The 138,356-nt window shown below is 49.5% G+C and overlaps 8 protein-coding genes, 1 long non-coding RNA gene and 1 pseudogene across 25 annotated transcripts in view; 3 read left to right on the plus strand and 7 right to left on the minus strand.

Annotated features, from left to right (window-relative positions):
- Positions 1-636: 636 nt before the first annotated feature.
- On the minus strand, positions 637-10,264 carry DHX58 (DExH-box helicase 58). 6 transcript variants are annotated; one of them, XM_033848510.2, is made up of 13 exons: positions 10,132-10,264; positions 9,426-9,594; positions 9,014-9,215; positions 8,440-8,630; positions 6,761-6,874; positions 6,039-6,165; positions 5,694-5,885; positions 4,755-5,017; positions 4,066-4,215; positions 3,812-3,973; positions 2,905-3,095; positions 1,536-1,632; positions 637-1,240 (listed from the first exon to the last, which is right to left on the minus strand). In XM_033848510.2, the coding sequence occupies exons 2-13, from the start codon at positions 9,591-9,593 to the stop codon at positions 1,055-1,057; spliced, it is 2,043 nt and encodes a 680-aa protein (XP_033704401.1). In that variant the 5' UTR covers position 9,594; positions 10,132-10,264; the 3' UTR covers positions 637-1,054. The 6 variants fall into 6 exon arrangements, with proteins under 6 accessions (XP_033704401.1, XP_033704402.1, XP_033704400.1 ...); XM_033848511.2 differs by lacking the exon at positions 10,132-10,264 and adding an exon at positions 9,840-9,981; XM_033848509.2 differs by lacking the exon at positions 10,132-10,264 and adding an exon at positions 9,767-9,899.
- Positions 10,265-10,310: 46 nt separating this feature from the next.
- Positions 10,311-18,822, minus strand: KAT2A (lysine acetyltransferase 2A). Of its 4 annotated transcripts, none has more exons than XM_033848506.2 (18): positions 18,419-18,822; positions 18,156-18,279; positions 17,660-17,820; positions 17,483-17,572; positions 16,988-17,169; positions 16,706-16,897; positions 15,752-15,858; positions 15,446-15,556; positions 15,217-15,353; positions 14,914-15,122; positions 14,571-14,697; positions 12,589-12,699; positions 12,124-12,267; positions 11,754-11,868; positions 11,626-11,662; positions 11,480-11,543; positions 11,262-11,346; positions 10,311-11,163 (listed from the first exon to the last, which is right to left on the minus strand). In XM_033848506.2, the coding sequence occupies exons 1-18, from the start codon at positions 18,755-18,757 to the stop codon at positions 10,970-10,972; spliced, it is 2,529 nt and encodes an 842-aa protein (XP_033704397.1). In that variant the 5' UTR covers positions 18,758-18,822; the 3' UTR covers positions 10,311-10,969. The 4 variants fall into 4 exon arrangements, with proteins under 4 accessions (XP_033704397.1, XP_033704396.1, XP_033704399.1 ...); XM_033848505.2 differs by having other exon boundaries at positions 15,217-15,356; XM_033848508.2 differs by having other exon boundaries at positions 17,675-17,820; positions 18,419-18,820.
- Positions 18,823-19,971: 1,149 nt separating this feature from the next.
- On the plus strand, positions 19,972-20,591 carry HSPB9 (heat shock protein family B (small) member 9). The gene is given in 2 exon segments (XM_033848415.2): positions 19,972-20,209; positions 20,211-20,591. Coding segments are annotated over 2 exon segments (462 nt in total). The 5' UTR covers positions 19,972-20,123; the 3' UTR covers positions 20,587-20,591.
- Positions 20,592-21,403: 812 nt separating this feature from the next.
- On the minus strand, positions 21,404-43,911 carry RAB5C (RAB5C, member RAS oncogene family). 3 transcript variants are annotated; one of them, XM_033848516.2, is made up of 6 exons: positions 43,764-43,911; positions 25,722-25,974; positions 24,118-24,269; positions 23,789-23,911; positions 22,837-22,930; positions 21,404-22,327 (listed from the first exon to the last, which is right to left on the minus strand). In XM_033848516.2, exons 2-6 carry the CDS (start codon positions 25,885-25,887, stop codon positions 22,212-22,214), a joined length of 651 nt encoding a protein of 216 aa, XP_033704407.1. In that variant the 5' UTR covers positions 25,888-25,974; positions 43,764-43,911; the 3' UTR covers positions 21,404-22,211. The 3 variants fall into 3 exon arrangements, with proteins under 3 accessions (XP_033704407.1, XP_019794955.1, XP_019794956.1); XM_019939396.3 differs by lacking the exon at positions 43,764-43,911 and adding an exon at positions 39,391-39,485; XM_019939397.3 differs by lacking the exon at positions 43,764-43,911 and adding an exon at positions 28,684-28,813.
- A 1,462-nt stretch (positions 43,912-45,373) lies between these two features.
- On the minus strand, positions 45,374-63,108 carry KCNH4 (potassium voltage-gated channel subfamily H member 4). The gene is made up of 17 exons (XM_033847717.2): positions 62,708-63,108; positions 60,584-60,817; positions 60,117-60,263; positions 59,866-59,990; positions 58,846-59,089; positions 58,389-58,546; positions 55,499-55,706; positions 54,263-54,457; positions 53,626-53,825; positions 51,793-52,042; positions 51,000-51,244; positions 50,301-50,339; positions 49,769-50,121; positions 49,397-49,503; positions 48,570-48,643; positions 46,624-47,326; positions 45,374-45,708 (listed from the first exon to the last, which is right to left on the minus strand). The coding sequence occupies exons 1-16, from the start codon at positions 62,781-62,783 to the stop codon at positions 46,931-46,933; spliced, it is 3,051 nt and encodes a 1,016-aa protein (XP_033703608.1). The 5' UTR covers positions 62,784-63,108; the 3' UTR covers positions 45,374-45,708; positions 46,624-46,930.
- On the plus strand, positions 59,922-64,679 carry LOC141277321 (uncharacterized). The gene is made up of 4 exons (XR_012328497.1): positions 59,922-60,005; positions 60,105-60,292; positions 63,760-63,900; positions 64,607-64,679. It is a non-coding gene; the product is annotated as an uncharacterized lncRNA (long non-coding RNA).
- A 506-nt stretch (positions 64,680-65,185) lies between these two features.
- On the minus strand, positions 65,186-66,636 carry HCRT (hypocretin neuropeptide precursor). The gene is made up of 2 exons (XM_019939414.3): positions 66,500-66,636; positions 65,186-65,665 (listed from the first exon to the last, which is right to left on the minus strand). Exons 1-2 carry the CDS (start codon positions 66,518-66,520, stop codon positions 65,291-65,293), a joined length of 396 nt encoding a protein of 131 aa, XP_019794973.1. The 5' UTR covers positions 66,521-66,636; the 3' UTR covers positions 65,186-65,290.
- On the minus strand, positions 66,502-72,769 carry GHDC (GH3 domain containing). 3 transcript variants are annotated; one of them, XM_019939413.3, is made up of 9 exons: positions 72,621-72,769; positions 71,917-72,446; positions 71,495-71,616; positions 70,839-71,340; positions 70,256-70,448; positions 70,065-70,136; positions 69,855-69,988; positions 69,442-69,527; positions 66,502-66,640 (listed from the first exon to the last, which is right to left on the minus strand). In XM_019939413.3, the coding sequence occupies exons 2-9, from the start codon at positions 72,332-72,334 to the stop codon at positions 66,599-66,601; spliced, it is 1,569 nt and encodes a 522-aa protein (XP_019794972.1). In that variant the 5' UTR covers positions 72,335-72,446; positions 72,621-72,769; the 3' UTR covers positions 66,502-66,598. The 3 variants fall into 3 exon arrangements, with proteins under 3 accessions (XP_019794972.1, XP_019794967.1, XP_019794962.1); XM_019939408.3 differs by lacking the exon at positions 66,502-66,640 and adding an exon at positions 68,390-68,675; XM_019939403.3 differs by lacking the exon at positions 66,502-66,640 and adding an exon at positions 68,390-69,175 and having other exon boundaries at positions 72,621-72,768.
- A 6,488-nt stretch (positions 72,770-79,257) lies between these two features.
- Positions 79,258-138,356, minus strand: part of STAT5B (signal transducer and activator of transcription 5B) — a 61,474-nt gene continuing 2,375 nt past the window's right edge. Inside the window, exons 2-19 of one of the 5 annotated variants that reach the window (XM_033846481.2) lie at positions 102,895-103,032; positions 99,613-99,769; positions 98,334-98,423; positions 97,226-97,400; positions 93,907-94,037; positions 93,544-93,695; positions 92,917-93,072; positions 92,329-92,508; positions 91,887-91,974; positions 91,687-91,809; positions 90,918-91,010; positions 88,587-88,793; positions 87,377-87,471; positions 87,140-87,270; positions 85,547-85,717; positions 81,795-81,846; positions 81,425-81,532; positions 79,258-80,900 (exon numbers count right to left, since the gene is read on the minus strand). In XM_033846481.2, the coding sequence (XP_033702372.1) occupies positions 80,774-80,900; positions 81,425-81,532; positions 81,795-81,846; positions 85,547-85,717; positions 87,140-87,270; positions 87,377-87,471; positions 88,587-88,793; positions 90,918-91,010; positions 91,687-91,809; positions 91,887-91,974; positions 92,329-92,508; positions 92,917-93,072; positions 93,544-93,695; positions 93,907-94,037; positions 97,226-97,400; positions 98,334-98,423; positions 99,613-99,769; positions 102,895-103,022 (2,364 nt within the window). In that variant the 5' untranslated portion in view covers positions 103,023-103,032 and the 3' untranslated portion in view covers positions 79,258-80,773. Of the gene's footprint in view, positions 80,901-81,418; positions 81,533-81,794; positions 81,847-82,661; positions 82,747-85,538; positions 85,718-87,139; positions 87,271-87,376; positions 87,472-88,586; positions 88,794-90,917; positions 91,011-91,686; positions 91,810-91,886; positions 91,975-92,328; positions 92,509-92,916; positions 93,073-93,543; positions 93,696-93,906; positions 94,038-97,225; positions 97,401-98,333; positions 98,424-99,612; positions 99,770-102,894; positions 103,033-138,356 lie in introns of those variants that run through there. The other 4 variants (XM_033846482.2, XR_002177171.3, XM_019939416.3 and 1 more) reach the window with 4 other exon arrangements.
- LOC117309360 (3-hydroxyisobutyrate dehydrogenase, mitochondrial pseudogene) lies at positions 108,080-109,187 on the plus strand (annotated as a pseudogene).

Here is a 138,356-nt window from a genome sequence, read left to right on the forward strand (position 1 = left end):
AGATGACCTGGGGGTTAGGAGAGGATGGAGAGGGGGGCACTGGGGTATGAGCCTATTATGGGGTGGAGGAGGCAGAAAGGCCTCACATTCTCAGTGGCTCTCAAATTTAGACTTTTGATGCTCTCTCCAAATCAAGGTTACATGATATAGCCATAAAGAGGGGTGTTCAAAAAATTTTTTTTTAAAAAGCTTTGAACATTAGAAATACAGCACAGGGACTTCCCTGGTGGTCCACTGGTTAAGAATCTGCCTTCCAATGCAGGGGACGCAGGTTCGATCTCTGGTCGGGGAACTAAGATCCCACGCGTCACGGGCAGTTAAGCCACAACTAGAGAGAAGCCCACGTGCCACAACTAGAAAGAAACCTGCATGCCGTAACCAAGACCTGACACAGCCAAAACATAAATTAATTAATTAAAACAAAACTAACTAAAAAAAAAGAGAGAAATACAGCACAAAGCAGATTGGTGGATGGGGAAGGGGAAGAGGGTTACATCGGGAGCAAGGAAGTTTTGAGGGTGATGGTGATGTTCATTATCTTGATTGTGGAAGCGCACACATACGTTAAACTTATCAAATTGCACACCATAAATAGGGACAGTTATGTCAATTATACCTCAACACATCTGTTCTAAAAATACCACCCACTTTCTACATGAGTTCTACTTCTTTATTTTTAATTTATGGAGAATCTCAAAGCCTACAAGTGGCCTTGGCAGGGAAGGAATGTTGAAGCCAAGGGAAACTGGCGATGCCTAGTACAGTGGGGCCTCTGCCTCAGTTTCCCCCCACCAGCTCCAGCCATTGCATACGAAGGTGTCTGTGTACGTGTAAGGGGGGTCTGGGATGAGCTGTGGCTCTCCAGCTGCTTCCTCAGTGTGGGAGTCCAAGCCAGCCTGGGTGCCCAGGGTTCCTCTGTGGCTGGTCAGCCGGGAGCCTGGAGCTGGTGACTCGGGAGGGAGGGGCTGGACCCAGGCTCTGCCCAGGAGATGGTGGCTGCTGTGGATTCTCCCGCCCCCTGCAGGCTACAGCAGGCACTGCAGGGATAAGATGGTCAGTCCAGGGAGAAGTCTGCCAGGCTCTGGGCACAGTGCTGCACGTAGTCAAAGTCAGGCACGGTGAAGGGCACGCGGGACCACTTCTTGGACTGGACCCGCCCTTGCGGTGTCTCCAGCAGCAAGCTACGGACTTTGAGTACTGGCAGCTTCACTGACTTGTAGTTCATCTGCAGACCCCAGCCCTGTGGGTGGGACAGAGATGACCAGGTCTGCACCTCTGTCCTCAGACTGGGCTTCTCTCCTCAGGTCGGAGTTCATGAATGCTGGGCCTATGTCTCCCACCTCAGCCTGAGAGCCATCTCCCCCATCACACTGTGGGCTCCCTAAGACAGGGGTGCAACTCCTCAGATTGGGAGCTCCTGGGGCAGGGCTGCCTCCCCCATCCCAGTGAGGGCACCCTGATGGCAGAGGCTGGGCTTCCTCTCTCAGACCGAGGACTTCTCAAGACGTGCTAAGGGCCACGGCCCCAGCACTTACCTCCCCACAGTTCCTGCAGCTAATGACACCTCCAGGCCTCCAGTCCTTGAAGACTCTGTTGATGACCACAGGCTCCTGGGAGACGTTGTAGTAGATCCTGGAGAAGAATGGGCGTGGCCACAGCCCTCATGGACCACACCCCCAACCCCAGCCCCAGATCTCATGCCCTCCTGCCTGCCGAGCCTGCGCCTGGGCCTTGGGCCTTCCTGCCTGTCGAGAGGCTGCCTTCACGGCACCTTCTTCTGCCACGCTCAGACCTCAGCACTACCCACCTGGATGATTTCAACAGTCCCCCAACAGCTCTCCCTGCCCCGTCCTTCCATCCCATTCCATCCTTACTCTCAACCCCACATCATCCTTCCACCAACTGTCAGAGTGACCCTCTACAAATGTACATCTGACCGTGACATTCCCTTGCTCAAAATCCCTCCAAGACTCCTCATTGCCTACAGGACAAAGGCTGAACTTTCAAGCCCGACCTTCACGGTCCTCCACAGGCCAGTCTGTGTTCCTTCAGAATCTCATCCTTCACCATCTCTTCCACTCAAGTCAACCAGAATTATTCCCGTTGCATCATCCCTGCCTCTCCTCATCTCACATTCCAACCCAGTGCATCCTTCAAGACAAGTCCTAGTTGAAATGCTACCTCCTCAAATGAGAGAACCTGTGTGAAGATCCTTGGCATAGCAGGTACCTAATAAATAATGAAGGGATGGAGGATAGGGAAAGTTTACCCTCTAGAGGGTGGAAGATGAGGGGATGGCTCAGGGACAACTAGCCCCTCTTGATGTCTTCAAAGTAGGTAGGACCACCTGGTTGGGGAACCAAGATCCCACATGCTGCGGGGCAATTAGGCCCAGGTGCCGTAACTACTGAGCCCGTGCGCCTCAACTACAGAGCCCCTGTGCTGCAGCTAATGAGCCCACGTGCCACAACTAGAGAGAAGCCCGCGCGCCACAACGAAGAACCCACACACTGCAGCGAAAGATCCTGAGTGCCGCAACTAAGACCCAATGCAGCCAAAAATAAATAAATATTAAAAAACAAAGTAGGTAGGACCAGGGGGCCAGTCTGTGGCCCCTCAGCATTTGGCGTCCTGAATTCCAGCTCTTGCTCAACCACATAGGGGCTGTGGGAGCTTGGGCAAGTCACTTAGCCTGAGCCTCTGTTTCCTCACCTGTAAAGTGGGGTGATGATAAGACCTGTCTACTCAGACTACCGTGAAAATGCATACTTGGTAGTTGTTAAAATGCTCTTTAACCTTCCAAACCCTCAAAGCACTGTCTGGATGGGAGGGGTTCTCCATCTCCCATCATACCCTTCTTCTCTCCCCGCCTCCCATCCCGACAGCCCCTTCTACAGTTCTCACAAGAAGTTGGGGTTCACATTGACGTGGTGGGTACCCTCCACCCTCCGTAGGTCACTCCCATAGCCCACGGGCACCGTGCAGTTGACACAGAGGAGCCGCACGTGCTCTGCCAGGAACTTGTGCTGGTGACTCTCCCGCTGGGCCGCCTGGGCTGCCCGCTTGACCAAGGCTGCCCGCTGCAGAGCCTGGATCTGGGGTGGGAGGGGACATGGGGCACGGTTGGGGCCTGAGAGACCTGACCCCAGGAATGCTCCCAGGGGGACAAAGGGCTCCCAAAGACCTCAGATTATTAGCACCCAGAAGGGACTTCCTCAACCATCCCTGGACTTTTTAGAAGCAGCTCTGTGGAAAAAAATATGGGGTGGAAAAAAATATGAGGAAGGCAAGTCTTTTTGCTGAATCTTTACTCCCTCTTTGGAGGATTTTGTGCAAAGTGGCTTCTTTTAATCTAACATGGGGCATCATTAATAATTATGCTGGGACAACAGGAGTAAATAGGGACCATCCTGAACAAGGCTGGACGATAGTGACCCTGCCTCAGGGGAACTGACTTAAGCCCTGGTTCTGGGCTTATTTTGTGGATGTGTCTGTTTGTTTCCCTGCTGCCTGGTTCCAGAAGGGCTGTAAGGCGGCTCTCACAGATACACAAAATATTTGGTGATGAGGATAAATTCAAAGCCCTGGATAAGGCCTGTTTCCAAGGCATTTTGGAGAACAGCCATTGCCTTCCCTGGAAGCCCCACCCCCAGCCTCTACCTTTCCCTTCATTCAGATCTTCCCCAGGTGGGCCAGGCTAGCCCCCAGAGGAAGGGGGACCAGGGGAGTGTATGTGTGTGGCAGTCAGGGACCTTCTAGGTAGAGTGTCTTCAGTCCCCTTCCCCGTAGGGTACTCAGGCTGCCCACAAACCTTGTCCTGGTACTTGGCCCGGTCCATCTCCTGCACAGCAGCTACTGCCCGTTCCATCAGAGTCTCTAGCGCCTCATTGGTCAGCTCCCGCTTCAGCTCCCGACTACCTTGGGCCGCCACAAATGAGTATACACTTTGGCTGGCCCGGGCACGGCCCCTTGCCTGGGAAAAGAGAAAACAGAGGGGCCTGAGTGGGGCTGGGGTCCCACACAGCATCCTTTGAGGGCTGATTTGGGGAGGGATGCTCTGGGCACCTGGACCATGGAGATCTCATTGGTCAGGAGCCCATAGCGCACCACCACCTTGCACTGGGGGATGTCCAGCCCCTCCTCTGCCACGCTCGTAGCCACCAGGAGGTTCAGGGTACCAGTCCGGAACTTCTGGATCACTTCTTGCTGGTCCCTCTGGGGGGAAGTGGGGGAGGAGAAAGAGGATGGTAAATGAGGTAGGTTGAGGCCTATCTTCCTGCCAGCCCAGCCTCTCCTGGTTTAGCCCTTTTACTCACAATCTTGTCCCCTTTCCCTAGGAACCCTGCGTCCCCACCTCTATCTTCAAGTAGCCCCAGGACCTTGCTCATCTTCCCAGGTACCCATCTAACCCCCGTCTCCCTTAGGAGTCCCTAAAGGTCCCTGCCCCTCTACTCTAGGAGCCCTCATGGACCTATTCTTCTCATGCAAGGGACCCCAGACCCCTGATTCCCTGTCCTGAGGACATCATTCGCCTCTCCCTGCAGATCCCCAAGCCTCTGCCTCTCTTCCCCCAGAGATCTCCAGGTCGGGGGAACCTTCGACACTGGGGATCTCAGTGTCTACCTCTTCCCCCCAGCTCTCTGCCCTCTGCCTGGAGCTAATCAGTCCCCCATTGCTCTGTGCTGAAGATCCTGTCCCTTCCCCTTCCCCACTAGGGAAGCCCCACCCTCAGCGCCTTTCCCCAGAACCCACACCTGGGTCATCGGGATCATCTGAGCGCTCTGGCTGCTGTTCCCAGCCCCAATCAACAGCTGGGGCCTGATGGCCACTGTCTGCAGGCCTGGCTGCTGCTGGAGCCAGAGCAGGAGGGAGTGAGCACTCTGGCGGGTCCGGGTGAAGATGATGCCCTGGGGGCTGTCAGGGCTACTGAACTGCTTCTGCAGGATCTCTTCCAGCACCTCCAGTTTCGGGTTCTCTGGGCCACGAGTTGCCAGGTGGGCCAGCTTATTCTTGTGGTCTGCCAGAAAAGCCCAAAGCAGAAGCGCAGGACTCAGGTCTGGAGGTGGGCAAGGCGTGGGTTGGGCGTGGGGGACTCATGGGGATAAGATTACAGGAGTTTGGGGTCCGGGGGTGCCTGACGACACCTGCTCCTGCCTAATTCCCCTGAACAGCACCAAAAGCACATTTAAGGATACCCTCTGCCTGCCCAGCCTTAGGTCGGGGGCCTACAGTGTAGAATCCTTTGCTCACACACCTCATCCAGTACCCCTCTTCAACCCAGCTACCAGGATGACCCTGGACATTTTCATGCTAATCTTTGCTCCTGGGGTCTGACTCAACTCAGGTCTCTTCAGAAAGATCCCTGCCCTCCAGCCTGTGCTGAGGCCTCCTCTAGCCTTACATTTCATCCTCTGACCACCTCACTTTCCCAGTTTAAAGGTACCACACATCCCAAACCTTCAAGGACCGTCCCAATTAAATGGTTTTTTAAAAATCTCTGTCAAAAACATGAATTCGTTTTTATATCTATGCAAACCTTCACAAATGAGGGCATATTATCTTTTGTCATATCCACGGCCTTGACTTTTGGTTAGAAAATTCGGGCCCCAGTACCCTCGTTGGCACCTTCCCCACCCACGTTGGCACCTCCGTCCTGGCTGGCCTCTGACCTTCAGTTCAGTTGCGAGCCTCACCATCAAACAGCGCCAGCAGCCAGCGCTCGGCACGCAGGATCTGCGTCTTAGTGGTGCGCTCCCTGTCGTAGAAATCCTGCAGAGTGGCCAGGGCATCCACCGCACGGACCGTGTCGTGGATGAGCAGTGCGTCGTTGTAGCGACGCAGGTGAAGCGCGTACACCCGCCGCTCCTGGAGCCCCGCCTCAGCCGCTGAGGGAGGGCAGGGTTCGCAGGGCCTGAGTGGCCACGCCCCTCCAGGGCCCACTTCCGCCTAGACTACGGCCCCCGAAAGGCTCCGCCCAGGCTGGCCCCGCCCCGGCCCGACCCGGCCGCACACCCCTTCCCTAGAACCGCCCCTCGCACCATCCCGGCTCAGCTCCACCACTTGTTGCTCGTAGGTCTGCGTCCCGAAGTCCCGTCTCAACTCGGGCATCTCCAGATGGTCGTGGATTTGGTCCATGAGCTCCTTCAGCATGTCGCCAAACGGATCCTGGACAAGAAGAGTGAGGGTGTGAGGGGTTTCCCACACACATCGGGGGAATGGGCACCCAGAGGGGACGCTGATCTCCGGGTGAAGCTGCGCCGCTACTGCCGGCACATCGGAGCTGGACAGGAGGGAGCCCCCCAGGGAGGCCGGCTGGGGTGTGAAAGGAGTCCTGGCTGGAGGGAGAGGTCGGGGTCCTGCACCCCCGCCCCCGCTCCTGCTACGTCGGAATCCTTGACTTCTGGCCTGAGCACAGTGATGTCTAGTCCTTGTCCAGCCCTGTCATAGCAGACACCAGACAGTGTCTGCACCGCAGGAGAGAGCTTGGAACAGCCTCAGCACAAAGTGGCCCAGCTTTACGGTTTGCAAAGCGTGCCCAGGGTTTTGAGAGATGCCCACGGTGGCATCTGAGTCCAACGAAACAGCAGGCTGAGGGCATGGGCTGTATCTGCCCCATTTCACAAAAAGGGGAAATGGAGGCTGAGACAAAAGCAAATAACCTGAAACCACAGAGCTAGTGAGGGTGGAGTCAGAGCTCAACCCCAGGTGCTCTAACTTCACACCAGACCCCACCCCTTGCCACGGCCCGCCCCCCACGCACCTGGGTGCGTCTGTGGCAGAGGTCGTACTGTTTGCAGGGCTGGCCGCTGTGCTGCAGCTGGGAGCGGTAGTCCCGGGATGACATGATGCGCCACGTGTCCAGGTTGGCACAGAGCTGGGGCAACAGAGAGGGGTTCACTGGAATGGGGGGTTCTGTGGGGACAATGGGCAGAGCTTTGGGGCAGGATGGGCTGAGGCAGGGCCATTGGGAGTGGAGACTCATGTATTCAACAAATAGCTATTGACCTCCTTCTCTATGCCCAGTGCTGTTCTAGTTACCAGGGATACAGAGCATCTTACATTGGAGTTGGGGAGACAGGTGATAAACAAGAGTAACAGAATGAGGGACTTCCCTGGTGGTCCAGTGGTTAAGAATCCGCCTTCCAGTGCAGGGGACACGGGTTCGATCCCTGGCCCCACAACTAAGATCCCACATGCCGCGGGGCAGTTAAGCCTGCACGCCACAACTACTGAGCCCGCGTGCTCTGGAGCCCGTGCCCCAAAACTAGAGACAAGCCTGCCCATTGCAATGAAAGATCCCGCATGCCGCAGCAAAGATCCCGTGTGCCGCAGCTAAGACCTGACACAGCCAAATAAATAAATTAAAATTTAAGGGCTTCCCTGGTGGCACCGTGGTTGAGAGTCCGCCTGCCGATGCAGGGGACGTGGGTTCGTGCCCCAGTCTGGGAGGATCCCACATGCCACGGAGCAGCTAGGCCCGTGAGCCATGGCTGCTGAGCCTGCGCGTCCAGAGCCTGTGCTCTGCAACAGGAGAGGCCATGACAGTGAGAGACTCGCGTACAGCAAAACAAAATAAATAAATAAATAAAAAAAAAGAGTAATAGAATGAGAGAATTTCACGTAGTGTTAACTAGCTCTGAAAAAATAAAACTGGATGATATGAAAGAGTGCAGTGGGACTTCCCTGGTGGCGTTGTGGTTAAGAATCCGCCTGCCAATGCAGGGGACACAGGTTCGATCCCTGGTCCAGGAAGATCCCACTAGTTGCCGCAGAGCAACTAAGCCTATGCATCACAACTACTGAGCCTGCGTGCCACAACTACTGAAGCCCGTGCGCCTAGAGCCCGTGCTCCGCAACAAGAGAAGCCACTGCAAAGAGAAGCCCGCGCACCGCAACGAAAAGTAGCCCTCGCTCACCGGAACTAGAGAAAGCCCATGTGCACCAATGAAGACCCAATGCAGCCAAAAATAAATAATTAAATAAATAATTAAAAAAAAAAAAAGAGTGCAGTGATGATCAGGGAAAACTCCGAAGACGTGACATTTAAGCTGCTCCCTGAATGACAAGAAAGAGCCTGACAAGTAAAGTGCAGGGTAAAGGCATTCAGGGCAGAAGAAATGGCAAGTGCAAAGGTCCTGAGACACGACAAGCCTGCCGTGCTCAAGATACAGAGAGAAGGCCAGAATAGTGGGAGTGAGGGGAAGGGCGCAGGAAATGAGGGTGGGAGGTAGGCAAGGCCTAGGTCACGTGGGACTTTGTAAGCCAGAGTGGACTTGGGAGATAGAATAAGTGCGACAAGAAGTCATTCGAGGCTGGGGCTTAGGTGGGGAAGTGGCTTGAACCCTGCCTGGGGGAGTCTGGAGAGGGCTGATGGGCATGGCGTAAGGCAGGACAGGTTAGGGAGGTTTCTGGTGGGAGGGTCACAGGGGCCAAGCTGACCTGCAGGACGTGGTCAATGGCCCCATTGAGCGTGGAGGCCCCGCCAGTGCCTGGCGAGGCTGTGAGACCCAGCACCTGCGGCAGCGGCTGGGTCCTCCGGAGTTTAAGCTCCAGGTACCGGCTCAGGATGACGTTGTAGACGGTGTCTTTGTGAGTGTGGTGACACTCATCCACCACCAGCAGGGAGAAGGCTGGAGCCACACAAGAGAAGGTTATTACCTAAGTTTGCAAAGCCCTTCCTCCCATAAGCTGTTTCATGTAGTCCCCACAACTCATCTGAGAATTCCTTCCTCCCTTCACGGCTTGCAGCTAGGCCCCAGAGAATGGGCCAGGCAGGGCCGATTTACCTCCATTTTACAGGTTAGTAAACTGAGGCTCAGCTGGGGGAAGGTACTTGCCCAAGACCCTGCACTCTAGCCAGGTCTGTTTCTACTGGGGTGTATGCTGGGGTTTGGTGAATGGGGAACGCCTCATCCCATGAAATGTCCCAACACCTTTACTAGAACAGGAGCCCTGGGGTTGGCAGGCAGGGGGCCTCAGGGGTGCACCCTTTCCCCCTGCCCCCAGCCCTCACCGTTGAGCTCCACATGCTCCCCCTCCTCCAGGCTGGTCAGTGCCTTCTGCAGCAGCTCAGCTGTGCAGATGAGCAGGTCGTGCCTCTGGGCCACGTGGCCAAAGCCAGCTCGTGGCCCCATGTCCCCACTCAGGGTTGTAATGGTCCAGCGTTCGCCCAGCATGCGGCTGAACTCCTCACAATGCTGGGTCACCAGGTGCACCTGGGGGTGGAGAATGAGATGGGGAGAGGAAGCTGGATCAGGGCCTGGGGAATAGGGGGAGTAAGGTGACCCCCAGGACATGGCTGAGTTCTGGAATGGGTGAAAAGACAGGTGAGCTTAGAGACGGTCACAGCCGCTTTGGAGTTCCGGAGGGTCCTGAGAGGCACCCGAGGAGTTGAGACGCCGCTGGGGGGAGGGCAGGACACTCACCCTGTTGACCAACACAACCACCTTGGCTCCGTCTACAGTCTCTAGATGCCTCTTGGCCAAATAAGCAGCTGCCCTGGTCTTCCCGGAGCCCGTGGGCAGCCAAATGATGATATTCTTGCCCTCCAGGGCAGGCATGATCACCTCCCACTGGTAGGGTCGCAGCTCCATTCTGGAAATGGCAGGGAGCTCAGACCACTGTTCCTCCTGGCTCCCTCCCAGGCCCGGCACCCCTCAGAGCCACTCTCCACTCCTGGCCAGCTCAGTCTTGCGTAGGGAACTCCCTGTGCCCCGGACACCATCCAGCTTGAGGGAGAAGGGGGCAGGGCAACGGTGGGACCTACCGGAAACCGATCTGGGCAGGGGAAAGGCTGAGTACCACAGACCACACTTGCCCCGTGCCAGCCCGGGTCTCACCTGCAGCCCTGCCGGCTTAGCCCAGATGCTGCTGGGCTCCGCTGAGCAGGAAATGGAAACTGAAACTGAGGGGAGGAGCCAGCACTGCAGAGATCAACCTAGGAATCTCCCTTCGCTGCCCCACAGAAAAAACTTTGTGCGCTCCAGGGGGCCCGGGTGGGGGGCTATGGTGGGTGAGGGGGGAGTGAGAGGGTGAGGGGTGGAGGGAGGGGGAGAAGTGCTGCTGACAGCAAGGCACCCTCTCTTTCCTCCTGGGTCCTGCTAGCCCCTCCCCCAGGAGTGGAGTCTTCACCTGGACCAGGAGCAGACAGCAGGGAGAAGTGGGGGGCTGCAGCCGGGCAAGCCCCATCGCCCCGGGGGCGCGGGACAGGCATGAGGCTTGCTGAGAAGAACAGCCCCAGCCTGCAGGCAGTATTGGCGGAACAGGGTCAGTCTGCTAAGGCCAGGATTCTACTGAAGAAACAATCACACTGAGAATAAAAACCCCAAAACTTTATTGTTCCCTCCAAGGGATTAATGCCAGGAAATGAATGGTCCCCATGCCCCCCACCCCTGGGGGACAAACAGAACAGTGCAGGGTGAGGCACGGCCCCTCCAGTCCAGGTTGAACTTCCAACCCCTGAAGCCCCCTCACTCAAGCTAAAGTTGGCAATCCTGCCCTTGAGGAAACAGTGACCTGGGCCAGGGCCAGGACTCCAAAACTCCATAGCTTGGGGGAGTGTGTGTGTGTGTGTGTGTGTGTCTGTGTGTGTGTGTGTGTGTGTGTGTGTGTGTGTGTGTGTGTGTGTGTGTGTGTGTTGGGGGTGGGGGTGGGGAGAAGGGGGGATCAGGCAGGACTGGGGGCCACCAGGGCTGGACAGGGTTCATCCTCTGGCCACCAGCCACTCTTAGAGGGGCTGAACCCCAGACCTGAGAGACCCCTTCCCGAGGTCAGACACAATGAAGGGTGGGACAGAGCTGCAGGCTTGGGGGTGTCCCAGGGCCCTGAAACGGCTGCAGGATCAGGGGCTGGAGGGCCCCTGGCTGGAGTGTCTCAAACTGAGGCAGACCCGGGCACAAGGGCACCCCAGGGATTAGATCAGAAGCCGAGGTGGAGGCATTCCAGGTTGAGGCCGAGGTCCAAAGCCAGACTACTTGTCAATGAGCCCGCCCTCCTTGAGCTTGAAGTAAAAGAACTTCTCCAGGGCGCTGGCGCAGCGGCAGTACTCGCTGTCCGGGGGGTTGTACTCGCGGCAGTTAGCGATGACCCGCTGCAGGTCAGCTACAAAGAGCTTCCGGGTCACATAGTAGCGGCTGCGCAGCCTCTCCGTCATGGTCTTCAGGTCTGGGCAGCAGGAGAGAAGGGCACTGTTTTCAGAGGCTGCACGGCCCAGGGAGCCGGAGCAGGTGTGGGAGGAAGGAGTTGGAACGGGGGGTCCTCACCGATGGGGAAGCGGATGACCTCGTAGTAGTCTGGGGCCTCCGACTTCTTCACGGGCTCCATGAAGGGCCAGGCACTGGGGTGGGACTGCAGAGGAGAGCCGGGCTGAGGCCAGGCCCACTGTGCCCCCGCCCAGCTCGAGACAGCCACCCCCCACCCTGGGTCAGAAAGCCGCAGCCATTGGCACAGGGACCCCCAGAAGGGAGCCTGGTCTCCCGACCTTGATCTGGGCCAGCAGGTTTTTGAGGGTCGTGTAGAGCTGGTCTGGGTCCTTCAGCTCCTTCCTGGGGCAAGACAGGCCGAGTCTGAGGCTCCTGGGCCTTCTGCCTCCCCCTCCTTCCTCCCTTCCCTCCACACAACACTCACCCCTTCTCCTTCCCCAGCGGCTTCCAGCCCGTCTCTCCTGCAAAGTGGGGAGTGGGGAGAACACCCCTAAGAATGCCTGTCTACACCCCAAGCAGTACACCCCCTCCCCAGCCAAGACCCCTGCTCACGAATGCCGGGGACGCTCTCCACAGGGATCTGCCTCACACCCTCCTTGAAGCAACTGAGCCCGGGGTAGACCTTTCGGATCTGTGCCTGTTTGCGCTCAATCAGCTTCTTGATGATCTGAGGGAAGGAAGGGTCTGAGGGGCCAACCCAGCTCCAGCAACCACCCTCCCAGGCCACAGTCAGGCCCCCCTAATTTCCCCTAAGAGGCAGAGCAAGAACCAAGACCCTGGCCCATCCTTCTTCATGTGCGTGCGCACATGCGTGTACACGTGGTACACATCCACACGTGTTCACCCTCAAGTGCACGTTCATGAAAAGCCCCATGGAGACGTGCGCGTGTGTGTGAGTACACGCACACACACGCACACACACCTCCTTCTGCTTCTTGATGATGTGGGACAGCTCCGTGTAGGGAATTCGCGGGTTCAGCTCACACTCCATCAGTGTCGCGCCCTCATAGTCCTTAATGTAGCCCAAGTAGCGGCTCTTGGGCACCTTGATGTCCTTGGAGAAGCCCTAAGGCGTGGAGAGTTACGGCCAATCCATCAGCAAGCCTTTTCCAACCTGAATCTGTCCCTGGCATGTTTCCAGGCTGGCTACCCACCCCCCGACTCACCCCCAGAACCTCCCAGCTCCCCCAGCCTGCCCAACTGCCCTAGAGAACCCTATCCTTCCCTGGAGCAGCAGCAGGAGGGAGGAATACAGGCGTGAAGGACTCCCCCGCAGGTGTGGGATGGAACAGGGGAGACGAAGGACTCCTACTCCATCCACATTGGGGATGAGACAGAATGACCCCTGTCCCCAGGCAGTGGGCAAACGGGGTGAGGTGAGGGTCACCTGCTTTTTGAAGTAGCCAATGGCGTACTCGTCGGCGTAGGTGAGGAAGTAGAGAATGTTGTGTTTGATGTGATACTCCTTCAGGTGGTTCATCAGGTGAGTCCCATAGCCCTGCAGGGGAAGGGGGCAGGGCTTTTCAGGGGGCAGGGGGCAGGCCTGTGGCTAGAGAGGTCTCAGGAGGGCAGGGAGGGGAGGGCAGGGACAGGAGGGAGCAGACTGGAAAGGAGGTGGGAATAGCCAGGGGATCCAAGTCAGGTAGGAGGAAAGGCGACTGGCAGAGGAAGGGGAGTTTATGGGGAGAAAAGCGAAGGATGCTGGATTTCTAAGAGCTTACTCTGGAACAGGTGGGGTGCTTGGTTCTTTACAGAGTAATCCTCAAGTTAACCCATGAAACAGCTATCGTTACCTCCATTTTACAGAAAAACACCTGAAACTCAGCTATGTTAGGAAATGTGTCCAAGTCAGGTGGCCAGCTATGGCAGGGAGGGCCTGCACCTAAACCCAACCAGGAAGCTGTGGTCCTCAGGCAGCTAGTTCCCAGTCCCTGGGCCTCAGAATTGGAGGAAAGGGGAGGGGGAATCACAAGGGCCCCACTCATCACAATATCTGAACCCCAAACAGACTGTCTTCCACACACGTCAGGACCAAAGAGGCACCATGCAGATATGGGTTATGTAAAACAGGACAACGGTGGAAGTGTCTGTCAGCCCAGTGGTTAGGACCCCAAACTTTCACTGCAGAGGGCGCGGGTTTGATCCCGGGGAAATAAAATCCTGCAAGCTGCACAGCAAGGCCAAAAATAAATAAAGTGGCTGCATCATTTTACAAAGTAAATAAATAAAAACAAAACAGGACAAGGGACTTGCCCGGTGGTCCAGTGGCTAAGACTCCACGCTCCCAATGCAGGGGGCCCGGGTTTGATCCCTGGTCAGGGAACTAGATCCCACATGCCGCAACTAAGAGTTCACATGCCACAACGAAGATCCTGCGTGCTTCAACTAAGACCCGACACAGCCAAATAAACAATAAATAAATAAACATTTTTTAAAAAGAGTATTAAAAAATAAATAAATAACAAAAAAATTGGGCTTCCCTGATGGTGCAGTGGTTAAGAATCCACCTGCCAACGCAGGGGACATGGGTTCGAGCCCTGGTCTGGGAAGATCCCACATGCCATGGAGCAACTAAGCCCGTGCGCCACAACTACTGAAGCCCGCACGCCTAGAGCCCGTGCTCCGCAATAAGGGAAGCCACGGCAATGAGGACCCTGTGCACCACAATGCAGAGTAGCCGCCGCTCGCCGCAACCAGAGAAAGCCCGCGCGCACCAACGAAGACCCAACACAGCCAAAAATAAAATAAGTAAAATAAATGTATAATAAATAAATAAATAAATAAATAAAACAGGACAACCCTGGACCTTACTAGTGGGTCTACTGTAACAATTAAAGGACAGAAACCAGGACTACCACCCAGCACAGGTGCTGTTATAAAAGTTAACTCCCCGACATACGTGAACATTCTTGTGACGAAAGAAATACAGATCCGTTTAAAAGTGTTACTGTAAATCTGAAGAGTTCTCATTACAAAGAAAAAGCATTTTTTTCCTATTCCTTTAATTTTGTAACTATATGAGATAACGGATGTTCACTAAACTTACTGTGGTCATCATTTCACGACGTATGTAAGTCAAATCATCAGGCTGTACACCTTAAACTTACACAGTCCTACATGTCAGTTATATCTCAATAAAACTAGAAGAAAACAAAATAAAAGTGTTACTGATTCTGGCGTACCATATGTCAACAAGTGTTTCCTTAATCCAGTCATCAAAGTACAACTGCCACCTTGTGGGGGTGTGAAGAACTGTCTGGCCACTAAAAGAAGGGTTGGGGGCAGCTGTGTCACTATTGTGTTGCTCTGACCTCGTCCAGAGCAGAAGCAGGGGGTGGGATGGAGCTGGGACCAGGGGCATGGACTCACCTTGACCTGCTCATTTGAGGTGACAGCGCAGAAAACAATCTCCGTGAAGCCCTGGGTGGGAAACATGCGGAAGCAGATCCCACCAATGACCCGCCCGTCCTTGATCAAGGCCAGAGTCTTGTGCTTCCTGAGGGGAGAGGGGTCAGGTCACAGGCCCTACCTGTCCCCCAAATGCTCCCCAGGAGCCCACAACCACCCCGGAGGCCTGAGCTGTACACGGTGCTGGGAACTAAGGAGCAAGAATCGCCCAGGGTTGGAGGAGGAGGCCTGGGGAGCAGTGGGGAGGCCAAGGAGGAGGTGCCCGGGTGTGGTGGCCTGGGGCTGGGCTCTCCTGGGGACATACGGGTCAAAGACGAGACGGGCGATGTACTCCTTGGGCATGCGTGGCAGCTGGTGGGAGAAGACGTTCTGCAGCCCTACGAGCCACAGCAACACCCGCCGGTTGGCCTTGGGTGTGAGCGAGTTGCCGATGACGTGGAACTCGATGATGCCGCGGCGCTCCTCCAGGCGGGCAGTCTCATCCCGGGCGGCGTTGGCCGACAGCAAGCTCGTCTGGGCACCAGAGCAGGGGTGTTGAGCTGGGGTCTCAGGTGGTGAGCCACCACCCCACCCCCAGCACAACTGGCCCGTAAGCTGGGCTGCCCACCTCAGGCCCCAGCATGGCCGCGGGATCCGTGATGGTGAGCATGACCTCATTGACGAGCTCCATGGGGATGTCGCCCATCACACGGAGCCGTTTGGCATCCTCCAGGGTCAGGTTCTCTGGGAGCTTCCTCTTCTCACCTGCTGAGGAAGCTGGCAAAGTCTCCCAGGGACAGCAAGAGGGGCCGGGGGAGGGGTGAATGAGGGGTAGAGGTCAGGGGTCAAGCACCCACCTGGCATGGGCTCAGCCCCTCCGGAATCCAGGCTCAAGGAGCTGTTGCTGCCCCCAGCCATGGTGGGACTGAAGATGGGGGCGCTGGGAACAACCGCAGCGCTGACTGTAGCTGAGAGAGAGACGAAAAAATCAGGGGATGGAGGTTGAAGGTGCTGGTGTGTCCCTCTAAGGGATCCAGGCTTTCCCACCCCCAGCTGAGCCCTCCTGTACTTCCCCACTGCTGCCATTCGCAGCCCCTCCTCCACTGCGGGGCTAAGGTCAGCCAGGAGGGCCAAGCAGAAAGCCTACTGTGTGTGGCACATACCCGGCCGGGGCACCAGCTGGGTTCCCTCTGAGGGCGGCATGGTGAAGCCCGACTCCCAGATTGGAGAGTTTGCCCCGTAGATCTCCTCCTCCAGCATAGACAGGAATCTGGGGGGAGGGTAGAGTCTGTCCCACAGCTCTGTCCTCCAACCGAGGGAGCAGCCTGGGCCAGACACGGGAAGGCCTGGAGGCTGCCCTCAGGGAACTGGGAGACAGAGACAGCCTCTGCCTTCAGACGAGGAAGAGGCACAGCTCCCTGTCTTCTGGGAGCCCCCCGTTGAAGGTAGGAGGACAGGATGATCCAGAACAGAGACTAGAAGCCCAGTATGCCACGGTGAACAGCACAGGGAGACAGGGTCTGAACCAAAGCCATCCTGTGCTGTGTGCCAGGCGGGGCACCCAGTCACCCTGGGCCTCAGTATCAAAATGTGATTCCACCTTCTCCTGCCGCCTCTTACTGCCACCTGGTGGCAAGAGAAGCACATGAGGGCCTGCATTAGTTGGGAAAGGCTTCTTGAACTGGGTGGCTGTAAGCCAGCTTTAAAATGAAGAGATGGTGTGGCAGAACAGAGAAAAATCTTACAGAAAGGGCTAGGACAGGGGTGAAGAGCAGTTTCACCTCAAGTGTAAGCTCTTGAGGAGTGCTGTGGTGAGAAGGATTCTGAGCTGCGTCCACACCCCATGGGAAACAGTTAGTCATGTCTACCAGGGGCGTGGGCAGTGTTAGCACTCGGGCCATGTACCTGTCATCCCCAGACTAGTACAGGAAAAGGCAAGGAGCTAGCAAATTATATCTGGGCCTTGGGCAAGTCTCCCAGGTAGAGGCCCAGATCCATCCCAGAAGATTCATGGAGTGAGAGGAAGGACCAATCCAGGAAGTCCTCCTGGAAAACAGGGGACCACAGGGAGGATGTGAACGTGGTGCAAGATCCTGACAGGCCAGAATAAGCCTTACTTGGGGAAGTGGGTGAGGATGAGGGTCCTCTTCTCGGGCACCAGCTTGTCCTTCTCCACCCGGAACTTCTCCAGCAGCTGTCGCCGGGTAACGGTGAAGATGGAGCGGAGAAGGCTCCGCCCAAAGACGTGAGTGGTCTCGTACCGGGGAAGGCTATCGCAGCTCTGGGGCACGTGGCAGTAACAGAGCCATCTGCAGAGCAGATGAGGAGCAGGGAGGTGGTAAATGAAAGCCCAGGCTGGGCCTACAAGCCTCCCCCATGCTGTCCCTGGCTGGACCTACCTGGTATAATTGACCTTGTAGGTAGCCACGTCCTCGGCCTGAGACCTCTGCCGAAATTGGGCAGGCGTCTCAAGCTTCCAGTAGTTAAGGCAGAGCAGGAACATCTTCGAGAGCTCGAACATTGTCTGCCGCTCCCGGGGAGCCAGATGACTAAACTTGTACTGCACAAAGTTCAGCACACCCTGAGAAGGGGAGGTAGGTAGGGGACAAAACGGGAGGAGGTGTGGGCAGCCAGCAGGGCCTTCTTATTCAAAAGTAGGTGCTTCCTGAGGGCAGGGGGCTCTCTGCGGCTTTTGCTCTGGAGCTGTCTGTGAGGAGAAATTATACTCCCTCCCACCTCCATGCCCACCTGAGGTTAGCCCAAAGCATCCTCCTTTCTCTGAACCTCTCCCCTGTTCTCAGCTTGGGCGGCGGGGGCGGGGGGGGGAATGGATAACACAGCCTCCCCACTCCTCCAAGATGCCCCCAATCCTCTTACCACCTGCCTCATCCCACCTGCTCAATATTAGGCTTCTCAAATGGGGGGCTGCCCAGGGACCCCTCCACCACGGGCCGAGTCATCTGCAGGATGCATTTCCGCAGGAGCTGGAAGAAGAGGAGGGAGGAGTAGAGGTCAGCGGAATACAGAGCTGCAGGGCCCCCAGCCTCCCTCCTTCGCCCACGCACACTCACTTGGAAGAAGCTCACCTTGAAGAGGTAGAAATAGACCTGCTTGGTGTCCGTATCCTCCTCCTTGTGAACAGACATGAACAGATTCTCCACGTCCACCACCATCCCCAAGAGTCGGTTAATCTCATCCTCTGACACATTCTCCAGGTGGGACACGTGGTCGGCTGTACGGATAAATGGCAGTTGGGAAAAAGAAACAGAAAAAATCAACAGGGCTTCCTACTCCTTTTTATCGCCAGCCAAGACACACCCTCAGTCCCTCCAATCAGCGTGACCGGCAACGAGACTGACCGCTCCTATCTGGGTGGCCTCTTGTCTCTTCTGGCTGGCAGATTTCCTTTCTCCTCCCCTGGGGCATACACGCTCCCAGACCAATTCCTCTTTAGGAGGCATCTTCGGTCTTTCAGAGATGCAACTATGTGGCATTAAGTCATCCTGTCCAAGTAGGACCCGGCACCTCCACCCCCACCCCCAGCTCCAAGGGCACTACCTGCCTTACCCAAGGGGTGCTCACAGCTGCGGCACAGCTCGCTCAGGTTGGCAGCTGGCTGCTGCAGGTCCATGCGGGGTGCAGTGGGGGGCTTGGGGTTTTTCCAGCCATTACACTTGCAGGTTTCATTGGCCTGGAGGCAGAAGAATCCGTCAATAACCCTGTAACCCGGGGTGAGAAGCCGTTCCCCAGCCAGAACTTTGCCCCCATTCCCACCCAAGTCCTAGGATGCCCCAAACCCCGCCCCCTCTCACCCCAGGCCCCGCCCCCACCTTGCAAGCCGAGAAGACCCCTAGCTTCTCAAGCTTCTTGGCGCGCGGCAGCCCCCGGACTTGCGCCTTCCTCTGGCTGGCGCGCTGCTGCTGGCTCAGGCCAGGTCGAGCCGGATCACCCCCGCTCCCGGTACCCCCACTTCCTACCCCGGGCCCCCCGGTCCCTGTGCTCCCGGCTGGGGCTGTAGCTGGGGCTGGGGCTGATGCCGGAGTGGGAGCCGGAGTCGGGGCCGAAGCCGGGCTGAGGGTAGGAGTCGGAGTTGGGGCGGGGGCTGGGGACTGAAGAGGACGGGGCTGCGCGGCCGGGGCCGGGGTCGAGGCCTGGGAAGGTTCCGTCATGGCCTCCCCGCAGCGGAGCGCGGCGCAGCGCGGCGCGGCGCTCCCAGCCCTAGGGCCGCATGGGCAACAGGCGTTCAGTGCGCAGGCGTCCATGCCCCGGAGCATGATGGGAATTGTAGTCTTTCACGGTCGCTCCCTTTGCCTCCAGCTTCCAGGCTTTTCTGTCCTGTCTGTTGATGTCGGCCAGACAAGTGAGGCCCGAGCGAGCACCCCAGATTGACTCCTCCTCACTTGTAATCTCTACTGAAGGCTTCCGAGATAGTAAAGATTGCTGCTCTTGGGACAAGGAGAAGTACCCCAGAACACAGGCTTCTGTTTGGGGAATCACCTCCCAAGCCCAAGGGTGAAAATGCAGGCCTGGGGCCTGGAGTCGAGTTGGCTTCTTGCGCATCTCCCTCCTGCCCCCACCCTGGCCCTATCCCACACGTCTCGGGACACAGAGTTGCACCCAGCGTGGCGATTTAGCAGCAGTTCTATTTCTTGACCAGTTAAGTGGTTACACGGGTGTGTTCTCTTTGCGCACTTTTCTCTGCGTACATTATACTTCAACAAAAAGGATTTATTTTATAAGCACTGAGCGCCACAGTAATGGCCGTGGTCAGGTAAAAGGCTCCCAAGGTGGAGAGGGAGTTGAGGCAGAGGAGGGCGGAACGGCTCTCCCGCCCACACGGTGGGCACCTCCCACGCAGGGCCCAAGTCTTCATCATTGTGGTCCCAGAGCCCAGCTCTGAGCTGCCACAGTAGGCCCGGGATGGAATGAAGGAAACCAGGAAGGCGCCTCCACCTCCCAGTCCCCATGTGTCGCAGGATTGTGCGTGGTCAGAGAACTGCAGGACGTTCCAAGAATGGATGACCCCACGGTCACACTGATGGCTCTGTTCAGGGGACAGTCCTCCTTCCCCCCAGGCCCGATTCTCAGAAGGGCAAGAGCCCGGCGGCTCAATCTCATCTCCGCTCCGTACTGGTGACAGCTCCAGTGTTGGGCTTGAGCGCCACCAGCCCCGTTTGGCCTATCCGGTTGGGTCTCAGCCCCGGCCGGGCCCTCTGACTAAGGTGGGGAAGGGCCCGAGAAAGCGGCCGGATCCGAGATAAAAGCAGCAGCAGGGGACGCCAGGGCGGCTGCCAACCTGACCCATGGAGGTAGGACGTGCACAGTTGACCCCATACTCTGTGGAAGCCAACCTCGCCGGAAGCCAAGGGAGCCCCCTGAGCGGGGAGGCGTCGCGCGAGCAGGAGCGGAGCCACGCGGGGCCACGAGGGCCCCCGCTCCCGGCGTCGGGCCCCCGCTCCCGGCGTCCGCCCCCCGGCCCAGCGCCGAGGGCTGCATTCGGAGCCTCGCGCCCTTCAACAGCAGTTGCTCACTCGGATGCAGCGGGTCAGTAGCAGTCTCCCCAACGGGAGCCAGTCGGCGTCCCGATGTCCCAGCGTGGCCTTTACTGAACAGAACCAGGTGCACCCTGCCGGTGCGGCAGCTCGCAGAAGATGTGGCAGCTGTACGGGGTGGCTTCCAGATGAAGATGTATGCCCACGGCTTCACCCCTGAGGAGCTGGTGGTTCAAGTGGACGGCGGATGCCTAATGGTGACTGGCCAGCGGCAACTGGAGGGCTGTGACCCGGATGGGAGCGGCTTCCGCGTGGCGCAGAAGGTGCACCAGCAAATGTCATTACCACCGGACCTGGATCCCGCCGCCGTGACCTGCTGCCTGACCCCCTCTGGCCAGCTGTGCGTCCGTGGCCAGTGCCGGGTGCTGCCTTCCCCTGAAGCCCAAACAGGACCCGCCTCGAGACTCAGGAGCCGTGCCTCTAAGAAGGGTTCCAAACTAGCCTGACCCAGTAAACCACCACCGTAGTGAGCAACACAACAGCTTCAGAGTCTGCGGTCGTTTCTTGGGGCTGGGGTCAGAGGGGGAGGTAGAACAAAGGTAGAGGGAGGCCAGGTGGAGGGCCCAGAGGGGCAGGAAAGGCACCTCAAGGTGGTGGTCCACGATAAATCTGGCCCCCGGGAAGCTGGGGGAAGAGTGGGCAGTGTTGCTTTACTCAGCTCAGCTCACTGCTTGGACCAGCAGGGAGCAGCAGAGGGCCAAAAGGGCCCCAGCATCACTTGACTCCAGAACCAGCAGAGGGCCCCCCAGAGACTAGGGAGCAGACGGCTTGGACCCAGTGTGGGGCTGCCGTCTTGGCCTTATGACCAGTCCAAGGTTCCAGAGGTCGTCGGTGTTCCTTCCTCTTCAGAGAAGAGGGTGAGAGGACCTCATCTCTCACGAGCCTAGTACAGACTAATCAGAAAACCCCAAAGAGGTTGTTTCTGGTGTTCAGAGACCCAACTATTTTCAAATACAGACTGCACATACCCCAATATAACCTGGAGGGGCTGGGGGAGAGGCAAATGCAAGGCCCTCAACTTCAACCTTGGTGAGGTTCAGCCCCAGCTCACTCTCACCCCACTCCACCCAGTTAGAGCAGTAACAGCTGGCCTCTTTCTCTTGGTTACCATGACCACCAACATCCCCTCACTTTGGGGGCGGGGGGGAAGAAAGCTTTTGTTTAACAAGATTTAGAGGTTCATTTTAAATTAACTTCAAGTAAGCTAGAGAGGCTACGGTCTGATAAACTCTGCCAGAGAAAGACAAGGAAGACAAGCAGGAGGTCGATCAATCGGCTGACTATATTGACAAGATACTGATTGGTTACATGTTGAAGAAAACATACAATACAAAATACAGAAAAAGTTGGTTCCATCCCCTCCCACTACCCCCCCTTACCCACCCACCCCCAAATACTCATCATTGTGATTTGGTCAGAACAGGGCTCAGAGCCAGAGGTCAGGGTGACCAAGGACGAGGGGGAAGGGGGCTGTGGGCAATGGGTTCGTGGCTGTCACAATAATGCTGTGGTAATGCTGTGGGTTCTCTCCCAGCTGTGAGTCAGGCGGTGGGGAGGGGATGCTGCAGCCTGATGACAGCCAGCTGAGGGAAGAGCTGCCTCCCCCTTCCCTGGCCCCTGGGGCCTGCCCCGTCACCCAGAACGAAGCGCACTCCAAACACAGTTAAGGATACGGATGCTCTTGCTGAGCCCGCTAATCAGCAAGAGGGAAAGAAGGGGAACTGCTCCAACCCCCGCCTCCCCATACACCAGGGTGGGGGGAACAGGGGCACGTGGCTACTACCGGCAAAGGAAGAGTGGGAGAGCAGTAGAAAGGGCAGAAGTGGGAAGAGCAGATCATATATATTAAAAAAGTGACTTAAGACTTAAAATTGAATTAGTATTTGTACAGAAAGGTGCAGGTGGAATAACTCACTCCGGCCTATGATCAAAATGATATGGAGAAACCATGGTGGGCCCCTCCCCCTGCCCCCCAGTGGTGGCCCGAGTCGGTAAGTGCGATTGGTTAGAGTGGATTCCAGTCGGGTCGTTGAGGCGGAGGAGGTGGGGGCAGTGGGCAGGTAAGGGGGGCTCAGTTGCTGCAGCACTGGCTCCGGCTGGCAGGGTTGTTCTCCTGGAGGTCCACTCCTCGGTTCCGGCCCGGAGCACAAGCTGTATTCTGGGGCTCGTTCTTGGGAAGCTTCTTAGCTGTTTGGGAGACGAGGGGGAAGATGGGTGTTTGTGGGGGAACCCTAGTACTCTCCCAAGTCCACTTGGGTGCCACCCAACATCCTGATGGGTGTGTGTTCTACGTGCCAAGTATATTTTGGGTCTTTCAGGAAACTGAGGCAAAGGGGTTAAATAACTTGCCCAGGACCACAGAGTTAGTAAGTGGCAGAGCAAGGATTCAAACCCACACAGGATGACTCTAGAGCCAAATGACCCCCAAAATCCTAAGTGGGTAGGGGGCCGGTGATGTACAGCTTTAGGTGGGTGGTACGCTGCAGGGTCAGGAAGTGAAGGGTGAGACTTTGCCCAGGCTTTAGAAACCTCTGGAGTGAGCGATCTATATCTGAGAGTCAGATGAAAAAGAAAACAATTTTATCAAAGTATCAAAAATGGTAAAAGATCTGTTGGTGAAGGGACCCCACAGACCTACACAGAGCAGCAGGCAAGTAACACACCCTGGTTGGGGGAGGGGAGCCGAGGCAACTTACCTATTGCCATGAAAATTTCATTCACGTTCATCGCAGTCTTTGCTGATGTCTCCATAAACAGCAAACTGTTGTCCTCTGCATAGGCTTGTGCTTCCTGATTTGGATGGAGGTGAGAAAGTGGGTGGGAGGGAAACACTGACAGTTGGCAGGGGCTGAGGCCCAGGATAAAAATCTTCCCTGATCACAGTGTCTTCCACACAACAGAGACAACACAGGGGTGTTCAGGCCTAAGGCTCCCCTGCTCTGAGCTCCCCCACTTCACATACAGCACCTCTCAGCTCACACACGTCAGCAGAAGTTTGACTCGGGTCTCCATAGGCCCATTCTGCCTTCTTGCTCTTCAAAATCACTAGGCTAGGAAATATTTCTAGAAAGCTATCCTACAAATACACTTGCACATTTGGACAAAAGTATGTGGATGTCGACTACGGCACTGTTTCCAGTCTTTTGCAATTACACACGACCTAGAAGTCCATCGGGTGGGGAGTGGTAAAAAAGTTAAGTATATAGTATGTAAAGAAAGGGATTCATACGCTTCCGCATGTTTCCAGAAAGACAAGAAACTGCAAGGAACTTGGGGGAAGGGAGATTGAGTTTCTAGGGTCAGAGACCCAAATTTCATCCTGTATACCTTCTTGTACTGTTTACAATCTCCTATGTGCACATATTACCTGAAAAAGTCTGTCTTTTTCACCGTTTCGTTAAAAAGCCAGTTCATAGAAAAAATCAGCCGAAGCTTCTGCTATCCATATGCACACACACCCCACCACCACTGACAGAGAAGGCGGAGTGGTGGACGGCATCCCCTTTAGGCCCATGCTCGAGCCGTGAGGGGACAGCAAACAGAAGCTCCCCTGCTGCCGCCCAACGCAGCCCTTCACAAAGCCCGAGCAGCCTGGGGAAGCCGAGTGGAGCTGGCTCGTCCTCCCCCGGGGCCTGGTCCGTCCCCCACCTGGAACTCCACGGCTCTCTTGCTGGCCAGGTCGGCCTTGTTGCCCGCGAGCGCGATGACGATGTTGGGGCTGGCCTGCCTCTGCAACTCCTTCACCCAGTTCTTGGCCCGTGCAAACGTATCCTGGGGAGACAGGGCCAGAGCGTCAACAGGACGGAGCAGGCATTCTGCCCAGGGCTGTTCACTGGAGAAGCTGGCGCTGGCAGAGCCGAGGTGTCTAAGATGTCATCACCCTGAAGATTCTGGCGAGACACCCCCAAACACCAGAGGAAATGTGCCCACCCCCCCATTCAGGAACAAAGGGTCGAGAAGCAAGGGAAAATCTTTACTGTGTTGGTGATGTCGTAGACCACGATGGCAGCCTGGGCCCCCCGATAGTACATGGGGGCCAGGCTGTGATACCGCTCCTGTCCAGCTGTGTCCCAGATCTCAAACTTGACTGTTGTGTCGTCCAAGCAGACGGTCTGTGTGAGGAAGGCCGCTGGAAGAGGGAGGGCAGTGTTACCAGGCGCAGAGGGGCCGAGGAGACACCCTCACGTATCTGCACTTAGAAACCCGAAAACCCCCAACCCGGCGGCCAGAGAAGCCGAACAAGGCAGGTGGAGCGGGCGCTTCTGTGAGTCGAGGGGGCTGGGGGTTGCACAGGCTTTACAGACCCAGCCAGGCAAGAGTGGGAGGAGAAGGGAAGCCTGCTTGTACTTCAGCCATTTCAGGAGCCCTCTCTGAAGGACAGCGGCGAGGGGCAGGACAGGGAAAGTCTAGGAGAAGCCTGGCTCCAAGCACAAAAGGGTGGGCCCACGCTCCTCCTCCCCTCCCTCCCCTCAGAGAACAGTCCTAGCCCCTCCGTCTGCTCCAGAGCAGACCAGGGGCATGGCTGGCCTTCGGTGTCCTGAGGACACTCTCACACACACTCAGCCACGCTGGAGAGACTGAAGCACACGCCGTGCTACTGCCAGGCGGGGGCTGGGTGGCCGGCTTCCCGCTGCCCCTGCCACCTCCAGGCACGCTGGCTAGCCGCCACCCTCGGCTTTGCCCTCGACTTTATTCCTGATTGGCTCGACCTTCAGGGAACACAGTGACCCCATCTCTGGCCTGAGGAGGCAGGGGAACACACGGCACTTGTGCACGTGCTTCAAAGGAGTCCCGCAGCTGGGGCTGGCAGGTGGGAGTCGCAGCAGAGGATCCCGACGGCTCTGTGCAGGAAGCCCGCTCTCCTGCCCGGCCCTCCCCCCTCCTCCCTGAGGGGCCTGGGTCACCGCCTCACTTCCCCTCTCCAGCTCCTGACTCCAGTGCTGCAGAGGCACAGAAGACTGCTGACACGGCCTACTTTGTTTCCAGCTGCCTGGAAACCTCCTGCCGACCAAGAGGGTAGAAAAAGGATGACTCAAGCCCAAGGTCGGCCCCAGCCCCTCGGGGTGTGTACTGGCCACTGAGGCAGGAGGCTGGGTCCAGACCCTCACGTGCTAAATGCTGACCACTGGGAAATCAATGACGGGCTCAGAGCTCAAGAAGGGGTAAAGGTCAGCTTCAGAAACACCAGCCCACTTACGAGGCCATTTCCCCATTCTGGAACGTGGGGGAGGCCGGGATAGATGCACTGCCTGGTAGCGGTAAGAAGAACCCTCAGAGAGGCAGACGCAGCCTCTCCCTCCCCAGGCCAGTGGAAGGATGTACCCGGGGCCACACAAAGAAATCAAGAGACGGAACCAGGAGAGGAAGGCAGTTTTCGAATCTCAGCTAATTCCTACTAGATGCTTGTTGGGACTCTTGACATGGAGACCAGCTGCTGGGTTTGATTCCAGGGCCCAGATGAGGCAAGGTGCTGCTGCCCCAGGCATGCTTAGCCTCTGGGCAGTCAGCTTCCCTTCTCCTCCACGCCAAGGCATTTCTTCCACTTCCCTGAGGCCACCCCCTCTCCCTTGGGCCCACTCACCTCCAATTGTGCTCTCCTGGTACTCGTGGAATTGACCCTTGACAAAGCGGAGGACGAGGCTGGATTTGCCCACTGCGGACTCCCCCAGCAGGACCAGCTTAAACTGACAGATCTTGTTCCCAGCAGCTGGTCCGTTGGGTCGTGCTGCACCTCCCCGACCCGCCATGGCCCGTCCCGCTGCAGTGGTGCCGGTGAGCGTGGGGGCGGGGGCCAGTGCTGTGCAAAGAGGCACTTAGTGGGGAGGGGCCTCCAACTGCAAGGGAGAAATCGGAAGTGCTGGGTTAGGCCAAAGACTGCCACCCAGTGAGCCCTCCCTAAACCACAGGTCACTGCCCCGCCCTGATGACCTGGCTGACTGCCTCCCCTCTCCCTAACCCCCTGCCCAGCTTCTCGCAAGTTAGGACACGAGCCCTGACTAGGCTGTACCACACATCTCCTGGCCCTACAGCCGTCCGACAGTAAAGGGAAAAGTGGTCCCCCAACTCTAGGCTCACAGTTCTGGGCAAACACACTGACCTCCCATCCCCAGATATGAACATTCACATACAAATAAACACCCACAGGAGAGGAATGGGCGTATGCCAGCCTGGTGACAGTTAAGTCAACAGGCAACACAGGGCACCAGAAAATGGCTCAGCGGACACTAGGATCTAGCTCAACAAACAGTTGACCTGCGTGCGGTCTGGTAGCTCAGATCAGCCTGCCTCTGTGCAAAGCCAGAGTGGGTGCTGAGGCCAACCAGGGAACGGGGAGTCCCGGTGGAAAGCTCCTCAGACAAGGTGCTCGGCCAACCTCCCGGGCACTCAGGGACCAGGGCCTGGCCAGGTGCAAGTCGTTATCAAAAGAGCTGTTTTGTCCTGCCATCTCCGGTCTCAGTGTGAGGCTGGAATCAAAGCCTTATTTCACTCCCTCATCCTGAGCCTCTTCCCCCCAGCGCTCTCGTTTTTGATGGGCCAGAAGTCTCACACACATTAAAAAACCAAACACACACCACAGCCAGCGAGCTCTGCCGGCAGTCAGACAGCTGCCAAAGCTCCCTTTTAAATAGAGACCTCAGTTCTATTCTCCACTGGCAGAGGCAGGGCTGAGGGAGGACGAGGGGGAGGTGTGGGAGGGCGGAGACAAACACGGGTACCAAGACCAAGACCTGCACACCCGGCAGCTGGTGTTCCTGCACTGACATCTTTTTTTTTTTTTTTTGCGGTACGCGGGCCTCTCACTGTTGTGGCCTCTCCCGTTGCGGAGCACAGGCTCCGGACGCGCAGGCTCAGCGGCCACGGCTCACGGGCCCAGCCGCTCCGCGGCACGTGGGATCTTCCCGGACCGGGGCACGAACCCGTGTCCCCTGCATCGGCAGGCGGACTCTCAAACAGTGCACCACCAAGGAAGCCCCTGCACTGACATCTTAGTCACTCAGTCAGTGGTACCCTCGGAGGCGCCAACTTTTTTTTTTTTTTAAGTTTTGGAACTGCAAAGAAGGATGAGGAGGCTATCTCCAGAAGCCTCTAGAAGACTTATACTAAAAGGTATCAGAACGTACACAGAATGTTTGACAAACGAGCACTGTGAGTAGGTACTGTGTCCTAAACACGCTGTGCGGCATTTGAACCTAAGCTGAGAAGAAAAGGTTTGGATGAGAATGCCCTGTGCAGAATAGAGTCTATGCAGGAAGGGTCTTCGGAGCAAGACAGCCCTGACCTGCCCCTGAACGCAGGGAGCGCGTTCCCTGACAGTCAAAGGACGGGGTGTGAATGAAGAGGGGAACGTTTGTGGGAAGCAATGGTCTGTGCTCATGCGAGAAGCAGGCACAGAGGGCTTGCTTTGTGCAACCTCAAATCGTTTCTCCACGTCCAAGTTCTCCCAGCAACTCATTTAAAAAGTGAGCTTCAGGAAGAGTGATTCACTAACCAGGAACAACAGTTTCCTTTCTGGACGGCACTAAAGGAAAAGAGGTTTGAAGCGGGGGCCACCTATTCCCCAAGAGTACAAGGAAGGAAGCATGGGGGGGGGGGGAAATCTCAATTAGTGACAAGAAACGCCAGTTTTGAAATATTTTAGTTTAAGATGCTTTCTCTTTTCACCCCAGTCAGTGATGTTGGCAAGATTCTACACTATGGCCCTTGAGGTGAGGGCCGTGCTTTTGGCTTCTTTGCTGCCTTCCTCTCTATGTTCTGGACACACAGGGAATTCAAAGAGCGCTCACCAAATGAAATGATTTTCAGAGACAGCTAACATTTACTGAACGCCTGCACAACGATTATCTCCTTTAAGCTTTAAAACCACCTCCCATTTTTCAGATAAACAGCCTGCGCTCAGGTGTTAAATGCCCTGCTCAAGGCCACCCAGCACATGGTGACGGTGCCTGGACGCCAGCCATCCTCCCGGCTGTAGGAAGAACGGTGGAGGCAACGCCCACCCTCTGTGTTTGGTTTCGGGCTGCTGGGTGAATGAGAGACTCTTTTAGTGGCAGCAGCTTTGCTGGCCCAGCAAGGGCTGGCTCTGGCTGACAGTCACAGTGATCTTGTAGTCCCTGTGTATTCCTGCCACCAGTGGGAGGAGTCGCCCAGGGCCGGGCCAGGCAACAGCAATGATGGGAAACCACGATGGAATTACAGGTTGGTTATTACCACGAATCCACGTGACACATAATCTTGGCCAGGCGACAGAGTGTGGCTGGGGCACTGGAGAAGGAGGTATGAATGAGTGGGGTGAGGGGAACAGAGGTGAAGACTCTGATGCCAAGAAAACCAAAGCAGCTGGGGCTGAGTGCCACTGGGGTAGGAGGTAACCAGCATCTACAAGTCAAGAAAAACAGAGGTAACATCTAAGTCTCGTCCCTATCAAACCAGTGGGTTTCCAAACCTGCCCAGACAGAATCTGATTTTTTAAACAAGCCAGGAGAGACAAATAACTTTCATGCAGTGGTTCTCAGTTCTCAACCGTGTCTGCACAACAAAATCACCTGTGCAGCCAGCCCCCGGAGATCCGATGAAGGTTTGGAGAAGGGCCTGTGTCTGCATTTCTTAAGCGCTGTTGGGTGCTCCGCCTGGCGCAAACCGCCTGGTGACATGTTCTGCCTGGATGCTGGTCCTGCCCTCCACAGACACCTGAGCAGGCACACACAGCATTTTTTTATGGCCTGTTGCCTCGTGGTTTACCTGGACCCACTTAGTGATCACATGAGCAGAGGTCTTGAACCTTCCCAGACAATAAAGCACAGAGGAAGCGGATTGTGCCATGAAGGGCACATGGAGACATGGAGGCGCCTCAGACAGGCAAAGGCCACACTCTGAGCCCCAGGAAGCCCTATGCCCTCTCCTCCCAAGACTGGGAAATCAGAGACGGAGCCCCTGGCAGGTGGTGAAGGTGAATTCACTGAGCTTGCCTGCTGTCTGGGGGAGGCAAGCCCACTGTGGGAATCTTCCCTCCTGAACCAGCAGCTAGAATTACCCACAGGCACAGTCAAATGATGGAATTATAACCCAAAATGGCACAGTAAAAGTCTTCTGGTTTTTAATAATTTTTTTTTTTTGGCCATACCACATGGCTTGTAGGGATCTTTGTACCCCGACCAGGGATCGAACCCGTGCCCCCTGCACTGGGAGCACGGAGCCTTAGCCACTGGACCGCCAGGGAAGTCCCCAGTAAAAGCCTTCTTTCAGACCAAAATCCAATTCCCTTTAAGAGCTAAAGCTGTGGTCAAAGTTCCTTATAAGATACAGAATAGGCCAAAAATATATATATATTTTTAAAAACCAGTTTCTCCAGCACCAGGAAAAACACACAAGTGGGATGAATTTCCTCCTGGATATTTTCATGAAGCTGCTGAAATGGGTAGAGCAGCACCTCGAGGGCCCCTCCTTGCCGTGACCCCCTCCGCCACGCTCCAAATCAGAAACCTGGTTTCTTCAGAGGCCACGAGAACAAGCACCACTCCCAACCCCATGTCTTCACAGGAAACAGGAGAGAATTCGAGGACGGGGGCATCCTACACCTTTCCCCACGGGGCACATGAAAGGGCAGAAGGGATCGGAGCTCCTAAACACTCTGGCCCGTGAACAGGCATAATGGGCACACACCCAGCCCATCCTGGGGCCAAGCGGGGAGAGAAAGAGGAAAGAAGAGCGGGACGCTGCTCTTCCTTGCTCTGGACACTGTAGGTCAGTGGGTCTCAAAACTTTTCTTCATCAGAATCACCTGGGGCGTTTAGAAAATAAGCCTGACCAACTGAATCTAGAATCTCTAGAGGTGCAGTCCAGAAATCAATGTTTTTAAAACAAGTTCCCCAGGAATTCCCTGGTGGTCCAGTGGTTAGGACTGGGTGCTTTCACTGCTGGGGGCCCGGGTCCAATCCCTGGTCAGGGAACTAAGATCCCACAAGCCGTGCGGCGTGGCCAAAAAAATAAAATAATAAAACAAAATAATCCCCAAGTGATTCTAGGAGGCTGATTTAAGCCCAAGAGCTGCAGTTGACACAGGAAGGAGGGAGGAATGTGAGAAAGGCGCCCCCCAGATGGGTACCGTGGACAATACAGGTGGATCAGGCTGGCGGTGGAGACTGGTTCCTGGCTTTATTCAACACCTGAAGCCTTCTCCAAGATGCGAGATCCTGCTGGAATGTTGCCCCTCCCCCCAGCCTCCACTCGAAATGTTCACCTTTCTCTTCTCTAATCCATGAAGTCACCCACTTCATACTCTGTCCTTCTGGTAAAGAGTGAGCAATTCCAGCTGGTGGGTGTCTCTCTCGTGCTTCCTGTTTGCTTCGGAGACTTCCTCTAGCTGAGAGTCCCGGCACAGCTCGGATAGTGAGCAGATTAAGGAAACCAACCAGATTTTGTTTTGGCCAGAGGCTGGTCTGCTCTAGACTGGCTCACTCAAGGTTAGCCTGGGGCCCCCTGGGACCAGGACAGGGAGAGGAGTGGGGAGGGCATGGTGCGGAGAACCCAGCAAGCCCGCCCAGGGCCCCTGGAGGCGGTTCTGGCCGGTGGCTCTCCAGCTACACTTTACTCTGGATAAAAGCATTCCTGAATATTTAACACCCTGAGAGCTGGGCAAGAGGACATCAGAAGCAACCTGTTAGCTTAAAGAGAATAAATGAAAAAATCAGGGGACACGGGAGAGGTAATTAGGTTCAAAAGCTAAGGTAGAAGACATTAAAACGCTCAGAACAGCAGGGGAGATGATTTACCCGTTGACTCAAGAACACAGCTCATCCTCAACAGGAAAACCACCACTACTGGCACCCAGGACCACAGGGAAGACTCACAGCAGGACTACGCAGGCCTCGAGCTGGTTGCAGAGACAGAGGAAAGAAGAATCGGAAGCAACACAAGCCAAGAGCCCCATGAGGTCCCCACGCTCCTTCCCAGCACAACTAGCAGTCAGGACGTGGGAGGCTGAACTGGGTTTGGTTAAAGCCTGGCTCCACCGTTTATTAGTTAAGTGACCTTGGCCAAGGCAGATGAGTGACCGCTGTCAGCTTCAGTCCCTTATCTATAAAATGGCATTACTTAATACCAGTCACACAGAGTTGTTAAATGAAACAACACATGGTGTGCATGGTGCAGTGCCCTCCTGAAGGTGAGGTTCTAACGAACGGCAGGGTTGTTATACTAAGAGCCTAACTAAGTAGCTTTGACTCACTGGTTGTCAAAGCTCAAAACTCCTCTTCATAACTACAGAGAAGGAGATGGAGGTGAGGCAAGGTGACCTGCCCAGGGTCACAGCCAGGTGGTGGCAGAGCCCGAGCCCAGGACTCATAACTCCAGAAAGGCTCCACCATCAGAGATAGAAAACCCAAGAATATTAATAACGTCATCACATCCACTAGGAATAATGGGGCCACCACCTTCTGTCTATGCTTTAATAAAATATGGCTTTTAACCATGGGAAAAGGAGTTTGTATCAAATTTAAAAAACACGCTGCTGGATGGAAAAGTTCTATATCTTGATTTGGGAAGTAGATACATGGACGTCTACAAATGTAAAAATGCACTTAAGATTTGTAAGCTTCGGGACTTCCCTGGTGGCACAGTGGTTAAGAATCCGCCTGCCAATGCATGGGACACGGGTTCGAGCCCTGGTCCGGGAAGATCCCACATGCCGCAGGACAACTAAGCCCGTGAGCCACAACTACAGAGGCTGCACTCTAGAGCCTGCGAGCCACAACTACTGAAGCCCGTGCGCGCCTAGAGCCCGTGCCACACAACAAGAGAAGCCACTGCAGTGAGAAGCCCACACACCGCAAGGAAGAGCAGCCCCTGCTCACCACAACTAGAGAAAGCCTGCGCGCAGCAACAAAGACCCAATGCAGCCAAAAATAAATAAATACATTTATTTATTTAAAAAAAAAGATTTGTAAGCTTCACTGTATGTAAGTTACATGTCAATAAAAACGTTAAAAATGCTGCTGGTATAGAATTTTGCATACAGCAATGAAAAATTAAAGCTTAGAAATATGATACCAATCTAGCTCCCCTGTACATAAAATATTTTCTGTCTTAGTATAAAACAATTCAGAGTAAAGACTATGAAAAAGGGGCTTCCCTGGTGGCGCAGTGGTCAAGAATCCACCTGCCAATGCAGGAGACACGGGTTCGAGCCCTGGTCCAGGAAGATCCCACATGCCGCGGAGCGACTAAGCCAGTGCACCACAACTACTGAAGCCTGCGCGCTAGAGCCCGCGAGCCACAACTACTGAGCCCATGTGCCGCAACTACTGAAGCCCGCGCGCCTAGAGCCCGTGCACCGCAACAAAGAGTAGCCCCCGCTCGCCGCAACTAGAGAAAGCCCATGCGCAGCAACGAAGACCCAACGCAGTCATAAATAAATTAAAAAAAAAAAAGACTATGAAAAAGATGCTGTCTGAATTAGAAGAGGGCCAAAAGAGAACAAAGATACCCAAACAAATAAGGGGCAAGAGAGCAGGATTCACCATAAACAAATGTGCCTGCTGCATACATATTAAGAATATATTTATTGTTTGTACTTAACTGTGAGCTAAAGAATTTTAAAGTTGTTTAAAGCTTCACAATAGTAAAAAGAGAAGCTGACGCTTGTCTTTTCAGCAGGGAGAAAGAGGTTATGATGGTGTGATGCTCTGCACTCCCCAACCTGTCCAGAGCGTATCTGCAGAGGGAAAAGGGATTTAGGGGTGGAATCAAAGAGAGGGGTGTCTTCCCTGTGTGACCAGGACTATGGAATTGCCACACAGAGAGCCTGTCTCTCACCTGGAGCGTGTCACAGAAGAAGCTGGGCCCTGGAAGCAGAAGCTTAACGGTGCAGGTTGAGATTCGGGGAGATGCTGACAGGGTGTGTCAGGCCAGGGCTGTAGCCTCTTCCCACCAGTAAGTAGGGGGCTGAGGGGAGATGGCAGCAGGAGAGGAAGGGTATGCTGCCTTTACAGAGCCACAGCAAGACAACTCCCTTTCCAGGGGGAAGGGAGGGAAATCATCCCAGAGGGGGCCTGAGAGTGAGAGGGGGCCCCCTACCGCTGGGGCAGGCCCTTAAATCTGCCCCAGCCCACCCAACTCCCTTAACTAGGAGCAGTTTCACTTCACTCCCCTTTCAACAGTAAGACTCTACTGGGGCTGAGTGCCTAGACTCCTGCACCACAGTGACGCCTGTGAGCATGGAGTCCATGAACTCCACCAACACCTGCAAAAGGGGCCAGTGTGCAGGGGCACCAAGAGGCTTAAACCCTGGATATGCATGACCGAGTGGCCCTTGCCCCGGGCTGAACCTGGAACTGTGCCAGGAGCAGCCAGCCAGAGCACAGCTGCCGCTGCAGCCCTCTCCCTTGTCGGGAAGACCAGCTGTGTCGCTCAGCATAGATGCCAGGCCGAGTTGGGTGGAAGCCACTCTTGAGGACAGACCCCCAGCCTCCCGCGGCCCTGCCCCAGCAAGAGCACCAAGAAATCCTTCTCCGATCTCCAAGCTGCTTTCTCAGCTCTCAACCACAGACGGGCTCCCTGGAGAGGAGGAGAAGCAGAGTCAGCGCTAACTTTCAGGCCCAGGATGAAAACCTCCAGTCCCTCTCTTCCTGTGCCCATGGGGAGGAAGGCTGCTGGTGGGGGCAGGGGCTTATCTACAGGGATCTGCTGACACAGCCTGGCCGTTGTGGCTGCCCATACCATCTGTGGAAGGGCCCCAGGATTCAGGGGCAGCTCTAGGGTTCTCATTCACCGGCCCTGCTGGCCACAGAGGAGCCAGGCGCTTGGGTGGTGGGGTCATGGGGAAAGCCAGCCAGACAGCGGTCTGCCTACAGCTGCACCAGGCAAGGCTCATGCTGCCTAATGATTCGAAGAGGCACCGGGGGGGCTCTCGGCCCTACGAGTGCTACTCCTAAGAGACTATCTCCCTAAGAGGGCCTGGCCTCCGGCTCAGCACACCTCAGCCAGCAAGGCTGTGGCAGACTCTCCAGGCCCATGCGGGGCAGCTAAGAAGCCTCAAGCGAAAGCCCAATTTGAAGTCTGGCACTTTCGGTGGCACAAACCCACACACGCATCCAGCTACAGGGTACGGGGTACGGGGTGCGGGGGGAATGGGACCAAGGCTGTGTGGTGGCTCACCTCCCCCCCACCGCCCCAGCTCTTCACCTGCTGGTGCCAGGTAGAACACAAAGATAGCTGGACAAGGCTCAGCTTCTTCCCTGGCCACAACCTATACCTGCCATGGCCCCAGGATGGAGCACAGGTCATGCGGAAGCCAGTCAGGACAGTTGTAGGAGACCAGCTGACCCACAAGCCTCACCATTACTCTGTGTTTGAGCTGTTTATGCTCATGCAGTTACTATTTCCCCAGACGGTGCTAACTAGGATCTCAACAATACAGGGCCCATTGATCCCTCTGTCTTGGGAAGGTCTCTGCAGGGGCCAGGAGTACCTGCCTGAACAGCTGCTGCTTCTGCTGCTGCCCCAGGCCCAGAAAGACTCTAAGAACCTCTGCTGAAAGTCAGGATCATCAGCAACACCTGTTGATCGAGCTACTCATGCCAACAACTGACACCTCTCACAAACCCTTCCTGTCTTTACAAAAAAACAGAAAGTCAGTTTAAGTTACCACCCTCTTTGTTTTGCCCTCAGCTCCTAAACAGAGAGCAGAGGGCAGAGGTCATGCTTCAGAGGCAAGCAGGGGAAAAGAGAGTCAGGTATCAGATCTGGCAAAACCAAATTCCTCCTGCTCAGACACCACACACGCTATGGTCAGAGGCTGCCCAACCAACGAGAAACAAGGTCAAAGTTCCTGCTGTGGGATCTGAGGGATGATGGCTGCTCTCAGGAGCCCTGGTGCCAAAGAACAATATTTTAGGCTGATTTTTTCTTTCTTAAATTTTTTTTTTTTTTTTTTTTTTTTTTTTGTTACGCGGGCCTCTCGCTGTTGTGGCCTCTCCCGTTGCGGAGCACAGGCTCCGGACGCGCAGGCTCAGCGGCCATGGCACACGGGCCCAGCCGCTCCGCGGCACGTGGGATCCTCCCGGACCGGGGCACGAACCCGTGTCCCCTGCATCGGCAGGCGGACTCTCAACCACTGCGCCACCAGGGAAGCCCTCTTTATTTATTTATTTTGCGTTACGCGGGCCTCTCACTGTTGTGGCCTCTCCCGTTGCGGAGCACAGGCTCCGGACGCGCAGGCTCAGCGGACATGGCTCACGGGCCCAGGCGCTCCGCGGCATGTGGGATCCTCCGGAACCGGGGCACGAACCCGCGTCCCCCGCATCGGCAGGCGGACTCTCAACCACTGCACCACCCGGGAAGCCCTCTTTATTAAATTTTTGTCGAACAAAATGTAGAAGGGTGAAGTGAAGAAATCAGGCAATGAATGGGTTTCAACAGGTTTCGATGAATGAATCACACTTCTGCTTCATAGCCCCAAATCTTCACGACTGTTGCGGGTGGCAAGAGGTTGGACAACTTGGGGGCTTGAGGGTTGGGAGTGAGAAAGTGAGAGAAGCTAAGGGCATGTTGCAGATGAAACGATCATGCTACAAAATTCGCAAAGGCAGACTATGGGCTTCCCTTTAACAGCACACAACATCAAACCTGACACACAGTGGGTGTTCATAAATGTGGTGAACCGAGCCTGCGATGTAGGTACAGCCCGGTTAGGTCTGGCAAGTGAACGGGGCAGCTGAAGGCTTCAATACACATCCATCTGCCAGACAGTTTGGATCCCCTAACAGAGCCATAGCCCAGCGAAGGGGACACCTCGCCACCCCAGACAGGACCTCTTAGGTTCCTTCTACACAGGGGTGAAGAGCACAAGTACTGGAGTCAAACTTCAGTTCAAGTCCTGGAGCCACCACTTCCTAGGGTGACTCTGTGTTGTGTCACTAAACCCATCTCCTCCCGTGTAAAATAGAGAGATTAGCATCACCCATCTCCCAGGGCTGCTGGGTAAAGGATGCACCGAAGACTCCCAGCAAAGGGCCTGGCTCCGAGCAAGCGCTCGATAAATAAACGTTCGTGGCGGGGAAGTCCCTGTGAAGTGGATTCCTCGAGTAAACGTTCAAACACTATTTATTCACATATTGCTTTTGCTTCCCGTTTCCCTGAACCCCATTCCTCAGTGCCCCTCATCTGGAGAGAATGCTGAGTAGGACAACAGCTCTAGTCTGAATATTTTTGTCCCTCTCCCAAATGCCTATGTTGAAATCCTAATCCCCACTGTGATGGTATTTGGAGGTGGGACCTTTGAGAGGTGAGGCCATAAGGGCAGAGCTCTCATGACTGGAATTAGTGCCCTTTTAAAAGAGAATCCCAGAGCGCCCTTGCCCCTTTCATCATGTGAGGACACAGCAAGAAGTCAGCAATCTGCAACCCGGAAGAGGGCTTCCACCAGAACCCAACCATGCTGGCCCCCTGAGCCTGGACTTCCAGCCTCCAGAACTGTGAGAAATAAATTTCCTCGTTTATAAGCCACCCAGTCTGTTGTAATTTTGTATAGCAGCCCAAACAGACTGAGACAACAACTTTCACCAGTGCCCTAGAAAAAGGAGCAGCTCACAGCTGATGTCCTATGTCCTGTCAACAACCAGAACCTTCTATTCTCTAGAGACTGGCTTCCAAAGCCACAAGAATGGAGGGGGGGGACGACCACCACCAACCAAAAAAAATCAACAGTGAGTTAAAGCCCCTAACCAGGCAAGTCATGAACTCTTAAAAAAAAACAAAAAACAAAAAAACCCTACAACACAAAACATCTTAAAGCCCAAATGCCGTTCCTTCCATTTCAAAGCCTCTTTCAGGAAAGGGAAGGAGTTCCGTGGTGGAGAGGGGGAGGGGACAGGACTAGGACAGCTGACAAAGACACCAGAGTTCCTTTTAAAAAACAGGCTGCAAATGCTAGAGGTTTGGAAATTGGTGTCATTAATCACCACAGCCTTTGGAGCGGCTCGGAGAGCAATTTGATGACTAGGAGAGCAGCCAGGGTTAGGGAGGCCACCCACACCCTCCCCCACGCCCTCCCCCACGCCTGGGATGCTTCTGACAGAGCCACCTGAAGGGGACACACACGGAGCTATGAATAGAAGGCCAGAGGCTTGTAAACCAACTCCTGTTAAGATCCCAAGTTAGTGTTTCCAGCAGGGCTCAAGTTACACATCTTCATAAGGATGACAGTACAACGGAAGGATTTAAGCTATTCAATGATTCAGGATCACAGCTCAAAGTGACAGCCTGCCCTGAGCCTGCCTGGAGCCACAAACCCTGCACGAGCCCTCCCAAAGGGGAGGTCCATTTTTGAATGGCAGCAAAAGAACGCTGGCCCAGACCACATGGACTCGCCTACCAGACCTGGAAGGTTTAGCTGGAGAACTTAGCACCTGAAATACTCAATGATTATGTACCTCACCTTCCCAACTGGATAGTAAACTCCAGAGTAAATAGCAAATCCGACCATTTTTGGATCAAAAAGCATGAGGCAGGGGTAGCAGAAGTATGGCGAAGCAACCGCCTGCCATTGGCGTCAGCTCCCAGGAGTCTCCAGGGGTGGATTTCCCAGGCGCAGCTCCACCTCACCTACCTCTGGAGGCTTTGGTGACTACAACTAACCATCAAGAGGAGAAATAACATAACTCCGACCACAAAACTCCATATCAACATAACTGAGAGGAAGCGTTTGCTAAAAAGGGAGTGGCCTTGGACAGCCAGCTGATTCCAGGACCAGGGCAGGAAATACACAAGGTAAGCCTGGAGCATCTTGTAGTGCCAAAAAGTAAGGAAGTGCTAACAAAAATGAAAACAAAAAACCCCAAGATGATGGGGGTAGGTCAAAGGGAGCTGAAAAAGCTCCCAATGACCAAAGTTGGAACAATTTGAACAATAAAATGAAGTAGTACTGGATTATAAACCAAAGTGTAAAATAAATGCCCACGAGTTCATAGTGATATAAATAATTGAATATATAAATGGGGGAGGATAGACAAATCTTTTGTGTACAAGAACTCCAAGTAATTCACGTAGATACCCTGCCCTGGAGGAGAGGAGCCTAACTCCCCACCCCTCAAGTGTGGGCTACACAGAGGGACTGCCTTCCAAGGAGGACAGCACAAAATGGGGGAGGGGAGACAGTGGAGAAGCCTGACAAACATCGCCTCAGGACTCCCCTGGTGGTCCAGTGGTTAAGAATCCATCTGCCAATGCCAGGGACACGGGTTCGAGCCCTGGTCCGGGAAGATCCCACATACGGCAGGGCAACTAAGCACGTGTGCCACAACTACTGAAGCCCGTGCACCTAGAGCCCGTGCTCCCTAACAAGAGAAGCCACCGCATTGAGAAGCCCACGCACCGCAATGAAGACCCAGCGCAGTCAAAAAAAAAAAAAAAATCGCCTCAGCCGGGTGACCAACCCTGACGCTGACAGCGCTAAGTCACGTTGGCTGTACACACCCCTGATACGATGTGGTGAGAATGGCTCTGAGGTCTTCCTCCCGCAAACCCATAGCCCCAGTGTAACCGTGAGAAAAACATTAGACAAATCCCAATTGAGAAACACGCTATAAAACATGACTCCTCAATACTCCTCAAAACTCTCAAGGTCATCATCATCAAGGAGAGCCTAAGACACTGTCACAGCCAAGAGGAGCCTAAGGAGACATGACTAAAGGTAAGACTAACTAAAAGGTAACGTGGTGTCCTGGATGGGATCCTGGAACGGAAAAAGGACGCTAGATAGAAACTAAGGAAATGTGAATGAAGTATGGACTTTGGTTAATAATAACGTATCATAACTGGTTCATTAATTGCAACAAATGTACAATATAATGTAAGACGTTAATCACAGTGGAGACCAGGTGTGGCGGTTTGGGAGGAAACTCTACCACCTTTGCAGTTTTTCTGCTGGCACCCCCCTTGTTAGGCCCACCCTTATTCAAGAATGAGCCTTGTGCAGATATGCGAAGGAGCACCCAGGGCCCAGAGCTGAGTTCACTTCCATAGACCCCTGCCCAGCCCTGACCTGGGGTCGGTGCTGCCAAACAGACACAGCTGTGGGGGCACACTGACCAGGTACACGCACGCTGGAAGGGGGTCAGCACACCGTGGGTGGCCAAAGCCATGCTGCCTCTCCTGATGAAACTGTGCCGGACAGAGAGCTGTACCCTCTGGAAATTTAGTTTGTGACCTGTCTCCACCCCCTATATCATCTGTACTGTAGCGTTCACCCTGTTTACCTGTCCGCTCTCTTATCTATGAGCAACTCTGCGGAGGATGGACGAAGAAATGGCTCAGACTTTGGGATCGGAGGGACGTGAGCATGAATCTCAGGTTCACCACATCTGTGCTGTGTATGTTAGAGGACACGGGCAGGCGTTTGCTTCAAGGGGAGGTTTGAATGTCTGCCCTTTCCTTGGACAACCACAGCCTACTATGCTGGGTGTCACAGTGGGACTGGACACAGAGATAAAACAGGACACGATCGGTGCCCCCACAGGGCTCACACACTAGACAAGGAGGCAGACAAGGAGCAATGAGAGGAAAGTACAGGGAAGAGAAAAGCCCTCAGCCTCCTTCAAGGGAGGGGAGGCTTCACAGAGGAAGTGATGTTCCAACTGCGCTTTGAGAGAAAAGCTGGGAGATGCTGCTCCCAGGCAGGAGGTGGAGAAGGGCCTTCCGTGCAAAGGGAAGAGCATGCAGTTAGCCCAGAGACAGGGTGAGGAGGGATCCGAGCACAGACTTTCTCCCCCGGCTCTGCCACTCACTATGGAGTCCCCACCGTAACCTGGGGACTGAACGCAGTACCTTCGTCCTGGGGCTGTTGCGAGGATCAAAGGAGAGTGCCTGGCACATCGGAAGCAAAACTCAAAAAGTTTAGCTTTTATTTGCATTATTGTTCCTATATACAAGAGATGGGGATGTTTACTCTGAAAACTAATCTTTTATAGAACCAAGCTATTAATGCAGAGAACTCCTTAAGAAATATTCCAATTCTCCCCGGCCAAGGCTCTTGAAAGCACTATTACCTGGGTTGGGGCACATCCTAGTTTACAAATTCTACCTGAAATGGCCCCAACAAAAGTATCCCGACTCAAGTTGGGGGAGAGAAAATGCAAACTTCCAGGAATCTGGGAATCGAACCCAAAGCAGCCTGCTGCAATCAAAATATTGTCCTCAAGTTTCCTGTTTTAGCTTAAATACATGCAAACTTTGCATTCCAATCTGTAATAGATCCAGGATTGTTCTGGTATAAAAATGTTGAAAACTGAGTAAGACTGAAGTGCCTAGAAGATGCAGAGATGTGTGGCTCTGAGTATCCACTGGGTCTGAGAACCCCAGCGGGAGGCGCACAGTCATGGTCTTAGCGTTCTCTTCAGTAAAATGGGAATAGAACCCACAACAATTCTGTTTACCATCTATGGAACAAGACAGTATGGGAACCATCCATCAAACCACCGAGCATCCCAGTGAAAACTGGCAGAAATGTTGAATCAGAATCCTAGGGATGAATTATGATGTACCTTCAAAACTCCATGGACCTCGTGATTATCTATCCTGTGCCAGGGAATGGACTAGCTTTACCCTTTGTTTCTAATTCAGCAAGATATTTTGTATCTCCATTTCACTGGAAGAAAGAGAGGCTCAGAGAGGTCAAGTAACAAGCCCAAGGCCACGCAACTGGTAAATGAGGGAGTCCAGATGACAACTCAGGCCTGGTTGACTCTAAGGCTCTCGTGCCTTCCACCCCACCACACCGCCTCTGTTTACCAGGCAAGGGTTAGAAGAAGAAGGGTCTAAGAAGTACCTGGTTGGTGGGGCTGAACTGAAATTTCTGACCTTACTCTGTGTTTCCATGTAAATTCTAGTGAAAGGAGCCCCTGATAGATAGCCACATCCTTCCCACTAGAAGCAGCAGGCAGCACCAGAGGAGAAGTGCGGGGGCTAAGCAGAGGCCAGCTCCACCAGTTCCCTGTGCCCTTCACCCTGCCCAGAGGGACCCCTGAGTCCACTCACTTTTACTTTCATTTTCTAGCCATCCTGACTTTCAGTTTCCCAAGAAATTAATAGCATGCAGATGTGAGCAAACTCTCAGGCCCTGAAGAGTACTGACTCAGGACCCATAACTGCCATGGTCCCCAGAGGCAGAGGAGAAAGAAGACAGGAGGGTGCGGTAGGGCTGGGGAAGAAGACCGGAAGCAGAGGAGGAGTGCCACTGATGAGGATGCTAAAGAATCTGACCTGGGCCACTGCTTGCTCACCCGCACGTCCATTCCCTCCACAAACAGACCAAAGGAGGACCCGCTATCAGGCAAGATGAGGCACATCTAATCCCAAGACCCAGCTCTACCATTTTCTAACTGTGTGATCTAAGACAAACTACTTCCATTCCTTCAGCAGCATCTCTAAAGTGGAGATACAATTCCCACAATCTCCCAGGAACACATGTGAGGAACACATGTGAAAAGAACTTGGCAACTTTAGACTGATTTATAAAAATCAGTTGTTACCACCCTTCTATAGTATAAAGGCAGAAAAAGACCCACTGGTTCTAAGAGGCAAGCAGGAGAGGAAGGGCATCAGAGGGGAGGGGCTTCTGGCCCACACACAGCCGTCCCCCTCTCTGCCAAGCAGTGGCAGATCTCTGCTTGGACTCTATAATCTGTGCATGCCAGAAGTGGCCACCTAACCAGTCAGGGCACTGGCGCCTTCCTGTCTCACTGAAAGGGAGAGCTTCTCCTTCAAAAGCTTGCTTTAGAATTAGAGCTGGGAGATCAAGTCCAGACAAAGAAGGTCCCCTTGGAAGGCTGGCCAGCCTCATCCTGGGACTCCCAAAGAGTTCCAGAAACTACAGCCCACTACTGAGGAGGTAAGTTTGGTCAGAGACCAATGGCCGGTGAGTAGAGGCACAGACTGACCAGATTAGAGAAACCAGGTTGGCCACAGAAGTCTCCAACAACCCTCCAAAGAAGTCCACAGAGAGAGAGCTTGTGATTCTACTGCTGACTCTGACAAGAAACTTTTTTTGTTTTTCCATAAAAAATGAAAGGAGTGCATCCCAGGCCTAGCTCAAAAGTTTGCAGGAGTCAGACACTGGTGATTGTCCAGAAGAGGTCAAAAAGCTCTCAAGACGAAACAACTTTAACACTTATAAGTAGCATCCAAGGGCAGTAAAGATGGCCCAGAACACTGAAGAGATACAGAAATTCCCAAAGATTGCATGGCCTTCCCTCCCTTCCTCCACTGTAGATAGCAAGGGTCAGTCATGGCCTCAGAGTCAGGCTGCTCTTATTAAGGTGCAGTCTCTGGCCTGTACTTTGGCCACATAACAAAGAACCTCCCAGCCTGGTCTGAGACAGCAGCCATTTCACACACCTAAGTCCCAAGCAAGGGACAAGGATCAGATGTCAGTACCGGCTGCCTCTCGGAAAAGGTGGGGAGCATCAGCACTTTGTGGCATGTGTGGGAATTCCTTGGGCTACAAAAATTTGCACATTAAGGACCCAGAGGTGCCACCACAGTGGCATCAAGTTAATCCTCTGCAATCTACAACTTACTTGATCAAGCCCAGAAGGGAATGGAGATAGACCCTAGGACTAAAAGTGGTGTGACCTGTTGATCAGGGAGGTGAGCATGTGTGTTTAGGGTGGGAAAGAGATAGCCCAGGACTCTTCAGTTCCAGACTCCTTATTTTTGGTCTTTTTTCTCTTCTCTAAGGACCAACAGACAGCAGTCCCAAGAGGAGCAGTCCCTCTGAGGCAGCCTGGAACCACTCACGGGCTCTGGGAGGACAGGGCTGAGACTCCAGCAAGGGGGGAGGAAGAGGGGAGAGAGATGATAATGAATGGGCAGATCTATCCTGACCTATGTGATCTGTAGCTAGGATCGAGCAAACCTCAGCTAAATTGTTCAGAGGCAGGAAGAGCCAGAGATACACTCAGAGAACGACACAACACAACCAGAGGACAGGGCTGGGGGCTCAGGGGGCAAGGCACGGAGAAGACAGCTCATTCCTAAAGAGTGACCCAGACTTTAAACTCTGCTGAGATCCTGGGTGGCTCTCTGGCTTGAGGAAAGAGAGGAAGTTAAGGAGTTGTGGGAGCCGTCTCAGCCAGGACCCCCCCACCCCACCCCGCCCCAGCCCCAGGAAATCGAGATAAAATTCCTCTAGGGCTGGAGCGACAACTGTTTTTGTGGGACGGGGCGGGGCGGGGCGGGGTGGGGGGACGGGCTGGGGACAAGAGAGGCGACAGACAACACTCCTGGCTACCTCTAAAAGAGAAGGGGGACAGGCTCTTTCACACCTGACAAAGATTCCTCCAATTCTGGGAGCAGAGGGAGAGGAACTTAGGGTCTCTCCCTCCCACAACCGGACCGGGACAGGCCAGAGGAGAGCCATAGGAGTTTCCCAAGGCTCACGAAGGGCAGGGAAGGGAAGGAAAGAAAAGATCTCCCCCGCTTTGGCTCGACGCCTGGGGAGCCCCTTAAGAGGGGGCTACGGGTCGGGGGAGGGGTCAGTATCCCCCTAAGCCAGGGTTGGGCGGGAGGAAGGGCCGCCCCGGAGAGGCTTCAACACGAACGAGACACTGCGTCCCAGGACAGGCACACTCACGGCGGCTCCGGGGCGGCGGCGTTACTTGGGGCCGGGGCTCGGACAGGCTCCGCTCCTCTCCCCCCAGCGGTGTCCCAGGCTCCGGCCTCCACTTCCGCCTTTCAGCCGCTCCGGATCCGGATCTCCACCTCCAACCCGCCCCTCAATACTCCCAGGCGACTGACAGGGCGGAGAGACCAATGGGAGGCACTCTTGGCCGACTCACAGGCGGTCCCGGCGTGGGGTGCGGGAGAGGCGGGAGAGCGCGCGCGAAGGACGGCGGGACTTGTAGTTCGCAGCGTTGGGAGGAGCCGGTGGCCGCCTGGGATTTAGGCTTAGGGTGGAGCCGGCGGCCGGCTAGGCGGAGCCCGGCCGGGAACTCTTTAAGGCCAGGTCTGCCGACCGCGTCATCACGGATTCCAGGCGCCCCGAGGGGAGGCGTTTGGCGGAGCGTTGCAAGAGTGCAGAAGGCTGTGTGTGCAGAATTGGGAAAGGAAAAACATGGTGTGAATGAATATGCACGTAAGGCCGCGTGGACCAGCCCTAAGCGCTCCCTAACGCGGAGAAACCCCTGTCCAAGCTTGCGGGCCAAGTCAGTTCTGGGAGCCCGACTGTTGGGGACATTCTGAGATGAGAAAGATGATGGAAGCGCTATAGAAAGGGCTCTCTGGAGGCTACTGGGTGGGATCACAGGGAGAGCTCTTGCTACCGCCCAGCCGTAAACCGGAACCCTCCGTCTTTGGCTCAACCCCAACCTCCGCCCCTGCCCCTGCCTCTCTCCATCCACAACCAGAACCGGCCCTTGTCTCTGATGCCGAATACTGAGTCAGACCACTTCTGCCTTGTCGCTCCCCATACATCCATAAATGCAGATTGGAACCACTTCTGTTTGTCCCCACTTTGCCCTTCCTATGGATCAGGACTATTTCTATTTTTTCTGCTCCCCTCAGTATGGATTAAGACCACTTCTGCTTCTGCCCGCCCCCGACCCCCCAACACAGACCAGCATCTCCTCTGCTTCTGCATCCCACCCCCAGGGACACTACTCGGAACCTGTATGGAATCAAAGCTCACCCTATAGACAGCTGTGGGCCTTGTTGCTATGACGCCAGCCAACACCCATCATACTCTGGAGCCTGAGCTGGAGAATCGACCTGCAACCTGTCTGGGACAACCTGCCACAATGCTGCCCACATCTGGTCACCAGGGTACCTCTTTCTAACATCCATAACACCCACCCCTGCAGCGATCATCAGAGAAGTGAAAGCTAAGAAAGAAGAGAGACCTTAGGAGAGCCAAGGGGATGGGGTAGAGCAGGATTCCTAGCAGGTTCTTGGCTGGTGACAAGGGCTTCCTCCAGACCCTGCTGTACCTAGCTTGCAACAGGTAGAGGATCGGTTAATGCAGGATTGGTGGGGAGTCCCATGGGCCACCTTTCCAGGACTGGAGGTGGACCTGAGTCAGGGCCCTTACCACATACCGTGTCTGAATCTGTGGCTTTGACCAGGTTGGGGGGAGGGTGGGTGTAATGGGCCCATAGTGACTCATTAAGGTTTCTGCCTCATCTCTGGGGCCTCTGGTGGCGTGAACATGGTACCAAGTGGATTGGTTGGCACCTTTGCCCTCCTAGAGACAGCAACAGGGCCCTGGGGTACTGTGGGGGAGTGACTATTGTGTAGGTTCCTCCAAAGCCCTGGGGCTATCAGACCAACCTCCAGAAACAGCCAGAGCCAGAAACTACAAAAATAAAGAGTTTATTTCCTATCCAAAAGTGAGCCCAGGGTGTTGGGTGGTAAAGGAGAGCTGGAGACCGGGGTGAATTTTCAAGAAGTCAGAGCCCTGAGTGAGACCATATTGGAAGGGGGAGAACAGGCGTGGCTGAGGTCTGGGGGTGGGGGAGGGGGAGGAGTGCTGCTGGGACTGTTGCAAGTTGCTGGCAGCAGAAGAGACCACTTTCAGTGTCGGCCTGCAGAGAGACAGAAACAAAGATGTTGACAGGCCCAGGCCCAGGGGTAGAAATAGACATTACTGGGCCCAAAAGGCACCCACTGGGGTAAAGGAACCTGGGAGCACACTCTAAGGCAGGGATTGCAAACTGAGATACCCATAGAGACCAGATAAAGAATTCAAATGAGGGAAGCTAGCTGGGTGTCAGGAGATGATCAAGGAATGTGGGGACTGCAAAGAAGTGGAGAGTGCAGGTCTCTTCCAAAGAGGACAGTGGCCACCCAACACCAGCTGATTATTACCAGGTGCGGCGTTGGCCCAGTGTCGCCAGATCTCCCGAATTTGCTTAGAGAAGCTGGAATATCTGGATTTCTATGTGAACTCTCCTGATTTTCAGTGTGACAACTCATTCATATTTTGAAAAAAATGCTGTGAGTCAAAGAATGCATATCTGGGGTCATCGGTTCATTTCCTATGTGAGCTGTGGGGAAGGTGAGCCCCTCCAGCTTGGGCTGATGGTGGGAGGCCTAAGAAGTCTTGGGTTACTCAAATGTCAGCCAGGGGACTTCCCTGGTGGTCCAGTGGTTAGGACTGGGAGCTTTCACTGCTGAGGGCCCGGGGTTCGATCCCTGGTTGGGGAACTAAGGTCCCACAAGCCACACAGCGCAGCAAAAAAAAAAAAAAAAAAAAAAAATGCCAGCCAGGATCTCAAACCTACCCCTCTGGAAGCAACATTGCTTTCAAAGTCTCCAGCAGAGACCTGGGGGCTGGGACAAAAGACCTCACGGTATCACTAAGCTACCTCTGCACTGGAATCTGCAATCCATCCCTCTTGCTGTAGACACCAAGATCCTGCCTGCTCTTGCCTCAGTCTTCATTTCCCAGGCTGGATCTGGGGGCTTTTCCCTTCCCCTCTCTGCTCCCCCATCTCTACCTGCCTCCAGGTCCTGGGGAGAAAGCCAGACATCTCATCTGCCCAGCTCAGTGGGCACTGCGGTCCATCTCATGCCTGTTGGGTTCCACGGCCTCAGGTGGCTCCCCTCACAGAGGAGAATAGAGGAGGGTTTGGAAAAGGCAAAGGGTCAGAAGTGACCAGGCTTTGTTAAAAAGGTCAGAGAATCCAGAGCCAACCAGACCATCTGGTGGCTGCTAACCCAAGGCAGGAGGCCAAGGGGCCCAGCCCCTCCCTGGATGGCAGGCGTCAGTGCCCACCCCAAACGGGCCTGGGCCCGTGGCCAGGGTCAGTGGAACGTGTCTGACCTGGACCGGAAGCTGTGCCTCATGAGGCTTGAGTTCGGAGGTAAGGCCTCTGGCACTGGGGAGGGTCTCAGAGGGTCAGGCTCTGAGGGGTAAGGGGACAGCATGGAGGGTCTCAGGTCGGGGGGGGCAGCCCCCATCTCTGCTGTCCCCACACTGGCTGGGCAGTGGACCTCAGCGAGGGTAGTATCCTGGAGGCCAGGCAGTGGTCTGGACAAACAGGGAGAGATGCATGGAGGCCTCTGTGGTGGGCAAGGAGGATCTGGGGTCCAAGCCGAGACTGTTGGGTGGCCTGGGGGACCCAGCCTGGCCTGTAGCAGGTCCATCATGTGTCGAAGCTCCTGGCTAAGCTGAGACACTTCCCGGTTGAGACGGGAGATCTGTTGAAAACACATCACATTGTCTCCCAGGTGCCATACAATCACCGCCCTCCTAGGTGCACTCCCTCCCACAGCTTACAAAGCTCTTTCGTACCCACTCTCTGCTCATGGCCACCCTGAGAAGAAGACAGGACAGGGGTTATTTTTGTCTAGAGGTAAATACCCCAGCCTCTTTCCAAAAAGGATTTGGGACGACAGCTCTTGCTACTCCCCGCCACACACACTTTGACAAGATGTAGAAAAATGTGCTCAAAGAGGCCGCACAGCTGCGAAGTGACAGATGCAGGCTTACTCTCAGGTGATACACCACACGAGCTCAAGTGTCTATTCAGCGTTTTTCAAATTTCAGGGAGTACAGAATGAACTGAAAAGCTTGTCAAAATGCCAATCTCTGGGCCCCACCCCAGACATTCCAGATTGGGTGAAGCCCAGGAGTCTGCATTTTAACAGGTTCTCTGGGTACTGATGGACACCCAAGTTGGGGAACCACTGGTCTAGAAGAACCGCATGCGGAAGCAGGGCTGACCTTGAATCCTGCCAAACCGGAGCTAGCTCCGCCCCCAGCCTCAGGGCCCGCCCCAGCCCAGGTGCGCCCCGTGGGATGCCTGCTCTTTATCAGAACCCAAGGAAGGCCCCGAGCACTCCCGAGGGCTCAAGGGCTTGACCTGGCTGCTTTGTGGACGCAGCTCTGACATCCCTGAGGGGGAGGCGGAGGCACAGCCTGGGCAAACAGGATCAGGGCTCTTTCTGACCAGGATTCAGACCTGAGGGTCCAGGTTCCCTGGGGTTGAAGGCCTGCTCAGCCTCCCAGTCCTCTGCCCCACTCGTCGGGGGGAGAGGGCCCGAAAGGACTGGAGCATGTAACTTAGTGGGGGGAGGGTCCCTGCAGGAGCAAATCCCATGGCGGTGGAGGGAGGAGAGGCCCTCTTTTCTGGCTGGACCACCTGAGCCAGTTGGAGGGATGGAAGTAGCTGTCCCTGAGTACTTACGGTGTGCCAGGGACTGGGCCAGGCATGTATGCGCCCTCATCTCATCCTCACAACAACTCTGGGAAGAACGTATTGATTTCCCCATTTTCAGATGAGGAAGTTGAAGTTCAGAGTGATTGTGGGACTTGCCCAAGGTCTCCCAGCTAGTGTGAATATCCAAATTCAGGACTCTGGCTCCAAACCCTTTGAAATGCTCCTATACTAAGCACATCTCTGATCCCAAGGTTGGAGGGGAGGGGCCAGCCCCAACCCACCTCCTGGTTCAGCCTGCAGACCTTTTCCTTCACCTCCTCGGCCTCAGTGGCCACTTCCCGGCTGGGCATGGTCCCTGCAGACGGAGTGGGGAGAAGGGATGCTGGGTGAGTACAGGGAGCTCAAGTCTACAGCCTGGGCTGGGCCCTTCACTGGGCAGGCAGAGGGCAAGGGGAGAGGACGTTCTGGGGTCAGGATGCTGGGAAACCCAAGCTCTTCAGGATGGTTTCGTGGCCCTATCACTTCCCCAGCCCCTCCCCACTCCACCCCATGGAGAAGCATGGAGCTTCTCTTTGCTATCTGTTTTGTTTTGTTTTTTTTTTTAGGCCGCACCATGTGGCATGCCCCCTGCATTGGGATCTTAGTTCCCTGACCAGGGATCGAACCCGTGCCCCCTGCATTGGGAGCGCGGAGTCTTAACCACTGGACTGCCAGGGAAGTCCCTTCTCTTCGGTATCTGAACACAACTGCTCTTCTGGTCATACCTCTATACCTTTCACCAGCCGCCTTGCTCCACCCCTCAAACTCCTGCCCACCCTTTAAGACCCACCTCTAGTGTCCCCTCCTCTAGGAGGCAGGGTTAGAGGCTCCCTCCTCTCCTACCTCAGAGTCCTGTTCTTTGTCTCAGTCACGGCACTTAGCACCCTGTTCTGGAATCGTTTATCTGAGTACACAGGTGTCTCCCCCACTAGACTGGAAGCTCGCTAGGAGTGTGGACCAGGTCTGGGTCATCTACCTGACAGCTGGTAAGCCCTTACTACATGTGGGATGGATGGATGGACGGCCGATGAATGGGTGACGTGAGTTGAAGTCCACTGCTGGCCCTTACCTGTAGGAGGGGCCTGTGAGTGAGGCCTAGGGTGCTCAGGCCTCCTGCTGAACCGGAACGTAGGGGCCTCTGCTGTGCTGCCAGAGTCCTCAATGCCATCCACTATCCTGGGATGGAGGCAGTGGTCATCAGTCCCACAGGGAGAGCGTAAGGGCCAGAGCACAGCAGGCAGAGGGTGAAAGGGGCTGCGGTGCCAGGGAGCTGGGGAGGAGCAGCCGTCAAAGACGAGTGGGGTTGCAAGCTGCGGTGGATCAGGTAGGGCGGGGTGGGCACATGGGGAGGAGCACTGGTCAGAATGCTGGGGACGGAGCCCAGAGAAGGTTCTGGAAGCCAGCAGGGGTATAGGGAAGGCAGGGGAGGCTGGCGTCTCACCGGGGACTGAGGTCCGGAGGTCCAAAGGTTCCCAGTGGGGGAATGAGAAGCTGGGGGGGCTTCCAGGCAGCAGAGCCCCTGGGGAGGCCATGAGGGGAGGGGCTGTGGCCCCGGCCAGCCAGGGCAGGGGAAGGGGTCGGGGACAAGGAAGGAGAGGAGACAAGGGCTGAGAATGGGGGCAGCTCCTCCCCCAAAAGGCTGACCAGGGAGCCCCGGGGCCGTGCTGGGCTGAGGTTGGGCAGCAGGAGGGCCCGCCGGGGCCTGGGACCACCTCCAGGCTCGGCCCCAGCCTCAGCCTCTGTGACGGATGGCTGGGTCTTGTCTGAGGAGGAGCCCAGGCTTTCCGAGCGGGTCTGTGGGCAGAGGGGGCAGCTGATGTCACAGGGCAGTGACCAACAGGCGCCTTCAGTAAGCAACAGCCTTCACTGGCGGTTGCCGCTCTCCATCCCCTCTCCCTTCACCCTGGAGCACAGCGGCCAAGGAAAGGTGCCCCCCACTCCCGTCTTCTCCCATGCAAGGAAGGGTGAGTTACCTGGGAGAGGCGAGGGGATCTGGAGAAGCGGCAGAGGCCCTGCAGGAACACGGGGGGTGGGGGGGGCGGGGTTCAGGCTGACTCACACCTCCCGGCTCCCCCGGTGCACCACCTCCTAGTCTCACCCATCAGTGTCGTGGGGTTTGAGAATGTGGGGCCTTTTTGTGGAATTGAGTCAGAGATACCCCCAACTCTGACTCAGAGAAATCCTGAGTGGCAACATAAGTCTGAAAAGCAGTAAAAGACCAAGGTCTAAGGTGTAAACTACAGACTTGGCCCAGAGCCTAAACCAAAACGGGCCCAGGAAACATTTGGTGAGTGGAGAAGAGGAAGCCCCAGGGGATGAGGCCCAGTCCAGAGAGGGAGGGAACTGATGGAGGAGAAGCACACGAAGTGGGGGGGTGGGTCCTTTGAGGAGTCTGGAGTGAGGCGGAAGCGGGGCCAACAGGAGATGGGTCAGTAGAGTTGGAAGTACACGTGGTGAGCCATGGTCCATGGGGTTGGATAATGGCCAGTGGAGTAGGGTCAGTGGGTTGGAAGATGTTAAGCATGGAAGGGGCAATGGAAGGGGGTGGCTGGAGTTGAGAGGTGATGTTTTCAGGGTGGAAGGAATTCGTGAGGCTTTCTCTGGGGCTGGGGGGTGGTCTACTTTGAAGGAGGCGACCTCAGAGAGGAGGAGGCCATAGGGAGTCTACATACATTGGTGTCAGAGCCCTGGCGCAGGTTGAAGGTGAGGTCCCGGCGCAGGCCAGCCCTGAAGGCAGCCCCGTACTCAGGATAGAGCCTCAGGACTTCAGCCAGCCCTCGGCTGCTCAGTTGCTGCAGGCCACAGTAGGTCAGTGCCTTCACGTCGGCGCTGGTCTTCAGCACGCAGCTTGGAGCTGTGCCTGACCCAGGCTCCTGCCCTGGCTCAGGGATATCTGCCCCAATCAGGTCTCCTTTTCCTGTGGGTAAGAGATGCGGACAGACAGCTGGGGCAGAGGGACCAAGAGGATATTAGTGGTAATGAGGGATGGTCAATGTGTTTGAAGGATGGCTGAAGCGGGGTCAATCGATGGGATTGGTGGAAATAATGGAGTCGGCAGAAGGTCAGTGGAGAATGACTGGTGAAGTTGGGAGACAGTCAATTGGGGATGTCAGTAAAGCTGGAGAAATGATCGATGGAATTGGATGATCAATAAAGAATGGCCAGAAGGGTCAGTTAAAGGGTAGAAGTCAATGGAGTCAAGGGTCGATGGAAAAGGGTCAGTGGAATTGGAGATGGTGCAATGGGAAAGGATCAGTTGACTTGGGGGACAGTCACTGGGGAAGGGTTGATGGGTTCAGGGATGGCCACTGGGAGTAGGGGAGAGCCCAAGGGGTATGGTCTAAAGGGGATGGTGGTAGGATGCGGGGACCAAGAGAGAGTACCCAGTCCCTAGATTCCTGGCTACTCCCAAGGCCTCTGTGGGAAGGTTTTGGGGTAGGTAGAGGGTGGTGGTGGGATCCTCACCCAGGATGGCCAGCACCATGTTGTCCCGGAGCACCTCCAGTGAGCCGGAGCAGACATAGTAGTGCGCCTGCAGGGCATCCCCGCGGCGCAACAGGTACTCGCCCGGAGCGCAGAACGAGGTCTTGATGTGCAGGGAGAGGGCCCGCAGGCAGCCCCTGCTCGCTGCTCCAAACAGCGGCAGCTGCAGGATGTCCCGATTCAGGTGCATAGCAATGTCAGCTCTCAGCTCGTCTGGGAAGTCACGCAGTAACTGCATAAGGGGCATAAGTCATTCTGGCCATCCCCCTGAAGCTGCTACTTGAGCTCTACAGATATGCTGAGCTGTCTCCAAGGACAGAGCTCAAGTTACCCATTTCTGACCTTTAGGAAGACTTCTGTGTGTCTCACCTCAATTTGACTTGTGTGTGGACCTCCCAACCCAAGTCCTGGGGCAGAGACTAGGTCTTCTCCTGTCTGTCCACTGCTCACAGCTACACACACTGGTCACTCACACATCCTGGTTACTCAACCCCATGTATGCAAGGACCATCCCTGGTGGGTCAGCCTTCAGCTGGAAGTCAGGAGACTAGAAATCAGCTCTGCATAAATCCCTGTGGACTTTGGGCAATCCATTTCCTCTCTCTGGGCCTCAGTATCCCCATCTGTAAAACGCAGGGTTACACTAGACCTTGAATTTTACCAATGACCTCCCAGGAGCCAAACTTAACGTTCATGGTTTGGTTCCATCCTCGTCTTATGGAGCCCCTCGGCCACCCTGGCTTGGTCACCTCTCCCTCTTGTCCCCCTTTCTTCCCCAGGCTCCTCTTCCTCAGCTGTCTTCTCACTGTCCACACTCTCCCTGCATCATGGCAACCAGCCAGGACTTCTACCTCCCCGTGAACCCGGAGCCCTATCTCTGGGTCCAGACCTGTATTTTCAACTACCCACCTCCACCTGGATCCCCCATAGGCACCACACCCTCATCACGGCCCAACCCTGGACTCTCACTTTCACCCCTAAGTCCAATCTTCCTCCTGTAATGCCTCCATCCCACCCTCGGCCAAAACCAGAAACCTGAGAATCACTTTGAGCTCCTTTCCTGCAACCAGCGCATCACCAAGTCCCAAGGCTCCTGCTCTCAGAAATACCTCCTGGATCTGCAGGCCACTCCCCAGCCTAAAAATGTGGCAGGATAAAATCTAAATCCAAGGCCATGCATGAGCTGGGCCTGCCCGCCTCCCCAGCCTGGTCTCTTCACTCCTCTGTCCCTCACCCCTCCACAGCGCGCACACACCCTTTCCTGAAGGCTCGCTGAACTATTTTCAGTTCACCCTGCTCTTTTGCGTCAATCTTTCCAGACCTGTGTTCCTACTGCTCTTACTGCCTGGAATGGCCTTCTGGCCCCAGGCCAATTTTCTTCTTGTCCTTCACGATGTCGCCTCTTCTGTGACACCTCCCCTGCCTCCTCTAGGCCCAGACACAATGAGGGACCCACTGCACCAAGTCCCTCCAGTACAGTCCCATTCACAGCGTAACTATTTGTTTACCCATCTGCCTCCCTCACCAGACGGGTGCCTTCCCGAGGGCAAGGGCTGGGGGTAATCGTTCCGCAACCCCCTGTGTCCAGCACAGAGACTGGCCGGAAGCAGGTGCTCGAAGATGGTGGCTGAAAGGAGCATGGCATTAGCCATGTGTAGAGGAAAAGGGATGTGGATTCCGGTGGGTGCGTGCCCTTGTGAACAGCACCTCGTCTCCCTGCACCCCATTTGCCTCCATCCCAAACGCTGAGAGGCAGCGACCCCTTTCCCACTTTACCTCCGCGCGCTGGGTACCACCGGGAGCCCCGCGCACTACCTCGTTGGCGTCGATGCCGCTGTTGACTGTCCACGTGGTCTGGAAGTACTCGAGCATGCGCTGCTTGAGCGGCCGGGGCAGGCGGTGCACGCGGATGAAGTCCTTGAGGTCCTTCATGCGGCTGTGGTAGAGGGAGCGGCGCGAGTACATGCGCTGGATGATGGCCGTCACGTTCCCGAACACCACTGCGTGCATCAGCGCTGCGGCGCACAGCAGTCAGTCAGGGGCGGCCACCCCTCCGGCCTCCTCCCCCCGCAACTCCCCCTGCCCTGGATGGGTCTCGGGATTCCTGGGGGAGGGGCAGGTGAACCAGTGGGCTCCTGCATGCCTAGGTGCTGGGTTGGGGCGGGGAACAGAGGGTGGTCCTGAGAGGGGTCAGACTCGATGCTCCTCTCATGCCCGCCCGCCCGCCCCATGAAGTCATGCACTTGGGCTTCCCATTCCTTTTGCAAGAGACCCTCCTGTTTGTGGCATCCCCCCAGGGCCAGCACGTAGCAGGTGCTGAGCAAACACCTATGAATAAATGCACGCGTGTCTGGTCGTGGGTGGACTCCTTGCCTTCCCTGGGCCTCAGTTTCCCCACCCACACGCTGGGCTTAGCAGGGCCACCCCGGGGGCTTGGCAGGCCCGGCCTCACCGCCTATGAGCATCGTGCAGATGGAGAAGATCTTCTCAGCGTCAGTGTTGGCGCACACGTTGCCGAAGCCCACGCTCGTGAGGCTGCTCAGCGTGAAGTAGAGCGCAGCGATGTAGGCGCTGCGCCGCGACGGGCCACCCGCAGAGCCGTTGACGTAGGGCACCTCCAGCCGCTTGCCCAGCTCGTGCAACCAGCCTAGGGGGTGGAGGGATGCAAGGAGCCCCGGCTGCGCGAGCAGGGGAGGGTGGGGTTTCCTTGAACTGCCTTCACTTGACCTTGGTCGAGTATTTACAGAGGCGAGGGGAGGTTTGCACAAGAAATGCGAGGAGCAGCCCGTGCCCCGGCCACCCCACGGTGAAGTGGTTACCGTTGCAGTTCAAGGCTACCAACTCCCTACACGGCTGACTGTTTAGGGGCCCCTTCCAGTGCCTAATAGTTTATTAAGCGCTTCCTGTGTCCCAGGGTGCTGGGACTTGACCCAAACACGCTCCCTGCCCTGGTGGAACTTACAGTCTGGAGGGGAAAGACATGAAATAAATCATCACAGGTGGAAAGCAGCTACTAAAAAGGAAGTACGTCTTCGGGAATCATAATGGGTTAGGGGAAGCCAACCCAGTTTGGTGGGGTATGGTTCCTGAAGGACTCCCTTAAGATAGAGCATTTTAGTTGAGACCACAAGGATAGAAAAGTGGCTTAGGAAGAAGGGAGGGAAGACAAAAGAGAGAGGATTCCAGAGAGGAAAACACGTTCAAGGCCCACAGTGAGAAAGCAGTACATCCTGGGTGCTGGAGGGAGGCCAGGGTGGCAGCAGCAGAGGGGGCCTCGGAGGAAGGGAAGTCAGGTAGGGGTAGGGAGGGCTGCAGGCCCATGTACCGTGTGGACTGAGGGTGGACTTGACTTTGAGGGCAGTGGGGAGCCACCAGATGAGTCCTGTCAGGGGTACTTAGCCTCTGCCCAGAACACCTCCCCACCTTCAGAGTGTTTCCCATTCTGTATTTTGATTGCCTGTCACTGGTCTTGCGCCCCTGCTATGCTGTCAGTCCCCCCAAGGCAGAGCCCATGGCTTCAAATCAGTATTCCCAAGCCTGATCCGGCAAGGAGCTCGTGCATGTTTATCGGATGAGTGGAGGAATGTGGAGTAGGGGTGGGGATCCTGGTGGAGGTGTCAGCTTGGGGGCCTGTGTGGACAGGGGAGGTGGATGGGTGGTCAGTGAAAGCCTGGGGTCAATGGCTCACCGATGTCCCAGAGCAGCGGGTCGTTGGCCTCCATCTCCCGGCGCCCGACGACATACCAGACGCAGGCCATCCAGTGGGCAAGGAGCGCAAAGATGGACATGAGCAGCGTGAGAACCACGGCACTGCACTGCGAGTACCGCTCCAGCTTCTGCAGCAGCCGTAGCAGCCGCAGCAGCCGCACTGTCTTCAACAGGTGCACCAGCGACGTCTGCGGGAGCGAGTGCGGTGGGGGAGACTGTCAGCGGGCACCCCACGTCCCTTGCCAGCGCCTTGCCACCAGATGCCCCGGAGCTAGGGGAAGCTGCCCCAGGAAAAGTATCCCTGCTGTGCTGAGAAGGTGACCAGGAAATGCAGGGGGGAGAGGGTAACACTGAAACTAATAATGGCTAACAGTAAGTATTACGTGTGTCAGGCACTGGGCTAAGTATTTGTAATCCTCATTAAAAAAGTATGCCTTCAGTCCAATTATCATCATCATTCCCAGATTGCAGAGGAGTAAACTAAGGCTCAGAGAGGCTACTACTTACTTGCTCAAGGTCACAGATCAAGGAAATGATGGAGCTGAGACTCAAATCTGAGATGACACCAAAGTCCGTTTTGTGCTCTACTGCCTCTTAGCACCTCAGCTGGTGAAAGGGCAAGTCTGGGTCAGAAGCGGGGCAACAGACAGAAAGATCTCTGGCCCGTGCTCAAAGTCCCCAGTGTCCTAGGTACAATCAGCTGTGGACAGGGGAAGGTTTAGGGACCTCGCCCCTTGTGGGTCAGCTGCAGATGAGAGGGTCACACCGAAATGTTGAGGGAAGGAGAGCAGGGATGAGGGTGCTTGGGCTGTGAGGTCTCAGGCCCTGTGGGGTTCACTGAGGGTTGATGGAGCTAGTGGCACCTGGCAAGGGTCCTGTAAACGTTAGCTAGCGTTACCACTCTGCTTTCGTTGTGCTTTGATTAGCCTTCCAGTCTTAGATGATGAGCAGGTGGGGGCTTATCTTCTTGCTACTCTGGGTGGGGCAGCTTGGGGGCTAGGGCTGGGGGCTCTGGGGCAGCGTCTGGGGATCTCGGTATGAAGGCCCTTCACTGTCCTTTCAGGGGCCTCCAGGAGCATCCCCCATAGCCCTGGCCCTACACAGCTCCTGAGTCACTGCCTGCCATTTTCTCTAATTTTAGGCAAGGGAGTTGCAGAGGAGGTGGCTTTGATTCCCCCACATGGACCCGCTCCAGGGCTTAATGCCTGCCCCCAGCTTCCAGAGCTCCTGACTCCAACCTTGAGTTCTTCAAGGCTTCCCTTTGTCACCTGCCCCTGGGCCCCGCTCCCTTGGGGCCCTCCTCTCATTCTCCTTGGACCAGAATGTCTCAGGCCTGGCTCCTTCAAGTCCACAACTCTGCCGGTGCCCACTTCTCCTCCGTCTTTGCTCGGCCTCGCTCCAGCCCCACATTGCTCCTCCTCTCCCCTCATGCCAGGCCATCCGCTCAGGTACCCTGGTTTCCCAGGAAGCAGGGTAGCACGCTGGAAAGAATACCAGACCAGGAGTCTAGAGACCTGGTTCCAGTCTCCTGCCTGCCACTGCTAGCTGTGTGACCTTCAACAAGCCACTCAACCTCTCTGAGCCTCTGCATCTGCCTCTGAGAAAGAGAGATACGAGAATCGGCCCTGAAGGGTTACTGTGAGCTTCATATGTGATGATGTGTGGAAGAACTTAGTAAACTGTAAAGTGGTCCTGAAAGTACCAGAGGAGGGGGAACTGCCTGGTGGGCACAAAACCCGGGGGGCCGGGGGTGCACTCAGGGGAGGGGTGGGGAGCCCTGCTTGGAATGGCTGGAGCCTCAGGGCAGACACACCCACATGCACGTGTGTGGGAGCGTGCACACACGTGTACACAGCCAGGAGAAGAGGCCCACAGCCCGTTGGCGGCTGGTTAAATCCGGCTGCGTGTAGGTGGCTTCCCGCTATAGCTGAGGGTGGCAGGGAGAGGAGCACACAGGGAAACTGCTCCCCACCTCCCCACTCAGCAACCAAGGGGGTCTGGGGACACAGGGTGGGACTCCCTCTCCCTGGGCCAGAGAAGACCTAGTATCTGCCAGCTAGGTTCAGAGCTGACCACCTAGGGCGCCTCCAGGCAGTCCCCGGGGAGCTGGGAGGATGAAGGTCCTGGGACTCTCCGCCTCCGAATCCACTCCGCAGCCTCTACCTCCCTGTCCTGGCTTACTATGCTCCCCCCAGATGCTCCCTCTTCTTGTCTCCTGCCAGTCAGGTCCTAGTCTGTCTAAGGTCTAGCTCTGCTCTCACCTCCTCCCACAGGAACCCTTCCCAGACCACCCTAGCCTCTGCCCATCTGCCATGCTTTGGCTTCCTAGGCACTGGCCAGATTTCAGATCGTTTTTGCGGGAGCCCACGTTCCAGCCTGGAACTCCAAGGTCGGCTAGCTCCGTGCCCAGCCCCCACGCAGCAATACCTTGGTCCCATCTTGCACTCCATTCAGCTCTTCTGTTCCTGCTGTTCCCACCAGCTTAGCTACCGAGAGGCTGAATTCTTACCACTTTTCTCCACAGTGACCATGCCACACACAGTGCTTTGCAGACAGCTAAATGCTCATCCTTTGTTTGTTAAATAGAAATGTGAAAAGTGCCACTCATTTGGCTTCAGACCAATGCCGCCTTGGTAGCCCTACTTAGCTTTTCATTTGTCACAGCTTCCCTCAGAGATTGTGAGCTGAGCTCCCCAAGAGCACAGACCCTCTCGGACCCTTCTCAGCTTCTAGCGCTGGGCTCTGCCCATCACAGATGCCTGACAAATATTCGCAGATGACTGAGTCTGGGACTGAGGTGGGTCCCTTAATGGGAGATGCTGTGCTGAAGTTGGGCAGCTAGGCTGCAAGGTGGGACAGGGAACACTTACCACGGTGATGTTGAAGACGTAAAGCAGGTCAAAAGGCAGAGCGGCAATGAGGTCAACAAAGAACCAGGTGGCCAGATAGTGGAGGCCAATAGAACGAGGAGCAGAGACCACTTGGCCGGACTGGGACACATAGGTGGTGCGGAAGTTCAGGATGATATCTGGGGGTGCAAGAGGCTGTTACTAGGGGGCCTTGGCCAAGGGCAAGAGACTCAGAATGGAGGTGGACGCAGGAATGGGGAAGATGCATTGGGCTTCAGGCTGGTCCTTAGGGAGGAGAGGTCTGAAGGCTGAAGTCTCCAGGGGTCAGGGGTCAGGGCTCACGGACCATGAGGACTAAAAGACCCAGAAATGGGTAGGCTCTGACTGCCTGGGTCCTGCAGGCCCAGGATGGAGCGAGGCTTGGATGAGTGGGTCCCTCCAGCCCACCAGCCAGGGTACGTGGGGCAGAGCATCTAACCGAGGATGAAGAGCATCTCCACGGCGATGTCGCTGACAAGGGTGTGTCGGGAAGTGATGGGGGTGTCGTCATCATCCGAGAAGCAGACATTGTAGGGGACAGTGACCGCAACGTAGAAGGTGGCGAGGAGGATGAGGCCGTCCCAGATGGCCTTGGGCACGCTGTAGTGGAGGAGGAGGCAGCGGGACCCCCCCACGGAGGCCACCTTGTATTCGGGCACTGATGGCTTTGGCTCAAACACGTTCTAAGGGGAGAGGGGTGGCGGTTGGGGACACTCGGGGGAAAGAGGAGCCAAGGTTGGGGGGAGGGAGAGGTAAGGAGTGGGGAAGGGGAGAGTGGGCACTGCAGGCGTGACCACGAGAGGAGCTAGAACGTGCAGGAGAGGGGGTCGGGGCTGGCACCTGACACCTCCTTCCTCTGCCAACTTACTGCTCAGGCCCCCTTTTGAATCAATCATGTTTTTTGTGGGGGTAGGTATTTCTAAGGCTTGACCTTCACCTTGCTTGAGAAGGTGATTATGACAAATCAGGCACAAGCCCTGGCTTGAGAGGTCACTAGCTTCTCCTTCAAGTTCCTCTTGGGTTCTAGGGGTGCAGTGGAGGATGAGTATACCCCCGGGATGAGGGGAGGATGGCATGGTGCACCCCACTCGCTGTAGCCATAACACACTGCACAGATGGTTGGAGACCCGTGGCTTCATCAGGGTCCTAGGAGTGGTACACAGGGCTAGATGCCAGGCCCCCAGTGGGGGCTTTCTCCCTGGAACCACAGTTAGTGATTTCGTGCCCCCCTTGTGACATCATCAGAGCAGGGTATTGGCAATCACAAGGAAGCAAGGGAGATGGGGATGGAAGGAGATGTGGGGGAACATGGGATAGAGCAGAGAACCGTACATGAGAAATGGACGGACAGAGGAAAAAGCCTCTGGAGGGAGATCAAACAGACAGAGAAACAGGGACACAGTAACAAGGGTGCCTCAGAAACACGGCTGGAAGATGCTGGGGTGGAGATAGGACTCACATTGGTTTTCATGCCTCCCTGGCCCCGGCGGCCAAAGTGGCCAGTCAGTCGGTGTAGGACAGTATGGCTCTGCCTCCTGGTGGATCGAAGTCTCGAGCTGGCTCCCCTCCTACCAAGGGACTTTTCTGTTGGGAAGAAGGGTACGGAGATAAGTGGGGGCGCATCCCATGAGGCTGAGTAGGGAGAGGTCTTCTGTGACCCTGGGCAAGGACTTCTGATCATTCATGCCTTCTCCCCAGACTTGCAGTTACCATGATTACTGTCTCTGTGGCCTCCTGGGGGGCCAAGTCCTGGGCCTCCACTCTCAGTGATGTCCTTGAAGGAAAAGAGGAAAAGTACAACCTCCCCCATCTCATTCTTGATGGGCATCATGTCCAGGAGGCACCAAAAAGCTGAGCCTGTAGGTGTGGAGAGATGGAGGAAGAGGGTGAGCAGCCCATGGCATCTCTTTCTCTCTCATCCCCCTTGGTTCCTGGGCATAGTCAAAGGGCTTGGCCAAGGTTTAGTGCTGGGAAGAAGCCCAGAGATTATGTCAGCTATCTCCTTCACCTTCCTGATGGGAGAACCACGGCCCAGAGAGGGTCGGGGATGCACTCAGTGTCACACAGTCAGCTTGTGGCAGTGTGGGGACCAGCACCCAGGCTTCCACTGTGCCAAGTGGACTCTGGCTAAGGCCTGTGGTCTGGGCAGGACTGCAGGGCAGGCTAGGCCCCCTCACCATCCTTTCGGTAGAAGCAGATTTCAGCCCGGTGCTCCTGATGGCCCTCCAGGGCCTTGTGCAGCCTCTGCAGGGCTGGCTCACTGGTCTCTGGACCGTAGAGGAAACGGCAGTTGCAGGTTTTCTGCATGACCTCAGTGCGGCCGTAGCCTGTGAGCTCACAGAAGCCGTCGGAGCAGTAGACAATGGGAAAGCCCCGTGGGCCCTGTGTGTTGGCCAGCAGGAAGTTGCCGTCTGTGGGAAGAAGAGGTCAAGGTCAGGTCAAGGCCAGAAGGAGAGCTCAGCTTCCAGGTGGGCCATACCTCCCCCAAGCTGTGGTCAGAGATCCCAGAGCCAGAAACTTCCCAGGCTCCCATGTGATTCCTGGATCCCCTTTGGAATATTCTGAAATGAGAGTAAGAAGAGATAGAGCAAAAGGACAAGGACTTAAGGGTGGGAGGATTGGGAGAGGGGCTACTAGGGGGTTGGAAAAGGAACCCCGAGAAGTCATGAGGTTCATCCTCCTGCCTTCAAGCTGGTGAGCTGTTACCGTAGGAGGCAGCACAGCATGGTAAGGGCATGGGCTCCAGCACCCACCTCTGCCACTTACTGACTGTGTAACCTTGGGCAAGTTAATGAACTCTTCTGTGACTCAGCTTCCTTATGTGAAAAGTGGGGGATAATATATCTTCCTTGCATGGTTGGTGTGAGAGTTACATGAGTTACCTGGGAAGAACAAGTCCTGGCACATAGTAAGTGTTACACTGAGAAGGTGAACTGATGCCCCACATTCGCCCAGCTTTCAAAGCACATCCATAGCCACTGTCCTATCATCCTATTAGAGAGTGAACAGGGCAGAGATTCTGGTGAGATCGTGCCCACTTTATTGATAGGAGACGCAAAGGCAGAGTTATCCAAACTCACAAACCTCCTTTGTTGGGGGAAAAAGACAGTGATGAGTAGCATCCTTATTCCCTGCCTTTCAGGAAAGGTCCTCTTTTTAGCATCCCTTAGCTAATTTCAGAGGGTCTGTCCCAGTGCTCAAAGTCTGACAGGCTTGAGCAATGAAGGTGTGGCTTCAGCAACCCCAGCAACAGAACCTGAGCTGGCTCCCTCCAGCTCCAATGGGCGGGAGGCCTCAGGGGGGCTCTGTGGGCCATCTAGGGACAGTCTTAGCTGAGGGAAGGGATCTGAGACACAACCAGTCCTGGGGCGCTAGGAGGGCTGAGTGTCTGGGGGTGGAGCGACTGATGGGGATACTGCAGAAGCCTGGGAGGCGCTGGGCCCTGGGCAAGCAGCCTCCTTCTTCCATCCCAGGCCCGTTGCCTGGGTGATGGGCGCTATGGAAACAAGGGAGGTGTGTGTGGGGGCGGGGTGGGGAGGCGGGTAGGGCCCCGGCGGCTCGGTTTCCGCCCTCAGGTACCGCTCCCCCCACCTGCCAGATCCCAGCCAGGGTGTCCCAAAGGGGGCAAGGGGAGATCTCTCAGTACCAAAGTAGGAAAAGGGAACGGCGGGAGAAGAGGCGGGCAAGGAGGATTGTGGCTGTCCAAGGTGCTGAACCTGGAACCCAAGCTGGGATGGGGGTGTAGGCAGTTCCCTGTGTCACACAGACCACCCCCCTCTTCCTGCCTCACCTCCCTCAGACACAGAAGCTCTACGGCTCGGGGGCGCGTGACCTCAATCCAAGCTAGGTCCTGCCGAAGTCTGATCTTTTCTCTCTCTCTTTTTTCTTCTGAGGGAAGTGGATGCTGGAGTCGTCTGGGAGTAGACCCCAGAGCGTCTGCCCGTTTCGTCCCACCTCCGCGTCTTGGATACCCCCTCACACGCCTCCAGCAGCGCTCAGCCCGCGAGTGGGCGGCTCCCAAGGACTCTTCTCCGCTTTGCCGCACAAAGAGCCTTTCCTGCTTCCAGTCACACAACCCCAACCTTGGCCCCCCACACACTCTTGGTCCTCGCCCGCCTCCCCTCCCAGGGCGCCCCCAGCCCTGTTCCTTTACCGCGGCTTGGCTCTGGGAGTTCCTAGACCCTCAACTCCACTCTCTCTCCTCCCCTCGGGTCTCTCTCACCATATCCAGGAGACCCGCAGCGCCGAAGGAGACTTAACCCCTAGCTCGAACCCCCAGCCTCAGCCTCCGGCCCACTCACGCGTGCGGTCGAAGCGGGTGGCGATGGTGTCCAGGAAGGTGTTCTGCGGGGCCAGTAACCCCTTCATGACCGGCATGGCCTCGGGGCGCGGGCTCGAGGCGCGGCGCCGGGGGGCGTTCAGCGCGGCCGGGCCGGAGGGGGCGCGCTGCCGGCGAGGCCGGGGCGCCCCATGCGCCCGCCTGCCTCCTCCCCTCCCTCTCGGCGCCGCCGCCGCCTCTCTGCTCCGAATCCAGCAGCTCTCCGCTCGTCTCGGCGCCGCCTCGGTCCCCCCCACCTCCCGACGGGCCAGGTTCTTTCCCTCGGGCTCGGCCCGCGCCCGCCACGTGGCCCCGCACGGGGAGGGGCCACCAGAGGCACCCTCACCCCTCTCTGCTGCTCTCCTCCCGGTGGGGAGCGGCCCACGCGTGTCTCTCCCTCAGAGAATTCGGGACACGCCCACCCGGAGCCGAGGCTCCAAGAGGTGGGGCAGGGCTTGAATGACAGACACGCCCACCTTCCAGGGTGGCCACGCCCCCACGCGTGTTTCCCTGGCTGCTCCTTGTGTCTCCGCCCCTCGGGCTTCCCCGCGCACCGCCCACCCTGGGAATCTTGTCTGGTTCACAGCGCCACCTGCTGGAGTTGGGGTATTTCAGAGCACCCCCAGCTCCCTGAGCTCCAGTGTGAGACAGCAAGTGTTAAAGAGGCTAGTTTTGCCGGTGGAGGATCGATGGGAAGGCAGGAAACTCAAATTCTAGAATGCACTACTTAACCCTCACCTGTGCCTCAGTCTGCGTAGGGCACCCTGGCGAGCTCTGCCTCTAAGCTCAGCAGTGTGGATGAAAAGAGCTTTGGAGTCCACTGGGTAGAAATCCCAGCTCTGCCACTTACTGTGTGACTTTGCCTCTCACTATCAGCTGTAAAATGCAGCTAATAATTTTTACCTCGTATGGTTGTGAGAATTTAATAGCATAATGCATACCTTTGGCACGCAATGTGTTGGTGAGCAATTGTCTCCCTATTCTCCCTCTTCCTATCATCCTGATTTAACCCTCCTTCTCTCTGCTACCATTTAGGTGGAAGAGAGGCCGGAAGCAAGTTTGGGGCTGAGAAAGATAGTTTCAAGCTGGGCAGTCAGTTTGTAAATCTCCAAAGGTGCGCTGGTGGATTTTGTTCTTCTCCAAAACGAAATAAGTGCAGCAGCAAGAAGGACCCAGGTGAGACCAGACACAGGACTTTTTCACTGTGGAAGCAGAAAATTACTCGGGCAGCTGAGTGTGGTGGCTTGGGGTGGCTGCTTGCCAGAACAAGACAGCCAAAGCCAGTGACAAAGGGAAGATGGGCTGGGGAGAGGGCAGGCCAGTGTTCCTCACCCTCACGCTGAGTCTGAGCTGGGCATTATCTGGGATGATATATTGCTTAAAAGTGCCACATCTCTACTTTTGGGTGTTAGTTTCTTAGGGCTGCTGGAACAAAGTACCATAAGCTGGGTGGCTTAAACAACAGAAATTTTTGGCTCAGTTCTGAAGGCTGGAAGTCCAAGATCAAGATGGCTGCAGGGTTGGTTCCTTTTTAAGGCCGTGGGGGAATATTTGCTCCATGCTTGTTTTCTAGCTTCCGGTGGGTTGTTGGCCTTTTTTGGCTTGTAGATGCATCCCTCCACCTCTGCCTTCATGTTCACGTGGGTTCTTCTTGTGTGCATGTGTCCAAATTCCCCCTTTATATAAGGACACATCATGTTGGATTAGAGGCCCACCCTACTCCAGTTATGACCACATTTTAACTAATTACGTCCACAAAGACTCTATTTCCAAATAAGGTTACATTCTGAAGTGCTGGGGGTTAGGACTTCAACATGTAAATGGAGGGGGTGTGTGTGTGCACACAATTCAACCTGTACCAGGTGTGTTCGGTTAATTGCAGGAAGATCTTGCCGCATATCCACTTAAGAACTTCTCCTGACTCTCAGCTACCTACAGAATAAAGTGAAAAGCCTGACGACTTGTGAGGGTCTTCACAATCTGGGCTGCACAAGCCTAACCGCCTCCCCTTCAACGCCTCACTGCTCCCCCAGACTCTCTACCCCACGCTGCAGCTCTCTGGAAGATTTACGTTGAACCTCAGATTCCCTGCCTTTTCGGCAGGCGCAGCTCCCTCCTTCCCAGCCGGATTCCGCTCCTCTGCTTGCTTTTTCTCTCCTCTGCGTCTCTCCGGAAAGGCCCTGCGATACAGAATGACTGGTAGAGCACCGAGGGACGTGTGTGTCCCCATCCTCCCCTCCAAGCACGCACATATGCGGTTCTCTCCGCACCCCTAGGGCCTTGCACAGTTCCTTGCTCTGGGAGCTCCCCGCCCGAGAGTGTTTCGGGTTCAAAGACGCCCAAGCTGAGGTTTCCCCGAGCCTCCAGGTTTTCTGGCTCTTTATAGTTAGAAAGACTCTCACGCCCCCTGGAGGGCGGGACGCGACCGCACCGGGACAGAGAGCAGCCACACTAACAGAGGGAGACTCGTCTTTATTGCCCTTTTAATGCGGGCTGACACCGGGCGGGCTGACAGAGGGGAGAGGGCAGGGCCAGGGTAGGGCCAGGACAGGACCTGAGCAAGGGCTCAGACCCCGGACCGTCCCCCGGGCGCAACAGACGAGGTGGCCTCAGCGGGACACCGGCGCTCGGGGCAGGGGCGCGGCGCTGCCTCTGCGCCTGCGCGGCGGCCCATGGTCAGGATGCCGGCCGCGTGGTTGCCACTGGCCTGCAGGAGGCGCTGCAACCGGCCCTGGAGGCCCGGGGGCCCGGGCCGCCGCTTGCCCAGCGTGAGGATGCCGGCCGCGTGATTGCCCGCGCCGTGCAGTAGCTCGTAGAGGCGGCAGGAGCACGTCTTCTGACGGCAGCAGTCGGGCGGAGGCTGCGCGGCCGCCCCGGGCGACAGCAGTGCAGGCGGCAGCAACAGCAGCAGGAGCAGCAGCGTCACGGTGGCCCAGGAGACCTGGGGAGGCGGAGACCGGGCGCTGAGGGTCGCCCGCATCCAAACCCTACGCCCGGGCCCTGCACAGCTGGCTTCACGCCCCTTCCTGGCCTGTGCTCCTCCCTCGCTGTCGCTTAGCTTGCCTGTCTCTGCGCAGAGCTGTCTGAAGGGCTCTGTTGGAGAAGAGCTCGTGTCTGGCTCCTTTACCTACTCGTCCTTGAAGACCTAGCAGAGGATCTCCTCCAGGAAACCCTTGGAGACCCCCTGGACAGAATGAATCCCTCTCTCCTCTGGGTACCCATTAGAGCGCTGACCACTCCCCCTGAAAACAGACATGTCTGAATCTGCCCCAGACGTTTGTGGAAACTTAGCTCAGGGAAACAGAGGCCCTATTTATCCGCTCCTCCCCCCTCACAGTGGGCAAACACGTGCAAATCAAGGACTGGCAGGATCCAAGCTGTTGTCTTGTCGGCCGCTCCCTTGCAGGGGAAACAGCTCAGTCGCTGTGGGCCAGTTTCCTACCCTCTCAGGGAGCACAACATCCTCACCTGTAAACTGGGTATTAAATAATTCCTACTGTGCAGGGCTTCTGGGAGGATGAAATGAGATGACAGGTGCAAACAGCACCTAATACGTAGTGAGGGCTCAATAAACATGAACCCTTAGGAGAACACGGCACAATGCAATGTTAGCCAAGGCAGATACTCGGCCAAGGGTCCACCCCGTCCGCTGCCTCAGAACCCGCATGGGAAAAGGCCAAGAGCTAGACACCTTCAACCTTTCTTCCAGCTCCCTGAGCAGGCCCTCTCATTGCCCCTGGCCTAATGAGTCACCCCTCCGTCCCCGGGTCTTTACCTTTGTAGAAGGAGTATTCATGGTGTCTGGAGCTCAGAGTGGCGTAGCCGGGAAAGGTGTCGTCTGCAGTCGTCCTAATAGCCAGGAGCTTGGAGGCTGTCAACTGCAACCCGCTACCAGGGTCCTGGGGTTTATAGTGCTCTGGGGTGGCGGGGGAGAGATGGGCACTTGCGTCCACTCTGGGGCCAGACAATGGCAAATCTAAGATTAGCCTCCCGCAGGAGGGCCGTCTCCAGGCTGGGCCCAAGGAACGGCACCAAGGCACTCAGAGACTGGAGGTGGATCATTGTGCTCCTGGCCACCTCCCCGCCCCCGTCTGCCCGCCTGCTCCCTGGAGATGGGGCGGTCTCCGGGCACTAATGAGGCCAACTCGCACCTAGGAATCTGGGAGCACAAAAGAGGCCTTGCCTGGGATGCTGGTGTGGGACAGTGTGTCAGGGGAGCTGCTAATTAGGGGCAGGAAAGGAGGCAGTCGTGAGACTCACTCCCCACAGGATGTGTGTGGGGGGAGAGGGCAGCCAGGCAACAGGCCTCTCCCCCCGTCCTCCTGTCACTGCTCCTGGGGCCTTCAGGCTCCAGGGCCTTCTTCCTCCACGGAAAAGCTTTCTTAGCTGGCTCTCCCTCCCCTCTGTCTCTCTTCTTCCCTCTGTCCCTTTCACCAACCTCCAAGATGGAGAAACTTGAAAGCCAACCCTGGGCAGTGGGAGGAAAGCAGCAAAACCTGGTGAGATCCTTCAACATCCCCAGCTTCCTTCCTACCTGGCTGGGCTGCCTGGACAGGAGGGATGGAGTCCCATCCCACCATCAGCAGGGAGAGAGCCACCACGGGGTGAAGGACACATGCCATCTCTAGGCTGATGTCTTATCCAGGGCATTGTCTACTGAGCACCAGTTCCATGCCAGGCCCTGCTCTGGGCACTGGAGTGACAGTGTGCATAGGATATAGCCCAGTTTTCAAGGAGCTCCAAAGTCCAGGTGGGGAGGCGACCCGGCAAAAGGCTAGCTCAGTGGAGAAAGGCCTCTGAAAAAGCCTTGCATGAAAAGTGGGTTTCATCAAGTAAGGTCAGGGGAGAAGGCATTCTGAAGAAGGGACAAAGACCTAGACATGACAGCGCTTATTTCTCGCGGGAAGTAAGGCGTGGTCCACAGATCACTTCTCTTACAAGAGAGAGGTGACTGGACAGGTAAGTGAGGCCAGGGTGGGTCAAAGGGTCTTATTGGCTAAGCTGATTGGTCTTGATCTCACGGGCGCCAAGGCGCTGTGGGAGGATTTGAGCAGGAAGGAGTTGTGGGCTGGTGGGGGAACGGGTGGGAGGGGGCAGGGGCCTGGATGTGGGGCATGGAATCTAGAAGTGGTAACTCAGAGGCAGAACCTGAGGCTTGGCCACGGACTGGGATCAGGTGCCGAGGTACTTAGGAGGAGCTGCGGGGCTTTGGGCAAACCTCACGACCCCACGAAGCCTCAGTTTCCCCACTGGTAAGATGGACGGTTAAGCCCGATGGTCTCTGGAGCCGCTTCCTGCTCTGATTCTTTATGAGTTACAGTACAGGGCCTGCCCATGGAAGTGATTTGCGGGTGTTGGGCCAGGAAGGGGACTCGTGCTAAGCCAGGGCAAGGGGAGTTGGGGAGCAGCCCCTCCGCATTTAAGTAAAGCTTGGAATGGGGAGAGGTAGGACGAGGGGCTCTGTGTCTTCTGGGTTGACTTTGGCTGTGGTAGGGGTCCCCGAGGGCTCTGCGGGCCCACACACTCAGGGCCTGCCCCAGCCCAGAGGGGGAGTGTGGGGAAAGCCCTGGTGTCCAGAGCTGAAGCTGGGAGGGGAGCCCAGGCTGCAGCAGCACCAGAGCGAATGGGACCACTGGTTTCCCCAAAGGCAGACCCCAAGCCAAGATTCTGGGTGCAAGAGGTTTATTTGGGCGGTGATCCAAGAAAGCACATAAGGGAGTAGGGACGGGAGGGAAAGAAGGAGAACCAAGGACTTTGTTAACGAGAGGGTTACCGCTGGGGGCAACTGGTGGTGACCCTCCGAGGGAGACAATGCAGAATACGCTTCAGGTTGTCCCACTGAGGGACGAAGAAGCTGAGGTCTGCGATCACCAGCTCCTGTTCCTTTGCTGACTGAGGGTCACTCCTGAGAGCATTAACTCCCAACACTTCCAGCCTGCCTGGTGCATGGGCTGAGAGACACAGGCACTGTCAGCGTGGACTGGAACCCCAGGGACTTCCACGGTGGGCCGGGGGGCTCCAGATGGGGCACTGCTGGTGTCTGCTCTATCCCTGAAGTCAACTCCTCAGAACTGACAGACTAGGTCGGGCCTCCCTAAGGCCCAGCAGCTCTGATGGGCCACCGTCAGCTGACACTCGAAGACCCTGGCCAAGGGCTCCCCATCCAGAGGGGCCCCAGAGGAAAGAGCGAGGCAGCCCGTGAGGGTGAACAGGGCAGTGGGCAGGCCTCAGCTCAGGATAGCACCCTCCTCTGCAGGTACTGGGCCAGGTACCTGTGCTTGAGGACCCGGGGCATCTCAGGAGGGAAGGGGGCTGAGGGGCAGGCAGCGAGGGCTGCCCGCAGTTCTCTGAAGGCCCCCCACCCCACCAGGTGGACTCGGGCAGGGCCCACGCTGCCCCGGAACCGCAGGGACTTGTAGCGAGCTGAGGCTTCCTGAAGGCAGTGGTCAAGCTGGAAACAGAACGGCCTGCGTGAGGCTGGTGTGGGGCTGGGTGGTGTGTGGTGAGGCACGCACGGCCGTGTCCAGGGAATGCGTGGGTAGCAGTTTCGTGCATATACGTGTGTGTCCGTGGGACTCATCCCTCCCTTCCCAGAGCCCCGGGGAGGTTCTCCCGCCCACACCCCTCCTCCCCATCTCTCCCCTGTGCCCACAGCACCTGGGGGCGTGCAGAGTGAAAGGGACATGCAGTCATACCCTGTCCCTGTCTCTCGTGTACCTTGTCTCGATTTTCCTCCGACAAGTTCCTTAGCCCCTTCAGTGCCACAAACACCTCATAGTGGGGAGCAGAACCCTCAGAGGAATCTGTAGACAAACCCCGCATCGTGGACATGTGCTTTTGTGAACAAGGCAGCATCGAAAGCCGAAGCCTACTGCCCCCACCTGCTCTTCCCCACTCCCAGGTTCACAGCGGGGAGAAAAGGAGTTTCTTGGCAGGGAGTGGGGTGAATGGAGAGAACATGGATAGAGGCAGCAGGAGGGATGGGAGTTAGATATGGGGAAGGACTTTTGTTAGGAGCAGCAAAGCAGGCTAACTCTTTTCTCTTTCCTAGAGATCTCCCAGCAGGATGGGTATGGGTTGGGGGACAGTCGAGCCAAGGACGGGAGGCAGGAGCCAGTGGAGAAGCTTACCCAGAATGCTGCTCTCCACACAGCCATGGTCCAACAGCCTGGCCCCTGGCCACTGCCCCACCGCCCGGCCCAAGGCCTCAGAGAACACGTCCTCACCAGTGTCTTCGCCTCGAACACTCAGGGTCTGGCCCAGCCTGGGGAGGAGGAAGCAGGAGGAAGAGGAACCCAGGGCAAAAGGATGATCTCTCAGCCACCCAGGGGGTCACTTACCTGCAGATGAACCTGACGACTGGACACTGATTGTAGGCACCAACCACCTGGACCACGTCACCCAGGCGGCACCTGATAGAGTAGAAGTGGGGGTGAGGTCAGGCCCAAAGGCCCATTAGCACATGCCCCTGGCTTTCAGCAGGGTTCCAGAGGGCCTAAGGTGGCCTGGGGGTGGGCAGCCAGGTGGTCACCTGGTGAGGCTGGTGTGGTCAGTCAGCACCAGTTCGTACTCCTTGCCCTTCTGGGCTTCGGCCAGTAGGATGGTGGGGGCAGCCTCTTCCCGGGTTCCTTCCTTGAGTGGGAGCAGCTCAATAAAGGGGCCTCCAGGGGGCAGAAGGTACAGGCCATGGGGCTGCTCTGGCCACAGACTCAGGCCCACCGCCCCTGTGGGGAGCAAGTGGCTTCTTCATCTGGTGGTACCGTTGGGCAATAGCCCCTCACCCTGGATCCCAGTCCCCAATCCTCTGAGCATCGATCCCACTGCTGCCCTCCCACTCCACCCTTCCTGGCTCCCCCAGGCTCAGCCCTCTGCCTCTAAGGTCTTAATTGGGAAGGGGCGGTGGTTCTGGAGGTGACGGACCTGTGATTAAATGCTGGTGTGGTGTAAATGTGTGTGTCTCTTAACCTCTATGAGCCTCAGTTTTTTCATCTGTAAAATGGAGCTGCTGGTTGGGCAGGATTAGATGAGATGCTTATATAGGGCTTGCGACTCGGCAGCTAGCTGTGTGACCTCTGCCCCCTGCCCTCACCTCACTACCCTTGAGTCTTGCTGACCTCCAGAGGCAGCATAAGCAGGTGAGAAGAAGGCTAGCCCTTGGCACCACAAGGCCCCCAGGGCAGCCACAGCCTCCGCCTGGCCTCCTGCATCCAGAGTCACCACCACCTGAAGCTTTGGCCAGAGCCGAAGGGCCAGTCCTCGGGGTCCCTGCTCCAGGGCCTCCCGCAGCTCAGCTGCCCGTCTGGGGAGAGATGCTCCTGGGTTCCCAGCAGCTAATGCCTCAGCCAGCTCTTCGCCATCGGCCTCCAGGCCCAAGAAGACGTCTAGGAGCTCGACCGCCGTCCCAGCTTCCAGAACCCGCAGGCCCGGGGACCTCAGTGCCTCCAGCAGCAGGGCCCTAGGGTCCTTGGCTCCAGCAGGGCCCAACTGGCCCAGGGCATGCCAAGGCCAAGGGAGCGGGTAGGGCCAAGGGGAGGAAGGGGTCACACGGGCCGTGCCTTCTGGGGCCAGCACTTCCGGGCAGGTCTTCTTTAGGGCTGCCAGACCCAGCAAGGTGGCCTGGAGGGAGACAAGAGGCAGTGTCATTGGCCCTGGGCCTGAGCCAGACCCTGAGGCCCCAGGTATTTTGTTTGTTTGTTTCCCATTCTGATGGGAGGGTTTGGCTGCAGTTAGGGGTCTCTGGCGGGGTTGGGCTCCAGCCTTCCCAGTTTACCTGCAGAGAGACCTCCCCACGGTACTGGTTTGAGGTAGGAGGCAAGAGCTGCACTCCACTTTCTTCCTCCTGGAGCTGGCTGGCCTTGGTCAGAGGGAGATGATTCCGGAAGACGCCTATATCTGTAGCCCCAAAGACATCGTAAAATCCTCATGAAGCCACAGAGTTTCCCAAGAGTTTCAGGTAAGACTGGTGAGGCCCCTGAGGAAGGAACCCAGAATAGGCCTGGGGGAAGAGGGGCTGTCAGGGCCCAGGATGGGAAAATTCATCTTGAACAATCTCGGGCCTGGGTAGGGTCTCTGGGTCAGGTCCCTCTGTGTTGGCAGTAGAAGGGGGAAGGGAGGTCTTCAGGTTCCGGAATCTGACTGTCCTATGGGGTTTCTTTCTCTTTGGGCCACCTCCCCAGACCCTGGGAAACACACCTGTGCTCCCCCTGAGGGGACAGCGGGGACTCTGGGCTCCCTGCAGACACCGCCTCAGGGCCCGCTGCTGGCTCTGGCCCGCGTGCAGCGTGCTCCGCACTAGGCTCTTCCGCTGCCAGGCGGCTGCCCAGCACAGGGCCCCCCATGCCACACGGTGCTGGAGATGGACCAGCCAGGACAGCCTGGCATCCTGGGACGGCCGCCGCCGCCAGAGCACGGCCAGCGGCAGCAGCAGGAGGCACAGCACGAGGCACGGCAGCAGCGGCAGCAGCATCTCCAAGCAGCTCCTGGCAGGAGGAAGGCCCCCAAGTACTGGCACTAGGGGGAGGGGGGAAAACCCATTTCCTCCCCCCCACTCTCCCGCGCACAGGAACACCAAGTGAAACCTGTCAGGCAGGTGATGCGGGGGAGAGAACATCAGGGCTTTGGGGTCACACTGACCTGAGTTTGGATCCTGGCTCTGCCCCTCGTTAGCTGTCTGGCCCTGGGTAACTCAGCCAGCTGCTCTGAGCTCCGTTCCCTTCCCCGATCTGTAAAATGGGAATAATAATACCCCTCAGAAAGTGCAGGAAAGGCATGGCATGGTGCCTGGCACACAGCAGGTACTTAACGGATGGCACGTCTGGCCCACTACCGAGAGGCTCTGCTTTGTCCAGGATCCACCCTGTCCCAGCATCCTGTGCGCCCCCGAAGCCCACATGCACCTGTCACAGCCCACATGTGCCTCTGCCTGGCACCCAGGGCCCCCTCAGCAGGCCCCTCAGCCTCAGTACACAACCTGCCAGAAGGATAGAGCCACAGCTTTAAAGGGCTGGGCCTGAACCAGGAAATCCGGCCACCGGCCCTGAGGGAGGAGCTGGGAAGGGGGGGGCTCTTAAAGGGGCAGGTTGCCTAAGGGCCGCTGTGCTGGGAGCTGGCCCAAGCTGGCAGGTGGAGGGAAGTTAGGGCCAGAGTATCGTGGTCCTCAGACTCGTATCAGCTTGAGCCGGGAGTGGGGTGCACCCCATCCTGGAGCAGGTGCAAACTTGAGAACTGTTAAAAAGCAAAAATGTTTTCCAATCCAGAATTGGTCTCCACAAGGTAGTAGAGGAAGGAAATACTTTTGTTATTGAATAAACGTTAAAGCAGAGTGTGCAGCATCACAGGCAATCTGCCGGGACTGCAGAGAGAAAAGAGTCTCACTCCCTTTTAAAGCCAGAGCCAGGCAGACACAACCCATTAACACCTGTTCTCAAGATAACTACCTGGTAATTGAGGTCACCACCTGTGTTAGCTTATTGGCTTTATGGCGAGGAAACACAAACTTCTCCCATCCTTATGCCAGGAGGTAGTTTTGCAACTGGGAATAAGGTGCCCGATGGAGCTCGGCTCCCCCATCCTACTGAAAAGCTTGAGAAGCTGTGCTCAGAATGAGGTTCTTCTGCTGTCCGTGGTTAAGCCCTCTCTCCACCTGTGCCCTTGACCCAGGCTCTCAGACACCGAAACCTTTCCCTACACCCTCACCTGCCTCTCCGTCTTGCCGTCTCTCTTCTTCTCATAGCTGAGCTCTTAAAGTATACAATTCAGTGGTCTCTAGTATCTTCATAGGTATGTGCAACACCAACAGTCAATTTTATAACATTTTCGTCACCACAGAAGCAATCCCAGGCCCTGTAGCTATCACCTCCCAATCCCTTCCCACCTCCCTGCCCCCAGCCCTAAGCAACCACAAATCTACTCTCTCTATATATACATTTCCCTATTCTGGACATTTCATTGTAAATGGAATCATATAACATGTGGTCTTTTTTTTTTTTTTTTGCGGTACGCGGGCCTCACTGTTGTGGCCTCTCCCGTTGCGGAGCACAGGCTCCGGACGCGCAGGCTCAGCGGCCATAGGCTCACGAGCCCAGCCGCTCCGCGGCATGTGGGATTTTCCCGGACCGGGGCACGAACCCGTGTCCCCTGCATCGGCAGGCGGACTCTCAACCGCTGCGCCACCAGGGAAGCCCAAGATGTGGTCTTTTGAGTCTGGCTTCTTTCACTTAGCATGTTTTCAAGGTTCTTCCATGTGGTACTGTGTACCGGTAGTTCATTCCTTATTATTGCCAAATAATGTTTCATCGTATGGATGTCTCACATTTGTTTATCCGTTCATCGGTTGATGGACACTTGGGTCATTTCCACTCTTTGGCAATTATGTAAAATGCTGTTACGAATGTTTGTACAAGTTTTTCTGTGGACATGTATTTTCTTGCATAAAAATGGAATGCAAGGGATTCACTGCGTTCCATTGAGTGGAATGTCAGGGTCCTGTAGTAATGGTTTAACTGTTTAAGGAACTGCTAAATTGGTTTCCAAAGTGGCGTCACCATTTTACATTCCCACCACCAGTATATGAGGGTCCTAGTTTCTCTACATCCTTGTCAACACTTGTTATTATCTGACCTTTTGATTATAGTCATCTTAGTGGGGTGTGAAGTGATCTGAGTCAGTTTTTGCATTTTCCCGATGACCAATGATGTCGAGCATCTTTTCATGTGTTTACTGGCCATCTGTATACTTTTTCGGAGAAACGTCTTTTCAGCTTCTTTACCCATTTTTTAATTGGACTACTTGTCTTTTTATTATTAAGTTGTAAGAGTTCTTCATATATTTTACATACAAGTCTCCTATCAGATATATATGATTTTCAAATATTTTCTCCCATCTTTTTGTTATTTTTCATTTTCTTGATAGTGTCCTCTGAAGCACAAAATTTTTAGTTCTGATGAAGCCCAACCACCTATTTTTTCTCTTGCTGTTTGTGCTTTTGGTGTTGTATCTAAGAATTCATTGTCAAATCCAAGGTCATGAAGATTTACCCTTATGTTTTCTTCCAATAATTTTATAATCTTAGCTCTTACATTTAGGTCTCTGATCCATTTTTTGGATCCATTTTTTATTGTGGTAAAACATATATGAGTTGCCATTTTAACCATATTTAAGTATCCACTTCAGTGCCGTTAGGTACATTCACATTGTTGTGCAACCATCACCATCGTGTCTCTCCAAAATTTTTCATCTTTCCAAACTGAAACTCTGTACTCATTAAACAATAACTCCCCATTCCTTGGCAACCACCATCCTATTTTCTGTCTTTATGAATTTGACTACTCTAGGTGCCTAATATAAGGGGAATCTTACAATATTTGTCCTTTTGTGTCTGTCTTATTTCACCTAGCATAATGTCTTCGTGGTTAAGATTCATCCGCGTTGTAGCATGTGTCAGAATTTCCTTCCTTTTTAAGGAAGGAAATATACGTTGTATGTATACACCACATTTATCCATTCATTCATTGATGGACTTTTCTGTTTTTACCTTTTGGCTATTATGAACAATGCTGCTATGAACACGGGTGTACAAATATCTGTTTGAATCCCTCCTTTTAATTCTTTTGGGTATACTCCCAGACGGGGAAGGGCTAGATCATATGGTAATTCACATGTCTAATTTTTTGAGGAACCACCATACTGTTTTCACAGCAGCTGCACGATTTTACATGCCTGCCTTCAATGTACAAGGGTTCCAATTTTTCCACATCCCCTACCACAGTGGCTGTTTTCTGTTTTGTTTTGTTTTTTAAATCTCTGACATGGCTCAATAAGGCTGCCTTTAAAAAATATATTTATTTTATTTATTTTCTTAATTTTTTTGGCTGTGTCGGGTCTTAGTTGCAGTATGCGAGATCTTTCGTTGCAGCACGTGGGCTTCTCTCTAGTTGTGGCGTGTGGGTTTTCTCTATCTACTTGTGGCCCACGGGCCCCAGGGCACGTGGGCTCTGTAGTTTGCGGCATGTGGGCTCTCTGAGATGCAGGCTTAGTTGCCCCGCAGCATGTGGGACCTTAGTTTCCCGACCAGGAATCAAACCCGCGCCCCTGCACTGGAAGGTGGATTCTTTACCCCTGTACCACCAGGGAAGTCCCTGTTTTTGTTTTTTTATAATAGCCAACCTGATGGGTAAGAAGTGGTATCTCATCGTGGTTTTGATTTGCATTTCCCTTACAACTGAGCATCTTTTCCGGTGCTTTTTGTCCACCTGTATATCTTCTTTGGAAAAATGTCTATTCATGTCATGCTCCCATTTAAAATTTGTTGTTGTTGTTGAGGAGTTCTTTATATATTCTGGCTATTAACCCTCATCAGACATACGATTTGCAAATATTTTCTCCCATTCTGTGGGTTGCCTTTTCACTCTGTTAATAGGGTCTTTTGAAGCATAAAAGTCTTTCTATTTTTTATTTTTTTGGCTGCACTATGGCGCGGCTTGCAGGACCTTAGTTCCCCAGCCAGGGATTGAACCTGGGCCACTGCAATGAAAGCACCGAGTCCTAACCACTGGACCACCAGGGAATTCCCCAAAGTTTATTTTGATGAAGTCCAATTTATCTTCTGCTCCCTGTGCTTCTGGTGTCTTGGCCAAGAAATCATTGCCAAATCCTCCATCATGAAGCTCTGTTTTCTTCTTAGAGTTTTATATAGCTTTAGCTCTTACGTTTAGATGTTTGATCCATTTTTAATTTTTATATATGATGTAAGGTAAGGTTCCAAATTCATTCTTTCACTTGTGGCTATCCAGTAGTCCCAGCACTATTTGTTGAAAAGACTATTCTTTTCCCATTGAATGGTCTTGGCACCCTTGTCAAAAATTTGTTGACCATAGACACATTGGTTTCTTTCTAGACTCTGAATTCTATTCCACTTATCTATAGGTCTATACTTATGCCAGTACCACACTTTGTTGATTACTGTTTCTTTGTAGTAAGCTTTGAAATTGGTAAGTGTGACTACTTCATTTTTGTTTTTCATTTTGTTATGTAGGACTGTATTGTCTAATTTCCATATATTTGTGAATTTTCCAGGGCTTCTGATAAAGCTGCTCAACACCATTAGTCATCAGAGAAATGCAAATTAAAACTGACTCAAGTCATGTCACACTCCACTAGGATGGCTATAATCAAAAGGTCAGAAAATAACAAGTGTTGGCAACAATGTAGAGAAATCAGAACCCTCATGTAAAATGGTGCAGCCACCTTGGAAACCAGTTTAGCAATTCCTTGTTTCTTGTCCAAGTAAACCAGTTTCCTTGTTTAGTGAGTGGCAGGATTATGTTAGTGAGTCTATCTGCTCCCCACTGCCCACCCACACACACAGTGTGAAGCCTCTGATATTGCTACTTAGGGGGGAGTTATGCCCACAGTCACCCTAGCAGGACAGTGATTTGCACAGATCTCTCCTTGTCTCTTTCCCCGACCACACCCAGCTGTTAAACTACACTAGTTGCTGGCTGATTGCTATATTTTTCAACAACGCCCTGGGGGAATAAATGGCTCCACAAATTGATCCAATCAAATTCAGGCTTCTGGGCTTCCCTGGTGGCGCAGTGGTTGAGAGTCCGCCTGCCGATGCAGGGTACTCGGGTTCGTGCACCGGTCTGGGAAGATCCCACATGCCGCGGAGCGGCTGGGCCCGTGAGCCATGGCCGCTGAGCCTGCGCGTCCGGAGCCTGGGCTCCGCAGCGGGAGAGGCTGCAACAGTGAGAGGCCCGCCTACCGCAAAAAAAAAAAAAAAAAAAAAAAAAAAAATTCAGGCTTCTTTGAAGGGATAGTTTCAAAGGTCAGTATTTGAGATTTGTTCTGACCCTGAGAGAGTTCCTCCCAGCTGTATCTTTACCCATTTCTTTTCTTTTCTTCCTTCCTTCCTCCCTCACTCCCTCCTTTCCTCCTCCAGGGAAGTCCCCCTAATTGTTCTTTAAGAGTCAGCTCAGCTGTTCGGTGCCCTTCCTGTCTGTTCTTTTGTATTTGATAATGGCCTTGGGATAGGTTTAAGGCAGCAGGAGCCAATATCCTATCATAATTGGTTGTGTTAGCTGTCTTTCCCATGTTTTTGGTTGCGTTGGGTCTTAGTTGCGGCACACGGGATCTTCGTTGAGGCATGTGGGATCTTCTGTTGCAGCGCGTGGGCTCTTCATTGTGGCGTGTGGGTTTTCTCTCTCTAGTTGTGGCACGGGCTCCAGGGTGTGTGGATTCCCAGACTGCAATCCTCTTGAGGGCAGGAATGATTTCTCATCCCATACACAAGCCTGGCTCAGGGCAGGCACTCTAAATATGCTAAATTTTAAGAATGAACTTTCTAACAGGAATAGGAGATAAAAGACTATCATTCTAATTTTCAAAACCTCATGTGAACAGGAAGGTAAGAAATGCCCCCATCTGCCATCAAAGCTGGGGACACACACACTCTGAGGCGGCCAATGCCCAACTAGTTCCTCTTTTCAGAGCCACACTGATGATTTCAAATTTTTCCCTATGAAAGCCACTCTATCTCACCACCTGATGGAAAAAAATAAAAAGAGGACTCAATATTGTCCATTTAGAGGAAGTATTTATTGTAACGTAAAATACACAAATCGTAAACAATACTTTTTTGGTGTCACTATACTAACCTGCATCAACACTAAAATCTGTATCTGAAATAATTTCACAAAGTTTTATAAAGAAAAATTATAAAAAGTATGTTTCCATTTTAAGTTATATTCACTTTTAGTCTCCCTCCCACCCCCTACGAAGCCCCGCACATACCACACATTGAAACATTTTGATGACGTGCCCATGTGTGTCTGGGAGCGAGTGAGAGGCTGAGGTGGCCAGGACTTGCCAGTCACCTCTCCTTGTGGTTTGCAGAACAGGGAGAAGACAGAAGATACATGCAGAGAGCGAGCGCAACTTTCAGTCAAAAATCTCTCCCATCTACAGGCATAGCCTCAGGAGAACGGAGGACAGCTCAGCCACTGGACGTGCGCGGGAACCCCAGGCTCAGGGCAGCCACTTGCTTGGGAACCTGTCCCCCCAACCCCAGTGCTAACTAGGCAGTGAGAGCTCTGCCCTCGGCACGCCTGTGGCTAGGCCCACTCCTCATCTGAAAGTGTGTCAATCCCTGCCCCCAGGGCTGCTGGGACAACCAGGGCCGGCACTCAGGGTGCCCCGGTGTCGGGCATGAGAGGTCTCTTTGAGTCCAGGAGCAGCCAGGCTTCCTTTCTACCTTTCTCCAACACTCCCAACCTCAGGGGGGATTTTCATCAAATCTCGAGGGGACGTAAGGGGCTTCGCAGCACCCTGCGTCGGGGCTGGTATCCAGGGAGAGACGGTCCTCAGAGGCAGAGACGGTCTACTGCCCAGCACAGAAGAGTAAATCAGTGTATGAAACCAAGCTAGGGCAAAGAGCAGCTTGTAAAAAGTCCTCTTTCAATAAATAATTTACTACAGAGGAATATTTTCCTTTAACATCAAAACACTGATAAATTCAGAAGTTATTTTTGTAAAAAAAAATGTTTATTTACTCACATGTATAAAAATAATGTTTTTAGGGCCATTCTCTCCTGGGTGTGGTCAGGCCCTTCTTTTGGAGGGGGGGCTGGGGGTGACCTTACAGGCCTAACCCCAAAGTTATACCTGCTTCCCCCTCTTCCCACCTGCCTGCCATGGCCCATTCCTTCCTTCGGTATAAAGCTATGGAACAAACTTTGGATAAAGTTACGCCGAGGGTTTTTGGTTTTGCCTTGTTTTTGCAAAGCAAACTTCTCAGCAAACTCGCTGACTGCATTTCCCCAAATTACCAATGCCGACACCCAGCACCCTGCACCAGGGTGGCAACGCACTGGTCCTGGGTTCAGCCCACATTCCTGCCACCCACTCCCCAAGACATTGTGTGCGGACAGTGAAGGGAAATGAGGTGACCTGCGTCCCAGTGGCACAGGACCTGACGCAGGAAGAAAGAATTCTGATGTCAAATTAGGGTGGGAAGGGAAAAACAAGTCCCAATTTGGAAACAAAAACACCATTCAACCTTTGCAAAATGCCGTTATCAATAAGCCTTTGAAAAGCCTCGCTTGTGCCTCTACCAGCACAGAGGAAGGACAGGCAGACAGGACAGCCACTCCCGGGTAACAAGGCAACGTTCTCAGCGCCTGCGAGCCGGGGCTGGGCAGTCCACTCTGGCCACGACACAAAGGACATCAACACTGTAAGCTCTAGTTATGTGACTCTCTTTTCTTTCCTCTACTTCATCAAACGTGCCTGCACATGCGTACACACATAGGAACTAAGCGGCAACTCCGTGGGGGCTGGGAATCGGCGGGAGAGGCAGAGAACATTTAGATGGGTTACGGGTTATTTAAAAAGCCACTACCCATCGGAAAACCCACATCTTCCCTTGCCCCAGCGATTGCTCTATGTCCCCCCTTCTCCCATCCCTACCGAGGAAAATGGGGATTGGGGGACAGGGAAGGAGGGAGGACTGGTTTTCTTTGTGAAAAGGCAGCTTCTACGTTTCAGAAGAAAAGTGGAAACAATCATGTTCATATATCAATGGCTTGGCAGACACAGTGACAAAAAGATTCACCAGACACGAGGTGCTTTCACCTCCCTCTGTCCTTCTCTCACTTCAACAGCCACATGTCCAAGTTCAGCCACCCTCAAAACACATGGCCAAGTTCCAGGGTTCATGGAACTACCCACCTTTCGGCACAAGGTTAAAACAACCACAGCCTCTGTTTGTGGCCCCACTGCTGCAGCTAAGCTCCGGACAGCCCAACGTGCAATCACACACACACACACACACACACACACACACACACACACACACACACACACACACACACACACACACACACACTCCCTTCACTGGTGCCACCATGCACAGAAACACTAAAGTCACAACTAGTAGTAACACTTCACATTATGAGTATTGTTTCCAAAGCGAAGCGATTCATGGAATTAAAACATCCACAAAAGTAACTCCTCTGGCGAGGATGAAGAAGCTGGAGGTGGCCACGGGGGGTCACGACTGTGCGTGGGGGATCCACTGACTGTCCATAGGTCGGCCTAAGAGCTCCTCCACGCGCCGTGCCACGTCCATCGTGTCGTCCAGATCAAAGTCCCCATCATTGTCAATGACGGGGTCAGGGCTTGGGAGGGAAAGGGGAGAGGTTACGGGAAGGGAAAGGTTGCCAGAGGCCAATGAGGAGCAGCAGAGTCCACCCCGCACCCCCCCAGGTGAGCGGCTCAAGACCGACCGCCTGCACCCTTGGCCCAGGCCTCGCAGGAAAGCAGCACTCTGACCTGAGCCCTGGGGCAGAGTCCTTTGCTAGCTGGTTGGACAGAGTGACTCGGACTAAAATACCCAGCCTACCTGCCCCTAACACTGGCTGCCCGCACACACCTAAACCCCACCTGGTCCTTATACAAAGCCAGAAAAATCTCCACTTTAAGAGAGGGGAGCAGGTGCCATTTGCCCAACCCCACTCTAAACTACCAACACCTACTGGTTGAATGTCTCCCTCCCACCTGGGCATGTGCCAGAGCCCGGCCTGGCCTGGGTGGTCTCAGACCTAGAGGAGCTCTGGGTTCCTTGCCCACCAGCCCTCTGGTGCCCAGCCTGAGGCCAAGTGCCCAGTTCCTCCCCTCGGAGCCCCAGGAGAACACAACCTACTTCTGTGGGTACATGTTATAATGAGCCTGGGGGCACACGGCTGGGGAGGGGGCCTGGTCCATGTAGGTGGCACTGCTCCCGGCAGAGTCCGCAGAGGCGCTCACAAACCTGCGAGAGGAAGCAGAGCACAGCCTCAGCAGGGAGGGGCTCGGGGGCCGCCTTCGTGTCTTTTTCAGGTGCGGAAGGACAGAGTGCCCGCTGAGCCTGGGGCCCTGGCTGCAGGAGCGGGGCCCTGGGTAGCGACGCCCTGGTGACCAAGCCCAGCTCCCTCCCCAGTAGGGGTGGCGGTGAGGGGTGAGGAGAGCCAGGTGCGGGGGGTGAGAGGAGAAGAGAGGCAGCAGGAGACCAGAGCTGGACCCGGGACACTTACTCAGGGACCACTTGCTTGATCTGTGGCTTCACGTATCCGTCCACTGCTTTAGCTGCCGAGGGGGAAGAGTGATGAAAACCAAAGTTCTCAAATGAAATGAAAATGCAGTCTCCCTTAAGAATCCCATCTTTTCTCAGGATGTGACGCAACTGCCTCATTTTATCTTAGGATCCAGCATAAGCACATCTTTTAATCCGTTAGGAAGACCCAGTAGAGTTGAGAAGCCTCAATACTGACACCGCAAGGTAAGACAGCTTCCAAGCTGGCTTGGATGTGTTAATTAATTCTTCAAACCACAGGAAAGATATGCTTCAATACAAATCTAAATCAAACATTAACTGCATTCTAACTGTAAAAAGAAAACATATCTTAAAAGTTTAAAGTCGCAGATGCAGAAAGACAGGGGACAAAACGAGGACCAACAGGAGGAGGTTGCAACAGGACAAATTCTCATTCAAATAAGGAAGAACGCTGTCATCACAGGAACTCCCCGAAAGAGTCTCGGGAAGAACTGATTTCTTCATCACTGGAGGTCTTCACGTGGAAGGTGTACCAGCACTCGCTAGGGGTCATGCGGAAAAATCTAAGCATTAGAGGGGAATTAATTTGACTTGAGGATCCCGGGAGTTACTCTAGTTCTGAGCTTCTACCCTTTTAGGAAAGGGATTGTCACTCTGTCAGGTGTCTGCGTGCTCTTTTCGTGGGGTTTCTGCACTCGGGGGTAATAGGATGCTCATGCCTCCCAGCGGGTGCTGTCTGTGCTGTGTGGCTGGTTAAAAAGAATGCTGCCGCTGTGTCTCACTCTTCACAGCGTCCCCACCGGGACGTGGCAGGCTAGGGATAACCTAGCAGATAAGCTAGAGTTACCTTTTCAAAAGGCTGATTATGGAAATCCAGCTAAGTAGGTAGTAGGAATGTGATGGTCTGAAGTCGGTGAATGAAGTCTTGTTTCCTGGGTGTGTAAATATGGAAATAAGTATAAGCTTAACTGTATCAGACAATGAAGATTCCGCTGAGGTCAGAAGGATGACTCAGCCCAAGAGAATGAACTGCTCCGTGGGTCACACATTGCTTGTTATCCTGACCTGCTTCTACTGGGGCTTCGAATGTCAGGAGCTGCCTTTTCATAATATCTCATAGGCTTTTTGTGCTTTACGGTCTACAGAGAATTTTACAGACTGGCAGAACAGATAAAAAAGACAAAGAAATGCTGTAAAAATAGGATTGAAAAATCTAGATTAGTTGTGCTAACAAAAAGAAGCAGTGGTGGGTTTAATCCAAAATACCACATAAGTCTAAAAATATTTTGGCTTATTTCCCCACCTAGAAATATAACCAGGTGGGAAGGCATGATACAAAAAGCAGAATCTATAAAGGAAAAAGGTCAATAGATTGGGCTATATAGAAAATACAAGTCTTTGCACTTCAGCAAAATAAAACCTAAATGTTAAAAGAACAATGACACACTGAGGAAAATCTCTGCTACAATAATAAAAGCTGTATTTACTATATAAAAAAACACTTGCATATTCTTAAGAAAAAAAGGAACTCCAAAAGAAAAATGAGCAAGGAATAGGAACGTACTTCACAGAAAAAATACAAATAGCCAACACTGTGGAGGTTAAGAAGTACAGGCTAGACTGAGCTCAAACCCTGGCTTGGCCTCTTCCTAGCTGTGATATCTCTGGTAATTTACTTCACTCCTCTGTGCCTCAGCTCCTCAAATGTAATATGGGGATGGTGACAGTGCCTACTTCACAGACCTGTTTTGAGGATTAAATGAGAAACTATTTGAAGTGTGCTCAGAAAAGTGGCTGGTATGCAAGTAAGCATTCAACAAATGTTAGCTGCTATTGTTATTCTAGTTATTATTGTTATTATTATCTTTATATGAAAAGATGTTTCGACCTTACCTAGAATCAAAGAAATGAAAATAAGAACTAAGATTATCATTTTTATGCCTATCAGACTGGCAAACATGAAACTGCTGAAGAGACACTATCACTGGCAGGAGGAGGATGGAGAAGCAGGTACTCAAACAAGACGTCTGTGGGAGTGAAAACGGATTCCACTTTCTGGGGGGCAACTCTGGACAGACGTGTCCAAATGCTTGAAAAGTATATACCCCTTGACACAAATTCTACCTTAGGGATTTGTCCTAAGGAAACAGTAGAACAAGATGCATGTACCAGGTTATCTCAATATTAACCAAAGAAAAAAAACTGTGAATAACTTAAATTTTAAGTATCTTAAATAACCAACATAGGATCACCATACAATGGAATTCTATGCAATTGTTAAAATGATGCTGTAAGTTTATATTTACTAACCTGTAACTCTGCCTGTGATATATTTTTAAGTGAAAGAATAATCAGGTTACAAATGACGACGTATGGTTATAACCCAAACCCGACATGATCTGGTCCCTCCTACTGCTCTGCCCTCATGTCCCACCATTTCTCCCCGGCTCATTCAGCTCCAGCCTCCTGGGTCCTCATGAGTGTTTTTTTTTTTTAAATATATGTATGTATTTATTTATTTTTGGCTGTGCTGGGTCTTCGCTGCTGCGCACGGGCTTCTCTAGTTGCGGCGACCAGGGGCTACTCTTCGTTGGGTGCACGTGCTTCTTTTTTAAAAAATTAATTATTTATTTTTGTCTGAGTTGCATCTTCGTTGCTGCGCGTGGGCATTCTCTAGTTGCGGCGAGAGGGGGCTACTCTTTTGTTGCGGTACGCAGGCTTCTCATCGTGGTGGCTTCTCTTGTTGCAGAGCACGGGCTCTAGGCGCACGGGCTTCAGTAGTTGTGGCACACGGGCTCAATAATTGTGGCTTGCGGGTTCTAGAGGGCAAGCTCAGTAGTTGTGGCGTACAGGCTTAGCAGCTCCGTGGCATGTGGGATCTTCCCGGACCAGGGCTCAAACCTGGGTCCCCTGCATTGGCAGGTGGATTCTTAACCACTGCGCCACCAGGGAAGCCCCCTCGTGAGGTTTTCTAAGCATGCCAACCTCACTCCCACCTCAGGGTTTCTGCTCTTGTTCTCTCGGCCTAGAATGTTCTCTCTAGATCTATGCGTGGCTTCCTCACTTCATTCAGGGCTACTCTGATGTCACCTCCTCAGGGGAGCTTTCCCTGACCAGTCGAGTGAAGTGCTGTGCCACACACACACCCCCGTCACTTCTCTGTCCCTTCACCTTAGTTGTTTTCACAGTGTCCATCACTAGATACATTTATTTGTTTACCTGTTTATTGTCTTCCTTCTGCTATTAGATTGCAACCCCATACAGGAAGTGCTTAATAAGCCTCTGGCGACTGAGTGACAGAATACATTCACTAAATTGTTTACGTTGATGAGATAAGAAATGTTGTGTGATATCTATTTTCTTGTCTATACTTTTCTGGAAATTTTACAATAAATACATAATACTTTTATTCTCAGAAAACAATAAAACCATTTCTGTTTTGAAAAACAAAATTTTACCTTCCTAATTTTGTTTGATCTAAGCTTGTATTAAAAGCAATTTATTCCCTTCAGTTTGATATTCGGGGTTGGCGGCTGATGTGTTTTTTGTGTAACTGAAGAAAATAGCCCAGGATTTACATCTGCCCTGGACAGAGCTCAAACAGCAACAACTGCGTGTTAACTGCGTAGATTTTCATGCCAGACAGACAGACTGACACGCACAGACACACACGTACACCTAAAACAAAACCAATATCACAATGAAACCAAATCAGAATGCGAACATTGTTACCAGTGGCAGGCTCGCAGGGAACTGGGGTGTAATATTTGGAGTACACTTCATCTTTTGGCCGGTCAGGAAACACGTAGATAAGGTAACTCAGGTCTCCCAAGCGGTCAGCCAGGGACCGGATGGAGAAGTCTCTGGTGGTAAAAGGCATCAGATTCCAAAACATTCTTTCCTCTAGATCAAAAAACAGAATAATCATAGTCTAAATATGATTTCTGAACAGGAAATTTTAAAACCCAAATATACTACAAATAAAGCTCTCCATTAAAATTGTCCCAATAAAAATCTCCATTTAAAAATTACCATAGGGCTTCCCTGTTGGCGCAGTGGTTGGGAGTCCGCCTGCTGATGCAGGGGACACGGGTTCATGCCCTGGTCCGGGAAGATCCCACATGCCGTAGAGTGGCTGGGCCCGTGAGCCATGGCCGCTGAGCCTGCGCGTCCGGAGCCTGTGCTCCGCAACGGGAGAGGCCACAACAATGAGAGGCCCGCGTACCGCAAAAAAAAAAAAAAAAAAAAAAATACCATAGGTTGTAGATCAAGTAGTTTTTAAAAAATTTATATATTATTTATTTAGTTTTGGCTGCATTTAGTCTTTGCTGCTGCATGCTGGCTTTCTCTAGTTGCGGCAAGCGGGGTCTATTCTTCATTGTGGTACGCGGGCTTCTCGTTGCGGTGGCTTCTCTTGTTGCAGAGCATGGGCTCTAGGCGCGCGGGCTTCAGTAGTTGTGGCTCGTGGGCTCTAGAGCACAGGCTCAGTAGTTGTGGCGCATGGGCTCTGCGGCATGTGGGATCTTCCCGGACCAGGGCTCGAACCCGTGTCCCCTGCATCGGCAGGTGGATTCTTAACCACTGTGCCACCAGGGAAGCCCGATTAAGCAGTTTTTTAAGGTCATGGGTAGATAAGCAGGTAACACATATACCACTTTCCTAGAGATCTAATGATCTCAGGTAGTTTCCAGTTCAAACAGTATTCTGTCCCTCCCTAGAAGAAACTTCTTGCTGACTCCAGTCCCTGATTCCCTGTACAAAAGTATGAAAAAGAGACAGGAAGTGTGTCCATAGCCAGAGGGTGCATGGGAGTTATTAAAAGCTGTTAAAATCTTTAAGTCACAAAAAACTAGCAAGCTACTCTTGTCTTACCGTGAGAGTCAGAGGAAAAGAACTAACATTCTTGAATGGAAATGATCGATGGCAGTATCCTTATGTTAGGATAAAGGAATAATGAAAATAGCACATTATTTCCACTCTAATGACTCCAAACAACAGAGTAATTCTTTACTGAAATAAGCTCAAGGTTGAGTAATAGGAAGGCAAACATTTCAAAAGGGAAGCAGCTGAGATTTTGGACAGGATACTGCATCACATGTAGCCATACGTCGGGTTGTACATCTGTGTTTCTCAAAATTAGTAATTGTGTTTCCCATAATAAGATTTTACACAAGCTGCAGCTGTGTCATGCTTATACATTTCTGCTTCCCATAATTAGTACTCGTGCCCAGGAATAATAAGTACTCAATAAATTGTTAAAGTAATTTTGCAACAAAAGCACCTAACCAGAGCCAAGGTGTGTCTTAAAAAGGGAGGGGCACTCACGAGAATCAAACTTCCAAGCAATGGTGATGCCACCAATTTCAGAGTCACTGAACCTCAGCAGGAAGGTCCCGTCAGGCTTGTTAATGAGTAGGTCGTGGGCCTGTTGCTTGTTCACGAAACCCAAGATAGCCCTGGATCACAAAGGCCAAATGAGCAGAAGCAGAGTGTGATGTTTTAATGCCAGAAAAAAGACCTTGCTACTACTCTACTGCTGACTTAACAAATGACAATTCTCACCCATCATTCCAATGAGGCTTGAGATGTTTTTTTAACACTTCCATCACACCGTCAAACCACTGCCAGAAAGTGTAATTCCGTCCTGGTAAATTCTCCTGGTTGGAGATACAACAATGAACACAAGAAGGCAAAAGTAACACTTGGGATATTATTAGCTGTATATACTTTAACTGGAAAAATTAAATGGAAAACAACATCTACATTGTCAGAATCATACAAATATACACACCTACCTGAGTTTGACCAAATGGTCCTACAACCCAAAAACAGAATAGAGGGGAAAAGACGGAAGAAGGGGAAAACACCACAGAGCAATTACCAACACCCAGTGGACCCTGGCTACACATACTTTCCCCTGTATCTAGGCTGACTAGTCCTTTGCTGGTTTTGATGTGTGGTCTGTGACCAGCAACAGCAGCATCACCTGGGAGCTTCGGAGAAACCTGTAAATCTGAATGGGATTAGATCACACCGTGAGGCCACAGGGAACACTCCATCATACGGGTGTTACCAACAATTATCAGCAAAATGCAGTGATCTGATTCCGGTGGAAGGCAGGAGCCGTACTGTAATGGCAAAGACAGACCACCTAGGCCTCCTGCTTCCCTATCAAACCTCCTCTGACCACCAGTGAACCTGTTAGCCAGCTGGATAGCATGCGACCATTTAAAAGAGTTCCACTCAGAGACTGTGAGATCTCTGAAGTAGGGCATGTGCGGTGAGGGTGGGGGGCGTAAGCAAAGACACGAAAGTTCAGTTTATAATCAGAGGTGTGACGGGTGACATCTGAACTACCAGATGCTAGAGGCAAAGTTTCCTTCATCAGCAACCTCTTTTGCAGGCTGAGGGTCCCACGGGAGCCTGACTTTGCATTACACATCAAGGAACACCAGAGAGTCAAGGGGACAGAGCCACGGAGTCTTCATCATCACGAAAGCCTTACTTCTCATGAGTTACGCTGCCGTTTACTTTGCTGTTTCCTTTACAAAGGAAGAAAATGCACTAGCCGCATGCAAGGCCCAATTTGCTGATAGAGTCAAACATAATTTTCTACATAAAAAAGTATGTGGTTGTCCAGCTATTCAGAAGCTTCCTACTACCATGGGCACGTCGTATTAGAGACATGAGGAATGAGGGCCGAGGGCAGGGAGACTCCTGAGGGATCTGGTTTGCAGGGGCCGATCTAACTGCAGCGGGCGGCGTCCCTCACCCTGTTGAACTGGGACCAGGACACGGACATGCCGTTGTAGTCCTCGAGGTGGCTGCTACCGCTGTTGAAGAGCTTCTGCGCCAGGAACACGAGGTTCTCCTTGGTCAGGCCCCGGTTGCTCTGCACTTCGGCCTTGAATTTCATGTTGAGCGCCTCGCACAGCTGCGGCCACAGGACTTTGTCAGGCACTGCAAACGGCACCCTGCCCTGGTGGGGAGAGAAGCCAGAACCTTAGGAGAAAACAGTTGCATGATTTATTCCCTCAACCTGCAAAAGAAAAACACTGATGGCTGGATGGAGTTACGAACACTTGTCTCTGAGCCTGAGGATAAACTCAAGCTTCCCTGGGGTATGCGTTTCTGTGAAATTCGGAAGGTTCCATTCTACCACCTTCACACGTAACTTAGAAGGTAACCTCGGGCGACCTGTGGTGTCCTGAAAATGAGCTGCTGGACGTACAGTGCAATCCTACTTTCTTTTTTTTTTTAATCATTCTCTCCTCATTCCCTTATTTATTTATTTAGAATTTTATTTATTTATTTATACAGCAGGTTCTTGGTTAGTTACCTATTTTATACATATTAGTGTATATATGTCAATCCCAATCTCCCAATTCATCCCGCCCCCACCCCCACCCCCACTTCCCCCCCTCGTGGTGTCCATACGTTTGTTCTCTACATCTGTGTCTCTATTTCTGCCCAATCCTACTTTCTAACAGCCACGAAAACAAAACATGACCAAGGTCTGGCTCTGACACTCAAAGGGAGTCAAAATCTACAAGACTGGTTCTCTAGGTACAGAGAATGTGTGCATGTGTCCATAAGTGTGTGCTCACGTGTCAGCGTGTGCACAGGTGTCATCCTTGCCCTTGACCCCTTCTGCCAAGAACTCTAGCTCAAAGTGAAATAACATATATACATATATTCATATATATATATATGAATCACTTTGCTGTACACCAGAAACTAACACAGCATTGTAAATCGACTATACTTCAATAAAAAAAGTAAATAAATAAAGAAACAGCGTAAGATGTACACTAGTCATTAACGTAACTAAAAATGTTAAAAATGCTTACTTATTTAGACAAGATACTTTAGGAATGACATATCACAGGAGGTGCCAGAGTTACATGAGGAGTGAGATCTGTGGATGCACAGGGAGGGAAATGAGAGCAGACACGGCAATCCTATCCAGGAGGCTTATATGTTTTTAATTTTAATTTTTTCCTTGTCTTTTGATTCTCATTCATTCATTCTTTCCTGTATATACACACACACACATTTCTATACGTATATTTATTTATCTGTTTGTTTGTTTAAATGTCTAGTCAGTCAGTGAATCAGTCGTCCTCCTGTTCCAACTGACTGTTCATCCCAAATCCTCTTTTGGATCAAGTCTTCAAGCTCCTTAGGCAGGTATTTTTTAAAAGGAGCCTCAAACGCAGCGTTTGTAGCACAAGCATCGTAGAATTTCTGCTAAGAATCTCACCCCTACGGCAAAAATATTGTTCTCTAAAGAGGCCTGTTGAAAATGCCAAGTTGTACTCTTCACATTAGAGCCACATTAGAGAAGGACATACTTTTACGTCCCAAATAACAAGTATAACCTTTTATCATGCTTTTGTGGCCTAATCTCTACTGGAAATATGTCAACACATGGAACTCTGCCTATGAAATGTTTTGAAAATGATCAAGCAGCACATGAGTGGTAACCAGATAGCATCTGGGTGCGTAAATCTGCAGAATCGTATTTATTTCTTTACACAAAGCATCTCATTCTTCACGAGACTTGGGATGAATCACAGAATCTAAAATTTGGAAAGGACATTAAAGCTCACCCTCAGTCATGGGAGGGAAGAGGACAGGAAGCAACTTCGAAGCTAAGTGACTTCCTGAGAGGTACAACCTCTAAAAGAAACCCGGGAGTCCCAAATTCCATTCATGGTTTCACCCACAATTCAAAATACTATTTATAGAGCACTGACTATGTGACAAGCATTCTGGGTTATCCCCTAAATGAATCTTCCAAACACCACTCGGGAGCATTATTCTCCCTGTGTTGCAGACACTTATGGGAAATTTAGACTCAGAGAGGTCAAGTGAATTTCCTGTTGTCACAGAGTGAGGAAGTGGTGGAGCTTGAATTGAAACCCTGGCCTTTCTTCAAGCCCCTGCTCATTCTACTTTCCACATACTCTCCATTCTGCCTCCCACTAAGGAAAACTGCATTTTTCTTCTATGCCTTTTGGTGGGGATAAAGAGACTTGAAAGAGATTCATGACAACAGTATCAAAATCTTGAGACCCACGGGCCCAAAGAATACACTCACAGGCTCTGCAAAAGCGTTGTCCCAGAGAACAGTGGCCGTCGCATTGTTGTCCTGGCTGCCGTGAACAATCACCACCACCGGGAGGGACAGGGTCTGAAAAAGACACAGGAGCAGGGCTGAGCTCCTGCAGCCACACGCTCCGCCCTCCTCCCCTTTTTTTCTATCACAACACGTTTATTCTCTCTACAAGTTTCAGTAAATGTCACCCTTGAATACAGAATAGGAAGGGCTCCAGGAATAATGAGACTTTGCACATTGGCACAGGCTTAGAAATTTTAGATATTTTTAAAAGAGACATTTCTGTGTGACATTTTGGTATTTAGGTATTTCTTAGGTATTTCTGAAGGATGGAGTAAGTTTCTCAAAGCTAGAGACTAAGAGAAAAGAGGAGAAAAATGGAGACATTTCCGGGGAAAAAGAGCAAGTAACGAATGTCTAAAATTACTACAACTGTACTCAAATCCATCCTGACTGATGTTTCTCTTGGTTCGCTTCTGCCCACATCTCCAGCTACTTCATTTCGTTATTATTTGTTCATGGCTAAGAGAATCTAAGAGATAGAGTCCTAAGGATGAGGTCTCCTCACTTCTGTTCACCAGTAATCACAAGAAGATACACCTGAAACTAACACAACATTGAAAATCAACTATACTCCAATATAAAATAAAAATTAAATTAAAAAATTATCACAAGAAGATACTCTGTGATCAAAACAATTCTTTTGGGATATAAAGTACACACACACACACACACACACACACACACACACCTTGACTTGAAAAACCAGCTCATTTCCACCAACACTGAACTGTGATTCAAACAGGATTGTAAATTTTTCTTCCGTCACCGACTCCGCTCCACGACGGTCAGACCTCTTAATTCGTTTCAGGGACTGAAAAGGAGAAAAATAGAGGATAAAGCCCTCAAACAGCTAGGGAAAATTCGTTCACCCTCCTTCCCCATCCTCACCATGTTCCTGAAGTGAGCGCTGAGGGTGCACGTGGCCTGGTGATACTCCATCACACAGCAGTTGTTCAAGATCTCTCCGCTGTAATCACTGCAAATCAGACAGACAACTTTAAACCCATACAGGGTCTCAGCACACACAAGGTAGAAAACACATTGGGGGTGGGAGGAAATAAAGAAGGTTGTCAAAAAACTTAAGTCATTTAAGAGGAGATTGGGGTTCGGCTGTATAATCTATCTAATAAATAAATGTACATAAAACACATAAGAAGTTTCCTATAGACATATCCCTACTAAATCATACTTTCTTCACAGAAGAACCCCCTTACTGCTTCTCTGAGAGCTGGAAGGGGACACAGAGCTAATGGGGCTCCTACAAAGGAACGGCCAGGCCTAGAAACTTCCGAGAAGGTGGGATCACTTTCCTATTTCGAGGGCAACGTACTTGCGGGTGTTCTCGTTCTTGAGCAGCGACTTGGCCTGCTGCTCACTGATGATGGTCGCCTTCACCTGGGGGGGGTTCATGTGCACGTTCAGCTTCCCGCCCACCAGCAGGCGCACGGTGGCTGCGAACTTGGTCTGGGTCTTCAGGACCTGAGGGGGCTGCTTCTCGATGATGAACGTGCTGCGGGGACACAAGTGAACACGTGACGCCTCAGGGGACGGCGCTCCGGTCCCTCCCTCCGCGTGGCGAGGCCGCCTTGCGCGGGGCACAGCAGGCGAAGGAAGGGCTTGTGGCACAGCCCCGGTCCCGGGGGGGCCACTGCGAGTCGGGGGAGCTGGCAGGAGGGGAGGCAGTGAGATGAACTCAACAGCTGAAATGGGGGGAACAAGCCCATACAGTGTCCACGAGAGAAACCGGGCAAAGTGAACCGCAAGAGGCCACAGCAACAGGCGACAGAGGGGGATGGGATGAGGGTGTGAGGCACAGACGGAAGGGTTCAGGCCAGAGCGCCCCGTCTGTAAAGACCCTGCTGCCCGCAACCCAGGCCAACCGGATGGGGCCTGGGTGAGGCCAAGAGGCAGCAATCACCTGGTCACCAGGGCTGAGATGATGTCTGTGATGGTGGCGTTGACCTCAGCCAGCATCTCCTCCACGGGGCCAGGGATGGGCAGCTGCTGGCAGAGGTGCTCAGCTCTGCGGATCTGCTGCCGGTTCTGCCAGATGATCTCCGCCAACTTCTCACACCTGCACGGGAGCCCCGAGGCCAAAGGGAAGGACAAAGCCTTCACCCCCTTCCTCCAGGCCAGAAGCCAGAAGGCTCCCAGGCTGGGGAGAAGGCCCAGACCCAGCTCCACCCCCAGGAAGGCTCGGCACCTTAGCCGCCCGGCCTGTCCACTGAGCAGAGCACGGCTGCCCTGCCTTCCAGAAACACAAAGAAACTCACAGGAGGAGCGACCCTGACTTGGGTCCAACCAGCCTGAGCGTCGCTCTGCACACCTGGCCCCACCCCACTCCCTCACCCAGGGACGCCCCTCCCGGGGAAGGCGGCACAGGACGGGGGCACCAAAGTCTGCATCAGGAACCAGACCACTGGTGAAATGAGACCTGTGCCCCGACAGAGGGAGCCGGCTGCTCACGGAAACACAGGAGCAGGACAGCAGCCGGTGGCGCCACGCTGAGCCCCTGCCGCCCCCGCCTGGCCCCCCACACCACTACCAGGATTGTAGCACGTCCAGGCTGCCCTCGGGGGGCCCTCCGTTCCCCGCCAGCTGCTGCCGCCGCTTCCACTGGATCAGCTCGTCATCCAGAATGATGGTCTGCTGCTTCCGCAGCAGCTGCAGGGTCTTCTGGTGCTTCTCGGCCAGCTCCTGTGGGGCGGGCGAGGGGAGCGGCCCTTCTGGGCTCTCAGAACACCCCGCAGGGCCTCCCCTCACTCCTTGCCGACCCGCTCTGCCCTGCGTGCCCACACAGGGGGGAAGGCTCTGGCCTCCTGCTCTGCTGGGTCCTGCCGCGCTCCTCCTGGCTCTCTCCCTCCCTCAGGTCCACACCCGGGAGGGGAGGGACGCAGAGCCCACTCACCACGCGGTACTGCTGCAGCGTCTGGGCCTCGCGCTGCAGCCAGGCCTCCAGGGACACCTGCTTCTGCTGGAGGGCCGTCTCCCGGCTCAGACGCTCCTGGGGGTTCAGCTGGGCCAGCTGGGCAAACTGAGCTGGAGGAGGGGACAGGACACCCACGACCATGACCTCCCCGGGTCCCGCTGGGAGCCCGGCAGACCTGCACTCACCTGTTCTGGAGGCAAAACCCTGGAGGGGACACAGCTGACAAGTGGCCAGTCAGGGTTCCACAGCCATGGCGCCCAAAGATGAGTGGGCTCCGTCCCCTGGCCCCCCGACTCTGAGCTCCCCTTGGGGAGTGGGGAGACGGAAGCTCGGGGTACAGCTGAGGAGGATCCAGCCCATGGCCTCCCTGCCTGCTCAGCCCTCCTCTCCCCACGCGGGGTCCGGCTTAGAGCCACCCTGCCTGGTCTGAAGTGTGTCCTTGCCGTTTAAAAGGCGGGTGAACTCGGGCAAATCACCTCACTCTCCCATGCCTCAGCTTCCCCAGGTGTAAAATGGGAGAATCACGGCACCTGCCTCAGTGGCTGCTGTGACGTTAAATAAGCAATGATGCAGAAAATACTCAGGAAGCTGCCTGGCACCATCAGCTCCAGGTGAGAGTCAGTCCTCACGGTCAGTGGGTTACAGGACGGGATTAAAGGCTGATGGAGCAGCTCTCAGGACAAAGCCGCATCGGGAAGGCCCTGCTCCGCGGGGCTGAGCGCAGCAGCCTCTCCTCGGGGAAGCGGGGTGGGGGGGGGGGTGTTTCTCCAGGTGCTGAAGGGGCCTAACATGTTTGTCCAGGTTGGGTCACTGTGAGCTCAGCAGACCAGCCGGAAGAGGGAGGGAGACAGAGTACAGGGCCACTGGGGACACGAAAGCAGCAAGATTCTCTCAAGAGAGGGAGGCAGCTTCTCTCCACACCAGCTGTCAGGCATCTCATCGATGGCAGGAATAAGGTAACGAGGCCTCACTGACGAGGCCTTTTCAAAAAATCTGTTATATGATACTTAAGACCTAGGCAAGTATTGATAGAAAGGATGATACAAGGAACACCTGTGTATCAAGACGCCAGCTTAAGAAAGTAAACATTTCCACAGTTAAGCACCTGTACACCCTCCCCTGCCGGCATCCCCATCCCTCCCTCCACAGGCAATAGCCATCCTAGATGCTGGCATTCCTACCCCCACCAACAGGCTTTTGGAACGTCCCACAGTCCTTACTGGGGCTGAGTCAAGAAGATGAGAGCGTCAGTCAGCAGGTCTTGGTCAAGTTCCTGGCAGGCCTCTGAGGGCCATGTCACACTGACCGAGGCCCTGCCCTACGGACGCACAAAAGCAACTAAGGACACACTAAAGCAACCCTAGACAGCCAGGAAGGCCCAGAACTAGAAGAGAACTTAGAAACATGGCTCTCACATGACTGCGGGGGACGGAGCAGGTAAGGAACACAGCAGAAGAATCTGGAGAGCCACCTCGGAATCCTGCCGCCCACAGGGAGGTGGTGGGGATCCCAACACCAGGCCCCGCCTCCTTATGCAAGTGACCCACTTAGGTCTCTCCTGGCAAATTGGAGAAGCTTCTGGGAAGGACGCCAGGACACTTGAGGCAATGTCTGCTCCACTGGAGGGAGCTGAGGCTTCCCTTGCACACACGGACCAGTAGGCTGTGTTTCTGATGGGCGCACTTGATCAATGAGACTGAACTGACATTGCATGATGGGGACAGACCCAAACCAGAATCGAAACCCAACCTCACAAGTAGGAAACAGAAAACCCCAGAACAGGATCCTCAATACTGTCAACCAGTCAACGGCCTTGGGTAGAAATAATAGCCTGAAATGTCCTGCTCCCTAATGTAGCAGGAGGGCCTTCCTTTCTTTCGGGTCAGTCTGGGATGGATTCAGATCTGAAGAAGAGCTGCTAGAATTATCCCCCCAACATTTACTCAACAGCTGCTACGATTCGGGCTGTGCTAATCTCAGGGTACAGAGATAAAAGACATAGTTCCTTCTCAACAAATTTATATTCTACTGGGGAGGACAGAGTTAATAAATAGTATTAATACAGTTCTCAAATGGAGCCCACAGGCACGGGAGTAGGGGAGCACCTGCTATGTGTACGCATGTGTATTTTCATGGCTGCTTGGTTGAGCTAAAGCGTCTCTGAGATTTTGAACTGGGCATGCAACCAGGGAGAGGAAACTACAGGTACACCTCATCTTACTGTGCTGCAATATACTGCACTTCACAGGTACTGCATTTTTACTTTTTTAAGTAAATTGAAGGCTTTTAGCGACCCTGTGTCGAGCAAGTCTACTGGCTGCCATCTTCCCAACAGCATTTGCTTGTTTCTTGTCTCTGTGTCACACTTTGGTAATCCTCGCAGTATTTCAAACTTTTCCATTATTGCTGTATTTGTGATGGTGATCTCTGATATACTACTACAGCTTGCTGAAGGCTCAGATGGTTAGCATTTTTTAGCAATAAAATATTTTTAAATTAAGGTATGCACATTTTTTTTAGACATAATGCTACTGCACACTCAGACTACAGTCTAGATAAACATAACTTTTATATGCACTGGGAAACCAAAAAATTCATGTGACTTGCTTTATTGCAATATTCACTTTATTTTAGTGGTTTTGGAATCAAACCCTTGGCATCTCCAAAGCATGCCTGTATTAAAGTCACCCTGCCAAATTCTATAAGGTCAACAGGGGGCGCTCGTGGGGCTCCACACCCTCCAGACTGAATTCTGACTCTGTACCCAAGTGCCAGCAGGATTTACCGCAGGCAGGGGAGCCCTTGTCTGTAAGGGCTAACCGAGATGCACTAGTTGCTCTGCCCCAGGACGGCCTCTCTGAATAACCACACAGAACAACATTAAAAGGCTGTAAAACACAGCCCGCCGTGGCCCTAATACCCTCCCTGCTTAGAAAGGTTAACATTTCAATAAAGCATCACTTACAAAATGTCTGCCACATAAAGTACTGTCTGCTACTGTTTCCTTAGTCCGTGTGCTCCTTCCCACAAGAGGAAATGTCTTCGCTCACAGCCCAGGAGCTCCTTGGATATGGGTAGTCAGAGTGAGACCCCAAGCTCTCCAAGGGCCAGCGCCTGTCTTCTTCCCTTCCAAAGCCTCAGCCTCCTGCACTGCCTTCAATGCAAATGATTCTCTGCTACTCCAGAGAGAGGTAAACGCTTCTAAATGGAGAACTGGTTCTCTTCCAACCCGACCAGCTTCTTTCTAGTCCTCATTCCCGTCCCCCAGACACACGCTGCCCTCCCACACCAGCCTCACCCTGGATCCTCAGGCTCTCTTGATACTGGATGATGAAGTACTCTTGAGTCTGCTGCAGCTTCTTCAGCTCATTCTCTGTGTCTTGCGTGACCAGTCGCAGCTCCTCAAATGTCTGGTTTATCTGAAGGTGTTTCTGGGACATGGCATCAGCGAGACTTCCAGCCGGAGAATTACCCTAGAGACAGATCAGGGAGAAAGTGTGGGCAGCAGTGAGCTGGGCAGGAGGATGGGAGAAAGCCTTAGGCCATAGTCCCAAGGAAAGGGCGATGCTCGCATTATAACTGGGCTGAGATGCCAAAAGCTAAACTTCCAGTCAGAGAATTGCAAGTGTTATTTGTGAGAGTTGGGGTAGAGTGGGAAAAGAGGAGCAACAGAAGACCTGGCAGACCACGGCATCTTCATAAAGTATTGCAGAAAGCTTCTGACCTCCACCAGAGTATCCCACCCAGGGTCCATCTGGGTTCTCTCTGGAGAGACTAGAACTCAACATGTCCCAGGAATTACCTGGGTTTTCCTACTAATGATGATGACCCCTCATTTCACAGTCACTCACTGACCCAATGCCACCTGTGCTAGGTGCTGGGGACACAGTGGGGGACAAGGCTGTGGGAACACACATCATCTGTGTCCTCCCTCAAGACCTTCTTGTGACTGAGGGAAGAGGGTGAACCACTCACAGGTGGCATCCTGGAGACCCCAAGTGAAGTGACAGGGGAGGCATCCACAAGGGCTTTGTGGATCCAGCCACTGAACTGCCCTGGTTGGATCTATTTCTTCAACACCTGGTTGCGGGGTTGGGGGGTGAGCAGAGGCTGTTCTTAAGTAACCTCACCTGAATATAAGCACGCCTCTCCTCAAATATAGTTCAGTTGGGGTAAAATTATTTTGCACTTGTTCACACTGCTTTGTGGTTGCGATCTCATCAAGGTTACAAGTCAGTTAAGATCAGAGACCAGGCTTCTATTTCCTTTGGGCTTCTTAGGACAATGCTCTGTTTATAGTGACACCAACAGATGCACACCGAGTCATCTTGACAAAGCTGGGTCCAGAAAGAGCTGGGCAAGAAAGGACATCCCAATGCCTCTCCCCAAACCCATGGGACACTCACATTGTTGGCTTCTCGGACCAGCCTCTGTTCATTGTACAGAATATGGCGGATGCAGCGGACCAGCTCCATGGGGCAGCGATCGTATGTGTTCTGAAAGAATCCAAGAGCAAACATCACTTTGTTCCACTCCATGCTATGGGGCCGAACTGTACCTCAGAGCAGGGGGCCAGATCATAAGATTACACAATGGTGTAATCATGAGAAAAGCTACTCCTCCAATGCCAACGGGGACAAGAAAAGCACATTGTGGGAAACCCAATTACAGGAAGAAGGTAAAATTATTCTATTTATTGCATCTTAATTTGCTTAAAGTAAGGGCACCATGCTTGGAAACAGAATACATTTTAAAGAGGCCATATTAGAGGAGAAACTGGACACCACCTTGACTGGGCAATCAAAATTACTACCACCAATGAGGATAAGATGGACGTTGTACGCCTCTGGATGTGATACCCTGAGAAAGACACAACGCTACTTATTTAGAATTCTGATCAGGGGTGTGTAACCTGAATCTAATCATGAGGAAACTTCATACAAACCCCAAATAAGGTCCATTTTATACTTAAGAAATAGAGGAGCTGAATTATTTTAAAATGTCAATGTAATGAAGGACAAAGAAAGATTGACAAATGGTTCCATATGAAAGGAGATTAAAGAGACATGACAACTAGATGCAATATGTGATCTTGAACAGAATCCTGGGCTGGAGGGGAAAAAACTGCCCTAAACGACATCAGTAAGTCAGTGGACAAAATGGAAATAAAGGTATAAGATTACCTAAAAGTGTTGTATTGATGTTACATTTGCAGAAGTTGATAACTGTACTATAACTACATAAGAGCAGATGCATATTCTTCGAAAACGCACACTGGAGTACTTAGGGACAAAGGGACGTGATGCATGTAACTTACTCTCAAGGGATGAAAATATGTGCGAGTGTGTGTCTGCATGCGCGTACACGCACATGTTAACGACAGGTGAGTCTGAGTGTAGGTAGGGGTTAGTATCAATCTCATAATTGTCTATACATTTGAAATTATTTTCAAATAAAGAGTTTAAAAAAGGCAGCTACAACCACAAAGCCAAACAATAAGAACTTTATACGTGTCACATGTGACTCAACAACCTTGGGTTAAAGAAGAAAAAGAAAATCTCTGAATGCAGGAAGAGCCCTGCAGGGAAGAGAATGAAGTGTGGCCTGGCGCTCACAGCCACCTGGAGCTGCGTGGCCTGGAGCTCACGCCCACCTGGAGCCTCGAGGCCCCAAGAGCACACCCACCTGGAGCTGCGTGGCGTAGTGCCCCAGCTTGATCTTCAGTAAGAACCCATCTTCCCCCACTTGGTGCTCTGCCTTCTTCTGCAGCTCCTGCACCAGGCCCTCCAGGAGCTGGGTGGCCTTAATGTTCTCCTGTGGATTATCAAGATCTATTGAGTCCCTAGGGGAAAGAAATTACATACATATGTATACATACATGCACACAGCCTGTATAAATGCAGCCTCAACGCATCACACCTTTTCTTTGGCTACAGTAGTTTCTTTATAATGCTCACTGCAAATTTTAGGAAACAGTCCAATCCAAATTGACTAGATACCTACATTAACCTATTCCTAATCCACTAATGACCTAAGTGGGATGTATAGTATATTTTCTTTTCTTTTTTCTTTGCAATGTACTGCTCTTTCTCCTACTGACTTGCTCTGGTGCTTATGCTATTTGCTTCTAGGAATGAAGGGAAAAGGAAAGTGCTTTGTGTACTCTAGAGGAAATAGGGACTCTGATAATTTCCTATTTATAGTTACCCCCTCATGGGTGTAAGGGGGCACAGGGTCAAGAATGCTCTATGTGTTTTTTCCAGCCTCGACTTGTTCTACGTCTTGCTAATTTCACAGAGAGTATTTCTTAAGTAAAGGCAGGTGAGTCAACCTTTATCATTACTTCTAAGAAGCCCTAGAAATGGGATATTAAGACAGAAGATGCCTACAAGTATTTACACAAGTCAAACATTTACATCAATAGTTGCAGATTTGGGACATGTAGGCAACATTAACTCCTCCAATGAACCACAGAAGTCACTAACAGGGCTTCGTATTAATTCAGAGCCACTTAACTGTTGACAGGGGTTGGGTGGTCTCCCTCCCTCCCTTTCTTCCCCCACTCTTCCCCTCATCCCTGACTCTCTTTCTTTTTTTTTTTGCGATACACGGGCCTCTCACTGTTGTGGCCTCTCCCCTTGCGGAGCACAGGCTCCGTACGCACAGGCTCAGCGGCCACGGCTCATGGGCCCAGCCGCTCCGCGGCATGTGGGATCTTCCCGGACCGGGGCACGAACCCGCATCCCCTGCATCGGCAGGCGGACTCTCAACCACTGCGCCACCAGGGAAGCCCCTCTCTTTCTTTTTTTAAACAACTTAGGTAACAATTGCTATTGGGCAGTACTAAATTACTTAACTCGGCTCACTGAAGAAAACTAACAGTTGTAAGGTTGAAATAACATTCATTACTGCTGGTGGGTCTGGAGCCAAACAAGAGATCTGGTGATAGCTAAGCAGCTCTGTCATCTCTACACAGCCCTGAAGTCATTAGCAACTAATTTCTAATGGGGGCACAAACAGGTATACCAAAACACTGACACGTTACTTCATCAAATAATATGCTCGAATCTGCACTTCTGAGAAGGCGTGGAGAAAGCCAAATAATATGTGTGTGCTGTGTACTAAATATGTCTGAATAAACGCCTGGAAGGAATGAAGGCAGCCCTGCACCTCTGTTTCGACTGGCAATAATGCTCCACTCTTAAGAAGCGACAGTCTCTGAGCACAACTCATGGAAATCAAGTACTACTGGTTCTCGTACTTCAAAACTTAACTCTCTGCCATATATATCTATGTATAGCTATATATGGATATATATATTGAATACATATAGATATATGAACTTTCTTAGTTTAAATGTGAAGAACTGAAGATGCTTTAATTAAAATCTTTATATTCTTAAAACCAAAACCGAATAAAATTCAGGTTTTCCTTGATATCAACATAAGTCTCTTAACATTCGTTCAGTAAGAAGACTGCATGGGAAATTTATTAAATGAAATTTTAGATCAACAGAAACTTCCTACTAATGTTTTTCTGAACTCTCCAAATCTTTAACAGAAAATGAAAATGAAATGGAAAAGCACTAAACGAGGTACAGCTGACATGCTCATAGTTCGCTCCTTTTTTTCTCAATTACATGAGGCTGAGTTCTGGTTTTTTTTAATTGCCTAGAAAATTGCCCTCCTTTGGTGCCCTCCAGCTTTTGAACAGAAATCTGCTACTAACACACAACTGCAATTATTCAGAGGCAACATTACCGATGGGTTTACAGCTCGCCTCAAATAGCAACATAAAGGCTGGTTTCTCCAGGGCTCTGTCAATGAGGACCCCGGCTCTCTTGGCCATGACGGTGGAGGCCTGAAGTATCTGATGAATACGACAGATCAGATTGAGACTGGTAACGAACCAACACCTGCCCAGGCCCTGAGCAGAACAGCAGACAGCCTGCTGCCTGGTGTGCAATAACGTTGTTGATTAAAAAGCTCTGTTGTCAGTCTACTGCACTGTACTAATTCTGAAAGAATTTAAAAACAATTTTCCCCCTGGGTATATAAACAGTAATTTGGGAAATAAGAAAAATAAACATGGTTGTTAAATCGGCGACGAAGACATAATTATTGTTAACATTTTGGTGTACTGTCTTTTAGTCTTTACCTATATATATATATATATATATAAACATATACATTTGAAAATATCAAAGTCACAATTGTTAAACTTGTTAACAATACACTTTATTAAACTGTATGCATATGCATACCTTATCTGCCCCATTAAACACTAAATTCTTTGTGGACAAGGGCTTCAACGTTTTCTATGAACTCTACTAACTACAACACTGCTAGGCACTCACGACATATTTGCTAACTGTTCTTTATTAGCAGCAATATTTTAATGCTTTTAGCCAAAATTTACTATTAAAGGAAACAAATCCTATTTTTTAAAATCCCAATAGCCATTCCATCTTCTTAATCTTTAAGATGGAATTAAATACCTTTTCATGGGTCACATAATTTTCTTTATAAATGTACAACTTTTAGAGTATTCACTATGTTGTCTTTCCAATCAAACTTCAATATGGGGCTTCCCCGGTGGCACAGTAGTTAAGAATCCACTTGCCAATGCAGGGGACATGGGTTTGAGCCCTGGTCCGGGAAGATCCCACATGCTGCAGAGCAACTAAGCCTGTGCGCCACAACTACTGAGCCCGAGTGCCACAACTACTGAAGCCCGTGAGCCTAGAGCCCGTGCTCCGCAGCAAGAGAAGCCACTGCAATGAGAAGCCCATGCGCTGCAATGAAGAGTAGCTCCCGCTCCCCGCAAATAGAGAAAGCCCATGCGCAGCAACGAAGACCCAACGCAGCCAAAAATAAATAGATAAAATAAATAAATTTATATATAAAACAAAAACTTCAATATGCTTGTGCTTCACAAAATATGATGGAAAAAACTTTGTTCACTTACCAAGCTTGGCTTTCAATCCACTGGGATAAGTAATGCCGCACCTCAATGGGGAAATGCTGACCATACAATGCTTGCATCTGATGAAGGGCATCTCCTTGGAGCTGCTGGGCTTGTATCCACACAGCCATGGTTTACAATCTGTTAAACAATCAGTGGTTTGGATGAGCTTTTTTTCTTCCCCTTTTAAATCCATCAGAGTAAATACTCGATTATAAAGGCCAGAGATAAATGCATTTAAGCCCTTTTTGATAGACTAAAGATCAGTGTTCTTGAACTGAATTTTAGCTTCAAAATGTTTTCAAAATTCAGTGTGGCCATGGAAAGGTATATAACTGTGTCTATGAAGCTCTGACTATAAAATGTACTAAAGTCCTATAAGCAAAAGTACAAATCCAGCATTAAGGGAAGAACTGCCTATAGCTTTGATATCTCAGACATGTTCTTTCTTTTACATGTGTTCCAAACTTGAAGCCACAGTAAGCAGCATTTCAACAGTAATGATAAATAAGCAGCACGGGGATTTTGTAGAAAATCACTTGTTTCAGATTTGGTATTTTGACTTTTAAGAAATGCAGTAAACGTACTGCCATTTTAAAAAAGGCCCAGTGAAAGAAGAGCGATTATATCTAAAGCACGGATGGAACTCTATGCATTACCACGATTTACCTGAGCAGTAATTGTTTGCACATAAAGGGCAGAGATTTATTTGGAAAAATAACCCCAAGGTTCACCTTCTGATTTACTGCTTAGGAATTTACAAAGCAATGTTCTGTTAAAATTATAGCATTTAAAAATCTTTCAGACATAAAAACAACACATTCCAGCTAAGAGTTAGAAGCAAGAACCATTATATTGCAATGGTGGGTAGGTTTTTAAAACACACTGTTGATTTCACAAAAAGTTTTATAAAAATATAAAACTACCATGATGCCTTCTCAGACTCACCTAATAATTTTTTTTTTTTTTTTTTTTTTTTTTTTTTTTGCGGTACTCGGGCCTCTCTCACTGTTGTGGCCTCTCCCGTTGCGGAGCACAGGCTCCGGGCACGCAGGCGCAGCGGCCATGGCTCACGGGCCCAGCCACTCCGCGGCATGTGGGATCTTCCCGGACCGCCTGCATCAGCAGGCGGACTCTCAACCACTGCGCCACCAGGGAAGCCGAAGAATTTTTTTTTTTAATTTATTTTTTTATTTTTGGCTGTGTTGGGTCTTCGTTGCTGCGCGCGGGCTTTCTCTCGTTGCAGTGAGCGGGGGCTACGCTTCCTTGCTGTGCAGGGGCTTCTCACCACAGTGGCCTCTCCTGTTGCGGAGCACGGGCTCTAGGCACGCGGGGTTCAGTAGTTGCGGCTCGCGGGCTCTAGAGCACAGGCTCAGTAGCTGTGGCGCACGGGCTTAGTTGCTCCACGGCATGTGGGATCTTCCCGGACCAGGGCTCGTTCGAACCCGTGTCCCCTGCATTGGCAGGCAGATTCTTAACCACTGCACCACCAGGGAAGCCCTCACCTAAGAATTTTTAATTCATTTGGCAGAAACTCTCTGGGATTAACCAGATTGTGACAGCAACAGTACTTTCATGTACACAGAGGGGACTAAAACGGAATCTTGCTCTAACACTGTGGAAGTGGTATAAGGCAGGGATATCTTGAATCCCATCCAAAACTATCTGGCTACTGATCTGCACGATTCTCCTAAGAACTGTGTTATAGTCAGGGTACGGTGAATTAGACCTTGATTTTGTTGAATACCAGAGACCATGCAAGTGTGTTAGGAAACAAAAATCCCTTCTCTGTTAGTTGTAGTTGTCTGATCGCATAACACAGAGCTATTTATGGGACAAGTTAGTTAGCCAACAATGAGGTGTGGGGTGGGTGCCAGCTACCTATTTTAGATTTGTGCAAGGCTGGAGAACACTTGAGCAGTGTACAATTTACGGCTTTTGAGCATTAAGGCTGGGATCACTGTAAGATCACCCAGGACATCAAATTTCATGGCTGAGGGTTTACTAGGAGAAAGACTGGGATAAAAGAGCTCTCTCCAGAAGTAATCCCACATTACAATCAAATATGTGGAAGACATTTAATTGTACAACATAATTTCTAATCAAATGACTCACATCATATCCCAAGATTTTGGAAAATTGGAAGCGATACCAAAGCACGTTTTTTTGCACAAAAGGTAAAGGGATGGATGGGATGGATGAAGGTGCTTTGACAAGAATGATCAAGGAGTGAAGAAAAGAATTCAGGTAGTATTAATCTCTTTTAGTGGTAAGGAATTGGAAAGAAGCAGGACCTCGCCATAGCTCTCGTAAAGAATATGTAAATGATACCAACAGATACGAAAATTATCTTGCATCCTGCATTCATTAACCGAACTGACCCAAGAGACAGAAGGAAGATTGTGGGAAAATGTTTATCTTCAAAGAGACTCCTCAGTCTACCCAAATAAAATAGTATTCTGTTCACTCCCTATCGTCTCGGTCTGCTTTATTTTTCTTGGTATCATTTATCACTTCCTGACATTTATCACATATTTGTTTAATGACTTCCCACTAGGGTGAAATCACCACGAACACAATGACTTTGTTTTGTTTTCTGCTCTTTCTCTTGTCCTAAAACAGTGCCCCGCACATAAGCATTCAGTAAATTTTTTGTTGTTGCATAAATAAATGTATATACACAATTTAGTCAAATCTATCAGCTCTTTTCAAAGTCATCATGGAACAAGATATCAGTATGAAATACCAAGTCAAGAAAATGATACAGATTTTATAATTTGGGTGAGTCAATGGTCTATCTGTCCCTTAATCACATATGGCACAATTTGAAATTTTAAAATAATTAATTAATTTTTGGCTGCATTGGGTCTTTGTTGCTATGTGCGGGCTTTCTTTTTAGTTGCAGCAAGCGGGGGCTACTCTTCATTGCAGTACGCAGGCTTCTCATTGCGGTGGCTTCTCTTGTTGCAGAGCATGGGCTTCAGTAGTTGTGGCACATGGGCTCAGTATTTGTGGCACATAGGCTCAGTAGTTGTGGCTCGCGGGTTCTAGAGAGCAGGCTCAGTAGTCATGGTGCACGGGCTTAGTTGCTCCACAGCATGTGGGATCTTCCCAGACCAGGGCTTGAACCTGTATCCCCTGCACTAGCAGGCGGATTCTTAACCACTGCGCCACCAGGGAAGCCCACAATTTGTAATTTTCCCTTTTAGTTTTTCTTAATTTGTTTTTGTCTGTTTCCCCACTGAATGAGAACAGTAAGTGAGGGAGCATGTTTATTCACCACTGTGTCTCCAGTACCTATTATGGTGGCATGCCATGTAAGTATAACTTTATACTTAAATATTGGCTGAGTGAATAAATACACACCAAATATTTGGTAAATATTTCATATGTTATGCTGTCTGAGCATAATTCCAGGAGTCTATTATTGTTTTAAGAAAGAAATACTATGGTGATATGCCACATAGGTAGGAGTATTATATAAACGTCACACTGTTTTGTCAAGTTTTATATTAGTTCTTAGTTTTTATAAAAGAGTAGAATGCTAAGCTCTTAGAAGTTTTCAGAATATTTTTTATGGTTCTAAATATGAACATGCCATAATAGTTATTTTCTAAAATGTCATTTGAAGGATAATAGCGGGCAAATATAAGGTGGTAACCGCCTTATTTTGATAAATACAGTATAATTTCACTACAAAAAATGCTTTGATAGAGCTGGAAAGTAGATTTTGCCTACCAATGGTCAAAAATGTAAAATAAAAATACACTGAACAGTACAGAATCATTTTTATTTGACTTTTAAACTAAGAGTTATATACACATGGAATATGAGATGACCTACTGAGATTATCATGCAACGATTTAAAACATGCAGTTTAGAAAAAAACTACTTCCCCCCACTGACTGTATCAATAAAACCTAGAATCTAAGTAGTGCTTTTCTTCATACACGTCAAAACTTCACACGTGTCCTACACACATTATTAGGCAAAGCCTACACCTGGTATCCGCTGACTCCCTGTCCTTTCCCACTAGTACATCCAGCCACCCCACACGTGCAGTGAACGCGTGTCTGTCCTCAGTACACGCTCTCTTGTGCTTATTTACGGGCACCTCCATCTTCAATGCGTGATGTTCTGACAAGGGAAGTGGTTTGTATCTTTGGTAAATCATCACAGGGGCTTCTTTAAAGACTGGGAAATGGATTCACAATCTTATTTTTAGCCAAAGATGAGAACTATTTGAGCTTTGTTAGTTGCATTCTTACTGTTCGTAAGCATTCCAAACAACCCCAAACCACCTTGGACGCAGAATCTTGTACTTTCTGAAAGCATAAGGTAACTACATTGACCTCATATATCTGGATATATCCTAGGAGTCCCAAATAAAGCAGACCCTCAGGCATTTGAAAAAGAGGGTTTCAAAGTCTAATAGCTCATAATGTTACAGGCTTATTGCAAACCGCAGAAATGAGTACCTGTTAAATAAATGATACGAGTGGGTGAGATTTAACGATAATTTTGTCCCAATAATAAATACCTTTTTATTAGATGCTTTCCCTTTTAGAAGTAAAATATAAACCTTTGTTTAAAAAAAAAAAACTCACTCTGAAGACTTCTAGAATGTTGTGGCTACAGTAATGCTATCGTTAACCTGTCAAGGAGGAAATGCAGAGGACAGGACAACACAAGGTTCCCAAAACATACCTGCCACCTGCAAGAATGAATTCTAGCTTGCGGTGGGAGTAGGAAGTTTCAAATGTGTACAGGGATTTGGTCTGCTGGATTCATGTACATAATTTAGAGCATTTTATAATTCCTATTCTCCATCCCATCACCACTGCCAAAGACGCTAAAATGGGGTTCAAGTTCTGGAGATAATGGCAAACGCTCCTAAACAGAGCTTTACAAAATATTTAACCTCTTAAACCTCTCTGGGTCTCAGTTTCTTTATTTGTAAACTGGGAATAATAATTCTTAGGTGTCTCAGGGGGTTGCTATAAGAATGAGTTAACATGGGTAAATGCTTAAAATGGTGCCTGGCTCATAGTAAATGCTCAATCTTATTCTGACTTCTTCAAAAATATATAGTTTTGGCGCATGCGGCCCCACGCCGCAGCCGACCCCGCCCGCCGCACCACGCACCCCAGCAGTCAGTGGGTGAGCTGGGAGCCGTGGAGGTCACCGTGGGGAGGCGGGGCGGGGGCAGCATGGCAGCCTCCTTACGGCTCCGTGGAGCCGCCTCCGGCTTCCGGTACTGGAGCCGCCGGCAGCAACCGGCAGTGGCCAGCCTTGCAGCGCTGTGTTCTAGGTCAATGGCTTCTAAGACTCCAGTTGGATTCACTGGAGTAGGCAACACGGGGAATCCAATGGCAAAAAATCTCATGAAACATGGCTATCCACTCATTATTTATGATGTGTTCCCTGATGCATGCAAGGAGTTTCTAGATGCAGGTGAACAGGTAGTGTCTTCCCCAGCAGATGTAGCTGAAAAAGCTGACAGAATTATTACAATGTTGCCCACCAGCATCAATGCAATAGAAGCTTATTCTGGAGCAAATGGAATTCTAAAAAAAAGTGAAGAAAGGCTCACTATTAATAGGTTCCAGTACTACTGATCCTATGGTTTCGAAAGAATTGGCCAAAGAAGCTGAGAAAATGGGAGCCGTTTTCACGGATGCCCCTGTTTCTGGTGGTGTGGGAGCTGCTCGGTCTGGGAACCTCACGTTTATGGTGGGAGGAGTCGAAGAAGAATTTGCTGCTGCCCCAGAGCTTCTGGGGTGCATGGGCTCCAATGTGGTGCCTTGTGGAGCCGTCGGGACCGGGCAGGCTGCGAAGATCTGCAACAACTTGCCGTTAGCTCTGAGTATGACCAGAACTGCTGAAGCTATGAATCTGGGAATCAGGTTACGGCTTGACCCAAAACTCCTGGCTAAAATCCTAAATATGAGCTCAGGACGATGCTGGTCAAGTGACACCTATAATCCTGTACCTGGGGTGATGGATGGAGTTCCCTCAGCTAGTAACTATCAGGGTGGATTTGGAACAACACTCATGGCTAAGGATCTGGGATTAGCACAAGACTCTGCTACCAGCACGAAGAGCCCAATCCTTCTGGGCAGTCAGGCCCATCAGATCTACAGGATGATGTGTGCGAAGGGCTACTCCAAAAAAGACTTCTCATCCGTGTTCCAGTTTCTACGAGAGGAGGAGACGTTCTGAGTTTGCCCTTTGGCTGTGGACACTGTTGGGAACCAAACTCTATCTTGGAGCCTCTTATAGCTCACTCCACAAGTAAATGGGCTCAATCAAAGGTCACCTGTCTGCTTTTGTTTGTCTAGTTCACAATAAACCCTGGGATTTTTCACCTTTTTTTTTTTTGTTACGTGGGTCTCTCACTGTTGTGGCCTCTTCCGTTGTGGAGCACAGGCCCCGGACGCGCAGGCTCAGCGGCCATGGCTCACGGCCCCAGCCGCTCCACGGCATGTGGGATCTTCCCGGACCGGGGCACGAACCCGCGTCCCCTGCATCGGCAGGCAGACTCTCAACCACTGCGCCACCAGGGAAGCCCTTTTCGCCCATTTTTAACTGCTTATTCTTTTTATCTATTTAGCAAGCACATATTATCTGATTTTCTTTTTTTTCCTGCAAGCCACTGATGGTCTCTGCTAGCTAGCTGACTGACCTTTTTCAGAAGTTTGATTCCTGACCATCATTAGCTAAAGCATTGCCTATTTCAATCAGGATACTATTTACTCCACTTTACAAATAAAACCAAATTTTTTTTCCACAGGATAAAACCTCTCCTGGAGGAAAGAAAAGAAATCGGTGTGAGGAAAGGAGTTAGAGAAAGGGGAAGTACAGTGAATGACTCCCTGTGTCCCTCAGAAAGTTTGTCCTGTTAACCCAGTGGTGGTATTCTTGCATTCTGAGGTTACCGGTTTATTTTCCAGAACTTGATAAAGCAAGAGAACTCCTTGCTGCCTGCTGTGTAATTTGGACTCTGTTACATTACCTTGGTGTGCCCCTCTTGTAACAACTCCCAATACTCAACAAACTTATTTTTTATATTTTTGCTTCCTTGTACATTCTTACTACATATTTTTTGACTTCAAAAGAATGACATCTTTAGAACTGTTTCAGAACCTACGATGATATGTGCTTTAGATAATTATTATATTATCCTAAATATAACCATATTATTTTGAATGCAAATAAATTTCTATGCTGATAAAAATATATATATTTTTTTTATTTAAAAAATTTTTTTGGCCACACAGTGCAGCTTGTGGGATCTTAGTTCCCCAACCAGGGACTGAACGCCGGGCCCTCAGCAGTTAGAGGGCAGAGTTCTAACCACCGGACCACCAGCGAATTCCCTAACTTACAACCTGAAACTTACAAAGGTGGCTTCCTTCTCCCCACCTCCAATTTTAACTCACTTCAATTAAGTACCTTCCCAAAGTCAATGTTCCACAAAGAGCTCTTGCTATCTTTCTCCTTAACCAATATCCTGCACATAAACTTTACCTTCCCGTTATAAGCTGGTATTCCCATTTCTTAATCAATTTCACTGGCACCAGGACTCCCACAGGTGAGACCTGATGGAGGCTGGTGGAAAGGCACTGGGAAGACTGTTCCCTCACCTCTGAACGAGGGAATTAAGAATTGTGAAGGGTGGTGTAAGGAGAGCAAGGCTGCCATAAGTATTCTAAACTCCAAAAAGAAAACATCCATTCTGATGTGCTCTTCTGGCAGCCAGGAGCTAAGCCTTTTCCTATTCTTTCCAAGGACGCACCTGACTCCAACTAATTAAAGTATGAATTATTAGCAACAAATATTTTGATTCATCTAATAAATTCCAGAAATAAGAATGAAAACTGATTTAAAATAACATTTATTAGTGTTAGTAGCCACCATCCAGATTTATCATTTAATATCATTTACTGAACACTTGCTATATTATTTTATAACAATGAGTACTTTTATGAGTCTACCATTTAACCCTCACAAAAACCCTATGAGGTAGCTATTATTATTCCCACTTTACAGATGAGGAAATTGAGGCTCAGCAAATTAAACAGGATTGTAAAATGGTGTAACAGTTTTGGAAAACCATCTGAAGGTTCTTCAAAAGGTTAAACGTGGAGTTACTATATGACCCAACAGTTCTACGCCTAGGTATATGCTTAAGAGAATTGAAAATATATGTCCACAAAAACCTGTACACAAATGTTCACAGCAGTATTATTCATAATAGCCAAAAGGTAGAAACAACCCAAATGACCATCAATGCATGAATGGATAATATGGACATGAGTGGAAAAATAAAATAGATTAAATGGAATATTATTTTGCCATAAAAAAGGCATGAAGTACTGATACATGCTACAATATGGGTAAACCTTGAAAACATGATGCTAAGTGAAAGAAGCCAGATATAAAAGGCCACATATTGTAAATTCCATTTATAGGAAATGCCCAGAATAGGCATAGGCAAACCCACAGAAACAAAGGAGACAGGTGGCTGCCAAGGGCTAGGGGATGGGCAGTGACTTTTAATGGGTATGGGTTTCTTTGGGGGGTAAAATATCTGTGCCAGGTCCCACACTGCTGAGGGGTACCATCTGGGCTGGATCTGGGCACCCTGGCCCCAGTCTGTACTCTACACTGCACCATGCTGCCTTTGTCTTGAGGACTTGTGGTGGTGGTTTGTCATATTATGTTTTGTACTTTTCTGCATGTTTGTTATATTTCATAACTTAAAGAAAGAAAATGAACACGAAATTAGAATCAGAAACCTAATATTGCGGGGCTCTGATTTGGGCAAAGGCTTGGGCTAGTTGGCAGATGAAAGAGAAGATGTGCAAACAATGCTTCTGATCTGAAAAGAAATCTGATCTGGCAAGGAACCAGGATTCAAAACTGTTCATCATATCAGCACCATTTAACGACTAAAGGACTTTGGATGGAATAAAAGCAGCAAGTTCTCTGGTTGTGTTTTCTGCTTTACTGTCAATACATCTCTTCAGTGGTGGTGATTACCCAGCAGTAGGAACTTGGAGGGACAGAAACATATTAAATAGTAGCAATAAAGGATTCAGATTCTGCTCATATTAAAATTGGCCTAACATCAAGTAAGGTTAGAGTAAAACTATCCCGTCTAGAAGTAGGTCAACACTGGAGCCATCTGCTCTCTAAAAACAAACTTCTAAACACTACGTTATAAGCCATCAGGAAGGCAATTCTCTAATAAAAGCAGATTATTAAACAGATGGGAAGCGAACAGAAAGAATAAAAGTATTTGGCTCACAAAGAAACAAGCAAGGAAAAATCTGCCAGGCGACATAGAGATGGTAATATTCTGGGAAGACAATCCGTCATAAATCTTTACATCACAGCAAAATCATTACATATTACTTCGGGAAAAAGGAAGGGAGAGGGAGAGGGAGAGGGAGGCGGGGAGGGGGAAGGGCTCCCTCATGACACACTGGCCCGCAGCTTGAATGCGTATGCATTACCATTATCTCTGTGTTGAAATCTATTAAGCAACTTGAACGACCCACTTGGGAAGAAGCTACATCAATAACATTTTTCAGAGAAGGAAAAACATTTACTGTAGCCCACAAACAATGGCCATCTGCATTACAGAAAAGTAAGAAATGATCTGAGGCTGCCATGTAGCCCCATGTCAGCCTCAGAATTTCGAATGAAGGGCTTTTATTTTCTACCTTTTGAAATTTTTTTATTTTTTAGGCCGTGCCTCGCGGCATGCAGCATCTTAATTCCTTGACCAGGGGTCGAATCCGAGTTCCCTGCAGTGGACACGTGGAATCTTAACCACTGGACCGACAGGGAAGTCCCTCTAATGAAGGTTTATATCTGTACCCATTTATACTGTTAAGACCAACTCATCTTAGCCTGTGTCTCTCAAAAAGATCGAATCCCACAGTTCAGGAAATAGAAATTCCTCAGCTATTACAATATACTGAGTTTCTGTACCATTTAGATGAAAGATAATCCCTTCCCTTCTGTTCTGAAGTTTTGTTTAAAAGGCAATTTATTAATAAATCTACACACGTTCCTCTTATTTTCCTCATTAGAGTTCACAGCCTCCCTCTTATCACTGAGAATTATAGTATTAAATTTCCACTTAGCAAAATTTGCTTTGAAGAGCACCTAGCACTAGGTCAACTCCTAGGGACAACAGTTAGACAGTATTAAACACAATAATGAGAAACTAGAAATAACCTAAATGTCCAAAATAAGAGACTGGTTAAACTATAACATATTAATCTGATGGAATACTGTGCAATAATTAAATGAAATATAAAGGCTATGTTGAAATATAAGGCCATAGATATTTTCCAAAAGTATAAATAAAGGAATATTAAATGAAAAGTGTACACAGTATGTATGCTAGAGGACACATACCAGAGACAGGTCAGAGAGAACTATAAATAGCTGTTATATTTAGATGGAGGAGTTTTGGTATAATTTTTTGTAAAGCTTTTTGATTTATTAAATTTTGTTTAAAATGTAAAACCTGAAATATAAATTTAATAATCATGGGCAATTGGCACTGCTCACTATTCCACAGGAATAAAGCATAAAGGGACATGCAAAAGACATAGGAAGAAATATTTCCCATCATGACAGCATCCAGCTTATGGCACAAATGAGGTAGTCTTGATTTAAGTAGCGCATGAGATATTTATACATTTCTTAAAAAAAGAAATTCAATTCGGGACTTCCCTGGTGGTCCAGTGGGCAAGACTCTGCGCTCCCAGTGCAGAGGGCCCGGGTTTGATCCCTGGTCGGGGAACTAGATCCCACATGCATGCCACAACTAAAGATCCCACATGCCGCAACTGAACACCCGGCAACAAAGATCCTGTGCGCTGCAACTAAGACCCGGTGCAGCCAAAATAAATAAACAAACAAATAAAAGAAACTAAAATGTTTAAAAAAAAAGAAAGAAATGCAATTCTATCACCTTCAAGTACATAAGAACAATGTGTTTTCAAGTAGCGGTTCAAGACTATTAATAGCTAAGCTTAATCTGTAATTTTGACATCTATTTATATTTTATTTAAATCCTTTACAATGTCTTGCACTCAATAACTGTTCATATTATTTTTTTGTTTAATAAACCCTTGTTTTAGAAGTAATATAAAAGTAAGTGGCACAAAAATATATTTTGAAGTATTTTTTTTAAGTCCAGAAGAAACAAAAAGGTGTTTATGTGGAGTACATAAAAAAGGATTAACAAAATTTTGGTAATTTTTGAACTTGAGTGATGAATCTATGGAAATTCATTATACACTATTCTTATTTTGTGAGTGTTTGAAAATGTTCATACCAAAAAGTTCAGAATACCAAAAATTAAAAAAGGGTAAACTAGAACTTAGACTAGGTTGAAGATTAGTGATCTCAGAGGGAGTAGAGTTTGAATCTAGGAGGTTTTCTTGTGATTTCTGAAAAAAACATGGAAAATAGAAAAGACAAAGAAGAATATTTGAGAAAGTCATATTTCCAGGCAAGAAATAATACATACTTATTAGATTCATGTCTGGTTCTTTTTCATCTTTGACATGACTAAGCAACGGTCCCTGCAAATTTGTTCCAATAGTAAATAGAATGAAATACACAGAAAACCACTCCCAGCAGTGCAAGGATTCCTTTTAATTTTTATTTTATTTATTTATTTATTTTTTTTTTTTAAGAATTCCTTTTTAAAAACTGTATTTCCCTTACCCCTAATGACACACCTGGACACAACTGGCCTGGATGAAGGCCCTTGATAGTTCAAGGGTAACAATTCAAGACCTCTAGAAGGATACGGTTACAAAATCAGCTCCCAGAAAGCCTTAGCCATCCGTTCTTAACTTTGCTCCTACTCAAAGGCCAACAGAACTGGGGGGAAATCTTCCTGTTTTGTTGATATCAACTTATTTTGTGCCAGAACCTATACCTAAAGCCAAAGCAAGGTTTGTACTCTCAGGAAGGTTGAACGAATCAGGCCAGGTTCCAAGAACAGACAAGAAGCGCTACAGGGCCACCTTGCTAAGGGAAGACGTTAGATAATTCTCCCAAGGTTACTCTCTACACATTTTATGTACATCAACGCTAACGCTCACCCAACAATCTTTACTATTAACAGTAAATCTAGGAGAGAGACCAATAATACATTGGAAAAGCATGTCTATAAACTGAACTCAAACTAAATGCAGAAGAATACGGTATTTTGCCCCCTTTTCAGGTAGCTGTGTTCTCTGCATTCACCAATAATCATAATCAACTTCACTTTTGCTTACAGACACTTACTTGAATATAAGTCCTTTTGAAAAACAAAAGAAACCTAAATATGTTTTGGTTAAAATAACGGAAGACTAAGATATTTTCTTTTAAGAGAGAAATGGCTCATCAGCTAGTTCCTTTGCCTGCTCACTGGAGGATATTCCAATTTGGAAGCCCAACTGTAGCTTTCTGAAGAAAAGCCAATGTGTGCGGTATAATACTCACTCTATCTAAGTAAAACAACTCCTGCAGAAAAGGTGGGGCCAACAATGGGTAGCACGTGTGGTAAGAAGTTAATTCTAATTCTGAGATGAAATGACATTTAAATAAGAGCTCATGTCTTGGAAAACAAAAATGGCCTCTCAGGAAAAAAAGGGGATCTAGTAAAAGAAATAATACTGATATTAGGACATTCAACATTAAGATTAATTAAACCTGCACACAAAGTAATTGCCCATAGCATTAACACTGGGACTTGGCAAGAAAATACAATTCGTTTTGCTAAAACAAACTACTTTTTCTGGAAACAGATACTCTCTCACTATCTATCTACTGGGATATCTACACACAACTTAGCTCGTGAACTTGAGTCCATGTTCCTACAACACACTGCACTGAAAGACTCCCACCTCTTAACTAACAGCTTATGCCCCAAGACACCAGCCAGGATAACGACAGAACCCTTCTGTGTAGACGTTCTTTCACAGGCTGCACTGTTACAGGAAGAAGCAAAGAGCAGCGATTTCCTTCCAAAAGGTCAGCTGCCACAGACAGACCAAACAGAAAGCAGTTAATTCTTGCCAACTTCCCCTCCTGCTTCTGTAGCTAGAACGCAATAGCATTCGGTTTCCAGTAAAGCTCCAAAGAAAAACAAAGCAAATGTGAGACCCAGAACCTGTGTAATGTGGTGTCTCACTTGACTAAATTAAAGACAATAAGATCACGTGGAGCTACACTCTTTAAACAGCAGTGGAACTCTTAAGAACTACCGGATTTAATGTGGACTTAAACAGGAGGAAAAGTACAGGATTGGAACCATCCTAGCCTTTATACTACTGCTCCAGAAGTCTCCACCTAAAAATAAAGTGGCATTTTGGCTATAATAAATACGGCAACATATAAGGTCCCTAGTTGACTGATATAAAAATAAATCTTTAGTTTTCTTCTTCTCAAACTAAAGTCAAATCACCTGTCGGACATGCGAAGGCACTGGCCAGGTTCAAGGCTGACAATCAGGAAAAGCACATATACCAGGGATGTATATTTTCTTAGATTAGACATGGTTTAAAGACTCTACAACTTATAACAAAAAGGGCAAGAAGACAGAAAATATGATTTTAAATCTTCTTTAGGTAGTAACCCTGAATAGTTGTGGAACAATATTGAAGACCCCTAACCCCCAAAGAAACAACACCGCATTCTCACGTAGACTTCTTTAAATTAAGTGAGCATCTATGCATTTAATCTTCCCAGAGACAACAAAATTAGATCTTTTGAGTTTAAAAGTGGAGAGGGAAGGAAAAACAAAACCTTTTTGTTTCCTCAACCAGATCGGTTCCTGGCTTAGCTATCTACATGCAACTTACAAGAAAATGTGCCGGCTCCTTCAGAAGGGCTCCTACAAGCATGTCATAGGGCTCTATGTGGTTTCTAACTCGTTAGTTTCAGGTTGTGGTGGCAACAGAGACACAAAGCTTTTTGTGAGACAAAGTCTTGTAAAGATTCTAGGCTTTGATGATGGAGGGTATGTAACCCCACTCTGAGAATACCTCCTTTGAAATGAAGACAGTTTGGGTTTCAAGGAAAAACTTAGTAGTTTGTTATATATGCTAAATTAACTACTGCTACCCACACCAGAAACTGTTTCATGTTGGAAATAAAACAAACTATTAAATTTCTAAGCCTTTCCTACACTTAATCACCAAATGTTAAATGACAGCAAAGGAATTAGCATGGGAAAGGAGAAAAAGGGAGTACTAGCAGCAGTAGTAATAGTAACAATAGTCACAGTAGTAACAATAAACATTCAAGGAACTCTTACTACGTCATGGACTGTTGCCTGCATGTTATATGTACCCTCATTTAATCCCCATGACAACTCTATGAGGCAGTAGGATTATTATCCCCATTCTATATAAGAGGAAGCAGGCTTAAGAGTTAGAAAACTTGCCCAAAGTCCTGTGGCAAGTAAGTGAAGGAGCTGGGATTAGCACCAGGCTGCCCATTTCCAGCACTCATACTCTCAACCCCCGTGCTTTATTTATTAAAAACCTCACCTAACCAAATGAGTTTTTCCTGACCATGATACCTGTGGTTGTAAGACTGCTTTATAATAAAAGCTACAAAGTAAATGAACAAAGTGCAACTCACTGATACCAAAAATTATTTGACAATTCAAAAATGTTTTAAATGGGACATCCTTCCCTAAAGGTCAGAGCACATCAAGATGACAAACCTTCAAACACAACCAAAGGAAGCCATATTAGGGGTTTGGTGATTCACCTTCACTCTTCTCAAATCAATCAGAAATCAGCTAAAAGCTTTAGATTATAAAAGGGAGTGGGAGGAGAAAAACGAGAATCATTCTGGGGGTCGGTGATTTTCCAGTGAGGCCCAAACCTAGATCCTGACCACTTGTGTTCTGAATTAACACAGTGACACTTCCTATGAGAAGGGAGTGGTTAGTTTGTTATATTTGTTCCCAAATTCCTTATTGGGTTTCCATTAGATACATTATTATCTATCACCAGTATTTATCAGAGATCATTCTAAACTCAGGTTTTCTGCTGGCAGAAAACATTTCTCATTAAAGGGACAATATCACTAATACAAATGTGAAAACAACTTGTGAACTATTCTAGTGGGTAAGATAGGATAGTAAAAGATACTGAAGTCAGTTATCTTGATAACTGTTCACATGATACCAATAACTAACATCAAGTTACCTGATGCTGATGTGATTATAAAGCTAGAGAGATGTAAATGATAACTTCCTGTGATAACTAACACTAATATGACAAATGTAGAAATAACTACGTTACTGTGCACAGTGCCCATTAAATATTGGTTGACTGTTAGGAGATCATTTGGGTTTACCAAGCCATGCCCCTGAGAGGTACTCTGATGGGGAAGACGACGTCTGAATTTAAGTGTTGTCCAATATGCCTTGGGGAAATCTGGGGCAGGGACACCTGGCAATTCCGTGCTCCTATGAAATGTGCCTCATACAATCTTTAAAACATTTAGCTAAAAAAACCACATCAACACAATACCTGTATCCTATGTCTTTTATCATCTTGATCATCCAGTTTTTAAAAAGATGGAATTCTTTACCTCTCTAGAATTAGAATTTATCCTCCATTCTGGGTGTAAGAACCAAAGCATTTCTGATTTAGCTGCTGCTCAACTACTAGACTAGAACTTATACCAGGGAAGGAACCATGTCTCATTCATTTTGATTTCCTTGGCATAGGTACATGGTAGCTAGTCAATAACTGTGTGTTAAATTAAATATAATTTTGGTAGACCTCCATGTTACAAAAAGAACCTAAATTGGGGGAAATGAATGGTAGGTCAGTTATTTCCTTCAAGATGTTATTTTTAACACTGCGGAGATCATTAACTTGAATCCTTATTACAGGAATAATGGTACTGAATCACACTTTATAGAAACTGTGACGGAGGTTTTGACTCATCATTGGTGCTAATCAAGGTAAATACAAATTGCAAGCTGTACCGCTCCGTAAACATCGTGACAAGTTTGTAAAACAGAGCTGACAACCTCCTTGCAGCAATTTCTTTTTTTTTTTTATCATGTTTATGAGGTATGTTTCCTACTTTTTGGCATTACAGCAGACAACAGTGTCACCAAACTTTCTGAAACCGTGCACCTCAGATTGGGACCTGAACCCACACAGCCGAGACTTGAACCTGGCCAAAACCCACAGTCTTCCAACTGAGATCACACACCTGGTTTCAGGGCTTAATGAAGCTCAGGTTCTTTTTTTTTTTTTTTGCAGTAAGCAGGCCTCTCACTGTTGTGGCCTCTCCCGCTGCGGAGCACACGCTCCGGATGTGCAGGCCCAGCGGCCATGGCTCACGGGCTCAGCCGCTCTGCGGCAGGTGGGATCTTCCCGGACCGGGGCACGAACCCGTGTCCTCTGCATCAGCAGGCGGGCTCTCAACCGCTGCACCACCAGGGAAGCCCGAAGCTCAGGTTCTTGATGTCTCATTGTAGAAAGAATTCAGTGAGAGACAAAGTGATAGGTAAGAAATGGATTTATTTAGAGAGAAACATACTCCACAGACAGAGTATGGGCCATCTCAGAAGGCGAGAGTGGCCTTGGGAGAAACACACGCCACAGACAGAGTGTGGGCCACCTCAAAAGGTGAGAAAGGGCCTTGCAGCAATTTCAAAGAGGAGAATTACATGACATGTGATGATGCTGATATGAGCTGAAATTCCAAAGAAAGCATCTTTATGCAAACTAAACTGTTTCTTTCCCTTAATTATGTCTCAAGAAAGAAGTTGAGTATAAACCGGAAGCACAACGTCTACCAACAATTCACTCCTTCGGTTACCATGCATACTATCAAATACAATCCAGAGTGATTTACTATTGTGCCAAAACAAGACGATGAGTTTCTACATCCAGAATGTTGATTAACGTTAGAAGGATGACTCAGGACTAATTGCATCGGTCTGACAGACACTGAACCTATGTTTTATCTCCTGAGAGTTCTTCAACTACAGGACCAAATGCCAACTCAGGAAGATATTTCAGCAAATATAACCACCTCTGACTACAGACTATTTTTTAATTCAAGATGTATTTCCATGTAGCAAAGTAAATTTAGCAAATGAAAATATAGCCTTGAATTGCTATGGATGGCCCCTACCCCTGCCAAAAATGACAAGCTGCTCACTCGAAAGCTGTCACTAATTAGCAGCTGCTGCTGTAAAGAAAATCAAAGTAAGTGCCAATGAAAGCATATGGAACTGAAAGAGGACCCTATGGCAAGGAATGGGAAATGCAAGAATCTATTCGTGACTGGTAAGCTTTATAAATACCGGTGATCTAAATCTAGGAGAAGTGGGGCAAGGCAGTAATGGCAATCTACGTCCATTCATATTTAAGCAGGAAGGACTGGAAGATTCTCCTAATGTTCTGAAATTCAGAAATCCCAGGGTCCTGAGGTTACTTGAATTCCATCACAACCATTTCCACCTCTCCAACAGGAGCCAATCTTGGCTTTGGATAATTTTTCATTGTCAGTACTTCTGTCTCAAAAGACAACCCTCAGAATGGGAGAAAATATTTGCAAACGAAGCAACTGACAAAAGATTAATCTCCAAAATATACAAGCAGTTCATGCAGCTCAATATCAAAAAAACACACAACCCAATCCAAAAATGGGCAGAAGAACTAAATAGACATTTCTCCAAAGAAGATATACAGACTGCCAACAAACACATGAAAGGATGCTCAACAACACTAATCATTAGAGAAATGCAAATCAAAACTACAATGAGGTATCACCTCACACCAGTCAGAATGGCATCACCAAAAAAATCTGCAAACAATAAATGCTGGAGAGGGTGTGGAGAAAAGGGAACCCTCTTGCACTGTTGGTGGGAATGTAAATTGATACAGCCACTATGGAGAACAGTATGGAGGTTCCTTAAAAAACTACAAATAGAACTACCATATGACCCAGCAATCCCACTACTGGGCATATACCCTGAGAAAACCATAATTCAGAAAGAGTCATGTACCACAATGTTCATTGCAGCACTATTTACAATAGCCAGGACATGGAAGCAACCTAAGTGTCCATCAACAGATGAATGGATAAAGAAGATGTGGCACATATATACAATGGAATATTACTCAGCCATAAAAAGAAATGAAATTGCGTTATTTGTAGTGAGGTGGATGGACCTAGAGTCTGTCATACAGAATGAAGTAAGTCAGAAAGAGAAAGACAAATACCGTATGCTAACACATGTATATGGAATCTAAAAAAAAAAAAAAGGTTCTGATGAACCTAGGGGCAGGACAGGAATAAAGACACAGACATAGAGAATGGACTTGAGGACACGGGGAGGGGGAAAGGTAAGCTGGGATGAAGTGAGAGAGTAGCACTGACATATGTACACTACCAAATGTAAAATAGATAGCTAGTGGGAAGCAGCCACATAGCACAGGGAGATCAGCTCGGTGCTTTGCGACCACCTAAAAGGGTGGGAGGGATAAGGAGGGTAGGAGGGAGACACAAGAGGGAGGGGATATGGGGATATACGTGTGCATATAGCTGATTCACTTTGTTATACAGCAGAAACTAACACAACATTGTAAAGCAATTATACTCCAATAAAGATGTTAAAAAAAAATTTACAAAAAAACCCCCCCAAACTTCTGTCTCTGGCATACTAACACCTGCATTTGTAGACATCAAAAAAACTGAATTTAAAAAGTACCTTTCGTGGGGCTTCCCTGGTGGCGCAGTGGTTGAGAGTCTGCCTGCCCATGCAGGGGACACGGGTTCGTGCCCCAGTCTGGGAAGATCCCACATGCCGCGGAGTGGCTGCGCCTGTGAGCCATGGCCGCTGAGCCTGTGCTCCGCAACGGGAGAGGCCACAACAGTGAGAGGCCCGCATATGGCAAAAAAAAAAAAAAGTACCTTTCATGTTCTCATGGCTTTGGCTCAAAGTCTTGTGATTCTGAATCTAATTGTTGACCTTCCATTTTACAGGTTGAGAAATGGAATCAGGGAAGGCAGAAATGATCTGCCCAGTGCAAATCAGCAGGGGATACAGTGGGAGAACCAACCCTATGTTCAATAGTCCTAAAATAGTGAACCAACCCTATGTTCAATAGACCTAAAATAGTCCATGGATTACGATTCTGCTTGAAATTTCAATTGCACAGGTTACTTTTTAAAGCATCCTTCAAGATGCTCCCTCTCTCTTCCTCTTTGCTTCTTTACCAATTAGATCTCCCAGCATATTTCTTTTTCCTCAACAAGTTAGTTTCCAATCTTTAAAAAAAAATATTTAGTTCTCATACTCTCTTTTTCCCCATCCCTCCAAGTAGACTGATAGAGAGCTACAATTATTTTAATTATATTTGGACCCTAGGTTCAGGTTGTCTCTGTAGCAACTACTCAGGAAAATGAGAATGAAAAAGAAAGAAAAAAGAAAGGAAGAAAGAGATGGAAGGAGGGATGACAGACTAGAAGGGAAGGAAAGTGATGGAGAGAGGGAGGGAGGAAGATATAATGAGAATAGAAAAAGAGAAAAGAAATGAGTAGGAGCATGTAATTTCCTAATGAAGCTGCAATCAAAACCTTTCATGTAGCTATTGTCCTTGTGTAGTTTGTCTTCATGCCTGTATAAACAATTACAACAACGTGCCAGTAATTTTCCAGTTCATAATCAGGCTATAAGAAGGAGAACAATTTGCTTTATGAAACATGGAGAAAGACTAATCTCTGATATTATTGTCAGTGCAGGTTTATCAGCAAGACTTGGAGGAGATAAGCCTACAGACATACAGATTAGGAATCACATTTTCAAAGCTTTAATAACCCCCTAGTGGCATGCAACAAGCTGCTGAATTAACTTGTCTTTGGACACTTACTGTGTATGCATCACTTGCTAGATCTAGGTACAAAAGGAAAAACTTAAAACAATGGGGGAAAGAAAAATTGCCAAGTCTCCAAGCAAAGGGGTCACATTAAAAAAAAAAAAAAGGGCTTCCCTGGTGGCGCAGCAGTTGAGTGTCCGTCTGCCGCAGAGCAGCCAGCTGGGCCTGTGCGCCACAGCTACTGAGCCTCTGCTCCGGAGACGTGAGCCACAACTCCTGAAGCCTGGGCGCCTACAGTTGCAACAGGAGAGGCCACTGCAATGAGAGACCTGCGACCGCAACGAGGAGTGGTCCCTACTCGCCGCAACTAGAGAAAGCCCGAGCGCAGCAACAAAGACCCAACGCAGCCAAAGATAAATAAATAAAATAAATAATAATAAAATTTTTTAAAAAAGAATAAGCCAGAAACAAAGGGCCAAATATTATATGATTCCACTTATATGAAGTACCTAGAGTAGTCACACTTACATAGAGAGAAAGTAGAATGGTGGTAACCAGAGTCTGGGGGAGAGTGGGGATGGGGGATTACTGTTTAACAGGTACCATTTCAATGTGGGATGACATTAAGTAATGTCACCGAACTGTACACTTTAAAATGGTTAAAATGGTAACACAAACACAATTTTTTTAAATGGGGAAAAAAGGCCAGTTCCTGCCTAGTAAACTCAAATTTCTTCCATCCTTAACTCCAAAATCCAAATGAAATAAAGAGAATTGGTTTTCCCCTCTCTTTTCTTTCTTCCACAGTAAAAGATAGACTTTCAGCCCTACTGAGGGTTGAAGTGGTCTCTGGAGACACCCTCTATGTTGAGATTAAAGGGGAACAGATGGAATTAAGGTACCTTCAACATCAACCAATCTTTATTATCAGAGATGAGGATCTTCCTGCCATAAACAAAAGTAAGTGCATCGACCCACTCATAGAAACTATACGTATTTATTTAACAAATACTTGTTGAGGACCTGTTATATGCCTGGTTCTGTTCTAGCTCCTGAGGATATAGCAGTGAACAAAACAGATGTGCCTTTTATGGAACTTAGATGCTAGTACCTGATATGAAATACTTTAAAGTTTAAGTAAATACAGGCTATGCTATACTTTCTATTTTTGCTTTTAATTTTTTTTTCCCCGTTAGGGGAGAAGGACACCATACCTGACTAACATAGAATCTTACAAGTAAACAGCAAAGTCTGTGCATTCAAACCAATATTTGGAAAAAAGTTTTAAAAGCATCTCAACAAAATCAGACTAACAAGGGTGATGACTGGCTTTGTGAAAGGCTTGGCAATGTGAAAGCAATTTCTGATAAAGCCAGGACATCTGTTCATCCCTGATGGACGTCGATCATCTTTATGGAGCTATAGTACAGTGCAAAACAATGCGGGTCTAATCAAGGATTCCACCGTTAAGGTCATTTCAGTGCGGTATTAGCCCAGCTTTTTCCCAGGAGACATAGTTTTATAGAGGGGATAACTTTCATGCTTGTCACAATCAAATCAAATAATTTATCTCTCAGAGATGATTTGCAGATTCAATTTCCACAAGGTACTAAAAATATAGAGCACAGAGTTTAAAATTTATAATAGGACTCAGGTTTCTCCCCACCAATGCATAGCAGCACAAGGTGGCAGATGGCTTGCAAATGTTTAGCTTCTTCTTTTTCCCATGGAATAAAATATATGTCAAATTCTACTAAAATAAATACATCACAGTGAAAACCTAGGTATAACAAAAATATTTTGAAATACTTGGCTGTTTCTCAACTCAACACAACAATCTTTTGTTTAATGTAATGAATATAATGAATTTTAAGACAAAAGAGTCAGATTTCCCCTTGGAGCACAACGGTTTTTATATACGCTCTTAAATTTTCACCTTTAAGGAAATATTTTAAATATTCTAAAACAGGCTGTCATATTGTATTTGAGAAAAAAGGAACTTTTCCTTTATGGAAATAATTCTCAATTTTATTGAGGAGTAATTTACAATCAGTAAACTATACCAGGATGTGTTAAGTTACAATTAACCTACTTTGGACACCATATTAAAATAAAGGGGCGGGGCTTCCCTGGTGGCGCAGTGGTTGAGAGTCCGCCTTCCGATGTAGGAGACACGGGTTCGTACCCCGGTCCGGGAAGATCCCACATGCTGCGGAGCGGTTGGGCCCGTGAGCCATGGCCGCTGAGCCTGCGCGTCCGGAGCCTGTGCTCCGCAACGGGAGAGGCCACAACAGTGAGAGGCCCACATACCACAAATAAATAAATAAATAAATAAATAAAATAAAATAAAGGGGCTCCTAAAGGCTACCTGGGAGTAAAAGCTACTAAGTGCTTTATTTAACATTAAAAACCCAACTGCATTTAGCTTAGAGTCTGCCAATATTCAAAGCAGCACAGAAGTTCTATCCATTTCTTCAAAGGTTCCTTCTAGAACCAGGGATCTAAAAAGACATTTAAGATAAACTAAGTAGTTTATGGTGGTCCAATGATTAAGACTCCGCGCTCCCAATGCAGGGGGCCCAGGTTCGATCCCTGGTCAGGGAACTAGATCCCCCATGCCGCAACTAAAGATCCCACATGCCACAACTAAAGGAGCCTGCATGCTGCAACTAAAAATATCACGCATGCAGCAACGAAGATCTTGTATGCCGCAACTGAGACCCGGCACAGACAAATAAATAAATTTAAAAAAAAAAAGATAAACTAAGTAGGAAGGCCTGACGATCAGAGGGTTGAGTTGGCCTTCTGAAGCTGTTGGTTCAGTCTTCCACATAAAGGTGGAGTTACCATCGCCCCACGATGATAACTAAATATTACTCCCCTCCGTAAAGTATCTCCTAAGGTTAAACTAACATTAGGGGGGAAATCTCTTTTGAAAGGAAAAATTTCATCTGTAACTAGATCTCAAATTTCAAGCATCAACTTTATGTACAACATGAAAATGAATAGTAGCTAAGACCAAAAGACGAATATGATTCTTTTACAGGCAAACTCAGTTTCAAAAACAACATACACCACCCCCCAAAAAAAACCCAAAGTAACAAAAAACTCTGCCTAAAAGCAGTTTTGATAGTTCAGGTATACCTAAAACACTATGGGTTGTTTTAGTTCCAGAGGAGTAAGCAAGGTCGTATAGGTGACAAGAGACAATTTAGGCTGATGCATCAAAGTTCAACACTCAGACACCTGCACCTTCTGTAATAAGGCAACTGCCAACCTCTTCCCCACACCTTCTTCCTGGTCACCTTACAAATGGAATCATAATCCAAAATGCATTTGCATATTTGTTGTTTGGGACACAAAACACTGTCCCACAGAAACAAAGTTATAAAGAGATGAAAAATTCCTACGTAAGCCCCCAAACCCCAGTTGATCTACAATCCTACAAAACCTAATGACCCTTTATAATTTTGTTTCTGAAGGAAAAGAAGTTAGAATGTCTAGTCAGGGATACCATTAGTAACAAAGTAATCCCTCTACTCCTGCCCATCCCAGCTCCTACAAAGCACTAACAGCTCTTCTACTCCCAACGAAAGAAAGGGCCTCCAAGCATGTGGATAATGCTTCAACCGGCCTCAGTGCAGCAGTTTCCAAAAAAAAAGAGAAGTCTGTGTACATCTGTGTGCATTTTGGGAGTGGGGTCTGGTGGGAAGCTTTAGGGGTATCATCTTCTTTCAGGTAAGAAAAGCTTCTGATCCCTTGTAGAGCAGTTCCCAGAGGGCAAGAGATCCTACCTGTATTTGAGCTATAGGTAAACTAGATGTTAAAAGTAGGAGACAGCCTGTATTTTATTTTACTTCTTTAGAAGCCCTGTAACTGCACTGTCCAATAGGATAGCTACAAGCCACATGTGCTATTACTGGGCACTTGAAATGTGGCTAGTGTGACTGAGAAACTAAATTTTTATTTCATTTTAATCAACTTAAATGTAAACTTAAAATTGATGCTCAATTTGGTCATTGGAAAACTTTCAAGTACGTTTGGAACAACCTGGGTATGTGAATCTACTTTATCAACTAAAAGTTTTATGAAAACTGAACACTTCATGTATTTCTGGTAAAAATTTTGCATCTAAATTGAGATATGCTGTGTACGTAAAACACACACCAGATTTTGAAGACTCAGCAGTAAAAAAGGAATGTAAAATGTTTCCGAAGTTTATATATTGATTACATGTTGAAATGGTAATACTTTGGATATACTGGGTTAAAGAAAATATATTATTCAAATTGATTTCACCTGTTTCTTTTTACCTTTTTTAAAGGTTACTTCTAGAAAATTACATTTATATTTATACTGGACAAGCTGCTTGTCTATAACATAAATATTTCACATGTTCCTATATAACTCTTACAGTATTCTAGTTCATATGTGTCTTATCTGTAACAATTGTAACTTTCCTTCTATGCTTTGCTTAGAAGAAAAAATATTGAAAGCAATTCTAAGCTTTTAAATTAAAAAACTTAAAATATATAGTTTTACTACACTTACTGAAACGTCAGAATGAAATTACACTGTTTGAGTTGAAAGCATACAGCTTATTGTTTTTAAAAATTACTATTCTGTCACATAATCTCTATAGAAAGGTATGTTTAAGAAGATTAAATCTAGTGATTCTTTAATGTAACTACCCGTGATTATCCACCATCTGTTCAAAGAATGTGAAATTCATTTTGAGTCATATTAAGATCCTATCCCAGTGCGTATTTCAAAGGAAGTCCATGTGAATTCTGACCTCTCTGATTTATTCTCTGAAAAAATTTTAGTGATCCAAATAAACAATGTGGTGTATTCAGAGCCATACTGATCTATGGAAAAGGACAGACAAGAAGCAGATCTGAACATATATGAGGACTTGGTATACATTAAGATGGATTTTCCTATCAATGGGGAAAAGAGGGAGCTGGTGGAAAGTGGTGGATTTTTTCTAGATAACTGGCGAGCCACTTGAAATTGATTTAGGTTGAAACTGTTAATACCTGTGAAACATTTAGCTCAGTGCTGGCACACAGTGAGTGAGTGATCAATAAATAATATTGTTATTTTCAGGAAAACTAATAAAGCTACATTCCCACCTCACTTCTTACACAGTAACAGATTCTAGATGGATTGAGAGACAATGAAAAAAAAAATAGAACCATAAAATATTCTAAAAGAAAATACAAATGAAAATTTTATAATCTTTGGTCGGTATGGTTTTTTTAAGTATGTCTTAATAGCCAGATCAGAGAAAAAAAGATTATTAAATTAGATTACCTAAGAATTTAACATTTTTGTACTGCAAAAAAATAGTATACTAAGTTGCAAGTCAAAAAAAAAAACGGAGAAAATTACTTGTAATATGTTAAGACAGAAAGATCTCTGAGGAAAACTCAAGCATATGTAATTAAAAAAAAACAGGCCAATTATATAAAGAGGCAAATCACAAAGAGGAGACAAAATGGCCTGCGAACTTGTGAAGCACTGCTAGAAATCAAAGAAACACAAACAAATATGAGAGACTAGCAAAGAGAGAAAGGTTGTCAACACTCAGTAATGGCAGATGTGGGAAAATGACCATTCCCTTCATGCACTAGTTATTGGTGGGCATGCAGACTGGGATAGGCTTTTTGGAGGGCAGTTTGGCACTATCTATGCAAATGACTCGGCAACTCCACTTCTACAACTTAATATTAAGGAGATGGTCTGGTAAATGTGAAAAAAACCCACTCAGCCTAAGGATCTGTACTACCGTGTTATTTACAGAAGTGAAAAACTGGAAACAACTATCAATTATTAATGGATTAACTAAATTACAGTAGGGTTACACAATGGAATACACACCTTAAGAATGTTGAAGTAAATTGGTATTTATTAGTTCCCTGGGGAAACAAGCCCCTTCTGAGTCCCCAGATAACAAAATAAGAGGTTCGTTTTAACAGTACATTTGGATTATTTGTTATTTCTTCTCCATACTCCCTCATCTCCATTATCTGTGTTAACAGAGAGATGGTTGTTTACAGTAGAGGTTTGTAACCTGAGTCCACGAACCTCTTGAAATGTATGCAGATTTTTATGTGTAGGCATATCTTACTGGGAAGAGAGTCAATGGTTTCATTAGTGCCTCAAAAGGTCTCTTAGTCCACAAATGGTTAAGAACCACTGGTGTATATAATTTAATGGGTCAAGTTGTTGTCTAACTGCCTTAAAAAACGTATTAGCTCACTAGCTAATTAGCTCTCTGCGCATTAGCAGTAAATATTTACTTAGTATTTACGAAGTCTTACCTTGATTGGTAGCCCAATTACCGTAAAATTTTGGAATAAATTTCTTTACTCACTTTGGAAGTATTTTTAAACACACACACACACACACACACACACACACACACACACACACGCTCACAATCCCCAAAAGCCCTCTAGCAGCTAAGAAACAAAAAGCGAATTAGAGAGCTTCAAACAAAATTATAATGTTAACTTTTAAGAGAAGAAATCATTTTTTACAGTCATTTGAATCTTACATACATTTGAGCTCCTTTACTGAGATAATTTTAAGATTTATGGACTTAGAAAAAGACTTACCTTTGTGAGGACAGCCAAGTTCTCAAAAACAAATAAAGGCTAGATAGAACACTATCAAATAAAGGCTAGATAGAACACTAACTAGTTCTAAATGAAGAAAGCAAGAAATCATTTCACATATTAATTTTAAAATATTCTATAATTTACTGATGCCATATTGTGAAATATATAACGCTAAATTTGAGGTCCCAGTTTATATAATTTCTAAAATATCTCATGGTTTGGTGAAGATGATTCAGATACATAAGGGAAGAAGGGGATTATTCTAACTGGTCACAATAATATCACAGTGATAAAAGAGATTACAGGGAAAATCAGCAACTATAAATGAACTGAAACCAAAGGAAAACATACTTTTGGATTAAATGAGATTATCACATTTTCAGGAGGCAGAGGAGGTAAGAAGTGATAAGCAAAAAAAGAATAAAATCAACAGGATTTATTTATGAAGGCATATTGGGCAATATACGTTTATAGTTTTATCTTTAATACACAAAAATAATTATCTTCAAAAAATAATAATCATCAGACTTCCTTGGTGGTCCAATGGTTAAGACTCTGAGCTCCACTGCAGGGGGCGTGGGTTCAATCCCTGGTCAGGGAACTAAGATTCCACATGCTGCTCGGCCAAAAAGATAAAATAAAAACTTCTATTTAAAAAATAAATAAATAAAATAATAATAATTATTATTATTATCTTCATGAATTGGAATGAACTACTTATGGATTTAGGATTAAAAAACACCAAAAGGTACTATATGATCTCTTTTATGTTTCAGTATTCCCAAAACTGACTTAAAATAAAATTCTGTTATAGGAAATTCCATTACAATAAATTACAAGGCACAATCGAAGTTAAGGTAGATTTTTGCTGAGTTGAGTTTTACATAAAATATGTAGGTGTTCTGCTGGGCTCAAAAATACATAGTTTTTTAAGATTGTAATTTTATTTGTTGCAAAGTAATAAGACCTACAGAGCTATGTACCACAATTCTCCTAAAGCATCAACTTGTAATTTATTTTCATTTTTCTTCCTTAAACTCCTTAAAATGTTAAAGTGCTTTTAAAACTAGATTTAGTTACAAAGAAACTATTTAATTTGAATTTAATTAAGGCAAAACACAGTCTCTTGTATTAGCAATGACATATACCCAAAAGAAAGTGTCTTTCACCAGAGATTTACTTTACCAGATATTCCCAAATGAATGTCATAATAAACACAGAGAAGTCATTAAGCATGACTAATGGAATTACAAGAAAAAGAAATCTATAAACCTAGCAACCTTTGTAGGTATCATCATGAGCAAGAAAGCAGTATAAAAGCAAATGTGGAGGGACTTCCTTGGTGGCTCAGTGGTTAAGAATCCACTTGCCAATGCAGGGGATACGGGTTTGATCCCTGGTCTGGGAAGATCGCACATGCCGCAGAACAACTAAGCCCATGCACCACAACTACTGAGTCTGCATGCCACAACTATTGAAGCCTGCGCGCCTAGAGCCCATGCTCTGTAACAGGAGAAGCCACAGCAATGAGAAGCCTGTGCACCACAATGAAGGGTAGCCCCCGCTCGCGGCAACTAGAGGAAGCCCACACGCAGCAACGAAGACCCAACGCAGCCATAAATAAATAAATAAATAAATAAATAAAGCAAATGCAGAAAATATATTGAAATAACAATGTTCAGGGTTGCAAGAAGTTAAATGAGACCATTTTTTTCCCAGAAGTTGAATAAAAACAAACACCTTCAATATGAAATGAATGGTAACCTAGCAGAGCACATACACAAGTAAAATAATATAATTTATTTATTATATTTATAAACAGTATAATTCTCCATCAGCTTATATATAAAAATATGAAACATTCCACCAAATATAGGAAATAACTCAGTCCTCAAGTTATTTTAACTCTGAAAACATTAAATACAATTTAAATGATTTTAATACCGTTCATCAAAAAAAGATGTCATATAATCATACCAAAATAGTATGTCATGCCAAATATTTAACATAAACATCACAAACTACTTGTTTTTCTGCTCCTAAAAAGGAAACACTAACTGAAAACAAAAACAGGTTTCTCATTCTGAGATAAATCAATATACAAAAGCCATTTAAAAAATAACTTTTCCCCCAGCTTTATTGAGATATAGTTGACATTCAACATTGTATAAGTTTAAGATGCAGATGTAATGATTTGATATAAGTATATATTGTGAAATGATTACCTCAATAAGGTTAGTTAACACATCCATCAACTCACACAGTTACAACTGGCATTTGGTGAGAACTTTAAAGATCTATCTCTTAGCAACTTAAAATATACAATATATCAATAGTATTGTTAACTATAGTCACCATGCTGTAAATTACATCCCCCGAACTTATTCATCTTAATAACTGGAAATCTGTACCATTTAACCAGCCTCATCCATTTCCCCACTGTCCTCCCCTGGAAACCACCAATCTGCTCAGTTTTTGGAGTTGGGTTTTTTTTAGATTCCACATGTGAGTGAGGTCATACGGTATTGTCTTTTTCCATCTGACTTATTTCACTTAGCATAAGGCCCTCAAGGTTCATCCACGTTGTCACAATGGATTTCCTTCTTTTTATGGCTGAATAATATTCCATGTGATCTCTCTCACATTTTCTTTACCCATTCATTAAAAATAACTTTTTTCTTGATTACAAAAGTATTTCCTATTCATTATTACCGATTTATTACAGAAACATGGGAATACACTAGGAAGTGTATACATACATCCAAAATCCCACAACCCAGAAGAAGTCTTTTTTTAATGCCTATTCTTAATGCCTATATGTACAGATACATTTCTTTTATGAGTTACTTCATAAAAGCTACTGCTTTTATATTTTTCCTGTTCAAATTTACCAATATAATTGGAATGTAATGTTCAGTTCTGTCCCAACTAGACCTCTCACACTTGGATAGTAAAAATTCAAAATCATAAATTTTGACGTCACTTTTCTGGAACAAAATTTCAAATGTGCGCTTAAGGTAATAAGTTATCCTAAGGATCCATTCCTTTAAAATTATGTGTTTTGCTCTGGTATTGCAAAAGAAAAGGATTATGCTTCATGACCAACTCAGCATGTTCACTGCAGCCATACCATTCAGGAAGCCAAATATTTTCTATTTTGTTTTGATACCTTCAATGGTTAAGGAGTAAGGCCAATCTCTATACACATTACAGTGAATTTAGTATTTTTACTTGATATTTAAATTCACTTCAAGAAAAACTCATCTTTAAAATATGCCCACATTCAGGGTCTCCAAATACTGTTACACAATTGAAAAATTAACAACAAAAGAACGAAGAATATTTGCACTGCATCCCTGTGTATTAGACCTTCCATACCTTTTGGAATAAGACTCTACAAAGTCCATTTCTCGCTATCATTCTTTCTTACTTTCTACCAGAAACAGATCACAAATCCTAAAAACATAAATCCACAGGCTGAAGTGACTGTTTCATTTTGTAAAGAGCTATATATTTCTGTAGACACATAGTTTGCTACTTTTTTCAAGCCTAAAAGAGGACCAAAAGATTTTTACAAACATGAAACAAAAGGAAAAATAGAATTAGCATTATTTCTGAGAGAATATTTTACCTAGCTTAAACCATTAATGAATATACTGTAGAATGCTATATTACGAACCTGATAAATCCCAATTTTTAGTACTTTAACAGATTAAGTGCTGAACAGTTTTTCTTTCTTTCTTTCTTCTTCTTTCTTTCTCTACAGTGATATTTTAAAATACAGTTTATTTAAAACATTTCCCCAGGTTTGGATTTTTAAAAATCCCACTCTTTACAAAAACATAGCGATTTACTGCCAGCTATAGGCTCTGAATTTTAGACAATACAAAATATTTTTTCACAAACTTTCTCATTGACTCTCACCTAAAGGCTGGAAACTCCCACTGAAGGCTTTTTAAACTCATCAGACATATATTTAAAAAAAAAAAAAAAAACACCTTTAATTATAGGATCTCAGTGACACAAACATAAGGAAATTCTGAGTTATAGATACTTCACATTAAGCTTTTTCCACTGACATTGTAACTTTTGTCAACATTCAAAGAAAATTCAACCCTGGTCAAAGGTGACAGTTTGACAACCCTGGAAGCTAACATCCTCTGTTTATTTGAGCAAGTTCATACTCTCTGCTCAGGAAATTGAAGGTTTTTTCATCCCTGACTTGATCTCTCAAATTCAAATCACTGCACTTTAGGGTTGTGAATTCTGTCTCCAAGACTTAACGTCACAATCCACCTCTAAGAAAAGTTCTGATAGAAAACAAGCATCAGATATGAAAAGGAATACATTTCTGAGACTAGTTTCTAATGGTCTTTCCACGGCTCTAAACACACAATAAATTCAGTTGCCTTAAAAATTATCCCCCCAAATTAAAATTCATAAGTCCTTCTAGCTCAAAAATCACAATTACTAGCTTTAAAACAAGAACAGGACCATAAACCCCTTCAAAATAAAGTTGTAAATAAAATGTGCTGGATACCTGCATTCTCAGTCAACAAACATGCAGGTCTCAAACCACACTGGCAAAGAAGATCCTTTTGTTTATAAATAGAAGGCAAAGAGACAGCTTAGAGCCCGTCTCCTGTGATGTACATGGTAACGCTAGTAGGACAACAAAGGACAACTTATAGTTAAAATTAAAACTTTCTCAGGACTTCCCGGGTGGCACAGTGGTTAAGAATCCGCCTGCCAATGCAAGGGACACGGGTTCCAGCCCTGGTCCGGGAAGATCCCACATGCCGCGGAGCAACTAAGCCCATGCGCCACAACTACTGAGCCTGAGCTCTAGAGCCCACGAGCCACAACTACTGAGCCTGCATGCCACAACTACTGAAGCCTGCGCGCCTAGAGCCCATGCTCCGCAACAAGAGAAGCCACCGCAACGAGAAGCCTGCACACCGCAACAGAGTAGCTCTCACTTGCCGCAACTAGAGAAAGCCCGTGCGCAGCAATGAAGACCCAACACAGCCAAAAATAATAAAATAATTTAAAAAAAATTTTTTTTAATTAAGACTTTCTCTGTTTTAATATAATTTCTGTCAGGAATATATAAGTTGGAAAAACACCTATCATCACCATCGTAAACTTCAAAAAATTTCCAAATATACATTAAAAAATTTCTATTAAAAAAACACAAGAGCGCATTTTGGAACACAAATAAAGAACTATAAGCCCTAAAGAAATCAAATGTCTCACTGCGAAGTTGCAGTTGCCTGCTCTCCTTCGCAGTGCAGTGGGTAGCAATGCAGCCTCTGGAATCAGCTCCGCCTGGGTCTGGATCCAGCCCTGCCATTAGCAGCAATGTGACCTCGGACAAATTACTTAACTTCTCTTTGGCCACTTCTTCATCTTTCAACTGAGGATAATACCCACCCCTCTGAGGATCATGAGTTAAAACATGGCAAGAGCTTATAACAGTGTCTGCTTGGCACACTGTAAGTGAATGATGTTAGGAATTATTTTCATTCTCTTTCTACTTTTAGGTTTGGGGCATAATTTGAAGTATTTTTAAATTAGTTTTCTGATCACTTTTTTAAAGATGGCATAATAATTATTATATAAATAATTAGTACACCTTCCCAGATGAGCTTACAGTAAGTACAGCTATAGCCCAGGGTGGTAAATAGTTTTTTATACAAATCATGGATGTGACCGTTACTGGTAGCTTTGGCTTGATTTCCCATATGCAAAAAAAATCCCCTACTAGGAAAAACAAGCAGTATTAGAGAAAACTTGAGTTTGTCCTGTTATCATTGCAGGGTAAAGCCAAAGCCACTTTTACTAGCCTGATGGGCGTTGAAAATATTAGTCACCAAATTAATCCCAACAAATAACAATAATTGATTGGCTCATTGATGTATTTCCCCTTGTCTTCCCCAACCTTTCTCTAACTAGTCAGAAAGGGAAGTTTTCGTATCTTCTGAGAATCTCATTACTGCTCTCAAACCATACTCTATATCTTAGTATAATTAAAAAATGAGTCAGCATAAGCACCTCAAAAAACTAGCAGTGAATAGAATATGGAGATAGTTCTCTTCATAACAGAAATCTGGAAACGAATTTTTTAAAGAGTTAATCAGCGTGCCAAAGGCAATGGAGGAACAAATGGAGAATGACTGTTAGCTTTTGCAAGCTAGCTTCCAAAAGATAAATGTTCTTTATCAATCAATATATGTATTTTTCATCTTAATAGTACTACAATACATGAGAAATGGAGGTAATTATTATAAATAAACTCAATGAAGAAAATATCCAGTATATGACATATAACTTCTCCTTTCTTGACTATGGGGTGGGGGGGGGAGGGATGGGAGGTCAAGATACTCTACGTATTAACCTCATTTGCAAACTGCGTTACTATGCAACATGCTAATGCAGTATTGCCTTTAGTGATGTGATCCAAAAGAAAATTTACAAGAGAGAAACTGCCCCTACACTGCAAACATGTTTGAATGTCAATTTAATTAGGAGTCTATTTAGTCATTACACTTCTAGAATAAAGTTAGCTGAAGGCTAGGAAAAGGTCACTTGCTTCAATCACTGAAACAATACTATCCGTACTCCTTTCAAGGATATTCTTCTCCGCAAGCCTCCAAATAACTCTCACCCCAACATTTGTATTAAAAGGGACCTACCACGTAAAAATTATCCAGGAGGGTCTAGGAAGAGTTTCATGGCTGAGGGTGATTCCTCCAAAGTTCTACCACCACCATACCCTGAATCTCTCCTTGTGCTTATTTGACTCCTCCATGATATTCTGTGTGCCTTTTAGGTGAGGTCAGAAAAACGGCTATAGTCACTGCTAAATAGATGCTATATCTTATAAACCTATGGCAACCCCTCTTGAAGGCACTGACATTCCAAGCTACACATAACACGTTTTCGCTCTTAGTGCTATGCATTTTTAAAAAAAATATTATTTATTTATATTATTTATTTTATTTATTTATTTTTGGCTGTGTTAGGTCTTCGTTGCTGTGTGTGGGCTTTCTCTAGTTGCGGCGAGCAGAGGCTACTCTTCGTTGCAGTGCGTGGGCTTCTCATTGCCATGGCTTCTCTTGTTGCGGAGCACGGGCTCTAGGCGCACGGGCTCTAGGCGCACGGGCTCTAGGCGCACGGACTTCAGTAGTTATGGCATGAGGGCTCTAGAGTGCAGGCTCAGTAGCTGTGGTGCACGGGCTTAGTTGCTCCACAGCATGTGGGATCTTCCCAGACCAGGGCTCGAAACCGTGTCCCCTGCATTGGCAGGCAGATTCTTAACCACCGCACCACCAGGTAAGTCCCAGTGCTGTGCATTTTCTAGGTACCTGGGAGGAAAACAGAAAGCAGCAGCCCCATTTTTCTGTTAATTGCACCTTTGTCGTGGTAGTTAAGATTCCTTCCAAGGCAGCTAAACCTTGAAGGGAGCTGGGAAGATTTGGGATGTCTTGCCTTTCCAACTGGGTACTCGGTAGAGCTGTCATGGAGCAGCAGTACAATGGGTCAAAGACAAACCACATGGCATCTGATGCTCGTCTTTATATGTTTAAGATAAAAATGTGACACCACGAGAAGGTTAACATGTGGACCTAATTTTGAAAATACAAACAGGAAGCACCCCCACCCCAATATTACCATTTTAAAAAAAAGGAAACCAAACTTCAAAGATACCTTCCAAGGAAGTCACGGGTGTGACCAAACTAACAAAAGCAATAAAACGTCATCTAAAACCCTGAAATCACCAAAAGTGAGGGTCTCCTTCAACTAAAAGTTGAACACGTGTAAATTACTCCCCTCATTGATTAGTAAAAATAGAACCCATTTAGATATGTAAAGTCCTCTCTGAACTGGCTTAGGTTTTTTAATAGTAAAAGGATCATCACTAATAAGAAAACATCCAATGTAAACAGGCTACTTAAAATAAGGACATGACAATTAACAGAAGGCAATTAAAAAATTTAATCACTGTGACGCTCACAATTTAAGTGTACAAGAAACTGTCTAATCAATGGAAACTAGATTGTTAAATTTGACTTTCTTATTCCTAGAAATAAGCATAAAACTGTTGTGTTTCCAACACTGCAGAGGAAAAAAATACTTCTGATTTTAGAACAGTTCTATTAACAAAGCTCAGATTTAAAGAAAAATCTTTTCCTTTAAACACCACACAAAACTGGGGACAGTGATACTTTGGAACAAACTTTTAAACATTATTTTTATTAAGAAGTGCCAGAGTCAAGGTATTTTGACACTTTATCATATGCAGTAAAAGGATATTCTTCTGAAGAGCTCAGTAACCTAGGAATGTCATAACTTTTTAAAAGAATAAGTTTCAAATGCTCAAAACACATTAAGAAAAAACAGAAGGTTTTCTGCTTCCTTTTGTAGGCATAATGTGGTAATCTACACTCTAATAGAAGGGAGGAAATATGTGTCACTGGTAGTCCAGAAATCTGTGAATAGTTCATGAGATACATACATGTTTGTAGGGCACCAGAAGAGTTAAGCTTCCTCTGATTCTACCTTTAACCTGCAATCTAATCTTGAGCATATTATTTACCTATTTATAACACCTTGCTTTTATAATAAGACTACCTGTATTACCTACACAAAAATAAGCCAAATGAACCACCACAAGCACATTTATAAACATACACTTAACACAAATCACAAATGATTTCAATATAATTTGAAATAATTTTTTTTTTGAAATAATTTTAACGTAACAATATAACTTGAAACAAATGGACGTAAGTACCCAAAGAGCAACAAGTGATGCTTTTTACTAGTCCTGATGTGGTTTTTGCATATGTAAATAAAATTTTTTAAAAAATCAATTGAGAGCAAGAAAATGAAGATGAAACGAGAAGTTGGGGCACAATAGGAAGTGCTGACCAAAATATACATGTTG

This window comes from Tursiops truncatus, chromosome 20 (genome assembly GCF_011762595.2).
Source record: "Tursiops truncatus isolate mTurTru1 chromosome 20, mTurTru1.mat.Y, whole genome shotgun sequence".
Classification (NCBI taxonomy): domain Eukaryota; kingdom Metazoa; phylum Chordata; class Mammalia; order Artiodactyla; family Delphinidae; genus Tursiops; species Tursiops truncatus.

Excerpts from the sequence above, each read along its gene's own strand:
- RAB5C (XM_033848516.2), bottom strand. The coding sequence starts at position 25,887 with ATGGCGGGTCGGGGAGGTGCAGCACGACCCAACGGACCAGCTGCTGGG. Across the intron at positions 24,270-25,721 it reads CCAGGAGAGCACAATTGGAG|CGGCCTTCCTCACACAGACC; the intron begins GTGAGTGGGCCC and ends TCCCTCTTCCAG. Across the intron at positions 23,912-24,117 it reads TCTACGACATCACCAACACA|GATACGTTTGCACGGGCCAA; the intron begins GTAAAGATTTTC and ends CTGTCTCCCCAG.
- DHX58 (XM_033848510.2), bottom strand. The coding sequence starts at position 9,593 with ATGGAGCTGCGACCCTACCAGTGGGAGGTGATCATGCCTGCCCTGGAG. Across the intron at positions 9,216-9,425 it reads TGGTTGTGTTGGTCAACAGG|GTGCACCTGGTGACCCAGCA; the intron begins GTGAGTGTCCTG and ends CTCCACCCCCAG. Across the intron at positions 6,166-6,760 it reads TCTGCCACAGACGCACCCAG|GATCCGTTTGGCGACATGCT; the intron begins GTGCGTGGGGGG and ends CTTCTTGTCCAG.
- GHDC (XM_019939403.3), bottom strand. The coding sequence starts at position 72,334 with ATGTTCTCTCCCCCGCATCACCTGCCTGACAGGTTTCACTTGGTGTTC. Across the intron at positions 70,137-70,255 it reads GACCACACCAGCCTCACCAG|GTGCCGCCTGGGTGACGTGG; the intron begins GTGACCACCTGG and ends CTACTCTATCAG. Across the intron at positions 69,528-69,854 it reads TGTGGAGAGCAGCATTCTGG|ATTCCTCTGAGGGTTCTGCT; the intron begins GTAAGCTTCTCC and ends GTTTGTCTACAG.
- KCNH4 (XM_033847717.2), bottom strand. The coding sequence starts at position 62,783 with ATGCCGGTCATGAAGGGGTTACTGGCCCCGCAGAACACCTTCCTGGAC. Across the intron at positions 59,090-59,865 it reads AGGGAGGCATGAAAACCAAT|AACGTGTTTGAGCCAAAGCC; the intron begins GTGAGTCCTATC and ends CTCTCCCCTTAG. Across the intron at positions 50,122-50,300 it reads GATCCCCTCGCCTCTCCCAG|ACCCGCTCGGAAAGCCTGGG; the intron begins GTAACTCACCCT and ends CTCTGCCCACAG.
- HCRT (XM_019939414.3), bottom strand. The coding sequence starts at position 66,520 with ATGAATACTCCTTCTACAAAG. Across the intron at positions 65,666-66,499 it reads TGAATACTCCTTCTACAAAG|GTCTCCTGGGCCACCGTGAC; the intron begins GTAAAGACCCGG and ends CCGCCTCCCCAG.
- KAT2A (XM_033848505.2), bottom strand. The coding sequence starts at position 18,757 with ATGACGGAACCTTCCCAGGCCTCGACCCCGGCCCCGGCCGCGCAGCCC. Across the intron at positions 15,357-15,445 it reads AGGGGCTGAGCCCATGCCAG|CAGGTGAGAAGAGGAAGCTC; the intron begins GTGGGTGCTTGA and ends CAGCTTCCTCAG. Across the intron at positions 12,700-14,570 it reads CCTCAAATGAGCAGGTCAAG|GGCTATGGGACTCACCTGAT; the intron begins GTGAGTCCATGC and ends CTTCCCCTGCAG.